Consider the following 144,179-nt stretch of genomic DNA (forward strand, 5'->3'; position numbering starts at 1 on the left):
AAACCAAAATACAAGTCTATACATGGGCCCTACCAAAATACAACTGTAGAGGTGACTAGTAAACAGTGGCAGATCTGATCGGTCTCTGTGTGAGCACTACTGCTGCTGCTGCGGCTGCTGGGACTGATCTCCAGTACCTACGCGATGGAAAACCAACGCGCTAAGCATAACGCTTAGTGGTGCATAATTTATAATAACAATAATTTAACAATTGAAATAATATCTGCAAATCATAATTTCTGGGTCTTTTACATTTTTATTGCTCTTTGGAAATAATTAACATATCGGGATCTTTTGTGATTACTTATTGTATTTTAAGTCTTAATTAATTTTTATCAGTGCCCAAGAAACCTATAACAAATTATAAAAGTTGGATGCACAAGTGTATACTGGTTAGACAGCCATATGCCTATCTAGTATACGTCTGTCAGGCACGAGCCCAGCTGTCGGGCACGAGACCCGATGTCAGGCTTGTAAAGCCAGAAATAAAGTAGGCATAATGGCCAGTAAGTAGGCATATAGCCTATAAAATAATCATACCAGACATATATTGTCAGTTCATGATTTTTTCGGTAGGCAGTACTGCTATCTGTAGTCCCTAATTGGTATATCAATTTATCCAAACTAAATAAATAAGTCTAGGTATACTATGGGTAATTAAACATTTTTAATTAATTTAGCACTATTCACTGTTACTATTTTTTAGTACTGTTCAGTGGTACCATTAATTTCATATTAATAGGACATTAGTCCCAATTTACATATTCATATCATTTTTAATATTTAATTATCCTTATGAGTATTTTAATTATCATATATAGCATTTTTCCCATGAACCTTTCTTTAGGTTCATGTTGATGTGTTATATTTATCTAGGAATTTGACTAGGTTAGGATGTCTATTTAGTCACACTTCCTTCATAATAATTGCTCCTCTATGTTTAAACTTGAATTTTAGTTTTTGAATCACTGAATTTGGGGTTATAAAACTCAAGTTATGGTCAAAATACCATAACTGGTCCCTTTGCCTCTATGCTGTCTAGAATTTATAATTTCTGGTCAATAAACTTTGACTAGTCATTTGATCATTTTATTGTCACTTTAGACTTAGGTTCCTTCACAAGATATGTTCCTATATGTCTCAGGGACTCCCAAGTACAATTTCATAAATTTTCAACCTTGGTATAGTGAGTTATGGTCAATGTATTAACCTGGACTCTCAGTCCTATAAGGGCAATAACCAACTTCAGGGCAGTATGTTTGACCCTCTTTTTAGGGTCTTTACACTTAGAATTTGGCAAAGGTGTCTAAATCAATATTGTAGCCCTAAGTATCATGTTTCCAGATCATATTGGCACATCTCAAATGGAATTTCCTAGTGGGAGTTATGGCCAAATGAACACACGGGCATCAAATGGCATTCTGGGTTCAACTTAACATTTTCCAGATTTCAATTCCTAACTTTGGCTAATATTTTCCCTAGGATGCAATGGTTCTAGAGCTTGGTCAAAACATAAAAATTGTTGTGCTATGTCTTATAAAACGTTTGGCACTAGTTTCACTCATTTGTAGCTTTGGAGACCAAGTTATGGCATTTTTACCAAAACTGGTCAAGCATACCAAAGGAACAGTATTTTGGACAATTTCTGGGTTGGCAGTTTTAGTGACTCAACTTGTGCTAACAATTTGATTTGGTTAAAAGCAAAACTGGGTCAAGTGGTCTTCATGAAAAGTGTAGCCCTATGTCTAAGCTTTCCATTGATGTAATTTTAGGTCATTTAGACCAGTATAGAGAGAGTTATGACCAAATGAACACGCACTGTTCATTTGGTCATTTTCTGGGTTGGCAGTTTTAGTAACCCAACTTGTGCTAACAATTTGAATTGGTTAAAGGCAAAACTGGGTCAAGTGGTCTTCATGAAAAGTGTAGCCCTATATCTAAGCTTTCCATTGATGAAATTTTAGGTCATTTGGACCAGTATAGAGAGAGTTATGACCAAATGAACACGTACTATTTATTTGGTCATTTTCTGGGTTTGCAGTGTTTGGTCATCCGGGTTTGGGTAGAGAATTGGTCATGATTTTGACAGAATTTGGGCAGGGTTCCTTCTTGAAAAATGAAGGTTTGGATGTCCCAAAACACCTCCAATTGGCCTCATACCAATTGGGGCAACACAAAGGGAGATATGGCAATAAAAAGCTACTGAATTCAATAACAACACAACCTACAGAAAATTCACACTCCCAATTTCAATCTCCTCCTTCTTCCAAATTCCAAATAAGCATATATGGCACTTCTATAAGCATCAATCTCAACTCAGCCAAGTCAATTTCAAGTATTTACATAAAGCCCCCACATCATATACATAAACCCTAATTCCAATCACCCAATTTACACAAACTCAACTCTTTTACACTTCTTATCATATCAACTATTGAAACATCCTTATGGAACCATTTTTCATCATTTAAAAATAGCAAACCTCACAAGATTCATGGCTGCCAAAATTAGGGTTCTTCAATTTCTTTTTATTTGTTTTCATTTTCATGGAATACTCACTCATCTCATCATTCTTACAAGATTTAAAGAAGAGGGGGAGTGGTATTTTTGCACTTACCTTGTGATCCAACTTGGAAACTTCAATTTCTCTTCTTCAACTGGGTATCTAAAGCTTCCTTATAGAGTGGGGAGGATTTTTAATGAAGGGGACTAGGGGTTTTGGTGGATAAATGAAGAGAAAATCAAGCTTTAAGCTTGATAACAATGGTGGGGAGGGAGAGACCAAGGGAGACGGCAAGGAGAGAGAGAAGAGGAAATGAAGAAGACTTGTAGTTGGTGAATTTTTGTCTCTTGTGTCTTATATATATATATATTCTATAATTATTGTACTTTATTTTTTTTTTAAAATGCCATAAGTCTATTTCCTTTCTTTTCTTTTCTTTCCTTTTCTTTTCTTTTCTTTTCTTTTCTTCTTCTTTCTCTTCTCATTTTCCAAATTCATAAATTTAATTTATGTTAATTATTTTATTTCCTAATTTTAATTTGACATTTAGGTCAAAATTTACCTCTTGGGGTGAAATGACCAAAATGCCCTTCACGGTGCTCATCGAGTTATTTTTATTATTTATACCAATTAATAAATTCTCTAAATTTTATTTTATTTCTCAAAATTTTTTCCTATATTTTTTTAATATTTATTTTATTAATTTATGCCTCCTCACTATAGTTTAAGTGTAGTTCCAAACATCCTGACTGTCCGAACAGACATTAGTCGTCGGAATAGTAAAATGTACGGACTACCTATGGTGAGGGCATTACATCTTGAATGAAGAAAACTTCTTTTTAATCTTTGTCTCAAGCTTGGCTTGCTTTTGACCAAGAGTATCAACCTTAGCTTCTAAAGCTTTTAAAATAACCACAATATTAGAATTAGCATCAGAAATAGGCTGCTGTGCTGCACTCATTCTGTCAATTTTTGCTTCCAAATCTTTAAGAAAAACTAGTAAGTCTGATTATCCAGCAGTGGATGGGTGTGAGCTAGAAGGACCAGCATCAGTATGCTATCCTATATCCTGTGATTGCTGCTGCTCTGTACCCTCATGTCCCCCATTTACCAACACATAAACATCACCCCTTTTTACATAAATTTTCATTTGAGTCATAATAATTCTATCTAGAAAAGATTGGCCAATCATAGACACCATAGCATACTAGTCAGGGTTAAAACCAAATGATTTGGCAATTACAGTCACCATCCCTCCGACAACTATACTGCCTGCTGAATGCTTAAAGACTATATGTTCTATATGAGAGAAGAGAAAATAAGCACCACTTATTTTTTTCTTCTCTTTCATGCACCATAAAAAGAATAAATCATTCTTTCCTACAACCCCATTACTATGCCCTCTACGTAGTATAGTGTAAGACATGAATCTTTGCAAGTATCTCAGAGCAAGGTCTTGAATAGCTGAGGCCTTAGTAGAACTAGGGTTGTAGTATTTCCCATATGGTGTAATGGACTTCCAAAATGTAGGGGGGTTATAAATAGTCCTTTGCCACTCTATCACTTTTGCTCCATCATTATAAAAACTAAATAAGGCATTCACTTGAACAGTGTCAAGTTCTCTGTCCTGACATAAACACCTAAAGGAAATGGTGTCCCTATGGTTATTTTGCATGGGCTGGAAGTCCAATTGCAATGAGCTTAAAAACTCAATTGTCAATTCCTTAAAAGCAGGTTCTTGAATCCTAGCAAAATCACTCCAACCTATATTTTCCAAATATTCACTAACATATTCATAAAGCCCTATCTCCCTGAGACTGTGTTCATCAATGTACTTGGTGGCTAAAATTTTCTTTTTAGCAAGGGCCTCATAATTTTTCCTCATTTCAAAGTCCCTAAAAGTCCATAAGTAAGATGAGTTTACCTGATTTCCAGATTAAGGGATAACTGGATCAGTTTGAGACACTGTTGGTGAATGATGCAGGGGCAATTAGACCCTAATTGGAGCAGAAGAAACCTGCGGTGAGATAGGATTTTGGGCAGCAGAGCGGGTTTTGGCACTAACAGGTCTTGGGGAAACAACTCTAGGCTGTTTCAGTGAAGTAGAAGAGTGGAGAACTGATTTCTTTCTTTTTCGTGTCTCATATACAGCTGAAGGGGTGGATTTGGTGTGTTTTTGGGAGGGAGGTGTGGCGTCTTGGGTGGCATTGTCGGGATTAGGGGTGGAATGAGAGGATTGGCGAGGTGGAGAACTAGGGTTCGTATCAGGAATTTGGGGATTTAGGGACGAAATGGGTGTTTCGGGTTGAGCATTGGGTGGTGTAGGGTTTTGGTGTTGGGGTTGAAGAATTACTATTAGTAACCATTTTTATGGCTCGCAGCTTGGGTATGTGGGTTGAAAGCTGTTTGGTGCGCACCATGGAAGGAAGAGTGAAAGCTTAGGTTGTGTGGCTGATGAGATAAAATAGGATAAAATGGGTAGGGTAAAGGTTTAAGTGGTGATATAGCTAGTGTCTAACATGAGGCATGTTGAGAATAGTGAGGGGTGACATGCCCTGTGTGATTTGGTGTAAGTTGAATAACATGAGGCATGTTGGAATAAAAGGGAAAAATGGCATGCCCCGTGTTATTGTACATAAAGTGCTACATGAGGCATGTGAGTCCCCTTGAAACTCTCGACAGGTTTTACATTTTTAGCAATTTAAAGTGCCAAGAACAGGTTTTGGTGGTGACACTACCCCCAGCATACATCATGTTGAACCTAGTGTTAAATGACCTGATATAAAACCCAGAAATTTGATCCTAAACACACTAAAATAAAATCGAAAACACAATTTGCACAGAAATTTCATTCAAAATTCAATTGAAACCTAATTAATCACTAAGAACAATTAAAATCTATCAATCCACCAAAAATAAACTAAAACATTATTCAAGTAATATTCACATTAACAATCACACAACAAGGAATAACACCCAAACTCAACCCCAAACTCATCTTTAAAAATTCATGAACAAGGAATAAAATTCTGCTGCAGACACTGTTCACATGATTAAATTTCTGCAGAACTATATCATGAAATTTCACAAAATATACAATGGCAAATATGTCGATCTCAGTGCACTATATCAAAATTAATTACCCAAAAAGTAAAATCAAAAGCATGTTGCTATTGATTACCATGAAAGTTCCTATATTTCTCACCAATTTCCTCAATGCTGCAACTAAAATGGCCTTTCACTCCACCATGTTGCTGCAATTAGACATGAAGCTCAAATTAGTTCAGATTTGACTTTGATAAAAACAATATGCATCATGGAAGACAAATATAAGGTTCAGCAACTTGCCAGGCATTAATTCTTTCGATTCAATATACACATTTGCTTAAAAATCTCCACCAACCTGCAGAAAGAAATTCTAATGTCAAATTTGAGTTCAATGGGATATAAATGAAACAAAATAAAAGAAAAATTAAGTATAAGGAAAAATTTTTGAGTGCCTCCCAAAAAACGCTAATTTTAGGTCATTAGCTTGACTCTCTTTAATTTAGTGAATTGGTGGATCATCAAGGAAACAACTTGTTCCCTTCTCAATGGGCTGGCTTGTGATATAAATCTTGAGCCTTTGACCATTAACTTTAAAAAAATCAGAATTTTCACTCCAAATATCTACAGCTCCATGTGGATAAACTTTGACGACCTTGAAAGGACCAGACCATCTTGATTTCAACTTTCCAGGAAAGAGTCTAAGTCTAGAATTATACAATAAAACTAGATCACCCTCTTTAAACTCCTTTCTTTTAATATACTTATCATGCCAAAATCTAGTCCTTTCCTTAAAAATCTTAGCATTCTCATATGCATCCAACCTTATCTCTTCAAGTTCATTTAATTGAAGTAACCTTTTCTCTCCAGCACTGTTTAAGTCAAAATTCAAAGTTCGGATTGCCCAATATGCTTTGTGTTGCAACTTAACTGGCAAATGACATGATTTCCCATAGACTAGCTTAAAAGGTGTAGTTCCAATGGGTGTCTTGTAAGCTGTCCAATACGCCCATAATGCATCATCTAGCCTCAATGGCCAATCCTTCCTTGAATGATTAACAATTTTTTTTTCAGAATTCTCTTCAATTCCCTATTAGATACTTCAACTTGCCCACTAGTATGAGGATGATAAGGTGTAGCTACCTTAAGAGTAACCCCATATTTCTTCAAAAGATTTTCAAACTGTTTAATGCAGAAATGAGATCCACCATCACTGATTATAGCTCTTGGAGCTCCAAATCTAGTGAAAATAAACTTTTTCAAAAATTTCACTACTACCCTTGCATCATTTGTAGGGGAAGTAATGGCCTCAACCCATTTAGACACATAATCCACACCTACCAAAATGTACTTATTCCCAAAAGATGATGGGAATGGTCCCATGAAATCTATGCCCCAAACATCAAATAACTCAATCTCTAAAATTCCTTATTGTGGCATTTCATTTTTCCTTGAAATATTCCCCACTCTTTGACATCTATCACATCTCAAAATAAATTCTCTCACAATTTTAAACATATGTAGTCAATAAAATCCAGCTTGAAGTATTTTAGCCACTATTTTATCCACACTAAAATGACCTCCATAGTCGGAAGAATGACAGTGCTCTAAAATGTTTCCTATTTCCTCTTCAGGCACTCACCTTCTAACTAGGCCATCATTACATCTTTTGAATAACAATGGATCCTCCCATGTATAAATTTTCACATCATGCAAAAATTCCTTTTTTTGTTGATAGCTCAAATCTGGTGGGAGAAGTCCACATGATAGGTAATTGACAAAATCTGCAAACCATGGCAATGCAGCAATAATAACCAGAAATTGCTCATTCAAGAAAAACTCATCAATTGGCAATTCCTCTTCATTTCCATCTTTGTTCTCATATTTAATCCTTGATAGATGGTCCACCACAACATTTTCAACTCCCTTTTTATCTTTAATTTATAAGTCAAAATCCTATAGCAATAGAACCCATCTTATCAGTCTTGGTTTTACTTCTTTTTTATTCATCAAATATCTTATGGCGGCATGGTCTGTATAGACAATCAATTTCGATCCAACCAGGTATGATATGAACTTTTCCACAGCAAAAGCCACAGCTAAAAATTCTTTCTCAGTGGTGGCATAATTTACTTGAGTATCATCTAGAGTTTTGCTGGCATAATAGATTGCATAAGACCTCTTCTCTTTTTTCTGACCAAGTACAGCTCCCACAGCAAAGTCACTAGCATTACACATAATCTCAAATGGCAATGACCAATCCGGAGGTTGGATAATAGGAGTTGTTGTTAGAGTTTCCTTGAACCTATTAAAAGAATCAAAACAAACGTGGTCAAAATTAAAAGGAACATCATGATTTAACAAATTTACAAGAGGTTTAGCAATTTTTGAAAAATCCTTTATAAATCACCGGTAGAACCCAACATGCCCAAGAAAACTTCTAATTCCTTTCACTGAAGTTGGTGGAGGCATCTTCTCAATCACTTCTACTTTTGCCTTGTCCACTTCAATTCCTCTATGTGATACCAAATGTCCAAGAACAATGCCTTCTTGCACCATAAAATGACATTTCTCCCAATTTAGCACCAAATCTGTTTCTTCACATCTTTTAAGCACTTTAGAGAGGTTAGATAGACAATTATCAAAAGAAAAACTATATACAGAAAAATCATCCATGAAAACTTTCATAATTTCCTCAATAAAATCAGAGAAAATGGCCATCATACACCGCTGAAAAGTAGCTGGTGCATTACATAAGCCAAAAGGCTTCATTCTATATGCAAATTGTGCCATATGGACATGTGAATGTTGTTTTCTCTTGATCACTAGGATGTATTGGGATTTGGGAAAAACCAAAATACCCATCCAAATAACAACAATATGAATGTTTTGCTAACCTCTCTAACATTTGATCAATAAAAGGCAAGGGAAAATGGTCTTTCCTAGTAGCACTATTAAGCTTCCTGTAATCTATGCACATCCTCTACCCTGTGACAATTCTAGTAGGTATCAACTCATTATTTTCATTTTTCACAACGGTCACACCTCCTTTCTTAGGAACTACATAAACCGAGCTAACCCAACTACTATCAGAAATAGGATAAATGATCCCAGCTTCAAGCAGTTTCAAGACTTCTTTCTTCACCACCTCTTTCATATTAGGATTTAACCTTCTTTTATGTTCTATGGTGGCTTTAAAATTATCCTCTAAAAGAATCCTATGCATGCACAATGTCACACCCTACTCCTCCGTAAGATGTAACATGATCCCGTAGTACACCTAATGAATTTCCGTTTTTCGCCTATCGATAACCCATTAAATATACTACAAGGGATTTTAAATTAATTTTCGTGAAATTTAAATCATCGATTAAAATTTGGTGTTATAAAAATTTTTCAAAATTTCGGCAGAGTGCCGGCTGTATTTTGAGAAAACAGTTCTTCAAAACCTGCAAAGAAACACACTTTTAATATTTTTGCTCAACCATAACTCTATTTCAAATCATTTCTCAATAAAATTCAATCTCAATAATCAAATCAATTCATTTTCAAACCAACCTCATCATAAAAGAAACATTGATTACAAGACTAAAAAATTAATATTACAAAATTATACAGGTAAATGAAATCTCAAATTTATATTACAATAATTTGCATTTAATTACATGCCAAATTATTTTACAAGAGTTTTTATACAACTGCTCAAATAATTTACATATATATTATTACATGCATACATCAAAACCTATGTACATGGGTATACCTATGATATACCTGGAGCTGATCTGAATGTGTCTTCAAAGAAGCTTACTCAACTGCTCTATGCTTTTTTCACCTGCGACAGCATACAAAGCTATCGCTGAGTGGTGAATTCAGTAGTGCACAACTATAATTTAAAACATAGTACAATATGCATTGATAAAATTATAACAATTAATTTGAAAGTCTCGAAATTCAACAAAATTCCAAAAGTCAAAATCTTCATTGCCAATAATATAAATTATTAGTTAAAATGACTTTGAGCAAGAAATTCAATTTATCAAATCACAACTGGACATTTAAAGTAATTCCAGCAATCATGGAAATAAAGATTAATTCCAACAAAATCAATTATGCATAAATCCCATTTGAAATCGAAATTGTTTACTATTTAAAAACCATTCTTTATCTCACTAACTATGCAAGACTAATTTGCAAGGGCCATCCTTGGGGTGATTCTAACTCCCTATGGTCGGGGAGGTCGAATCGGATTCTAACTTCCTATGGTCGGGGAGGTCGAATCATCGTGCACAGTACACATCACAATAATAAAACTTCCGAAAGGGCCATAACAAATAAAAACTTAGATCTAACCTCTAATAAGAGGAGAATCTAAGCCTGTGCACATACCATGGTAATCAAAACAAAGCTAACTCCATTGTCTCCTTAACAAATGAGAGAGACGGGTAATAACCTAGTCAAGCATCTATAGTGAGATATAAAATAATATCATCAATCTCTTTGTCCTTTTTGTGAGCATAAATCACAACACAATTCGATTCAAAGTCAATTCTAATATCCAATAATTTCTTATGCTCATCACAATTCAAAACATAAATTTGTATTTTTCCATGCAAAGTGCCCATCACAATTCAAAACATATTCTATCACAATTTTTCAAAACATAATTTATTCAATCCACAACATTGCTTAATACTTGTTAAAATACCATTTCACAAAGTTAAATTCATACATACTATAACAATTTCAATAATCATTGAATTAAATCTAGTACTTGATAAACATAATACATAAGGAAAATACGTCATTTAGTCATATGAAATTTTCAGAACAAAATCAATTAAAAACTAGTTGTGCACAAACCTCTGATGAGTCACCTCTTGGCTTTGACTCAATGGGTCTTTTTCTTTTCCCAGTGACTTTTCTAATTGAAACACACAATTTAAAGTGTTTCAGTACTCATTTAAATTGTTTCTAATAATAAGGTTCAATAATTAAATTTTATTAATACTATTCATCACATGTTGACATATGTTGCCAATTTCATTTCAAAGCTTATTGCATTTTATTGTAATTATTCATATTTCATGGCCAATGTTTACTGTCTATTGGACCAAGCTACAATGTAAATTTAATAGATTTCTCTTCAATAAATTGTTTCTCATTGTGTCTTCTTTAATTTCCTTTTTGAATCATGTCATTTAGATTTGTATAACTCATGTTATGGTCAATTGACCATAACTAGGTCAATTCTGAATTTTGGTTCCCTTACTAGGCAGTTTTAGTATTACACTTTGCCAATTTTATTTGAGTAGGTTGCTGCCATATTTAGGTCTATTAGTCTTCATAGGATATGTTACTCTATGTCTTATGGTCATTAAGAATTTTTTATTGTAATTTTTCAAGTCTTGTAGAGTTACTTATGGTTAAGTTATTGGACTGGACTCAATGGTCTTGTAGTGACAGGATGTTCAACTAGGCAGTAGTTTTGACCCAACATTTGAGCTTCTTACATTCATAAGGTGAGGGAGAGGTCTAAAACAAAGTTGAAGGTCTATTTCTTAGCTTTCTAGAATGGTATGGCTCATTTTGTTTGAAGACTTCTAGCAGGAGTTATACTTAAAACACTTTGCTGGAGTTAATGGTCATTTGAACCATTTCCAGATTTGGTATGCCAACTTAATCAAGTTAACTGACCTAGTTCCCTAAGTTTATGGGTTTTGGTCAAAATACCATTATTGTAGGCCTATGTCTTAGTGAAACTTTGGCACTGGTTTCATGTCATTTGGAGTTCTATGGACCAAGTTATGGTCATTTTACTATTGCTGGTCAAGTTGCACTTATATTGCAAAGTTTAGGTCATTTTTAGGTCAAAGTCAATTCGGCCAGTTTTTGTAATCCAATTTGTGCAAGCATTTTGACTTAGTTCTGGTCATTTCTGGGCTTTGGTGTCTTCATACGAGTTGTAGCTCTATGTCTAAGCTTTCCATGGTATAAAGTTCAGGTCATTTGGACCTGTTTTAAGTGAGTTATGGCCAAAATACTGACTATTCATATGATCAAAATTCTGGGTTTTCATGTCATGCAATTTCGGATTTGGTCATTCTTTTAGGTCACTTCTAGGTAGAATTTGGACAAGCTCTCCACATGAAAGTTGACCTATTTTATGTCTAGTTTCACCTCTAATTGGCCTCATACCAATTGGAGTCACAACTTTGCACTTATAACGTAATTTATACACTGCCAACAATTACAACCTGCATAAGAGAATTTACACTCCCAATTTGGCAATCCTCCTCCTCCCAACACTTCAATATTCATTCTTGGCACTTCTATATTTATTCAACACAATTCCAGCAAAGTAAATTGGGCAGAATACTCAAGTAATATAGGCTCCCATGGCTGCCTAAAATTGGGCAGTCTAATAACTCAACAATTCTTCAAATTTCTTCACCCAAAATACTCCCCATAACCTCAACACAAACTTTAATAAGGCAAGTTAAAGATATAAGCATTTACCTTTAGTTGACCACTTCTCAACTTTCACCAAAGCTCTTTTTCTTACTGGCTATAGCTTTCCCATGATGTGTGGACAATTTCTTGTGAAAGGATTAGTGGAAATCATGGTGAGATTGAGTGAGATTAAAGCTTGCATGAAGGTGTTTCAATGGAGGTTTGAGAGGAATTTAAATTCGGCAACTTGAGAGGTGAAGAAGATGAATGAAGATAGTGGAAAATTCTGTCCACTTTTGGCTTTTATACCCCCCACTAATAATTAATAAATTATTAAAATAATCAAGTTTTCATTATTTGCAATTAACACCCCATACTTCCGTTATTTACATTTTATACATAAGTTCATTTTTCATGTGATTTTCAAAATTTAATACTATTTATTTTTAATGAAAATTTAGGTCAAAAGTCAACTCTAGGTGTCAATTGACCAAAATGCCCCTATTCGGTTTGTATTCTCTATTTTTTGGTAACACCGATTTTTGTCGGTTTTTTGATTTTTCGTTTTTCTTTGTACTAATTCATTAATTTTCTTTGACATTTCTAATATCAATTACACTTCAATAGATGTTTATTTAAGTCTTAAAAATATTTCCTAGGGTTCCCCACAGTCTAGGGCTAGTCAACGATCCACGCCGCAACTTTCCAGTGCGATCACCCATCGCTACGGTTTTTGGCTCATTTAACTTAGTTACATTTCATTGTTATTATTTTTCCTTTATTTTTCTTGTATTTTCCTCTATTGTATTTCATTATTTCATATCTCCTCACTAATATTTAAGTATAATTCCAGGTTTTCTAGCTGTCTGGACAGACACTGGTCACCGGAACAGTAGAACGCACTACCGAATGTAGGGGTGTTACAATTCTCCCTCCCTTAAAATAAATTTCATCTCGAAATTTTACCTAATTTTAATCTCTGAACAGTTGTGGGTGCTGCCTCCACATATCCTCCTCTCGTTCCTAAGTAACTTCCTGACCTGAATGATGGTCCATAACACCTTAACCAAATGTATACATTTATTTTTCAGCTGCTTCACCTCATGTACTAAGATCTTTATGAGTTTCCCCATCATACGTTGAATTTAAATTCATTTCACCTTTTTAGAGGTAAGCAATTTTGTGTGCTAACGAATCCACTCTTTCTAGGACCTTGTATGGTTCTATGGAGTGAGAACTTAGTTTTTCTCCTTTTTATATGATCGTATAATCTTCTTTCCTTTGAATTTGTGTAAGACTTTTAACAATCTAATATAACATTTAATTTGTTTATATAGCACTAATCTTTTCTTACTATCATTCTGTCTAATATTTCAATTCATGTTTCCTTATCGAATGACCATTGTGGTCATGTTAGAATTATTTATCTAATCATTGGTCCTCTGACCATTCTAGTCAACAATCTTACTCATATTCATAACATTTCTTGTTTCATTTAAATCAACTATTCAAATTTTCACTTCCACAACTCATTTATCTACCAATATTCTATAATTTACTTCCTTTTGTACTGAACTACAACCTTTCGATATTCTAACTTTTGAATTTTAAATCCCTAAGTAGGATTTCCAAACTCATTTCCAACAATAAAAATTTGTCCTGGCATAACTATACCAAAACAAATGTCCTTAGCAACTATTCTCATCTGGGTGTACTATCGAGTGGTACGTAGTTCTACACAATAATCTCAAGTCAGTACTGTAATTTGCAGCTTACAGTGCAAACATCAAGAACATTGCATAGTTACTACGATATATTCCAATAGATCATACTTTCCTATATTTTATCCTTTTCGAATTCACTAATATCTGAAACTTATTCTGATTACAATATCCATTAATAATTACTAACTCTAACATCTTTACCCTCGTCTAGAGCAAGTCTATTATTGCAACTTACTTTTAGGTCCTCTTGCCTTACATTAAGTAGGCTTGCCAATTATCTTTATAATTTATGGTGTGTTAGAAAATACTTTTCGCTGACAAACTCTTCCAAAACTAATTTCACTCATTATCACAATCCTTATCTTAAATGACTAATCACTAATGCATTAAAATTTATTCCCATGTAAAGGAATAGCAACAGAACATATAATTCTAACACTAACATACAAATAAGTAGTGCTGGGATCAAATAATAACTACTTGTTTCTTTCAAAAATTAAGAACTTACTAGCAGCTACATCCGAAGTTTCTGTTCTTTCTCCTTGGCGCATAGTGGACGCTCTGACTGGTGCGCTACTATATTCAGGTTGATTCACTGTATTATGGTTGTGAGGAGTACCAACTCTATTTCTATCTCGACTCTGACTGACTGTCTGTGAACTTCGGAGAGCAGATCGAGGTGCTCTAGTACAATCTCTAACAAAGTGTCAAAGCTTTCCACAATTGTAGCAGGCTCCAGTGGCCTTACGATAAATACCTCCATGTAGTTTGCCATAAACATGGCAGATACGGGCAGAATAGGAACTTCTAGTTGTTCGATGACTGGACCTTGGTGGCCTTTGCGCTGAAGATCCGCCTCTATCAGATCCATAACCACTAGGCTCTCCAGTGTTCTTCCTTTTTCCCAATTTACTATTTGAACTTTGATCACCAGGTCTTTCATTCTTCTCTATTTCATATTGCCCTTGTGGGTGTTGGGATTGTACTTGAGCTTGGGTTGACAGATTATCAGCCATTTGTTGAAAGAAAGTGGCCATTTGCTGGGCCATTTGTATAGTAATTTGTATCGGTGAAACTGGTATAGTCGGGCCTTTGACACTCTGCAGAGCTGGGGCCTCACCTTGTACTTTTGCCATCACAGACTGTTCTATTATCTCATTCTTCTCTTTCATATATTTTCACAGGATTTTCTATTTCCTGTACAACCAACATAAGGAGATTTCTCTCTATTAGTTCATATTTATGATGTAAATGTACTATATGTATCAAATATTTGAGCAGTTGTATTTACCAATAAAAAGATTTCAAATTCACGGTTCAAAATTTACTTTAAAACCATTGCTCTGATACCACTAAATATGTCACACCCTACTCCTCCGTAAGATGTAACATGATCCCGTAGTACACATAATGAATTACCGTACTTTGCCTACCGGTAACCCATTAAAAATACTACAAGGAATTTTAAATCAATTTTCGTGAAATTTAAATCATTGATTAAAATCTGGTGTTATAAAAATTTTTTAAAGTTTCGACAGAGTGCCGGCTGTATTTTGAGAAAACAGTTCTTCAAAACCTGCAAAGAAACACACTTCTAATATTTTTGCTCAACCATAACTCCATTTCAAATCATTTCTCAATACAATTCAATCTCAATAATCAAATCAATTTATTTTTAAACCAACCTCATCATAAAAGAAACATTGATTACATGACTCAAAAAATAATATTACAAAATTATACAAGTAAATGAAATCTCAAATTTAAATTGCAATAATTTGCATTTAATTACATACCAAATTATTTTATAAGAGTTTTTATACAACTGCTCAAATAATTTACATACATATTATTACATGCATACATAAAAACCTATGTACATGAGTATACCTATGATATACCTAGAGCTGATCTGAATGTGTCGTCAAAGAAGCTTACTCAAATGCTCTATGCTCTTTTCACCTGCGACAGCATACAAAGCTATTGCTGAGTGGTGAACTCAGTGGTGCATAACTATAATTTAAAATATAGTACAATATGCATTGACAAAATTATAACAATTAATTTGAAAGTCTCGAAATTCAAAAAAATTTCAAAAGTCAAAATCTTTGTTGCCAATAATATAAATTATTAGTTAAAATGACTTTGAGCAAGAAATTCAATTTATCAAATCACAACTGGACATTTAAAGTAATTCCAGCAATCATGAAAATAAAGATTAATTCCAACAAAATCAATTATGCATAAATCCCATTTGAAATCAAAATTCTTTACTATTTAAAAACCATTCTTTATCTCACTAACTATGCATGACTAATCCGCAAGGGCCATCTTCGGGGTGATTCTAACTCCCTATGATCAAGGAGGTCGAATCGGATTCTAACTCCCCATGGTCGGGGAGGTCGAATCATCGTGCACAGTACACATCACAATAATGAAACTTCCGAAAAGGCCATAACAAATAAAAACTTAGATCTAACCTCTAATAAGAGGAGAATCTAAGCCTGTGCACATACCATGGTAATCAAAACAAAGCTAACTCCATTGTCTCCTCAACAAATGAGAGAGACGGGCAATAACCTAGTCAAGCATCTATAGTGAGATATAAAATAATATCATCAATCTCTTTGTCCTTTTTATGAGCATAAATCACAACACAATTCGATTCAAAGTCAATTCCAATATCCAATAATTTTTTATGGTCATCACAATTCAAAACATAAATTTGTATTTTTCCATGCAAAGTGCCCATCACAATTCAAAACATATTCTATCACAATTTTTCAAAATATAATTTATTCAATCCACAACAATGCTTAATACTTGTTGAAATACCATTTCACAATGCTAAATTCATACATACTATAACAATTTCAATAATCATTGAATTAAATCCAATACTTGATAAACATAATACATAAGGAAAATACGTCATTTAGTCATATGAAATTTTCAGAATAAAATCAATTAAAAACTAGTTTTGCACAAACCTCTGATGAGTCGCCTCTTGGCCTTGACTCAGTGGGTCTTTTCCTTTTTCCAGTGTCTTTTCTAATTGAAACACACAATTTAAAGTGTTTCAGTACTCATTTAAATTGTTTCTAATAATAAGGTTCAATAATTAAATTTTATTAATACTATTCCTCACATGTTGACATATGTTGCCAATTTCATTTCAAAGCTTATTGCATTTTATTATAATTATTCATATTTCATGGCCAATGTTTACTGTCTATTGGACTAAGCTACAGTGTAAATTTAATAGATTTCTCTTCATTAAATTGTTTCTCATTGTGTCTTCTTTAATTTCCTTTTTTGAATCATGTCATTTGGATTTGTATAACTTAAGTTATGGTCAATTGACCATAACTAGGTCAATTCTGAATTTTGGTTCCCTTACCATACAGTTTTAGTTTTACACTTTTCCAATTTTATTTGAGTAGGTTGTTGCCATATTTAGATCTATTACTCTTCATAGGATATGTTACCCTATGTCTTATGGTCACTAAGAATTTTTTATTGTAATTTTTCAAGTCTTGTAGAGTTACTTATGGTCAAGTTATTAGACTGGACTCAATGGTCTTATAGTGACAGGATGTTCAACTAGGGTAGTAGCTTTGACCCAACTTTTCAGCTTCTTACATTCATAAGGTGAGGGAGAGGTCTAAAACAAAGTTGAAGGTCTATTTCTTAGCTTTCCAGAATGGTATGGCTCATTTTGTTTGAAGACTTCTAGTGGGAGTTATACTTAAAACACTTTGCTGGAGTAAATGGTCATTTGAACCATTTCCAAATTTGGTATGCCAAATGAATCAAGTTAATTGACCTAGTTCCCTAAGTTTTTGGATTTTGGTCAAAATACCATTATTGTAGGCCTATGTCTAAGCTTTCCATGGTATAAATTGCAGGTCATTTGGACTTGTTTTGAGTGACTTGTTTGGTCATTCTTTTAGGTCACTTCTAGGTAGAATTTGGATAAGCTCTCTTCATGAAAGTTGGCCTATTTTATGTCTAGTTTCACCTCCAATTGGCCTCATACCAATTGGAGTCACAACTTTGCACTTATAACCTAATTTATGCACTGCTAACAATCACAACCTGCATAAGAGAATTTACACTCCCAATTTGGCAATCCTCCTCCTCCCAACACTTCAATATTCATTCTTGGCACTTCTATATTTATTCAACACAATTCCAGCAAAGTAAATTGGGCAAAATACTCAAGTAATATAGGCTCCCATGGCTGCCTAAAATTGGGCAGTCTAATAACTCAACAATTCTTCAAATTTCTTCACCCAAAATACTCCCCATAACCTCAACACAAACTTTAATAAGGCAAGTTAAAGATATAAGAATTTACCTTTAGTTGACCACTTCTCAACTTTCACCAAAGCTCTTTTTCTTACTGGCTATAGCTTTCCCATGATGTGTGGACAATTTCTTGTGAAATGATTAGTGGAAATCATGGTGAGATTGAGTGAGATTAAAGCTTGCATGAAGGTGTTTCAATGGAGGTTTGAGAGGAATTTAAATTCGGCAACTTGAGAGGTGAAGAAGATGAATGAAGATAGTGGAAAATTCTGTCCACTTTTAGCTTTTATACCCCCCACTAATAATTAATAAATTATTAAAATAATCAAGTTTTCATTATTTGCAATTAACACCCCATATTTTCTTTAATTACATTTTATACATAAGTTCATTTTTCATGTGATTTTCAAAATTTAATACTATTTATTTTTAATGGACATTTAGGTCAAAAGTCAACTCTAGGTGTCAATTGACCAAATGCCCCTATTCAGTTTGTATTCCCGATTTTTCGATAACACCGATTTTTGTCGGTTTCTTGATTTTTCGTTTTTCTTTGTACTAATTCATTAATTTTTATTTGACATTTCTAATGTCAATTGCACTTCAATAGATGTTTATTTAAGTCTTAAAAATATTTTCCAGGTTCCCCACAGTCCAGGGCTAGTCAACGGTCCACGCCGCAACTTCCCAGTGCGGTCACCCATCGCTACGGTTTTTGGCTCGTTTAACTTAGTTACATTTCATTGCTATTATTTTTCCTTTATTTTTCTTGTATTTTCCTCTATTGTATTTCATTATTTCATATCTCCTCACTAATATTTAAATATAATTTCAGGTATTCTAGCTGTCCGGACAGACACTGGTCACCGGAACAGTAGAACGCACTACCGAATGTAGGGGTGTTACACACAAGGTAGGTTTTATACCTTTTATGTCATCAATGGTGTAACCAATGACTTTCCTATGTGCTCTTAACTCTCTCAGCAATTTTTCAACTTGTACGTCACTCAAACTTGCATTAATAATGACAGGATAAGTTGAATTAGGTCCAAGAAAAGCATACCTTAATGTAGATGGAAGTGGTTTGAGGTCTACCTGTGGTACATCCTTCTCATCTAGCAAAGATGGGTGTGCAACTTCATATTTCAATTCTTCAACTTGCAAAACTTGATCTCCTACAACTGCTTGAATAGCTTCCAAAATTTGAGCAAAAGCTGCAACTTCATGATTTTCATTCTTTTTTGTTCTACTATGTACCAAACAATTCTCCAAAGGGTCCTCTGGATATCTATTCTTAAATTATGCTTCCACAATCTCATCAATAACATCCACCCTTAAACAAGGACCAACTCCATGATATTTCTTCAAAGTCTGATTCAAATTAAATTCCACCTCCTCTTCTCCAACTTTTAATGTCAATCTACCTTTCTTGACATCAATTATAGCCCTTGCTGCGGCTAAAAATGGCCTTCCCAAGATGATAGGTATGTGAATATCCTCTTCTATTTAAAGAACCACAAAATCCACAGGAATGAAAAATCTTCCAACTTTTAAGGGCACATTCTCCAAAATTCCCACTGGATATTTGATGGCTCTATCAGCTAGTTGCAAAGAAATGGTGGTGGGCTTCAAATCTCGTACCTTAAGCTTTTCACAAATGGAGAGTGGCATCAAAATTACACTAGCTCCAAATCACACAATTCCTTTTCAATCCCCAATGTGACAAGGAATAGAGAAACTTCCTGGATACTTCAATTTTGGTGGAAGTTTATTCTGTAAGAGAGCATTACACTCCTCTGTTAATGCCACAGTTTCATAATCTTCTAATCTCTTCTTGTTTGACAAAATTTCTTTCAGGAACTTAGCATATGAGGGCATTTGAGAAATTGCATCTATAAATGGAATGTTGATATATAATTTCTTCAAAACTTCCAAAAATTTCCCAAACTGCTTATCTAGCTTTGCTTTCTGAAACCTCTAAGGATATGGCAATGGTGGCTTGTATGGTGGTGGAGGCACATACTTTTCCTCTTCTTCTTTTTCAACTTTCTTCTTTTTGTTTGCTTCCTCATTAACTTCATCATGATTTGAAATCGATTCCTTTTTGTCTTCATCTTCTTTCTTCTTTTCCTCTTCTACCTCATCTTTCTTTTCATTTCTCAAAATTTTCCCACTCCTTAGGATCACTGCCTTGCAATGTTTTCTAGGATTCTCTGGTTGATTTGGAAGTTTTCTTGTGCTTTGCTAGAAGAACTTGCTTGTTGAGCTATTTGGTTTTCCAACATCCTGTTATGAGTGGCAAGCTGGTCTATCCTTGAAGTTAATTGTTGAATCATTTTTCCATGTTTTTGTTGAGCAGTTAAGAAATTCTCTATCATAGACTTAAAAATTGAATCTTGGTCTGAAGACTGAACTGGTGGTTGTGGAATAGGTGCATTTTGATTCCTTTGTGGTGGAAATCCAGGTGGTACTCTGTTTTGCTAAAAATTCTGCTGTTGTTGCTGAAAATTAGGAGGTTGTTGATAATTTTGTTGCTGCCCTTGTCGACCTCCCCAAGAAAAGTTAGGGTGGTTCCTCCATGCTAGTTTATATGTAGCAGATTACCAACTAGTTTCTGATTGTAATTCCCAACAAAATCAACTTGCTCATTTCCAAACTCTTGCCCATAGGAAGGAAAATCGTTGATACAATGCATATTTCCCACACCAACATCTTCTATATGACTAGATCCTCCAATTGATGAGTCAACCTTCATGCTTAACTTATCCATTTTTCTCGTCAAAGCATCAAATTTGGCATTGAACATACTCATGGCATCTAATTCATATACACTAGCTGGTGGCTTCTTCATTTTATTTCTTTCACAGCTCCATTGATAATTGTTATGAGCAATTTTATCCAATGCTGAATAAGCTTCATCTCCTGACTTCTCCATAAGATCACCTCCTGAAGATGCATCAATTATACTTCTAATTGCTGGAGAAACACCATTGTAGAAATGTTGAACTAGCATCCATTTAGGGATTCCATGATGTGGACATCTCCTTTGAAGATCCTTATATCTCTCCCAAGCTTCATAGAGACTCTCATCATCCCTTGGTCTGAAAGAAGTTAATTCATTTCTCAATTTTGCTGTCTTACTAGGAGGAAAGTATTGAGCCAAGAAAGCTTGTGACAACTCATCCCAAGTAGTTATTGAACCCGGAGGTAATGAATGCAACCGATCCCTAGCACGATCCTTCAAAGAAAAAGGAAATAATCTCAATCGGATGGCATCATCTGACACTCCATTTATCTTCAGCATGTCACTAATCTCAAGAAAATATGCAAGGTGCACATGTGGACTCTCAGTAGGACCTCCCTCAAACTGTGATTGTTAAACCATTTGACAAAGTGAGGGCTTCAACTCAAAGTTGTTTGCTTCCACTTTAGGCCTTGTAATACTCGGTCTAAAATCTCCAAAACTAGGAAAAGCATGATCCTTAATTGATCTGTTGTTATTGTTTGCCATAGCTTCTATCACTTGTTGCTCTTATTATTGCTCTTACTGTCTTTGAATTATGAGTTCAGTTTTTCTTCTTTTAGACTCTGCTCTTAAAGCTTTAGCTGTCTTTTCAATCTCAGGATCAAAAATTAAATCAATTTCTGCACTTTTTGTTCTTCTTATATAAAAGATATGTACCTGAAAAACCAAAATAAGAAAATCTCAAAGTAAAATGATAAAGAAGAGAAATTAAAATAAAAAATAAAATGCCCAAATTAACCAAACAATCAATCATCTACTATCAAACAAAACAAATCCCTGGCAATGGCGCCAAAAACTTAATTGCGTACTCCACAAGTATATGGGTCGTTCAAGTAGTAAAGAAAAGATATCGTCCTACAGAGATTTGTTGTTTGAGTACCAAACTATAAAACTCACGATTATTTGGGCTATCAATAATTTGTACCAAAAATAGAGTAAGAAATGCAGCAAATTAAATTAGAAAAATAAGGAAATTATAATGAATTAAGCAATTAAAATTTTAAGCACTATACTAATTTACTAAAATTTCAGCCAGTGACAAAAGATTTAATTAATTAATGGTAAAAATTGATTCCAGAGTTGAGGTTCATGAAGTAAATTTTATTGGGATTTGGATAGGCAAAGCCAAGATTAAAGGAAATATAAGTTTGAAGGAAGTTGATTCTGATTTCCTCTAATTTCTCTTTCAAGCAAACTAAAGAGTGTTTTTAAGGAAACTAAACCTCATTCTCATGCGATGTTTAATTACCCAAAACCCTTTAAGCATTTTAATCAACTTGAAATTCCTCTTAACCCACTAGTTTATTTCTAACACTATGTGATTAAGTTCATTATCTTGATTATCTATCATAGATTCTCACCTCTTGGTACTTCAATCTAAGATTAAGAACAAAACCCAAAGGGTACCAATAATGGGTATGTAAATAAGCATACAAGATAAGAATCAAAGCTTATATATACTAAAATCTGGTTAAAACCAGTCCAAATCCACAAATAAAACTTAAATCATTACACCAAACTCTGAAATCTTAAGTATCTACACACTCATGCTTGTATTTACAAGTAAAAAATATGAAATAGAGCAAGAAAACATGAAAATAAAACTAAAAATAAAAGAACCTAGAAGAAGAGAATTTAAATCTCTGAAAATGGAAGCTGGAAAAACGTCACTCTGCAGGCATTTTTCCTCCTAAAAATGGCGTGATTCCCTCTTTCCTTTCTCTTTTGATTTTTCTCTTTCTTTCTCCTTATGGTAAAAATGAGAATATGATGCTTATATATCCCCTCAAGGTTTGCCCTAAAAATAGTCTCTAAAAAAGACAAAAGGTGTAAAAGGTGTAAAAAGAGAAAATTTTTCCATGTCAGCAAATTTGCTAACGCTATCCCACATGCCTCATGTTGATTTAAGTTTTTTTCCACATGCCTCATATTGATTCAGAGGATGAGCCTTTAGATTCTGCACGACCAGCTACACGGGGCATGTGGGAGTCCCTGAAACTTTCGGCGTGTTTTGCTCTAAAATCTCTGTTTACACGACCCGCCACACGGGGCATGTTAAAGTCCATGAAACTTTCGACGTGTTTTGTTCCCAAATCTCTGTTTACACGACCCAGTGTGAATTTACATGCCTCATGTGGATTCCTGTTGGCTAACTCTTATCTTCACATGACCCTCAACATGGGGCATGTTGAGGCCCTTGAAAGTCTCCGCTGGTCTTCTCATTTAAGCGAATTTTCTTTATTTTTCACACTACTTTAAGCTTCTAAATCACTTTGAATTTCTTCTATATGGACCTTTTTGCCTTTAAACCTTATTAAAACCTATAAAAAATATTAAAATTCCAAAAGCCAAATATAATGAAACTAAAATTAACAAATTAACTAAAATATGCATTAAAAGCATAAAATTACTAAACTAAAAAGGCAAAATGGATACAAAACTACCCTAAAATACTTATATAAAATGAGTTTATCAACTACATAGATAATTCACAGTTTAGATGTGTACTTTCTTTATAGAAATAAATTTCTCCAAAACTTGTTTAAAATATGAGCCTCCAAAAATAAAGAACCAGGCCAAACTTGCACACACACAAATATACACTCATTTGTCCTTTTGTCACTCCTTACAAATGACTTGTAAGACTCTTATATTTACTACTCAAAGAGTACTAGCCTTTTAGCTAGCAAATTAATCTCTTCATGTATGTAACTATGAGGAAGAATTGTATCTCTTCATTCAGTTACATCTTTTGGCCAATAGACACAACTTTTTCCATGGTTTTAGCATAATTGAAAATTTATCACAGTATAATTCATAGCTTATAGTTCTTTTAGATATCTAAAAACCCTTGAAATTGCTTTCCAAGATTCAATGCTAGGGTTGCTAGTATATTTTGATAATTTACATACTACAAAAGCAATATTAGGTCTAGTGCAATGCATAACATATATGAAGCTATCAATAGCACTAGCTACTCAATTTGAGCAATTACTCTACTAGAATTTTCAGTCAATTTGCAATAAATATCATATGGAATATTTACTTCCCTTAATATAATGAGATTAACAAAGAGTAAAATCTCCACTATGTTTCTATTGGGTAGTTTAGGCCAATCTCTTTAGGATAACAACTAAAACAGAATTCTTGACAATAATAGAGATAAAAGAGAAAAGTTAATATATTTCTATTCCAAATTGCTATTTAAAAAGCATTTGCACCTTTTTAAACATATACAATAATTCAATTTGTATCTATTAAAGTAATTACATCTATTAACTTATATCTTTTAGAACATATATAACAGTTCACTTTGTATTTCTTGGAATAATTATATTTGTTCACTTACACCTTTTATAATAGATGCAATCGTTCATTTTGTATCTCTTAGAATAATTACATCTATTCACTTATACTTCTTAGAATAGATACAACAGTTCACTTTGTATCTCTTAGAATAATTATATCTGTTCACTTGCACTTTTTAGAATAAATATAACTATTGGTAACAAACAATTCATTTTGATGTCTTTTAATGAACAGACATAATTCTTTCAATATGAGATAACTTTTTCTATCACTAATTATTTCTGATAATATCCCCCACTTAGTTAGTGATAGGCACAATCAACAAGAATTAAGATTTATGCATACAAAATGTGTCTTTTGACTTATATACATAAATCTTATTAACTTCTTTAACACATTCATTGTACACTTTAACAGCATATTATAGCATTGTATTTGTTACAATTATAAGCATGTCATCAATATAAAGAAAAATTATCACACCAAAAACTTCTTCAATGTGTAAGTGTTTCTGAATCTATTTAAGAGAAAAGTCTTATGTGGTATGCAATAACTTCTTCCTATAAATATTCAAACTAGGAGTAAGTTTTGCTATTATCCCTCCTACTTATAATAATTCAAGAACTACCACTTTCAAATCCTTAAGCTTTGAAACAAGGATATATAACTTATGAACTTGATCCATAACAGACTTATCAACCATTTGGAATTCAAAATATTTCATGATCATAAATTAACTACACCTTGTTTTCCTGTGTTGCATTTAAACTCTAGTAAATTGCAGATTTCCTTTAGAGACTTGACATAAGTAAATAGATCATATTGCTTATCTGACAAGTTCTTGAAAATATGACCTCTATATAATAATTCATCTTCTTCACATTTTTTTTTCTAGATCTGCTTTTACTTGTGTAGAATTTTCAGGTGTTGGTAGTGAAATGGCAGACAGACTTGGATCAAGTATATAAAAAATATTCAATGCAGTAAGTAAGAATAGCATCTTGTCTTTCCAGTGAATATAATTTGTTCCATCAAAAAGATCTAGTTTCAAGAACTCATTATTCATCATAGAAACAACCTTGGACTCCATTGAAATTAATACCTTAAATTTATTGAGGCAGTGGGTGTTGAATAGGCTTTGAGGCGTGATGAATCACTATCTTTAAGGTATTAATTGCCCTCACTAGATTGCTGCAAGGTTATGACAATATACCTCCAGGATACAACAAAACCTAAAATCTGCTGATAGTAACTCCTGAAGATTTCCTTTAAAAACTTTTTGTATGAACAAAATTTAGAGAGACTAGAAGAGAAGAAGAAGAAGAAGAAGAAGAAGAAGAAGAAGAAGAAGAAGAAGAAGAAACAGAAGTAGTATATGAATTGAAAAACACTTATCCATATTTATAGATAATGGAAGCTATAGCATCTTTTCTAGACAAACACATCTGTTTATTTTCAACAGACATAACTTTTTATTTTTTCGGCACAACTTTTAATAAACGTGACTATATTTTTTTTATTAACAGACACATTTATTATGACACCTTTCCTAACAGTCGTAACTGTTTGTGTGTAATAGACATATTTGTGTATTAATAGATACATCTACTTGTTAACAAATAAATCTTTTCATAATTTATTTATGAAAATTAAAATAAAATAATTATTTTATTTCACACATATACCAAGTGCCATTATAGAATAATATATATATATATATATATATATATATATATATATATATATATATATATATATATATATATTTAAATATATATAATTCTTTATATTTCATTCTTTTCACTTCTTCCCTTTCTTGTATTGTAATAATATGTATATTCTTTCTCTCTCTATTATCTAACATACAAGCTATTTATAACAAATAGTCATTTGAATGTGTGAAGAAGATAAATAATTCATAATTACTAGGTGTGCATAGCAGTGTCCCAAGTGGCAGCAAATTCAAAACATTTTCTCCCAATTCTACAGTGAACAGTAATCAAGTTATTTAATTGGTTTTGGCAACTAGTAAAATCAGAAACTAAAGTTAAAATGCAATCAAGTTCTATTGTGAGAGTAAACAGTATAATTGGATTTGCATGGCCTGAGTGAAGTAGACTGACTGAAGCAAATCAGACCAAACACAAAGTTAAATGGTCTCAACAGGTGCATTTTTTAAGTCTCGTTTAACTTTAGATTAACATATTAACTAGTTACCAAAACAAAGATTCAATTCTATTTAGAATAAAAACAAACATGAGAAGCTTCAAACGATTCACAATCGAATCCCCAATGACAAATGGGTGTGCCAATATATAACAAATGAACTTTATCTTGTGTTCTGTTATTGCATAGAAATTTCCAAAGGGGACATGTCCTATCACACTCAACCAATATTAAGAGAGAAATAGAAATTGGATGCTTGAATTTAAGCAAAGAACAATGAATTTTTCTATGAGTTTCATCTATCATCTAGTTTTTTTCATGCTAGCAAAAAGTCACCAAATTCTCACCTAGTTTTAATTTTTCCACCAAGAAAATGCAAAGACACTAAGAATTTAGAGAAACCTGAAATAAGATTGTTATGCACAGGGCCATGACTATTAACATAATGAAGGAAAATCAGAACTAAAGATTCAAAGAACCAATATAGTTTACTTTATATGCTATGATTAAAAAAAATTTGAGGTGTGTTGCAAACTCAATCAAACAATAGCATTATAGAATCCATTCAAATTAGGCTTAAAACTCAATTTCACCCATATACTTATTGGAAAAGTTCAATTTAGACAATTTTTAACTTTTTATTCAAATTATCAAAGAAGTTTCAATTTAAGCTCAATTTAGCTAAAAAATAAGAAAATCAAGAAATTGAGCTTCTTAATTTTTTGTTTTAAATCAAGAAATCAAGAAACTTAGTTCAAAAATGAAGAAATTGTACTTCTTGACTTTTGATTGAAATCAAGAAAACAAGAAATTTAACCCATAAATTTTAATTGTTGGTTTAAATTAAAACTTTTGGAATAATTTGAACAAAAAGTTAAAAATATGCTAAATTGAACTTTCCAATAAGTACAGGAGCAAAATTGAAATTTTGCTATTGAAATTAAACCAAAGTTGTGGTACCAAGTTAACCCATTCTTATTAAATCCCATTAAATTTAAGAACTATCATGCACAATGGAGGAAGCACAAATAAGAGCAAATGAATTTTACCTAATCTACTTTCTCCATTCCTTTACTTCGATGTTATAATCCACAAAATGTAATAAGATATCAAAGTGAAAATAATACACACCACCAAAATGCCCATAAGATATGCCATAGTGCCCATTAAGTTTCGCAATTGATTAACTCATAAATTTTGTTCATATTTCATCCAAACCAATACATAACCATTCAATGATTCACAAACACAGCAAAATTAGATTCTAGGTGATACTACCCACCCAAAGCAGAGTCAAATGGTCAACACTCGGTCAAATGATCTAACATGACAATCAAAATGTTAGCACTCAGTCAAAAGGTTAGAGCAAAGAAGAAGAGTCATGACTAAGAGCCAAACGGACCATCATGTGATTCAGATCATCCATACCAAACAAAATAAGACTTGGACCATCCAAACTGAGCAAGATAAGGCTCAGATAAAACTGAGCAAAAGAATGCTCAGACTGAAGGGCCTGAACAAACATAGATGAGATATCTAAAAAAGTGGGGATGCTTGCTCGTTAGACTGAGCATCAACCTTATCGAGTATCAGCAATATCAGTCGACGATAAGGGCAAATTCATAGGCGGGAATCTTAGAATATTAGCCAAGTAGTCGAGATTCCCACTAGATAGCTACTGTAACAACCCCTGATCTAGCAGCATAACAACTAAACTGGCAGCATTACTGGTAATTTCCACAACTTGTAATAAGAACTATAACTCAATTTCATATGGATATTCCATACTTATCACATAAAAATTGATCCAAAGTGATTTAAGCAAAATACAAACTTTACATATCATCTCATTCAATTAGGTACAACTTTTCATAATTAATTACTTATACAACTATTACAAAAAGAATCATTACAAGTAAAGAGAGCAAACCCTAATTAGACTCTTGACAAAATACTGCTCTTCTGATGCAGACTCTAGTGATCTACTCCCTGTGGACTCTCGGCTTCAGTACCTACACGAGGTAAAAACCCATCGTGCTTTGCAAATAGCTTAGTGGTGCATGTCTAGCTTTAGACAACTAATTAATAGTTACCTGTAACTATATACACTATAAACATTTAATCAAGCAATTAAGATAATTTCAAGCATGTAGCAATTCACAACAATTTTTAACAAGGATAAATAAAACATTTAATTATTAACTCTTTAATTGAATTTCACTAATTTTGCTCATGAAATGTGCATATGGCAACAAGTTATCTATTAACAAAAGTAAAAATCCAATTTATAAACAAAAGAGCAATTCATTTGACTTGAAAGCTTATCATTTCATTATTTCTGTTTAATGGCCCAATTCCTCCTTCCGGATATTGGGATTTTAATGCGACACCTTTTTTCAGATGTCGTCTTATATTTTTTCTTTTCCACTGTAACATCTTATTTCGGATGTTGTCTTACGTGTCCTTTTTACCACAGCAACACCTTCTTTCAGGTGTAGTATTACATGCCTTTTTAGAATCAATACGTGTAATGCAACACCATCTTTCAAATGTCGTCTTTACATACTCATAGATATTTATTCATTTTAGTTTGTAAATCTACTAGCTTATCCCCCTATTTGGCATGCCAAATTATCCAGTTTCTATCTTCAATCTAGGTAGAATCTTGGGCCTTAATAGTCTTATAACATGATATTAGGTAATTCAAACATTCTTACATCCATAAGGATTAACACTCATCATGTTCTCATGATTTGTCATGATCATATACTTGTTTACATATTCAAAATAAGGAAGGATTGACATTCATCATTTTAACACCAATTGGCATCATCATATAATCAATTTCATATTCAAAATAAGAATATAACCATTTTCACATAGCATTTAGAATTAATCATGTTAATTCCCCATAAGGCAGATTCCCAAACTCATTTTGCAATCATAATTAGACCTAAAGAAAGACATTTTCAAGACCAGTTCTTTTCATAAGACATGTTAATTTATGTCTTAGCTTTCATCAGAAATTAATTGGATCCAATTTAGATGTGTAAAAATTCATTTATACCCCCTTTCTATGCAAACTATTCAAAAAGGTGGATTACCATTTCAGGGGAACACCTATTTGGTACCTTGTCTTCTATCAACTCTTTAGGTACTCTAAAGGCAGAATTAGCTCTTATGGTCTTCATACAATTTATAGCTTAAGGTCTCAACTTTCATTTGAATAAGGAATCACCCCATTCGAAGGTCTAGAACTCAAGTTATGCTCCAATTTCTACATACTGTCCAGTTTATACATAACCAATTCTGGTTACAAACAGAATTCATAGTTCCTGTTCATAAGCTAATTTGATTATTCTAAAGATAAATTCAATTAAAGTAGTCCTCATTAAATATCTTCCTACATGTTTTAAGTTTTCAACAGTTTAAGAATCACCTATTTTGGAGGCCTATATTATGAGTTATAGCTAAATTATCAACTACTATTCACGGATGCATTGTCCTGAGAATTCCAAGTTTTCAGATTTTCAATTCAAGTTTGCACTCAACATTCAAGCACTTTACACCCAGAATTTATACAGGGACTCTAAAGCAAAATTTTAGGCCTGTGTCTTAAGTTTCCAAAACATCTTGTAGCACCTCAATTGGATATATACAGAGGGAGATATGCCATGTTTACTACACGAAGGTCACAAGGCTGAATTGCTGAATTTCAAGAAATTCTAGTTTTGCAATACTAAATTTCTCTAAAATTTCAATCACTTTACCCTAATAATTAGGTTTGGGTCAAAACATAAAAATTGTAGGTAGAAAATTTTGGTGCAAATTTCATCTCAATTGGAGCTCTATAACTCAACTTATAGCCAAATTAGTAAAGACTGCTCGCTAGATTCACTAATTCTGGCAGCCACCATTCAATGATGCATAAAGTAAGAATTTTGCTAATAAGCTTAAATAAGCACTTACATCAACTTAGTTCTAGCAAATTACTCCCAATTGCATCCACTTTTCATTAAAAATCCCCAAGTCAATTCAGTGTATGGTCTTAGTTCCACACCAACAATTTTGCCCTCTTGAAATCAGCTCACCAACTCTTGATTCTTCCTTTTCTTTCACTTTGATTTCGTGCTTTGATAATCAATTCCTTCAATTTCATCATAAAACATCATCTTATATTGTTAAATTAGGATTTGTACATGAGCTTGGATGAGAGAAAATGGAGAAGAATGGAGTGAGATGGGTTAGCTGAACATGATAAGGAAGAAGACACATTTTTTTGTTTTTATATGCCTTAGATATTTTTCCCTTCTTAACATATGTCTCTTTACCATTGGTCTCATTTAATTGGTCATTAATTAGTTTAATTAACCACACTTAATGACCTTAATTAAACTCAATTAGATGCTAAATTGAAAAATTTCAATTTTCCCCCCTAAACTTCATTAACTTTACAACAAAGTCCATAGGTGTCTTTTACAATATTTTACTTTAACCCCTCATTTAATCTAATTTACATACCATATTCAATATTTGAATTTATTACTAAAATATACTGAATACGGTCTATAAATTTGAGGCATTACAGCTACAATGGCTCTTTGGCCTTTAGTTTACAAATATGAGAACCAAAAATTGTTTAGGTACACTTATTTTGTTAAATTGATTATTGAAGCATTCTATTATTTAATTCTTCTATCTTTGATCAAACTTTTAAGTTTGAGCATTGGAGTGGCTAGCCAATAGGCCACCAACCTCACGATTTTCTTTGTTTTTAGGCTAATTTAGCATTCTAAGTGGCCTTCGGAGACTCATAGCAGTATCACTAATGCTCTAAAATTACCTCACGCAAACTTCAATTTATGCTAAACTCATGATGTGAATGGCCATCTTTATCACATAATACCTAAAGAAATTAACTCACATTAGCTTATACCAAACTTAATGCATGTCCCCATCACCTAAGGAATTTTCAATCTAATCAAATGAAACAAAGACACCTTTTGTCGAGATTTCCAAATGAGCTAAACTGGAGTAAAGAAAAAAAAATTGCAACTAAAATGGATGTAGGCTGAAAATCTCAAAATTGGGGGCATGAGGATTGAGCTTCGATGATGAATTTCAGTGTTAGTGTCGATTGTGAGCAGGGGTGTAAATGAACCAAGCCGTTTGTGAGCCACTTGAGACTTGGCTCAGTTCGAGCTCATTTATAAATGAGCCAAGCTCGAGCTCGAATTTTAGGCTTATTTATTAAACGAGCTCGAGCTCAGTAATATTCTGCTCGAGTTCGAGCTAGAGCTCAACTTGTTTATAAACTCACAAATTAGCTCGTTGAATAAGTTCGTTAGTTGACTCATTTAGTGGGCTGATGATCTAGCTCATTATATAGGTTCGTGAGCTATCTTGTGAAACAAGCTCATTACATAGGTTCGTTTTCAGGTTTGTTTACAAAAGCATTTATGTTAATTATTGTATTTCATAATGTTGCAAAATATTTATTTTATTTATGATTATTTTAAAAATAATATATTATTTAAAAAAATGACATAATCAATATAGGAAATATATTTATAAAATATAGTTATTTGTAATTTAAATATAATTTTATTATAAAAAATAAAGTTAATTTCTATATGAGAAATAAAATTAGTTTATCCTATAATAAATATATGCTCTCAATATAAAATAGTATGTTATTTAAATATTATATTTTTATTCAACACTAAGAAAATTGTTCATTCATTATTATTACTCTCTCTCTCTCTCTCTCTCTCTCTCTCTCTCTCTCTCTCTCTCTATATATATATATATATATATATATATATATATATAATTGAGTTGTAATTAATAAATTAATTTATTAAATGTATAATTATTATTCTCTCTTCCTCTCGGACCTCTCCTAGTCTCCCAAGCAATTAATTATTATTAGTCTATCTGGCTATATTCACCCAAAATCCTTCTCTCTAAGCATTAAGCATTTGTTCTCTCTTAAACTTTTAAAAATCTCTTTCTGTCTCTATTAAACCTTTAAATTTCTCTCTTTCTTAATCTCTCATTTGAATTTATTCATGATATGATAATAAAGCGTGATAACATAATGAGCTATATAAAATTCAACTTTAACACATGCTTTCATAGTTTCATATAGCATTTGTATAATTGTATCATGTTATGGAAAGTCAATCACTATGTTATGGAAAGTCAATCACTATATTATTTCTCTGTATATTCTGTATTCTGTATTCCTATTTAGGATTTTTTATTTAGGATTTCTTCCTAATTAGTAGAACACAATTATAGGAATCAATTGTATATATATACCCATGTACAGATTAATTGAGATTAATGAGAATCATCTCTTTCTACATTGTATCAGAGCAGGTCATCAATCTAGGGTGACTATTTGTTCTCACTACCCAGCTCAGGAGAGACCTTGGCCGCCGACCGGCTGTTTCAACCCCGATCAACCCCCTCATTCCACCACTGTGTGCTGTTGCCTGATCCAGTATACCGTTAAAGGACTTCTGAGGTTTGGCTTTCAGATCCTATTTCGGTATTTGCTTGATTTGTGATTTTGGGTTATTTTGCTGCTATAAGCACTTTGGATTAGCATTTTGGTTAGTTTTCTTTGTCTTAACAAATGGAAGACAATAAGAATGTTATTGTGACGCCCCTTACTCGTCTATTGTATAGCCGAGCAAGAAGTGCCACAGTCGGTGCCGGAGCACCCTATCTTGTCTTGTCATGTCTATTGTAAATTTTAATGTCCTTTAAATCAGATATTTAAGTGTAGAATTTTTTTTTATATCTTATTTTTGTGGAGACCCGAATAGATCCTCCTCTGTTTTATTAGCATCTGGCGGGTTCCACTATCACCTGTTAACATATTTATAGTCATCTCACATATTTCCATCTCATATTCTCTTTTATCATATCATTCACAACTATTTATGAGATCTCAAAATGAAGTGTCATCTATTGCATTCATATGGAAATTCATAGATAATAAATTATAAGTTTTCATTTCAAGTCCACAATAAAATACATCATAAACTAGTAATTACATCATGACTAGACATAATGAACCAAAATATTAGTCTACACATGGGCCCTACCAAAATACAAAAGACTGGTGAGGTGACTCTGATTGGTGGCAGATCAGGTCGAAACTCTGTACAAATACTCATGGCGATCACGATCTTGATACCTACGCGATGGAAAACCAACGCGCTAAGCATAACGCTTAGTGGTGCATAATTTATAATAACAATAATTAAACAATTGAATTAATATTTACAAATCATAAATTCTGGGTCTTTTACATTTTTTTATTACACTTTGGAAACAATTAAAATTATTGGGATCTTTCCCGTTTACTTATTGTATATTCAGTATTAATTAATTATTATCAATGCCCAAGAAACCTATAACAAATTATAAAAGCTGGATACACGGGAGTATACGGGTTAGACAGCCCTATGTCTACCCTGTATACATCTGTCAGGCACGAGGCCAGCTGTAGGGCATGAGACCCGCTGTCAGGCTTGTAAAGCCAGAAATAAAGTAGGCACGATGACCAGTAAGTAGGCATATAGCCTGTAGAATAATCATACCAGACATATATTGTCAGTTAATGATTTTCTCGGTAGGCAGTACTGCTATCTGTAGTCCCTAATTGGTATACCAATTTATCCAACTAAATAAATAAGTCTAGGTATACTATGGGCAATTAAATATTTTTAATTAATTTAGCACTATTCACTGTTACTATTCTTTAGTACTGTTCATTGGTACTATTAATTTCATATTAATAGGATATTAGTCCCAATTTACATATTCATATCATTTTTAATATTTAATTATCCTTATGAGTATTTTAATTTTCATATATAGCATTTTTCCCATGAACCTTTCTTTAGGTTCATGTTGATGTGTCATATTTATCTAGGAATTTGACTAGGTTAGGATGTCTATTTAGTCACACTTCCTTCATAATAATTGCTCCTCTATGTTTAAACTTGAATTTCAGTTTTTGAATCACTGAATTTGGGGTTATAGAACTCAAGTTATGGTCAAAATACCATAACTGGTCCCTTTGCCTCTAAGCTGTCCAGAATTTACAATTTCTAGTCAATAAACTTTGACTAGTCATTTGATCATTTTATTGTCATTTTTAGACTTAGGTTCCTTCACAAGATATGTTCCTCTATGTCTTAGGGACTCCCAGGTACAATTTCATAATTTTTCAAGCTTGGTATAGTGAGTTATGGTCAATGTATTAACTTGGACTCTCAATCCTATAAGGGCAAAAATCAACTTCAGGGCAGTATGTTTGGCCCTCTTTTTAGGGTCTTTACACTTAGAATTTGACAAAGGTGTCTAAATCAATGTTGTAGCCCTAAGTATCATGTTTCTAGATCATATTGGAAAATCTCAAATGGAATTTCCTAGTGAGAGTTATGGCCAAATGAACACACAGGTATCAAATGGCATTCTGGGTTCAACTTAACATTTTCTAGATTTCAATTCGTAACTTTGGCTAATATTTTCCCTAGGATGCAATAGTTTCTAGAGCTTGGTCAAAACATAAAAATTGTTGTGCTATGTCTTATAAAACGTTTGGCACTAGTTTCACTCAATTTGCAGCTTTGGAGACCAAGTTATGGCATTTTTGCCAAAACTGGTCAAGCATACCAAAGGAACAGTATTTTGGACAATTTCTGGGTTGGCAGTTTTAGTGACTCAATTTGTGCTAACAATTTGATTTGGTTAAAAGAAAAACTGGGTTAAGTGGTCTTCATGAAAAGTGTAGCCCTATGTCTAAACTTTCCATGGGTGAAATTTTAGGTCATTTGGACTAGTATAGAGAGAGTTATGACCAAATGAATATGTACTGTTCATTTGGTCATTTTCTGGGTTGGCAGTTTCAGTTACCCAACTAGTGCTACCAATTTGAATTGGTTAAGGGCAAAACTGGGTTAAGTGGTCTTCATGAAAAGTGTAGCCCTATGTCTAAACTTTCTATGGGTGAAATTTTAGGTCATTTGGACCAGTATAGAGAGAGTTATGACCAAATGAACATGTACTGTTCATTTGGTAATTTTCTGGGTTTGGTGCAGGGAAATCCAAATTTGGGTAGTATTTAGGTCAAGTTTTGGACAGAATTTGGGCATGGTTTCTTCATAGAAAATGGGCTATATTGAGTCTAATTTCACCTCCAATTGGCCTCATACCAATTGAAGTCACACATTTTTAGTTATGGGTCAATAAACCCACTGGACTCATTGAGTCCAAACCTGCAGAAAATTGACACTTCCAAAACTCAATCTCCTCCAACTTCCTTACTTCAATTTGCATGCAATACACTTCTATAAGCAACAATCTCATCCCAATTAGGTCAAATTTCAAGCATTTACACAAAATCTCTAAGTCATGTACACAAACCCTAATTTCCAAGTTTCAAACTCAATCAATTCAATCCCTTTTCACTTCTCATACATATAATCATATCAATAATCATCTCTAAACTCATTTACATTATTTGAACACAATAAAGCCCAACACATTTCATGGCTGCCAAAATTTGGGGACATCATGGGTTCATGAATTTCTTGTTAATTTCTTGAAATTCCCACTTATCTCAAGTCACTTTCAAGTATTAAAGAAGAAGGAAGGGAGAAAAGCACTAACCTCTTGTGACCCAACTTGAAAATTTTCCCAAAACTTCAACTTTCCTTCTCCCTATGGGTACCTAGAGCTTCCTTATGATGTGGGCTAAATTTTTAATGAAGGGGACCATGGGTTTTGGTGGATAAATGAAGAGAAACTCAAGCTCAAAGCTTGAGCAAAAATGGTGGAGGGGAGAGAACATGGAGACGGCAAAGAGAGAGAGAAGAGGAAATGAAGAAGACTTGTGGTTGGTGAATTTTTGTCTCTTGTGTCTTATATATATATATATATATATATATATATATATATATATATTCTATAATTATTGTACTTTATTTTATTTTTTTAAATGCCATAAGTCTATTTCCTTTCTTTTTTTTTCTTTCCTTTTCTTTTCTTTTCTTTTCTTTTCTTTTCTTCTTCTTTCTCTTCTCATTTTCCAAATTCAAATTCATAAATTTAATTTATGTTAATTATTTTATTTCCTAATTTTAATTTGACATTTAAGTCAAAATTGACCTCTAGGGGTAAAATGACCAAAATGCCTTTCATGGTGCTCATCGGGTTATTTTTATTATTTTATACTAATTTATAAATTCTCTAAACATTAATTTATTTTTCTCAAAATTTTTTTTTCTATATTTTTTTTAATATTTATTTCATTAATTTATGTCTCCTCACTATAGTTTAAGTATAGTTCCAGACATCCTGACTGTCCGAACAGACATTAGTCGTCGGAACAGTAAAATGTGCAGACTACTTACGGTGAGGGCGTTACAATTCTTCCCCTCTAAATAAAATTTCGTCCTCGAAATTTACACAGTGTAATTAATCGAGGGATCGCTATCTCCTTGTCTTTTCACCTTTTTGTGTTATAATACTTTACTTTTTTTTTTTAGTCTGTCTTATTAATCCTTATTCTACAATCTTATCCTTATCTCGATTTACTATTGAAAATACGTAGCTTGATGCGTCCCAACCGCAAGTGCACGGGTCGTACAAGTAGTATAGAAAAATATCGATCCCATGAGGAGTTGTGTTAATGATTGAATTTTCGATATAAAAGTTGACTAAATTGAAGTATTCATGAAATTAAAATAATGAATTAATGGGTAATGGAGTACAAAATCTAAATGTGCAAATTTAATATTCTATTCAACAATGTATTAATTAAACTAAAATTGCATCAAATTGAAATAAGCAAGTTCAAATATGGCAATATTTAAAATGGCAAATGATTAAATTCGATTAGAAATTAACAATGGTAAAAAGGCGATTCCGGAGTTCGGGATTTCATATTCGAGCTATTTTGGGATTTTAAATTGGTTATCCAATCTTGTGAAACTAAATGGTTTTAAGGAGATTAATTCTTAAATCCTTTGAATTCCCTTTCGAGTGAGACAAATAGTGCCTTAATCAATCTAATCCTACTTTCGTGGACTTAGAATTAATTAAGACCCATTAAGTTCTTTAATTAATCTGTGAATCCTCTTAATCCTTAGCCTATTTCTAGGTCTAAGTTAATTAAGTCCAATTTCTTGATTATCTATCACAAGGCCTTCTCCTTTCGGTGCTTCAACCATGGATTAAGAACATCACTTAATGGGATCCTACACTAAGCATGTCATTAAGCATACAAGAAATGAATAAAACTCATTAAGACCACAAAATATGGATTACCCAATCAAAATCCACAAAATATCTCAAATATTACAACCCTTACTCCAGAATCAAAAGTAAACTACTCACTATCCATAATGCTTACAAGATATGATGAGTTTAAATGGAAATAAAGCTTTAATCTAAGCTAAGAAGTAAGAAATTAAACACTAGAAATGTAGAAAAATGTAAGGGAAGAAAGAAATCTGCAAATCTTGGTTGAGAATGGTGTGGAAGGTGAAAGTGACTCCTCAAATTCTGCCTCTCTTCTCCTTTTCTTTTCTGCTCCTTGTCTCTCCCTTTTAAAATGGGAAAATGAGACTATTTATAGCATTTTTCTGACATGGAGCCCTAAAATGGTATGTTCTAGGAGGAATTATTTGAGGGAATCTCCTGCCAGCTCATTAATGAACTCTTCATGGGACTGCATAAGTGGACTGCATAAGTTATGCAGTCCCTTATGCAGTTTTCGGCTGGTTCTGGGTCACTTATGCGAAGCTGCATGACTTGGTGCATAGGTTATGCACAATCCCGTGAAGGTGCATAAGGGAGGCGAGAATGTGCATAAGCTATGCAGTCTCCTTATGCACATTTCGGCTGGTTCTGGAACAGTGATCTTCCTCCTTATGCAGATCTGCATAGCTTATGCGGCAAGTTATGCACAGTTTGGTCAATGCATATTTCAGCTTGAAAACTTGTTTTTGACATCTTTTTGCTGTAGAAGACACTCCTCAATGGCAAAATTCTCTTCAGTCCTTCAAAAACACCATTTTTCCTACAAAACATAGTAAAAATTACAAATTAGTGCAAAATTGACAATTAAGAAAAACTAACTAATTAACTAATGAAATTAGCTAAAAATGACTAATAATCAAATAAAAAGGGTTATAAAATTAGACCTAAATGACTATGCAAGATGTATGCATCAAATACCCCCAAACTCAAGCTTTTGCTTGTCCTCAAGCAAACTTTAAAATGTGGTGCAAAATTTTTAGGGGTGCCTTATCCAAAGAGTTATGAAAATCTCCCATTAAGGTAACTTAACACACCTTTAGCCATACCAACAATCCATGTACCCATCCTTCAAAATGCAAAGAATTTAATGCTTATCCAAGCTTTCACCGCTTAGCCATCAAGTCAATTATCATTCAAAATCTCCAAACCAACCAATCAAAAGAGAGAGTCATGCTGAAAAGGAATTCTAGAACAATCAATAGTCAAAGTGTCTCTATATGGAATAATGGAATTGAATGAATGAATGAATAGTTTTCCAATCCCATAGGCAAATTCCCTACTCCTATCTCCACTAATGTAGCAAGTACTATCAAGAGATCAAAGGTCTTTTTAGGGATGTAATGGGGCTATAGGGTTCAAAATGAGGCTAAGAAGAAAGATGGGTAAAAATGATTCAAAGCATGAGAATATTTTCAATTTTGAGACATAAGGTACACTTTATTATGTATATATATATATATATGTTTTTTTTTTTTTTATATATATGGGAGAGAGAAATACACAATGAGGATTGTCAAGTGCTAGCATAGTTTACAAAACACATAAAAATGGAGGGACATTTTGATACTTTAACTTGTATTTTGCATTTTCTTTTGATGATTGTCCCTAAAATTGCCACCCCCAAACTCATTTCTTTTAATACTTTGGGTGGATTTCTTTCATTTTGAATGACAATGGTGAAAAGCACATATACTAGCACTTTTACAAGGTGACAAGCATTTCTTCTCCCTTTTATTGTATTTTTTTTTCTTTTTTTTTCCTTTTTTTTATTATTATTTTTTATGTACCTAATATTGTAAATAATTATTCTCATGAAAAGGGTTGTAGTGTTTGGTTCATTGGCTAGGTGGTAATAAGGATTTCAAGAAAAATTAGGGATAAAAAGGCTCAAAGGGGTTTGCAAGGGTCAATTTTAATTAGGAAAAAGGGCCAAAGGTTTAAAATGAGGAGGTTTAAATCAAAGAATGCCTAATCATCTCTCTTTTCAAGTACAGGCTGGTATTTCGCCTTGAAAGGTTTAGAAAATTTGTTCTAGGATTGGTGAGACATCATTTGACTACCGTATATCCAATAATTCCCTCTAAACACTTCCATCTCCAAATGACTAGTTGGGTGGCTTTTTGGCTAAGAAGATATAGACAAGAGATAAACACTTCAAAACTTTGCACCTCTTAGGAAACTTTCAATCCACAAACCCAACTAAAAGGTGAGTCAAATCACTCTCATAGGCACATTTTCAATACTCAAGGGATTTGGCAAAAGATTTTAATGCATGGTGCATGATTCCTAAAATGAGTAATGCATGAACTAAATGGAAGGAGTCTATTTGTATGCAATTTGTACAATTTCTAAGTGATGTATAATGTGTGTGTAAATGTGTAATGTGTGTGTGTGTAGGGATGTATATGTAAAATAGTTACAATATATGTAAATGGAATAGAATGAGATGCTCCTATACTCAAAATGTGAAAAATAAAGCTAAAAATCAAAATGTGCACCCCCAAACTCAAAATTAGACATTGTCCTCAATGTCTCAAACAGTAGATAACCAAAACTCAAAGCAAATAATATTGACCAGGAATTGTAAAAATTAAGAGCAAAAAGAAAGAGTTACCTGGTATGAGAATTCAAGATAAAGGGATGCATAAGAAGCTGCACAGGTTATGCAGAGTTAAGTGCTGTCCAGAGCATGTGCATAGGTAAGGTGCATAAGCCATGCGGTGCTGCATAAGAGGCAATATATGTTGCATAGGCTATGCAGGACAGTTGCATAAGGGAAATACAACACATGCGATTCTGTATAGCAGAAAGAGTTGCACAGGCTATGCAAAAGTTGTGCATGAGGAAATTCATAGCTGTGCAGTGTATACAAAAGCTGCTGCATGGGAATTGGCAAGGGGAAATGTACAACCAGCAGTAGAAGTATTGAAATATAGACAGAGTATGGGCAAATATGTACAAAAAGGCAATAAGTGCAATAAAAATCAAAGAAGACTAATGTAATAGCTATCTAATAAAACCTCAAAAGAAACAGAATTTAAAATAAACTAATTCAGAACAAACAAACATAATCCAAAACAAACTATAAATGTTTGAACATATTTACAAAGAAAAGGTCCTACAAGATTGAACAAAAGTAAAATAAACACTAATCTATGTCTATTGTTTTTCCTTTGTCCAAGGATGTGGCTAAGGGGCTTGTGGCTGCTGCCGGCTGTCGAAAAGATGGTGCTGGAGGAGGTGATGGAGGTGGGGGTGGCATGCCCAAAAAGATCATGAGTTGCTTCACCATCTCCTTCAGTTCTTTCTGTTTGTCCCTGGTTTCCATGACAAGGTCAAATAGCTGATCATGACGATCCTTTAGTGTATCAAGACCACTGTCAAGCTTCCTATCCACAAAGAATATATCATCACTAAGCCTTTCAAGATAGGTGAATAAGGCTTTAGTGTTGAATGCAGGAGGTGCTGTGGATGAGGAAGGTTCATCTGTAGGAGGTATGGGCTGAGCAGAGGTAGCTGGAATGTCCTGTGTAGGCTGAGGGGGTGGGGTAGGTGTAGTAGGGTGCTGTGGGACTGGTGTGAAAGGTTGGGTTTCTGGTTGTGCAATAGGCTCAGTTTCTGTTGCAGGGTGGACAGGATCAAAACATGACAGAGTAAACCCTGTTTTGGTTAAATGTGCAGTATCAAAATATGAAGTGTCTTCAAGTGCTGGGATTGAGTGCTCTGCAGGATTAAAACCAAAATGCTTGGCTATGACAGTAATGAACCCACCCAAAACAATGTCACCTATGGATTTGGTGGCAATATGCAGCACATGTTCACAAAAGAAGTAACCAGGAGATACCTTAACTTTGTGAAATGCACACCATAACATAAATAGTTCAGATTTGCCCACAGCACCAGAACTAGTTCCTCTGCCCAATATGGTGCTAGCCATCAGCCTATGAATAAACCTAAGTGCAGGGTCAAGGATTTGTGATGTTTTGGATCTACCAGCAGAGAAAGTTTGAGGTTGGTTTGTTATGATTCTCCAAAATTGGGCAGGATTCCAAATGCCCTTGTTGGCTACCTCTACTCCAGTATGTGGTACTCTAAAGAACCCATCAATTGCAAAACCAAAAATGCCATGAAATTGGTCCAATGACAGCTCTCTATTTTGCCCCAAGCATCTAAATGTCATAATTGGTTTATGGTCTACATCATGCAAGTTGAGGGTAGCAGAGAATGAAGAAATAAACTCCAAAACTAGAATTAGATAAACTACCTCTTGCTTATGCACAAATTCTGTCCAACCCATACCATCAAGAAATGTAACTACATTGTCAAATAAGCCAAGAGATTGTAAAGCATCAGCAGATATATACCTAGTGGGTTGTACCTTCCTATCCTTAAGGCGCTTAAAAGCTGCTTTTTGAATCGTATCAGGGAGAGGCCAGGGTAGCTTTGATACAAATGAGGATGCCGAAATTGTCTTTTTGCTGGAAGAGGGTGTAGAGGGTGGAGCTTTTGGCTTTTTGGGAGGCGGTTCTGACAATGGGGTGGGTGGGTCTTTGCGTTTGGACAGAGGAGGGGCGGAGGACATGGGTCGCACGGATTTGGACTGGATTTTGCGTTTGTATGTGGTTGGGGGAGGTGGTGGGGGTGTCGTTTGTGGTGGAGCATTGGAAGTGGGGTGTATCGATGACAATGGAGAGACTTCGAGGGGAGAAGTGGGGCGGGAATGTGGAGGGGAATCCATTGCCGATGGAGAAGAGATAGAGGGAAATGAAAATGTAGGGGGGAATTTAGGGTTTTCGTGATGAGAGTGCTAGTGGAGAAGATGGGAGAGAGACGGCGAGAATGCCGGAAGGAATGGAGGTTGAAGGGCGGTCGTGGGGTGAAGAGTCGGGAAGTGGAGGTGGGAAGTTTTGTTTGCCGAAAATGAATTTGAATCGGGTTTGAAAGAGACTGCATAAGGGGAAAATGATTTATGCATAACCTGTGCACTCTTTTGTACATGTTTCAGAATGATTTAAACTTCAGAGAAATGCTTATGCACAAGTGCATAGGTCATGCACTGTCCTTATGCATGTTTCGGTGACCCTTGAAATGTTGAGGAGCGAAGTCATGCGGGAGTGCATAAGTTATGCACTCCCCTTATGCATCTCTCGGCAGAAGTGGTGTTTTAGAAAATCGGGTCATGCAGAAGTGCATAGGTTATGCACTCTGCTCATGCACTGTTCGGCAATTTTTGGAATTTTGGTTGGTGGTCATGCAGATGTGCATAGGCTATGCACTCTGCTTATGCACTGTGCGGTGGGTTTTGAAATTCAGAATCTTTGGTTATGCAGAAGTGCATAGGCTATGCACATTGCTTATGCAGGTCTCGGCAACTTTTGGAATTTTCTGATTTCTGGTTATGCAGAAGTGCATAGGTTATGCACTCTGCTTATGCACCCCTCGGCAAAGTTTGGAAATTCAGAGTTTTGGTTATGCAGAAGTGCATAACTTATGCATCTTCCTTATGCACCCCTCGGCAGGTTTGATTTTTCTGGGTTTCTGGTCATGCAGAAGTGCATAGGCTATGCACTCTGCTTATGCACCCTTCGGCAGGTTTTGGAATTCAGAATTTTTGGTTATGCAGAAGTGCATAAGCTATGCACATTGCTTATGCAGGTTTCGGCAACTATGTTTTTTTCTGGGTTCCTGGTCATGCAGATGTGCATAGGTTATGCACTCTGCTTATGCACCCTTCGGCAGAATTGGAGTTTTGGATTTTTGGTTATGCAGAAGTGCATAAGTCATGCACTCTCCTTATGCAAACTTCGACAGAGAGAGAAAATGGAGGATTTGAAGTTATGCAAATGTGCATAAGTCATGCACTCACCTTATGCAAGTTTTGACAGATATGAAATTTGACAAAATGAGGTTATGCAGAGTTGCATAAGCTATGCACTCTCCTTATGCACTTGCAATAAAGGTGAAAAATGGCAAGAATTGTGGTTATGCAGGATTGCATAAGCTATGCAGTTGCTTATGCACAATTCAACAAAATTAAGATTGCAAAGGAACATGATTTGCAAGTGTGAAAAATACCCTAAAATGAAGAAATATAATTCCATGAAGCATAAACCATGAGAAATTTTCACCAAAAACATATCAATATATACAAAGTGTATCAAAAAGGCATCACACAAGCATGTAAAAGTGGATCCTACATAAAAGATTTTTTTTTTTTTTTTTTTTGAGAACTATGCCATTTTGAGTCAAATTCTGCAAATCAACATTTAGCACATAAAACTCCATAAAATCTGCATGAAGTTGCATCTAACCACAAATGAGAAATGAACTCTCCAAGTTTTGCCAAGAAAATGCAGCATTTCTACCTTGAATTCTACAACTCAAAGAAGCTCAAAGCTGCAAAAATGACTCACTTACCACCATATTAACATTATAAGCACAAGTATTAAAAAGTTACACACCCAACCTCATTAAAACACAAGCCATTTGCTGCAGACACCCCTTTTTGCAGCAGAATGTACATTTCCTCTGCATAAACCAGATTGCAGCTCCTGCACAGGTTATGCAGCAAAAACTTATCAGTTCTTTTGAAGGACAAAATTTTTTTTTCAAGTTAAGAATTACTTCCCCAACAGTTCACCAGCCTTTCTTCATTGAATTACATCTACAAGAGACAAAATTTAACAATGTCAAAAATTGAATTTGGGGAGATTGAAGATAAAAACAAAATTAATGAAAATGAAAGTAAATCAACAAAAGCAAAATAAAGGACTTGGGATGCCTCCCAAGAGGGCTATTTTATAGTCCTTAGCTAGACTCTTCATGAATTTCACTGAAAAGAGGTGAGGGATTGGAGAGCTTGTAACAGTTTGCTCCCTTTATTGGGTCTTCAGTTATGTAATGCTTCAATCTATGCCCATTGACCTTAAAATTCCCAGATTTTTCACTCCAAATTTCTATTGCTCCATAAGGGAAAACCTTAGAAACTCTATATGGACCAGTCCACCTTGACTTAAGTTTTTCAGGGAACAATTTAAATCTTGAGTTGAACAACAAAACTAAATCACCTTCTTTGAATTCCTTTTTCCTCAGATGCTTATCATGCCAAACTTTAGTTCTTTCTTTGTAAATACGGGCACTTTCATAAGCATCCATCCTCAATTCCTCAAGCTCATTAAGTTGTAACAACCTTTTTTCACCAGCTTGCTTAAGATCAAAATTCAAGGTTTGAATGGCCCAATATGCTCTATGTTCTAGCTCCACAGGTAAATGACAAGACTTACCATACACCAACCTAAAGGGAGTAGTTCCTATAGGGGTTTTGTAGGCAGTCCTATATGCCCATAAAGCATCATCTATTTTGATAGACCAATCTTTCCGAGAATTGTTCATGCTTTCTCCAAAATATGCTTGAGCTCTCTGTTAGAAATTTCAACTTGTCCTGAAGTTTGAGGATGGTATGGGGTAGCTATCTTGTGCACTACACCATACTTCCTCATTAAGCTTTCAAATTGCTTATTACAAAAATGGGAACCCCCATCACTAATTATAGCCCTAGGAGCTCCAAATGCATTCAAGACAAATTTCTTCAAGAATTTCACTACCACTCTAGCATCATTAGTTGGAGTTGCAATAGCTTCCACCCACTTTGACACATAGTCAACCCCAACTAAGATGTATCTATTACCATATGAAGGAGGAATGGCCCCATAAAATCTATTCCCCAAACATCAAATAATTCCACTTCAAGAATATTATTTAGGGGCATTTGATCTCTTTTTGACAAATTTCCACTCCTTTGACATCTATCACAATCCAACACAAATTTCCTCACATCCTTAAAAAGATTTGGCCAAAAGAAACCAGCTTGCAAAATTTTACTAGCTGTCTTAGAGATGCCAAAATGACCTCCATAATCAGAAGCATGGCAATGATGCAAAATACTCTGTACCTCCTCTTCAGGAATACATCTTCTAATTAGACCATCACAACATCTCCTAAAGAGTAAAGGATCATCCCATCTATAAAACTTCACCTCATGCAGAAACTTTTTCTTTTGTTGCCATGTCATACCTAGAGGTAAAACTCCACAAGATAGATAATTCACAAAGTCTGCATACCAAGGTAATTTAGCAACAAGAGAGAAAAGTTGTTCATCCAAGAAAAACTCATCAATAGGGATTTCATCCAATTCTTCACCATCCAATTTCAACCTACTAAGATTATCAAAACTACATTTTGGCTCCTTTCTTATCTCTAATCTCCAAATCAAATTCTTGTAACATCAGAATCCACCTAATGAGCCTAGGTTTGGCCTCCTTTTTACGGAGCAAATACCTGATGGCTGCATGATCTGAAAATATAACCACCTTTGAGTCAACAATGTAAGGTCTGAACTTTTCCAATGCAAAGACAATTGCCAAAAATTCCTTTTCAGTTGTTGCATAATTTGTTTGAGCCTCATCCAGTGTTCTACTAGCATAATAAATAGCATAAGCCTTTTTGTCCTTTCTTTGACCAAGAACAGCCCCAATTGCATAGTTGCTAGCATCACACATAATTTCAAAAGGTAGGCTCCAATCAGGTGGTTTGCATAATTGGTGCAGTGATAAGAGCTTGCTTCAACCTGCAAAAGGCATCCAAACACTCTTGGTCAAATACAAATGGTGTATCATTACTTAACAAATTAGACAAAGGTTTAGCTATTTTAGAAAAATCCTTGATAAAGCGTCTGTAGAACCCGGCGTGTCCTAGAAAACTTCGAATTCCCTTGACATTGGTAGGAGGAGCCATCTTCTCTATCACTTCAACTTTGGCTTTATCAACCTCTATTCCTCTATTAGACACCAAATGTCCAAGCACTATCCCTTCCTGGACCATAAAATGACACTTTTCCCAGTTTAACACAAGGTCAGTATCTGCACATCGCTGCAAAATTTTAGAAAGGTTAGCCAAGCATATATCAAATGAAGATCCATAAACAGAAAAATCGTCCATAAAAACCTCCATTATGTCTTCAATGAAATCTGAGAAGATTGCCATCATGCACCTTTGAAAAGTGGCTGGTGCATTACACAACCCAAATGGCATCCTTCTATAAGCAAAGGTTCCATATGGACAAGTAAAAGTGGTTTTCTCTTGATCATTTGGATGGATAGGGATTTGAAAAAAACCTGAATATCCATCTAAATAGCAAAAGTAAGAATGCCTAGCCAATCTTTCCAACATCTGATCAATGAAGGGAAGTGGAAAATGATCTTTTCTAGTGGCAACATTTAATTTTCTATAATCTATGCACATTCGCCAACTAGTCACCGTTCTAGTGGGAATTAATTCATTATTTTCATTTTTGACCACTGTCATTCCACCCTTTTTTGGAACAACATGTACTGGGCTCACCCAAGTACTATCTGAGATAGGGTAAATGATCCCTGCATCAAGCAACTTCAAAATTTCCTTTTTAACAACTTCTTTCATATTTGGGTTCAACCTCCTTTGATGTTCAATAGATGGTTTACAATTTTCTTCCAAACTGATTCTATGCATGCAAAAGTGTGGGCTTATTCCCTTAATGTCATCTATGGTGTATCCTAAGACTTTCCTAAATTGTCTCAACACTCTTAACAACTTATCAGCCTCTAATGTACTCAAATTTGCATTTACAATTACTGGATAAGTGTTATTGGTGCCAAGAAATTCATACCTGAGCTGAGAAGGAAGTTGCTTAAGTTCTACCTTAGGTGCATCTTCTTCCTTGAATGATGGTTGCTTAAATTCGACTTTTTCCTTTTGTGTGAGTTGAAAAACTGGAGCAGAAGTGAATGGTGGACTTCCCTCTAAGTGTTGAGCATATGCAGCTACATGAGGCTTGTCATAGTCTATGCCTCCTCCATGAACCAAACAATTTTCAAGTGGATCTTCTGGATATTTCTTTCTAAAGTGTTCTTCAACCAGCTCATCAATGATATCAACTCTCAAGCAAGTATCAGCTTCAGAATGATGCTTCTTCATAGTGTTATTAATATTGAAAACCAATTGCTCTTCACCAACTCTAAGAGTAAGCTTTTCTCCTTTCACATCAATCAATGCTTCTGCTGTAGCTAGAAAGGGTCTCCCCAAGATAATTGGAATATTAGAATCTTCCTCCATGTCCAAGATGACAAAGTCAACAGGTATGTAGAACTTCCCAACCTTCAGAGGTACATTCTCCAAAATCCCTTCAGGATACTTGATTGTTCTGTCAGCTAACTGAAGAGAAATGTGGGTTGGCTTTAGATCTCCCATGTTGAGCTTCTCATAGATGGAAAGGGGCATAAGGCTAACACTAGCCCCTAAATCACATAGAGCTTTTGTAGAACAAGACTCTCCAATGTGGCATGGAATTGAAAAACTCCCTGGATCCTTAAGCTTTGGAGGAAGTTTCCTTTGGAGGATAGCACTACATTCTTCTGTCAAAGCTACAGTTTCATCATCTTCAAGTTTCCTCTTGTTTGAGAGAATTTCTTTCAAGAATTTTGCATAAGAGGGCATTTGTGAAAGAGCATCAACAAAAGGCACATTTATGTAAAGTTTCTTCAAAACCTCTAAGAACTTCCCAAATTGCCTATCAAGCTTGGCTTTGTGAAATCTTTGTGGAAAGGGAAGCTGTGGCTTGTAGGGTTCAGGAGGTATATATTTCTCTTCTTTTTCTTCAAATTTCTCCTTACATTTTTCTGCACTCTCTTGTTTTTCACTCTCATCAGTCCCTTTTTCATTTTCTCTCTTCTCACTGTTTTCACTCTTCTCATCATTTATAACTTTTCCACTTCTTAAAGTAATAGCTTGACACTGCTCTCTTGGATTTTCTGGTTGACTTGGAAGCTTTCCAAAAGATTTGGCACTTGAGGAGGATGCTTGTTGTGCAATCTGGTTTTCCAGCATTCTGTTGTGTGTTTGCATCTGTTCCAGCCTTGCTTTCACCTCTCTCATCTCCTCATCATGCTTATTTTGGTTGGCAAGAATCTGTTGCAATAAAGCTTCAGTGGTGGAATTTCGTTCTTGCTGTTTTGGTGGAGGGTTCATATTTTTGGGCTGAAAATTAGGCAGTGGTTGCCTATTTTGCTGATATGGAACTTGACTCTGCTGTTGTGGTTGAAAATTCTGATTTTGAACTTGATTTTGCTGATTTCCCCATGAAAAGTTGGGATGATTCCTCCAATTTGGATTGTAAGTTTGAGAGTAAGGATTCCCCATTTGCTTGTTTCCATAATTACCAACATATGCTGCTTGTTCTCCATAATCTACTCCACAGCTGGTTGTTTCCTCTGCATAAGCCACTTGTTGTGAACTTCCAGCTGATGATGATGAACTAACCAACATACTCAAATCTTCCATCTTCTTAGCAAGGACATTTGTAAGTGCATCAAATTTTGCATTAATCATGTTGAATGAGTCAAGATCATACATTCCAGCAGCTTGCCTTTTCTGAGTTGGAGCTGGTCCTCTTGGACTACTCCAAAGATGAGTATTCTTTGCAATTTTCTCCAATAGCTCATAAGCTTCATCTTCATGCTTAATAATAAATTCTCCTCCTGTTTGAGCATCAATAATTCCTCTGATTGCAGGAGTGACATTTGTGTAGAAATTCTGATTTATCATCCATTTTGGAATGGCATGATGTGGGCATAATCTCTCTAATTCCTTCCATCTCATCCATGACTCATAAAGAGTTTCATCTTCTCTTAGTCTGAAAGCTGTCATTTGATTCCTCAGCTCTTGAGTTTTTCCAGGTGGAAAATATTGTGCAAGAAATGCATCAGTGAGTTGCTCCCAATTTGTGATGGAGTTGTGAGGTAAAGAATCAAGCCAATCCAGTGCTCTATCTTTCAAAGAGAATGGGAATAGCTTCAATCTTGCTGCATCATCAGACACTCCAGGTTGTTTTTGCATGTCACAAATCATAGCAAACTTCTTCAGGTGTGTGTGTGGATTTTCAGAAGGATGTCCTCCAAATTGAGAATTCTGAATCATTTGAAGAACTCCAAAATCCATCTTGTAACTATTTGCATCAATCCTTGGTCTTGCTATGCTCTCTCTCAAATCATCAAAACGTGGAAAAGCATGATCCATCATACTTCCCCTAGGCACGTTTGCATTAACAACTTCTTCCACTTGGGCTTCATTTTCATTGTTTTGACCATTTCGGCATTACCAACACCAATTCTAATTCTTTCATCACCATGTCCGCTTCTAATTCATCTCTCTCAAAGCTTCCTTCCTTCTTCGGTTTCTTTCTTGTTGGCCTTGCAAAATTTCTCTATTTCAGATTGAACAATAAGGATGTATCACTTGTGCTTCTAGCTCTTCTCATAAAAGATTAAAAGTACCTGAAAAAGAACAAACAAACACAAAATGAAAAGATAACAAAGATAAAACTAAAAACAACTAAAATGATCAAGAATTCAATCTTAAACAAACAACTCCCCGGCAACGGCGCCAAAAACTTGATGTGTCCCAACCGCAAGTGCACGGGTCGTACAAGTAGTATAGAAAAATATCGATCCCACGAGGAGTTGTGTTAATGATTGAATTTTCGATATAAAAGTTGACTAAATTGAAGTATTCATGAAATTAAAATAATGAATTAATGGGTAATGGAGTACGAAATCTAAATGTGCAAATTTAATATTCTATTCAACAATGTATTAATTAAACTAAAATTGCATCAAATTGAAATAAGCAAGTTCAAATATGGCAATATTTAAAATGGCAAATGATTAAATTCGATTAGAAATTAACAATGGTAAAAAGGCGATTCCGGAGTTCGGGATTTCATATTCGAGCTATTTTGGGATTTTAAATTGGTTATCCAATCTTGTGAAACTAAATGGTTTTAAGGAGATTAATTCTTAAATCCTTTGAATTCCCTTTCGAGTGAGACAAAGAGTGCCTTAATCAATCTAATCCTACTTTCGTGGACTTAGAATTAATTAAGACCCATTAAGTTCTTTAATTAATCTGTGAATCCTCTTAATCCTTAGCCTATTTCTAGGTCTAAGTTAATTAAGTCCAATTTCTTGATTATCTATCACAAGGCCTTCTCCTTTCGGTGCTTCAACCATGGATTAAGAACATCACTTAATGGGATCCTACACTAAGCATGTCATTAAGCATACAAGAAATGAATAAAACTCATTAAGACCACAAAATATGGATTACCCAATCAAAATCCACAAAATATCTCAAATATTACAACCCTTACTCCAGAATCAAAAGTAAACTACTCACTATCCATAATGCTTACAAGATATGATGAGTTTAAATGGAAATAAAGCTTTAATCTAAGCTAAGAAGTAAGAAATTAAACACTAGAAATGTAGAAAAATGTAAGGGAAGAAAGAAATCTGCAAATCTTGGTTGAGAATGGTGTGGAAGGTGAAAGTGACTCCTCAAATTCTGCCTCTCTTCTCCTTTTCTTTTCTGCACCTTGTCTCTCCCCTTTAAAATGGGAAAATGAGACTATTTATAGCATTTTTCTGACATGGAGCCCTAAAATGGTATGTTCTAGGAGGAATTATTTGAGGGAATCTCCTGCCAGCTCATTAATGAACTCTTCATGGGACTGCATAAGTGGACTGCATAAGTTATGCACCCTTATGCGATTACCGGTTACGGGTCACTTATGCGGTCGCATGACTTGGTGCATAGGTTATGCACAATCCCGTGAAGGTGCATAAGGGAAGCGAGAATGTGCATAAGCTATGCGATCTCCTTATGCACATTTCGCCGTTCTGAACAGTTGATCTTCCTTCTTATGCAGATCTGCATAGCTTATGCGGCAAGTTATGCACAGTTTGGTCAATGCATATTTCAGCTTGAAAACTTGTTTTTGACATCTTTTTGCTGTAGAAGACACTCCTCAATGGCAAAATTCTCTTCAGTCCTTCAAAAATACCATTTTTCCTACAAAACATAGTAAAAATTACAAATTAGTGCAAAATTGACAATTAAGAAAAACTAACTAATTAACTAATGAAATTAGCTAAAAATGACTAATAATCAAATAAAAAGGGTTATAAAATTAGACCTAAATGACTATGCAAGATGTATGCATCATAGCTCTACACAATAGTCCCATGTCGGTACTGTAATCTGCAGCTTACAGCACAAACATCAAGAGCATTGCATAATTAATACGGTATATCCCAATAAACTAAATCTTTTTTTTTTTCAATTAGTTCTGTACTCATCTTCTTTCATCTCATATACAGCCTCCTTCTCATTTCCATCTATTATCTTTAACACGATCCTTTTCGGTTGATAATCTACAATCACCTGGTGACCTAAAGGGTTGGTGACAAGTATGTCATCTTCTGACCCATCTATCGGTATCCTCTTTCAACAGGAGGTACAATGCATATATAGGGGTGAACATAGTTAGGGCCTATCAATACATACTTAAGGGTATTATAATTAGGAAATATACCTCTGATAACGTCTACCGTATTTGGCTCCTCTCGAGCCATAGCGTACATGCGGGATGCTACTTTAGCCTCAGGGTGTTCTATAGTCTTAGAAGCTCTCTGTGATGTACCAGCTATCTCTGGTCTCATCGGTCTTCTACCCTCTGCATCTTGTCAGGCGGACTTCTGAGTTTGTGGTGGAGCTGTGGGAGCACTCCTCCATGGGCAATCTCTCAAAAAAAAATGCTCTATGGACTCACATCTGAAACATCCACCCGTTAGCAATCTACACTTTCCTCTGTGATTCTTCCTACAATGTGTACAAACTGTCATCGGGATTGATCTCCGTGCTCTAGGACCCACATATTTGTCAATTGATACACTCATCTGACCTCCTCTCCTCGGGGCAAATCGGAACCTCTACCTCTGTTCTCTACTCTGAATCTAACCCTGAGACCTCCTGGGTCTCTTGCTCTCTGTAGCAGCTGTGCTAGACTGGCCAGGTCCAGACCCTCTCTTGCACTGCTTGTCTCTCCTAAACTGCTCATTATTTCTAACTCTCTCTACTGGGGTCCTATATACTAGCTGGGGAGGTGGTGGCATAGCTCCAGTGACCTGACGGAGCAATTGAGTCATTTGCTCTAGGGAGGTCTGTTGTGTCCTTACTAAAGTACCCAACGATGGTTCTGCTCTACTGCTATTGCGCCCCTGATTAAACGCAGGTGCAGGTGCGTGACTCTCTACTTCCTCCTCTATCGGTCTTGGAAGTCCGTGCTCTGAAGGATCAGATGTAATCGATCCTATAAAACAGACAAAGAACAGATCTGCATTAGTGTCACCTTGACTCTATCTAAAGGCCCATGCATGTGATGCAACTATTTCTTTCTATCTATCTAGGTCTAGGACCGCCTAAACTTATGCTCTGATACCACTAAATGTGACGCCCCTTACCCGTCTATTGTATAGCCGAGCAAGAAGTGCCACAGTCGGTGCCGGAGCACCCTATCTTGTCTTGTCATGTCTATTGTAAATTTTAATGTCCTTTAAATCAGATATTTAAGTGTAGAATTTTTTTTTTATATCTTATTTTTGTGGAGACCCGAATAGATCCTCCTCTGTTTTATTAGCATCTGGCGGGTTCTACTATCACCTGTTAACATATTTATAGTCATCTCACATATTTCCATCTCATATTCTCTTTTATCATATTATTCACAACTATTTATGAGATCTCAAAATGAAGTGTCATCTATTGCATTCATATGGAAATTCATAGATAATAAATTATAAGTTTTCATTTCAAGTCCAAAATAAAATACATCATAAACTAGTAATTACATCATGACTAGACATAATGAACCAAAATATTAGTCTACACATGGGCCCTACCAAAATACAAAAGACTGGTGAGGTGACTCTGATCGGTGGCAGATCTGGTCAAAACTCTGTCCAAATACTACTATGGCGACTGCTGATCTTCAGTACCTACGCAATGGAAAACCAACGCGCTAAGCATAACGCTTAGTGGTGCATAATTTATAATAACAATAATTAAACAATTGAATTAATATTTACAAATCATAAATTCTGGGTCTTTTACATTTTTTTATTACACTTTGGAAACAATTAAAATTATTGGGATCTTTCCTATTTACTTATTGTATATTAAGTATTAATTAATTATTATCAATGCCCAAGAAACCTATAACAAATTATAAAAGCTGGATACACGAGAGTATACGGGTTAGACAACCATATGTCTACCCTGTATACATCTGTCAGGCACGAGGCCAGCTATCGAGCATGAGACCCACTGTCAGGCTTGTAAAGCTAGAAATAAAGTAGGCACGATGGCCAGTAAGTAGGCATATAGCCTGTAGAATAATCATACCAGACATATATTGTCAGTTTATGATTTTCTCGGTAGGCAGTACTGCTATCTGTAGTCCCTAATTGGTATACCAATTTATCCAACTAAATAAATAAGTCTAGGTATACTATGGGCAAAATTTTTAATTAATTTAGCACTATTCACTGTTACTATTCTTTAGTACTGTTCATTGGTACTATTAATTTCATATTAATAGGACATTAGTCCCAATTTACATATTCATATCATTTTTAATATTTAATTATCCTTATGAGTATTTTAATTTTCATATATAGCATTTTTCCCATGAACCTTTCTTTAGGTTCATGTTGATGTGTCATATTTATCTAGGAATTTGACTAGGTTAGGATGTCTATTTAGTCACACTTCCTTCATAATAATTGCTCCTCTATGTTTAAACTTGAATTTCAGTTTTTGAATCACTGAATTGGGGTTATAGAACTCAAGTTATGGTCAAAATAAACTTTGACTAGTCATTTGATCATTTTATTGTCATTTTTAGACTTAGGTTCCTTCACGAGATATGTTCCTCTATGTCTTAGGGACTCCCAGGTACAATTTCATAAATTTTCAAGCTTGGTATAGTGAGTTATGGTCAATGTATTAACCTGGACTCTCAATCCTATAAGGGCAAAAATCAACTTCAGGGCAGTATGTTTGACCCTCTTTTTAGGGTCTTTACACTTAGAATTTGGCAAAGGTGTCTAAATCAATGTTGTAGCCCTAAGTATCATGTTTCTAGATCATATTGGCAAATCTCAAATGGAATTTCCTAGTGAGAGTTATGGCCAAATGAACACACAGGTATCAAATGGCATTCTGGGTTCAACTTAACATTTTCTAGATTTCAATTCGTAACTTTGGCTAATATTTTCCCCAGGATGCAATGGTTTCTAGAGCTTGGTCAAAACATAAAAATTGTTGTGCTATGTCTTATAAAACTTTTGGCACTAGTTTCACTCAATTTGCAGCTTTGGAGACCAAGTTATGGCATTTTTGCCAAAACTGGTCAAGCATACCAAAGGAACAGTATTTTGGACAATTTCTGGGTTGGCAGTTTTAGTGATTCAATTTGTGCTAACAATTTGATTTGGTTAAAAGAAAAACTGGGTTAAGTGGTCTTCATGAAAAGTGTATCCCTATGTCTAAACTTTCCATGGGTGAAATTTTAGGTCATTTGGACTAGTATAGAGAGAGTTATGACCAAATGAATATGTACTGTTCATTTGGTCATTTTCTGGGTTAGCAGTTTCAATTACCCAACTAGTGCTACCAATTTGAATTGGTTAAGGGCAAAACTGGGTTAAGTGGTCTTCATGAAAAGTGTAGCCCTATGTCTAAACTGTCCATGGGTGAAATTTTAGGTCATTTTGACCAGTATAGAGAGAGTTATGACCAAATGAACATGCACTGTTCATTTGGTAATTTTCTGGGTTTGGTGCAGGGAAATCCAAATTTGGGTAGTATTTAGGTCAAGTTTTGGACAGAATTTGGGCATGATTTCTTCATGGAAAATGGGCTATGTTGAGTCTAATTTCACCTCCAATTGGACTCATACCAATTGAAGTCACACATTTTTAGTTATGGGTCAATAAACCCACTGGACTCATTGAGTCCAAACCTGCAGAAAATTGATACTTCCAAAACTCAATCTCTTCCAACTTCCTTACTTCAATTTGCATGCAATACACTTCTATAAGCAACAATCTCATCCCAATTAAGTCAAATTTCAAGCATTTACACAAAATCTCAAAGTCCTGTACACAAACCCTAATTTCCAAGTTTCAAACTCAATCAATTCAATCCCTTTTCACTTCTCATACATATAATCATATCAATCATCATCTCTAAACTCATTTACATTATTTGAACACAATAAAGCCCAACACATTTCATGGCTGCCAAAATTTGGGGACATCATGGGTTCATGAATTTCTTGTTAATTTCTTGAAATTCCCACTTATCTCAAGTCACTTTCAAGTATTAAAGAAGAAGGAAGGGAGAAAAGCACTAACCTCTTGTGACCCAACTTGAAAATTTTCCCAAAACTTCAACTTTCCTTCTCCCTATGGGTACCTAGAGCTTCCTTATGATGTGGGCTAAATTTTTAATGAAGGGGACCATGGGTTTTGGTGGATAAATGAAGAGAAACTCAAGCTCAAAGCTTGAGCAAAAATGGTGGAGGGGAGAGAACATGGAGACGGCAAAGAGAGAGAGAAGAGGAAATGAAGAAGACTTGTGGTTGGTGAATTTTTGTCTCTTGTGTCTTATATATATATATATATATATATATATATATATATATATATATATATATTCTATAATTATTGTACTTTATTTTTTTTTTAAATGCCATAAGTCTATTTCCTTTCTTTTTTTTTTCTTTCCTTTTCTTTTCTTTTCTTTTCTTTTCTTCTTCTTTCTCTTCTCATTTTCCAAATTCAAATTCATAAATTTAATTTATGTTAATTATTTTATTTCCTAATTTTAATTTGACATTTAAGTCAAAATTCACCTCTAGGGGTAAAATGACCAAAATGCCTTTCATGGTGCTCATCGGGTTATTTTTATTATTTTATACTAATTTATAAATTCTCTAAACTTTAATTTATTTTTCTCAAAATTTTTTTACCTATATTTTTTTTTAATATTTATTTCATTAATTTATGTCTCCTCACTATAGTTTAAGTATAGTTCCAGACATTCTGACTGTCCGAACAGACATTAGTCGTCGGAACAGTAAAATGTACAGACTACTTACGGTGAGGGCGTTACAGTTATTTCTGATGTGATTCCGGTGATAACTAAGATCACGGAACACAAACTTAATAGTTTGAATTGCCTGGAGTGGAGTAAGACTGTTAGGGTCTATTTGCGTAGCATTGATGAAGATGATCACCTTACTAAAGATCCACCCACTGATGATACACGACAAACTTGGCTAAGGGAGGATGCTCGGTTGTTTTTGTAGCTTCAGAACTCGATTCATAGTGAGGTAATTAGTTTAATTAATCACTGTGAATTTGTTAAAGAATTGATGGATTACTTAGATTTTCTGTATTCTGGTAAAGGGAATATCTCCCGTATTTATGATGTTTGTAAGGCATTCTACCGTGCTGAGAAAGAGGATAAATCTCTCACGGCTTATTTTATGGATTTTAAACATGTTTATTATGAACTTAATTTTTTTTTGCCTTTTATTCCTGATGTGAAAGTTCAGCAGCCCAACGGAGCAAGCGTCATTATGAGTTTTCTTGCAGCCTTCCTTGAGTATGAGATCGCTAAATCTTAGATTCTCTCCAGCTCGAGATTTCCTCTTTGCATGAAACGTTCACACGGGTCCTTCGTACAGAGAGTACTCAATCTTCACAGCCTGCCAGTAGTGCTCTTATTAGCCGTAATCCAAATGGACAACAGGGTAATAGAAGAGGAAGTAGAGGAGGAATTACAGGCAATAGAAGTAATCAGCGTAATGGAGAGGCTAGTTCTAATCAGGACTGGAGAGGAGTCATTTGTTATTATTGCCATGAGCCTGGCCATACAAAATATAATTGTCCACAACTTCAGAGGAAAAATTAGCGATCACAGATGGCAAATATGGCAGTAGAGAATTCTACAGTATCTTCCTCTGAGAAAACTATTTTGGTATCTGCAGAGGATTTTGCACAATTTTCCCAGTATCAGGCATCTCTAAAGCCTACCAGTTCCCCTGTCACTGCGATTGCTGAGTCAGGTAAATCCACTACATGCCTTGTGTCTTCTTCATCCAAATGGGTTATTGATTCTGGTGCGACAGATCACATGACAGGTAATTCTAGTCTTCTATCTGCTTTTCAGTCTAATCTCACTTCCTTTACTGTTACTTTAGCTGATGGTTCTACTTCTTGTGTCATGGGTTCTAGAATTGCGAACCCGACTTCGTTAATTTCTTTGTCTTCTGTTTTGTGTCTACCAAAATTCTCTTTTAATCTACTTTCTGTTAGTAAACTTACTCGTACCTTAAATTGTTCTGTTTCCTTTTTTCCTGACCAATGTTTGTTTCAGGATCTTACGACGAAGCAGATTATTGGTAGAGGACGCGAGTCAGGTGGTCTCTACATTCTGGAAAATCATGTACCGCGGTCGCTTGTTTGCTCCAGTACCTTAACACCTCTTGAAGCTCATTGTAGATTGGGTCATCCTTCTTTGTCTACCATGAAGAAGCTGTGTCCTCAATTTCAGTCTTTATCAGTACTAGAATGTGAGTCATGTCAATTTGCAAAACATCATCGTTTGCCTTCTGTGTCTAGAGTCAATAAACGGGCTTCATCCCCTTTTGAGTTAGTTCATTCTGATGTTTGGGGTCCTTGTTCTGTTACATCTAAAACTGGATTTCGTTATTTTGTTACTTTTGTTGATGATTACTCTCGTGTTACCTGGTTATATTTAATGAAGAATCGTTCTGAGTTGTTTTCTATCTTTTGTGCCTTTTGTAATGAAATCAAAACTCAATTTAATATTTCTGTGCGCATATTAAGAAGTGATAATGCCAAAGAAAACTTTTCAGCACAATTTCAGCCTTATATGACACAAAATGGCATTCTTCATCAGTCTTCCTGTGTGGATACCCCATCCCAAAATGGCGTGGCCAAAAGAAAAAATCAGCATCTTCTTGAGGTAACTCGTGCTCTTCTTTTTCAGATGAAAGTACCTAAACACTTTTGGGCGGATGCAGTTTCTACGGCATGTTTTTTGATCAATCGTATGCCGTCTTCTGTCCTTAATGGGGATATTCCTTATACTACTTTGTTTCCTACAAAATCTTTGTTCCCTATTGAACCCTGTATTTTTGGTTGTACCTGTTTTGTGCGTGATGTTCGTCCACAGGTTACTAAATTGGATCCAAAATCTCTCAAATGTGTCTTTCTTGGGTACTCCCGGCTCCAAAAAGGGTACCGTTGTTTCTCTCCTACTCTTAATCGTTATCTTGTTTCTGCAGATGTCACATTTTTTGAGTCCACTCCATTTTTTCCTCCATCATCTGTGTATGAGAGTCAGGGGGAGGAGGATGATCTCTTAATATATACTGTCCAACCAATGTCTAGTCCTCTCCCACAGCCTGTTCCTTCTGTCTCTAGACCGACTCGACCTCCCGTTGTTTATGTTTATTCCAGGAGATTGGAGATTCCTGACTCAGATCCTCCACCAGCTACTTCGTTGGGAGATCCTGTACCTCATACTGATCATGATTCTGATCTAGACTTACTCATTGCTCTTCGTAAAGGTAAACGTTCATGTACTTACCCTATCTCTTCTTTTGTTTCTTATAATCAATTGTCTTCTTGTTCTCGGTGTTTTGTTACTTCTTTAGACTCTGTTCCTATCCCTAATACTGTTGATGAGGCACTGTCTCATCCTGGCTGGTGTGATGCTATGAAAGAGGAAATGGAGGCTTTAGATGCTAATGGTACATGGGAACTATTACCTTTGCCCACTGGTAAGAAAGCTATTGGTTGCAAATAGGTATTTACAGTAAAGGTAAATCCTGATGGTTCTGTGGCTAGGTTAAAAGCACGCCTTGTAGCAAAAGGATATGCTCAGACATATGGGGTTGATTACTCTGATACTTTTTCTCCTGTAGCTAAACTTACTTCTATTCGCTTGTTTATCTCTTTAGCAGCTACATATGATTGGCCCCTGCATCAATTGGATATCAAGAATGCTTTCCTTAATGGTGATCTTCAGGAGGAGGTGTATATGGAGCAACCACCTGGGTTTGTTGCTCAGGGGGAGTTGGGTAAAGTTTGTAGGCTTCGGAAGTCTCTTTATGGCTTGAAACAAAGTCCTAGGGCATGGTTTGGGAGATTCAAGAAGCAAAGATAGGAATTTGGTATGCAAAAGAGTAAGTGTGATCACTCAAGATTTTATAGGCAACTGAGGTCGGTCTAATTCTCTTGGTAGTCTATGTGGATGACATTGTCATCATTGGGAGTGACTCTGCAGTATTTCATCTCTTAAAACCTTCCTCCAAACTCGCCAGGACCAAAGACTTGGGATTGTTAAAGTATTTCTTGGGTATCGAAGTTATGAGAAGTAAGAAGGGTATTTTCTTGTCTCAAAGAAAATATATCCTCGATCTATTGACAGAGATAGGAAAATTAGGTGCTAAGCCTTGTAGCGCACCAATGACTCCAGCTTTACAACTGTTAGCAGGGGATAGTGAGTTGTTTGAAGATCCAGAGAGATACAGGAGATTGGTAGGAAAATTGAACTACCTTACACCACTCCCCGACATTGCTTATGCCGTTAGTGTGGTAAGTCAGTTTATGTCTTCCCCAACTGTTGCTCATTGGGAAGCTTTGGAACAAATCTTGTGTTATCTGAAGGGCGCTCCAAGAAGAGGTTTGCTATATGGTAATCATGGGCATTTGAATGTTGAATGTTTTTCAGATGCCGACTGGGCTGGATCTAAGGTTGACAGGAGGTCAACTACTGGATATTGCGTTTTTATTGGAGGAAATTTGGTGTCTTGGAGAAGCAAGAAGCAGAGTGAAGTTTCTCGATCTAGTGCTGAATCCGAATACAGAGCCATGGCACAATCAGTATGTGAGGTAATGTGGATACTTCAATTACTAGATGAGACAGGTTTTAAGACTTCCCTGCTTGCGAAATTGTGGTGTGATAATCAAGCTGCTCTTCATATTGCTTCTAATCCGGTGTTTCATGAGCGGACCAAACATATTGAGATTGATTGTCACTTTATTCGTGAAAAGATTCAACAACAGATCATCTCAACTGGACACATCAAAACTGGAGAGCAGTTAGGAGATATTTTCACAAAAGCTCTGAATGGAGCTAGGATTGACTACATTTGTAACAAGTTGGGCATGATTAATATCTATGCTCCAACTTGAGGGGGAGTGTTATGGAAAGTCAATCACTATGTTATGGAAAGTCAATCACTATATTATTTCTCTGTATATTCTGTATTCTGTATTCCTATTTAGGATTTCTTATTTAGGATTTCTTCCTAATTAGTAGAACACAATTATAGGAATCAATTGTATATATATACCCATGTACAGATTAATTGAGATTAATGAGAATCATCTCTTTCTACATATCAGATAATATTTTATATTTGTATCATATAGTAATTATTTTAATTAAATATTTTTTTTAAAACTAAAATTATAATATATGTATATAAATAAATTAATATTGTAATTATATTTAAATGAAATTTAATATAATTAATAATTAAAGGAAATTATTATTACATTTATAAAACTATGCAGTTTTGAATTCAACTCAAAACTGCATAGTTTTGAATTCAACTCAAAACTGCATAGTTTTGAATTAAAATACAAAATTTAACATTGTGGTGGTTTGTTGATAGATTAGAAGATACAACTGCAAGCCTGATGCCTCCTTTTCTCATTCATTTCTCGTGACCAATAACCCTAGTCGCCATACACTCACTTCTTCGAGTCTAGTATTTCTACTTTGGCGTAGCAGATCCGAACGCGTCTCTTATCTCAGTAGATCCTAATGCATCTCCTGTCTCAGCAAAGTCGAATGCGTCTTATGTCTCCTGTCATTCCTCTGACCATTTCTTCTTCAAAGCTCTATTTTCTTCTTAGGTAAGTTATTTTGTTCTTAAATCTACCTCTTAGTTGTGCTAATCTTTGGTTTGAATAATGCATTTTCGGTGGTGCTTAGTTTTATGGGTTTAAATGGTGATTCTTCTACTGCTCTTTAGTTTTGGACCCTCAAAGAGACAAAACTTGATTTAATTTGTCTTTACCTTGTTTAGGTTTGGTTTGGTTAGTGCATGTGTTGGTTGCTCGTTAGTTTAGGTTTGGTTAAAAATTCTCCACATCTTACGTTTTGTCTCTTTGGACTGTTTCAGTGTTTGATTTAATCTGTCCGTACCTTGCTTGATTCTTTTCCCATCAGTGTTTTCATGGCTGATTTGTTTATTGTGAGTTGCATTTTATCTAGATTCTTGATTCATTCATTACAAAGAGAAATCTGATTCATGATGGATAATTTTAAATTAATCATTACAAAGAGAAATTTGTGTTTTCATGGCTAACCTGTAAAATAATATCTTGCCTTTATATTAAAATTAAATAATAAGAGAGAATAAACTAGAGTTTAGCTTTTGATGATAGGATTTAGACCTGTCATGATGATAGTTTTGTCTCTATTGCTAATTAATTAACAACATCTTTATAAACTAAGATTTAACTTTTGATGAGGGAAAAAGTTAAGATATTCTAAGGATGAGCATGCTATTGAATTAGAATTAAATTGTACAAGTTTGCTATGTTCAACTAGGTGTTTCTAAGTGTGATTTATGTTTCAAATAAATCAATAGAGTATCATTAACATGCTCAACATAACAACAAACCTAATTAACACAAAGCAACTTAATATTTTCATTCAAAGTGAACAACCTAGGCTTTAGTCAATTTCTTAGGAAACCTTAACAAGTATAGTTCAAATATGCTCAAAGTTTATCACAATATAATATCAAGCAATCTCAACTCAGTAACAATCTAAATATGCTCAATAATTCGACATATCAAATATATCATTCAACTCAAGATGCTCAATAAGCAAAATAAATGACCAAAAGTGAAGAGTCAAGAGTTGAGATATTTGAACACAATACTTTGTTGCAAGTCTGTAGATTTTGAGCAATTAGCAAACTAATGAAATTTTGGACAATAGTAGCAAACTATGACTTTGTTGATGAAGATTAGCAAACTAACAAAGTTTCAATTACTAGTAGCAAAGTAATTAGCAAACAAAAAAAAAATTGATATTTTATTTTGTTTGATATTGCTAATACTAATGTTTGTTGTGATAAATCTTGAAGGTTTCATGGATGCAAAAATCTGGCTTGTTTTCCATGCTTCAAATTTGAACCTTTAAGAGTTATCCAATAAATTGAGTGATTTAATTCTAGGATTTGTTATTTTATTTGAATTATGGTGTTATTGTAATTTGTGCTATTTTAAAATTAGTTGTAATGTGTTATAAATTATTTTTTTTCTTATTAATTTGTATTAGTAATGACTATGGACTTATGTAATAATGTATTCTAAAAATAATTGTTATTTAAAACAAGTATTATAAAAGTTGAGCTCGAGTTCGAGCTTATCAAACTCGAGCTGACTGAACTCAAACTCTAGTTGATCGAACTAGAGCTCACATTTGAATTTGTTTTAATAAGCTTATTGAGCTTAACTTGAGCTGAGTTTCGAGTTTGGCTTGTTAATATAATCAAAAAAACTTAAAACGAACGAATTTAAAATAATTCAAATGAATCGAGCTCAAGCTTTAATATTAAAGCTCGAATCAAGCTTTAGCTAAGTTCGAGCCTAACACATTTACTTGCGAACTGAGCCTAAACTAGTTAAAACTCGGCTCGGCTCGATTCGAATACACCCCTAAGTGTGAGGAATGGGAATTCCATTTTTAAGTAGCCAAAACTTCCTATTTGAGCTCAAAGAATTCAACACTTATCAAGTGAATTACACACTAAAATAAAATAAATATTTAATTTTTTTATATTAAAATATTATTTCCAAATTTTTATATAATTAATTCAAATTAATATTAATTAAAATTTTAAAATTATAACTAATTATAATTTAAAAAATATATAAATATTATTTATATCTCTTTATAATTAATTGAATTTTCAATTAATTATAACTATAATTAAAATTAAAAATATAAAACAATCAACTCACAGGCTATTTTGTCGCATGTTTTTTAAAGTGTTGGACTTTTTTGAATTTAAATGGAAAATTTAATATTAATTTAACTCAAAAGTAAAAAAATAAACTAGACATGCCTAATAAATATAGAACAAAAATTGAATATTATTTTTTTTTTACCAGGAAATAACTCATAAAACACCTGTATGAACTTCGGCATGATAAGCACTATCAAGTTCCTTTATAAATAAAAGATAGTTGACATGATAATTCTTCTTTTCCTTTGTATTTTCTTATAAATCTGTAATTTATCACTGTATAGTTTAAAATTTTAATTGTTAATTAAAATTGATCTGTTTGGCATTCTAAGAAATTAACATAATTGGATCTTATTTTTATAAAATTATATAGATGAAAATGATTGTATAAATAAAAATGATCATATTGTAAAATTATTAATTTTTTTCATCAATATAATATTTACTCATAATATTTTCTTATAAATCATAAAAAATTACACTAAAGGTTACGTTTGATAGGATGTAATGTAATGCAATCGAAATTATAATATAATGCAATATAATTGTCATTATATTCCTTTGTTTGGTTACAAAATAAAAATATAAGTAGTGTAATGTAATAATAATTTTTATTTTAACATTTAATTTATTTATAATATTAATAATAAGTTGTAATGATTGCAATAATTGGTAGTCAAGTGATAGTGATGACTAAGTGATGGTGGTGGTGGTGACAACAGTAGTTAGATGGTGGTGGCGACGGCAGCAAGGTGAGATGGCAGTGTTGGTAGTGATCAGGTGGTGATAGAGATGACAATAATTAAGTGGTGATAACGTTGATCAAAGTAATGTTGATGGTGATGGCGGTAATGTTGTTGTGGTGGTGGTGGTGGGTGATGACAGAGTAGGAGTAGTGGTGGTAGTAGCAATGGAAGCCGAGTAGTAGTGACAGTGATAGTACTGATAATAAATAAAAAAAATCAAAATAAATAATTATGCTTACATTCATTTTTGTATGTAATAACTATTACGTTACTTTAAATATAATTAATTATTTTACGTAATTATCATTTCATTATGTTAAATTTTTTTGAATTACTAAACAACGTAATTAAATATGTAATGTAATCGCGATTACATTATAACTTTGATTACGCCATACCAAATAGACAAAATTATTTTAAATATTGTAATTTTGAATGTGTCTTATCACACCCACACATATTAATGAATTTATAAATTATAAATAAAAATATTAAATATATTTAGGCTAATTGCACTAAAAATGCCTCATATTTATGTTAATTCATATTTATATTCATAATTTCTAAATTTGTGTGAAATAGCCAAACTGTTAAGATTTGTTATGATTGTATGTAAACAAGGGAAATCGAATTTGAAAAGTTAATGATAAATTATAATAAAATGCACATTATAATTATATTTAAGCCCAATTTATCATAAAATGTAATATTCATTAAATAAAATACACATGTTAATTAGAGCAAAGTATATATAAAATATAAATATTATTTAATGGATGTTTATAATTCATATGGGACACATTGTTTTCAATTATATATTCTTTTCAAAATTATTTTGTAAAAATGTATGAATTTATTTTTACATTTTATATTCAGATACATAGATTTGTTTAGTTTGATTCAAACGATAATACGTTAATGATAATTAATAAAAACAATTTTTTTTATAAAGTTTCAATTAAAAATAAATATAAAATATATATTTTTTAGATATAAAGTTTATAATCAATTGACTAAAAATGTCAGACATTTACATTAAATCACGATTATACTTAAAATTTTTATTTGTTAATAAATAAAATTAACTTTAGGTATCATATTGTAATTTATCGTTAACTTTTCAAATTTAATTTCACTCATTTGGATACAATTGTGACAAATCTTAAATGTTTGGTTATTTTATACAAAATTAGAAGGTATAAATATAAATTAAATGAACATTAACATTTGACGTTTTTAGTCTAATTGGCCATACATTTACAATATAATTCAAATATATTTTAGTGCAACAGGTGATATTGAATATCTTGCTCCTATTTCAGCCAGATAGCTAGTGGAACTAGAAAGTTGAATTATCAAGATTTTAAAATTTATGTTAAGTTCTTTGAAACTGTTATGGATAAAGCTGCATGCTCAAAGCATGCACTTTTCAGAGAAAGTAAATTATTCATTATCATATACTCCAAAGATCTCTCCATTGTAGATGAAGAGATATGTTCCAACAAGAACTTGAAGGGGCAAGACAACTATTCATAAGACTAGTCGATAAAGATCCTAGTCTGAAATTCAAATCTAAAACTTTCAAGATTTGGAAGAAGATGGTTGAACATAGAGAACAACACTTTGCAGAGAAGTTAGCAAAGATGCTCCAATCCAAAGAAGCTACGATGGAACTGGACATCCCTATTAGCTACTTCCCGACGGAGGGATAAAATACATCATCCTTAACATCGGCCCAAGCATGAATGATTGTCGAATGTGTGGTGCTAAGGGGAGAGAACTTATCTTATCTATGTACAATAGGATTTTTATGAGTTGTTATCTGTGTATTTCGCTGGGAAACAATACTAGAGGCACTGTTTGTCTATTGTTTACATGTGAACAATTATTTTACTTTTGAGCCAGCAGTTTACACAAGTGTCATCGATTCTTGCATTTCTTCTATAGATAGCTCATCCTCGATTGAGCAAATAGAGCAGAAATAAAGTCAGATTTTCTATTAAGTAACTTTTTGCTACCATATATTTTAATACTCTCTGTAACCATATGAAGAAAAGGAGCATTTATGAGTCCTAATAATTAAGAGAGAAAATAAAAGAGCAACCATAATACAAAAGATCTTTCACTTAATTGGTGTAGCTTGTGACGAACTTGAAGATAAGCTGTTTATAAATGTTTATCAATTATATAATCTAGTTAAAATACTAACAGAAATGGCTTCCAAATCTAATCCATCTATAAGTCAAGTTAAATCCTTTTAAGAGTTTGCCATGTGACAATCCTTTTCAAGAGTTTGTTATGTGGTTTAGCCCTCTCTCCTTTATGTCTTTAATAAATTTTAATTTACTTTAATGTTTTTTTTATTTATCTTAAAAAAATCAATTTTTTTATAATTAATATTAATTGTCATTAATTAAATTATTTAAAATAAAATATTAATTTAGCTAAATAAAATAATTATAGCTAAAATTTATAAAAATTTTAAGTATATTTATTCAATTAAATTTGAATATGTTCGTAATTATTTATCTATCATAATACCAATAATACTTTTATAGTTTTTTAATTTTTTATTTGTTTATTATAAATGAGTGATGGTTTATTTTATTTATATATGTTAATTAATTTTTTTTTATAGAAAATAAATTACAAAACGGGATAAGAAATGTAATTTTATTAAAAATTTAATTGATATGTAAAAATTAAAAATAAAATATAAAATGAGAGTATTATAGTTATGTATTAAAAATTTTAATAATTAAAATTATATAAAAGAAAATAAGAGAAATTGAAATATTAAAATTTAAATTAAATATATAAAAAATTCTTTTATATTAAAATGGCAAATATACACATCGACTCAGCCTCAATTTATTACAATTTTTTTTGGCTCTAAAGAAAGATACATACGTGCGATTCACGAAAATAACCGACCATAGCCAGTTACCTGGAACCACGCTAACGTTTATAAGATAACACATTGACATATCAATTATCGATGTAGGATCTTGATCTTTGTTTTAAACTGTTGGATGCTTTTGCCGACAATCGATTAATGAGTGTACACTGGCAAGTTCATAATTTAAAGGAAAGGCAGAAAAAGTTTAGAATATATATATATATATATATAGAGGAAAGTGAATGTATGTGTGCATGAGTTTACAAATATGTATTAAAAATTTTTTTAATCAATAATTATTTAAACATAAATATTAATATAATAATTTCTAATGTTCACGTATATTTATCTTTATTGCAATAAAAAAAAGGTTAGGTTTAATGGCAACATCACTTTTAGGGACAGACAAATATGGTTCACCCTTTTATTATATAATTTTCCTGAGTAAAGAGATCAATCATACAATGAGAGTGACAGATTATTTTAAAAGAGAACATGCGGACACTGGGTTCTCTATTTCAGGGCTGGGTTTCTAACCACACAATTGTCTTCATCGTCCTGTTGTATATTTTCTGATAGAAAAAAAGAAAGAGAACATCTGTGTCTTCCTAGAGCACTTCAATCACAGCACTATATCCATGGACAATTTCTTCATCTACCTTCCAATATTTTTAACTCTCTATGTGCTAACAAAGCACTTCGTTTCCAAGCTCCAAAACTTGCCACCATCTCCATGTCTTTCCCTTCCTATCATAGGCCATCTTTACCTTCTCAAACGACCCCTCCACCGAACTCTCTCACAAATTTCGAACCAGAAAGGTCCCATCCTTTATTTTCACTTCGGATCTCGTCCTGTCATTGTAGTCTCATCACCTTCACTAGCAGAAGAGTGTTTCACCAAAAACGATATCGTCTTTGCCAACCGCCCTCGCCTGACTATTGGGAAACACCTCGGCTACAACTACAATGGCCTTGCCTGGGCTCCATACGGCGGTCTCTGGCGCAACCTCAGGCGGGTATCGGCCATCTACCTTTTATCCAACCTTCGTCTACAAACTCTCTCTAGCATACGTGCTGATGAGGTGAAGTCGCTGATTCGCTCTCTCTTGAGTAAACAAAGCCAGATTGTGAAAATCAGGACTTCATTTTTTGAGTTGACCGTGAACATGATGATGAGGTTGCTTGCTGGGAAGCGGTATTATGGCGAAACTGTTGCAGAGTCTGAGGAAGTAAAGATGTTTCGGGAAATTCAAGAGGAGACCTTTAGCTTGGCTAGCATGCCTAATTTTGGAGACTTCATACCAATTATGAAGTGGATTGGACCCAGAACGGAAAAGAGGATGGCTGATTTGCAGATTAAGAGAGAAAGATTTATGCAGAATATGGTTGAAGAACATCGAAAAAGATTAGCGAGCTTTGATTCCGACGAAACACAAGGCGGAAACATGATTGATATTTTGTTGTCGCTGCAAAAAACGGATCCAGAGTTCTACAAAGACGAGATGATTAGATCCCTTGTGGTGGTAAGATCTCTAACAATTTCCTGTATACATTTTACTCATGAGACAGTGCCTTCAATAATTTTTGGATAAATTAAAAATAAAACATAGTTTTGCGTACTGGAGTTCAGGGAAGAGTCATGAGTTCTGCAGATTTGAGGATTATTTTGCATACACACACACATACATGTATATATTTCTCTTGAAGTGCAACATTTTCATTACAATGTCCCAAGGGGATTGTAAATGAGAATTCATACAAGAGCAGAGGGAGGATTAACCACCCACAAGCTATACGAAAATTCATTCATACAAGATTTGGAAATCCGATCGATCTGCCACTTTGTTGGCCTTTCTACTAATATGAACTACTTGACAAAAACTAAGAGAGCCAACTTGGATTGGATGAACTGCACAGCAGCTGCAATTTCCCAGGGGGCTTGTTGAGAGAGTCTATAGGCGATGGTTGGATTAACCTGTTTGGCATCCTCTGCCAACTCTGAAGAATCTATTTCAAATATCATCCTTTATGCATTCATGGAAGCAGCTAATTTCACAGCCTGAATATGAGCAAAAGCTTCTGCTGCAATGGGAGATAATGCTAAAACTAATGCACTTACTTATTTACGAGTATAAAATACGTTACTTTCTAATAGTGCGATTAATAATTTGCCCATTAATTGTTTAGTTCGTGTGATTAAAACCATGCAACTTTTTACAGGTTCAACTATTGGCTGGAACGGAGTCGTCAGTGAATCCTATGGAATGGGCAATTTCACTCCTGCTTAACCACCCGAAAGTTCTAAAGAAGGCCCAAGCAGAAATAGACAACATTGTGGGACAGGAGCGTTTGATCAACGAAACTGATCTAGCTCGTCTGCCTTACGTCTGTGCAGTCATAAACGAGACATTGCGAATGTATACTCCAGGACCATTGCTAATGCCTCATGAATCGTCACAAGATTGTACTGTAGGAGGTTACCGTGTTCCTAGAGGCACCATGCTAATAGTAAACATGTGGGCAATTCAAAATGACCCTAAAATCTGGGTTGATCCTGAAAAATTCAGGCCTGAAAGATTTGAAGATAATGAAGGGATGAGAGACGGGTTCAAATTCCTTCCTTTTGGGACAGGGAGGAGAAGGTGCCCTGGGGAGGGCTTGGCCATGTGCGTTATTGGATTGACGTTGGGATCGCTAATTCAATGCTTCGAGTGGGAGAAGGCTAATGAGGAGATGGTAGACATGAGGGAGAAAAGTGGATTTCAGTTGGCAAAGGATCGACCTTTACATGTTAAATGCAGAATACGTCCAGGCATGGCTGAGGTTCTTTCTCAAATTTGAATATTAGTAGTTTTTTTTTAGCTGGAAATAGCTAATAAAACACTGCACCTGTATGAACTTCTGCACAATGAACACCATCACTTTCTAAGAAATAACTTCCCTTTGTATATCTGGCCTATAAAATGTAAATATGCTATTATCTGCTAGGAATTTCAAATTGGCATCACTCAAGCATGAAGTTAAGGTCTCGTCGATCGGTTAAGAATGTTGCAGCTATTGAAAGGTTGTTTAATGAACTTTCAATTTGTTCTTATAAAATGAAAGAGCAATTTATGTTTGGTTATATAAACATGAGTTTTAGTACCGCGGCAGAAAAGAGCTATCATGTAAATACGGTAGAGCAATGTGATTTTCCTTAAAGCAGGAGGTAAATCTAGTTTTAAAATAACATTTTTAGGAAAATAAGTTTGTTTTTATGTGTTTTTCATGCCCATGTAGATCCCTCTATTGGTGGTGTTCGCGGTCAACAAAGCAAAAAGATAGATTTCTCCACCGTCCACTTATTCCTTTTTCATCACTCGAAACCAAATGCATAATAGCATATAAATGCTAGGTATTTGAAATGTATAATGGTTTTATTGTAATGGTCGGTTTTATGTGAGTCCCACCATAATTAATCATTATAACGAATTGTTGTATGCACATATAACTTGAAAGAGCCTCGTGCTAAAAGTTCTTCAAATTTTCTAGAAGCCGGCCTTTGCCAACGTTTGATTCCTCCCTTCAATATGCTGAAGGCGATATGTTTAAATTTTAGACGGAAGTTTAAATCCATCATCTTCCTCGGTGCACCTCAATCATAGCACTGCATCCATGGACAATTTCTACATCTACCTTTCAATATTTTTAACTCTCTATGTATTAACAAAGCACTTCCTTTCCAAGCTCCAAAACCTTCCGCCTAGCCCATATCCCTCTCTTCCCATAATAGGTCATCTCTATCTTCTCAAGAAACCCCTTCACCGAACTTTCTCACAATTCTCAAACCGGCATGGCCCCATGCTTCTTTTCCATTTCGGATCTCGTCCTGTCATCGTAGTCTCATCACCTTCGCTACCAGAAGAGTGTTTCACAAAAAACGATATCGTATTTGCCAATCGTCCTCGCCTGATTATTGGGAAACACCTTGGCTATAACTACAGTAGCCTTGCCTGGGCTCCCTATGGCGATCACTGGCGCAACCTCAGGCGGATATCGTCCCTCCACCTTTTATCTACCCATCGCCTACAAACTCTGTCTAGTATACGTGCTGATGAGGTCAAGTCACTGATTCGCTTTCTTTCAAGCAAGCAAAACCAGATGGTGGACATGAGACAATCTTTCTTTGAGTTGGTCCTGAACGCGATGATGAGGATGATTGCTGGGAAGCGGTATTATGGCGAAACAGACGCAGATTCCGAGGAAGCAAAGAGGTTTCGGGAGATTCAGGTGGAGACCTTTACGTTGAGTAACACTCCTAATCTTGGAGACTTCATACCTATTATGAAGTGGATGGGACCCAAAAGGACAGAGAAGAGGTTGACTGAGTTGCATGTGAAGAGAGATGGGTTTATGCAGAATTTGATAGAAGAACATCGGAAAACATTAGCGATTGATGATTCTAACGAAAGACAAGGCAGAAAGAAGAACATGATTGAGGTCTGGTTGTCGCTGCAAAAAACTGAACCAGAGTACTATAAAGACGAGATGATTAGAGCCCTTATGCTAGTAAGATCTCTTAACTCACAGGTCCTGCTTTGCATTAAATTTAGGATTAATTACAAGAGACATAATTTTGCACTTTGTATAAATAATTTTACGGTAACATATGTAAATATATATTATAAAATTAAAAAGATATTATTTTATTTATATATATTTTGTTTAGTAAATGAATATCAATGAGTTCACCTTTTAAACAATAAAATTTTAGAATTGAAAGGATTTTGAAAGAAATTGTAAGAATTTTAATATGAGATCAATTTTGAAAATTGAGATATGAATTAGAATTAATTTTGTAATGAACTCTTTTATAATTTATTTATAATTTTTTTATTACAAATGTTCAGAATTAATGAGAGACACACCTGTGATGTAAAAATTTTTAATGCAGGTTCTACTATTGGCTGGGACGGATAGCTCGGTGAACACTATGGAATGGGCACTTTCTCTCTTGCTTAACCACCCGAAAGTTCTACAGAAGGCCCAAGCAGAAATAGACAACATTATGGGACAAAACAGATTGATCAATGAATCCGATCTAGCTCATCTTCCTTACATCCGTGGGATCATAAGCGAGACATTGCGAATGTACGTACCCTCCAGGACCACTGCTAATGCCTCATGAGTCATCACAAGATTGCACCGTAGGAGGTTATTGGGTTCCAGGGGCACCATGCTATTTGTAAACTTATGGGCAATGCAAAATGATCCTAAAACCTGGGTGGATCCTGGAGAATTCAAGCCAGAGAGATTTGGCGGCTGCGAAGGAATGAGAGACGGATTCAGGTTCATGCCTTTTGGGACAGGTAGAAGGGGATGCCCTGGGGAAGGCTTGGCAATGTCTATTGTTGGATTGGCATTGGGATCACTGATTCAATGCTTTGAGTGGGAGAAGATTGGCGAGGAGATGGTAGACATGAAAGAAAGGAGTGGATTAAATTTCACAAAGGATCAACCTTTATATGCTAAATGCAGGCTTCGTCCAAGCATGGTTAAGGTCATTTCTGAAATATGAATCAAGGTAGTTACTTAGAGCAATAAATAAGCTTTCGCTTCGTGATATATGAATCGTTTTCAAATATATAAATTCTCTAGTTCAAAAATCTGAGTCTTATGTAAATATGGTCTTGAATAATTTTAATTTGTAATTACATTATCATCTCTCGTGAATTTTAAATAATATATAGTATTAAAAAAATAAGATATTTTGTCAAAAAGTCATGAAGTCACATATAAAAAATAATAATAAAAGTGAATTCATATTGTTTGAAAACCTAACAATTTAACCCTTAATGTTTGAATTAATTAACCAATGGATATGTTCGTTCAAAATCAATCGGTCACAAAATAATTTAAAATAGGATTGGTCAAATGCAAAAAGCCAATCAAAATTTGATATTAAAAAATTACCCTTCTAATCTCTCTCCCTCTATGTTAAAAAAAAAAAAAAAAATCTCTCTCCCTCACCCTCCCTTTCTTTGTGTCTCTTCATCTCTAAAACACACAATGTTCTCTTCACTTCTTTATCTCATTCTTTCTCTTCCTCTTTCTCAAATCAAGTAAATCTAGAAAAGTCATCCATGGCACAAACAAAAATGGATCAAATTGCAGCTAACTTGTTCAACTCAAGGGCAACAATCACAATCATAGAGCCCACAACAACAATTGATCTCACAACAATTGATCTCACAACTTAAATCACAGCTAACATAAATAGATATAGTCTAAACCATAAAAAAGAGATTTGCAACAAATGCTCCAAGCATTAAGTTAAGCATTAACTTCCTTGATTCGAAAAGAAAATATAATTGATCAATAAAAGCAATAAAAGCAATTGTATATATCACAAAAACCTCTTTTAGAGGCATCATCAACCTTAATTCTCACTTTGAAGAGAGAAAATCTCACTTGAAAATTGCAAGGAGAGAGAAATTGGTAAGGGCCTGATTTTCATCCAACTCTAAGGGGGTTGATTCCAACGTTATTTGAGTGAGGACAATCAACAATTTCATCATGTGCCTCCAGTTGTCAGCCGCTATGAGATTTTAGTAGGTAAAAATTTGAATGTACAAGAAAATGAAAACAACCATACTTAAGCATAGTACAAGTACGACATTTGTTGACAAAAGAATGCAATCTTTCCAAAAAAAAAAGGGAAGAGATACTGCTGGGAAGAAGAAGAAGAAGAAGAAGAAGAAGAAGAAGAAGAAGAAGAAGATTGAGCAAAGAGAAGAGTGAGAGTGAATATAGGAGAATTGAGAAAGAGCTACCAAAGAAAATGAAGAAGAAAAAGAAAAAGAAGATGTTTTTGTTTTATTATCGATTGCTAAATTTTTTCCCAAAAATTTTCATCCATTTTTTTTTTCATTTACAACTGATTTGCAAATCGATCGCTAACAGTAATCAAATTTTACAACTAAATAAAATTGATTGCTATTAGCAACTGATTTTGCAACCGATCAAGAATCAAAATTTCTCCCAAAAAATTCTCGTTCAATTTTTTGTATTCTTTTCGTGATTTGCAATTAATTTGCGAATTGATTGCGAAATTTTTCCTCCAAAAATTTCCTTCAATTTATTTTTGTTTTATTTTTTGATTTGCAACTGATTGAAATCAATAGTTATTAGTAACCAATTCACAATTGGTTGCAAAATTTTTCCCCCAAAACTTCCTACCCAATTTTAAAAAAAATTAGTAATCGACAATCAGTTGCTAATTAACTTATATAAACTATTACTCATTTTCTTTCCCCACTACTCTTTTTCTTTTTTTCCCTCTCTTTCTTACTTTTTCTCTCTTATTTTCTTCATCATCTTTTTTATTGTAATCTATTTTATTCATCATCTTTCCTTTCTAATTTATTTTCTTCTTTATCATCTTTTTCTTTCTCATATATTTTCTTCTTCATCATCTTTTTCTTTCTCATATATTTTCTTTACGATTTTTTTCTTTCTCATCTTTTTTTTCTTCTTCCACTGTATGCCCTCACAATGAAGCTCCAAGACCTATAACAACAAGGAAAAATACCCAAGTATTTACAACCCAACCCAGGGTGGGATATCCACAGTTAGGCCAAAAAGGAAAACCATCTAAGTAGGGGAAGCCTACATGGGAGGTAGAGGGAACTCGACTAGGATTGAGAGAACTTGGGTTACCAGAGACAAAATTCTCTCTAAAAATTATAAAGTGCCAAGAAGTCTGATTAAGAGGTTATTTAGGCTTTTAGTACTAAGGCTTTCAACATTGTGGGCTAGATTAAGAAATATATTTCTTTTTGAAGTTAATGAACTTTATATCTCTTAACACTTACGCTTTAACCAAATATCACTACAACAAAATGCACTTTTTATAGTGAATTTTTAGTGCCTAAAAGTAAATTGCCACTAAGTTCATGCATATAGCAAACTACAATAGTGACAGTGGAAAAAAATTATTTAGTAGTTGTGTGGAAAATGATTTCTATCGCAACAAATAAAGAAAACAAAAAGCGAGAGCTGAGCGTGGCAATATTACATTTTGGTATGAAGAAAAATAGAACATATTTTAAAGAGAAAGTAGGGAGCCAAGGGGTATAAGGTTTTTTTTTTTATTAACTTTTAATGATGATTTTTTCTCTTGTTAAAGACTAATTTTCTTGTAGTGTCTATGTCTACCTTAACCCTTGTTCCTCCATTCTGTACATTGGAATATACATTGGCCTCTAAAGGGACCTTGAAGCATCCATGACACATCGTTTGAGCTCTAATCGTTAGCTAGAGTTCTGCCCATTTCCTTCTCTCTTCTTCCTTAGCAATTAGTACTAGTAATAATCCAAATTCCAAACCTTTAATCTCTCTCTCTCTCTCTCTCACTCTCTCACTCTCTCGCTCTCTCTCTCTATGATTAGGTTTACTGATTAGGCCATGTGATGGTATGATTTTTCCTTCATTTCGACGTCACATTACTAGCTTGGTATTAACAGCATGTGGCACAAATTAGGCCTCCAAATCAGCAATCATATTAGTTTTGCAGGATATCAGCAATCATCATATCAATTTTGTAGATTTATTAGAATTCCATTATCTGTTAGCATATTCTTAGGCTATAATCTGTTAACATAATTATAGGGTAGACTTCAATTGTACTTATTTTATTTTCTTTTTAGTTTCATCTTGTACTATAAATCTTTTATATGCAATAGAGAAAAACATAAAATAATACCAATTTTAACATGGTATCAAAGCAGAACAATTGAAATTCTCAACATTATGACAGAAGGATAGACAAACATAACACCAAAAAAAACATAACACCGGCCTCTTCTTTATATCTCCAAAATTCATCTGATAGTCCAGGCACAATATTGGTGACTTCCTTGCTATAAGAAGACAATTACCCCAAGTGGAGACAAGTAATGACAAATGCTTTATTCGCCAAAAACAAACTTTGTTTCGTTGATAGATCGCTTCCGTAACTAGCTTCGACATTAAAGGACAATGCAGAATGGATCAAAAATAATTCCATGGTACTATCATGGTTTTTCAATTCCGTTCGTCCTTCTCTTCATGATAGTGTGGCATACCTTGACACTGCAAGGGAGTATGGATTGACTTGGAGGAGCAATTCTCAAAGGGAAACGCGCCTTGAATGTACCAGCTCAAGATGGAAATTATTAATACATAACAAAAGGATATGTCCATTATTGCATACTACACAAAACTCAAAGGGTTATGGGATGAGCATAGTTCATACTTGGCGATCCTGACATGTACTTGTGAAGCAGCAAAGATGTTTCCAATAGAGAAAGAAAAAGAAAAGATCTATTAGTTTTTGATGGGATTACATGAAAAATATAATGTTGTTTGATTAAAATCCTAAACACAGATCCTCTGCCATCATTAGCACGAGCTTGTGCACTTATTACCTAGGAAGAACGTCAACAACATGTTGTAGCCACAAAAGGGGTTATGTCTATGGAAGTTACAACTTTTGTTTTTTCAAAATCTTCTAACAAAAATAATGGTTCTTATTCTTCTATAGGTTTCAGGGACACATCAAAGCTCTTTTGTGACCATTGTAAGAAGTGGAGACATATAAAAGAAACCTACTTTGAATTAAAAGGTTACTCGAAATGGTGGGAAAGAAATAAGTAAAGAAATTTAAGGAATAAGACTATGACTGTCGCATAAGTCAAAGTTGACAAAGAAGAGAGTACAATATCACCTATTACAGGGTTATCAAAAGAACAATATACCTAACTCATGGATTTGTTGAACCTAGAGTAAAATCAGAATAATAAGTCTGTGGCTAATTTTACAAGTAAGGTTTTTATTTTGTCCAGAATAAATATTGAATGGATTTTATATTTTGGAGCTTTTGATCATATGACATGTCACAAGAATGCATTAACCTATGAAAACCCACTTCCTCTTGCCATACCTGTACGCATCCCTGATGGGACTCTAGTCTTGGTAAAGTCTCATGGCATTGTACTACTCAGCTCTAATATTCACTTAACAAATGTTCTTCACATACCAACTTTTGCTTGTAATTTGATTTCCATTAGCAAACTTAAAAAATCACTTAATTGTGTGGCTCATTTTTTCCCATCCTTTTGTGTTCTTTAGGACCTAGCTACGAGGAAGCTGATTAGCAAGGGTGAGCTAAAGGACAATCTGTATTATTTTCGGGAAGTTCCTATTTCTACAGTTTCAATGGCTTCTACTAGTGGAGAAAAACTTCATTTGTGGCATCAATGTTTAAGACATTTGCCTTTCCATAAATTATCTCTTTTAGATGCTTTTGAACATTTGTGATGCTTGTCATTAGGCAAAATAGATTCGTCAGCCTTTCCTGATCAGTACTATTAAAACTTCTAAACTTTTTGATTTAATCCATTGTGATGTTTGTGGACCATATCATATAGCCTCTATATCCAAAGCACATTATTTTTTTAGCATTGTTGATGATTTTACTTGCACCACATGGATTTTTTTGTTCAAAACCAAGACTAAAGTTTTTTCTTTGTTAACGTCATTCTTAACCATGGTTCACAGATAATATGCGCATTTGGTGAAAATTATTCATAGTGATAATGATATAGAATGCACCAATATTTCGTTACAACAATTTTGGTTACAAGAAGGAATTTTGAACCAATTTTCTTATGTCTCAAAACCTCAACAAAATGGGGTTATCGAGCATAAGCTTAGACACCATCTTGAAGCTGCTCATGCTCTATGTTTTCAAGCTGCTTTGCCCACTAAGTTTTGGGGTGAATGTGTATTAACAGCTGCTTACCTTATCAACTACACAACTACACACCTACACCTCTTTTATCTAATAAAATCTGATGTGGCCCAACTGCAAGTGCATGAGTCATTCAAGTAGTATAGAAAAGATATCATTTTCTCGAAAAGTTGTGTTGTAAATTGAATTTTTGAAATAAAAATATACTAATCTAAACTAAATTTAGACTAACAATTAATTAAATGAAAAGATTGAGGATTAAAATGTATATTTGCAAATTTAATAAAAAGATTGCTTGTAGACTCTTATTTTGTGATGAGTATACGCATTGAGGCTCTGGGAAACCCAATGATGAAAAATTATATGACTGTAAGATGTAATTGGAGGTATGGAGCTAAATTATTAATTCTGTGGCATGATCTTGAAAAAAAAAATAATAATATGTTTTTTTGAGAAATTAATTTAATTAAATTTAAATAAAATTTTGTTTTGTTTAAATTTAATATGGGTAGTTCTTAAATGGACCTAATTAAGTTTAATTGAGCCTATGGGCCTAAGAAAGCCTAGTTATGAATTTTAAATAGGATCCATTTAATTTATTTTTTAAAAATTAAAATAAAAAAATATTTTTTCTCTATCCCTCTCCCATACAAACTCTCTCTCCCCCTTTGGCCCCACTCTCTTCCTCACTCCCTATTAGTGCCGCCCCCTTTCCCTCTCTTCCTATTAGTTGGAAAACCTCACCCATATCTCAGTCTCACCTAAATTCCTCAATCCTAGTTGTTTAAGTTATTTGAACCTTATCACACTAGGACTTCAAACCCTACCACACCTCTTTCTCACTCCCTATTGGTGCCTTTCCTTTCCCCTCTCTTCCTATTGGTTGAAACACCTCACCCATATCCCAGTCTCACCCAAATTCTGCAATGTCAGTTGTTTAAGTTATTTGAATTTTATCACCCTAGGACTCCAAACCCTATCACGCCTCTCTCCCAAAACCCTATAAATATCCTAATGAGAAAGAAGAAAAATAGGAAGGAGGAGAAGACAAAAAATAAAAAAAAAAGAAAAAAAAAGAAAAAGAAATTTAAAGAGAGAAATAGTCAAAATTTCTTTTAGTTCTTCTTTCTTTCTTGCGATATTTCTTGAAAGTTAGTTCTTTTATTTTCTTTTCAAGATCTATGCCATGTAATGTTTAATTCTATGTTCCTTGTTTTTAATTTATTTTTTATGTTCATATAGATCATGTAATCATGTTTAATTTGAGGGGATACACAACTCTGCACATGTTCAGTTTTCTGTCTTTCATATTTTTATTTTTTTCATTATTTTCTAAATCTGGAAAATATTTGAGAAAAATTATATTCATATTTTATACGAAATTCTATTAATTTTAGACTCAATAATTACTAAAAAAGCTTTAATATTTTGTAAGTTATAGCTGTTTGAAGTTAGAGTTTTTGTTAAATCCGATTTGTAGGATACCCGAATTGTGGAGCTCATATCTCCCTTGTTTCTTAATATTTTTGTGTAAATCTGGTGTCTAAAAAGTTTGGAATCTTCTGAATCTTTTCCAATTAGTTTTGCATTCATATCTGTTATGGTTGGTAAGTTATGGATTTTACAAAAAAGTAGTGTGATTCTATCATTAGAAAAATTTACGATTTGTGTAGATTATTTGGCTAGGGTTTTGTTTAATCTATGAATTTTATGATGTTGTATGGTGTTTTGGTTGTCTTTTTTAATTTTTTCATGATTTTTAGGCATGTCTAACTATTTTTCAAAAATTAAATTTCTTGCTACAGTTAATCTGCCAGAATATGAGAATTGTATATTTATGTATGTTCTTGTGTGTTCTTGAGTTCTAATTGATATTTGATTTATTTTTCTGAATTCTCTTAATTCAAGAAGTATTATGAAGTATTTGGATCATGTTAGAAGACCTAGACCCTTAGGTAGTAGTAACTAATTAGGAATTTTAACCCCTTAGGAGAGTAGAGTTAGAATCCAATATGAATTGTTATTAGTATTTTCTTATTTTCTTTAGTTTCTTTACTTTTTAGTTTCTTTATTTTTATTATAAACAAAATTGGTAAGCAGCCTTAAGGTTAGTATCAAAAAGGGTATTTGCGTGGAGCTTAAATAGAGCTAAAAGGAAGTAAGCTAGGGATATCATTGCCATATAAGAATAGAATGCCTTTTTTTAAGGGTAGCTTGCCTCAATGGCAACTGCAATTATTAACAAGTAAGTAATCCTAAATTCCTAGAATAACCATTTGTAAGAAATTATAGTAATAATAGGATTTTCATTTGGTAAATTAAAATTAACTTTGTTTTTAATTTAACTGATTTTTACATATAATTAATTTAAATAAATACTTTGTAAATTAAAATTAATCTTGTTTATAAATTAAACTAATCTTGGCATGTAAAATAAATTTAATTTAAAACTTGGTAATTGTAAAATAAATTTGCATGTTAGAAATCTTTATTAAGTTGTGATTGTTTGGGCCTTATGTGATATTAGAATAAATTACAAATCTACATAATTAATTTAGTTTAATTATTCTTAGGGTAACTTGGTGAAAAATTAATTAATTAGGTTAAATAGAAACTTAGGATTATTTGAAATTGAATTTATTTGTAAATTAAATTCTCAATAACAAATTAATTTTAGTGATCTGGTAAATATCATTTAAATAATTAGCAACCCCATAGATAGGAATTACTTGCGTATGAAAATTGTTTGTAAACAACAGTCCTTTTGTAAATTACTTGCGTGTGTAGAATTAGAATTGCATTTTTAGGATAAAATTTAATAAAGGAATAATAAACAAGACTTCTAGAAACATTAGTAGAGGACTGGCACTCAAATTAACGAGGTTAGACCTGGCGTAAGAGGTGCCTAACACCTTCCCCTTACGTATCCACTATCTCGAACCTAGACATTGGGCTATGTTAATGATGATTGTGGAAACTCTGCAAGGAGTAAGTTGCCATCCATAACTCTCGGAAGAAACACCGAATATGTCCCGGTTATTACTCAGGTGGCCACTCCTGTCTATCTATGCCTTTGTGGCATAAATCCTTAGTATCATGGTAGTGTTATGGGAAGACGGTACTTACCAGTGATTTTAATTCTATTAGGATTGTATGAAGTGCATGTCTAGGAAATAATGTCTAAAGAGGTGGTACTTAAGTGGGACCATTATGACTCCACCATCTTTCCTTGGCATTACCTGGTGCATTTTATATAATTCTAGTGGATGATATTTCACCTCACTCCCCCCTCCCCTCCTCCTTCCCCACCCCCCACCCCCCCCCCCCCTTCTACATTGCTTGAGTAGAAAATTTTACTAAAATTATGAGAAATAAATTGAGTTAAATGAAATATGGCAAGAATAAAGGTATTAAACACTTAAAAACAATTAATAATCAACAATGGTAAAAGCTAATTCCGGAGTTTAGAGATTCATATTGTTATAAGGTATTTTGCGGTCGCCTGGACGAAAGCTCTTCACCGAAGTGGGAGAAGTGAGGAGTCGCCACTTTAATTTTGAGGGAAATTAAAAGAAACCATTTGTGAAAATAAATTTGAAAGAAACCACTTCGAAAACAGAGATTCTAGGTTCGGGGTCCATATACGGGCGGGGAAGGTGTTAGGCACTCCGCCTCATCCCTCAATGAAGGTAAACAGATTTAATGTTATGCTCTTTTATAAATTAAAAGGATAATTGGGGGGGGGGGGGGTAGTGATAATGTTAATCCTTTGTGCAAAATAAAGGGATGTTTGATATTTCACTTATCTTGGGTTGCCCAGGAACACAAGTTCGTGAGATGGCCCTTTAGTGAATAAGTGTTTGAGTGAATTTGTCTTGTGTGTTGGGGTCATGTCATTTAGTTTGAATCTTGTTAAGAGAGCTCGGATAGGGAACTTCTCCCGATCTCTAGATATATTTTATTAAGAGTTTTGAGTGGGAGATTTCGGATAAGAACTCTCCTCCGATCTCCCTGTTTTAATTTAAGCAAGAATCAGGTAAGAACTCTCCCCCGATCTCTTAGGGTATTTGATTTAAAATTTGATGAAGGATCTCGGATAAGAACTCTCCTCCGATCTCCGTGTTTTTATTTGAATGAGGATCAGGTAAAAACTCTCCCCCAACCTCTTAAAGTATTCGGCTTGAAGTTTTAATGAAGGATCTGGAATAAGAACTCTCCTCCGATCTCCATGTTTTGTTTGAATGAGGATCAGGTAAGAACTCTCCCCCGACCTCTTAAAGTATTTGGCTTAAAGTTTTAATGAAGGATCTCGGATAAGAACTCTCCTCCGATCTCCGTGTTTTGTTTGAATGAGGATCAGGTAAGAACTTTCCCCCGACCTCTTAAAGTATTCGGCTTAAAGTTTTAATGAAGGATCTCGGATAAGAACTCTCCTCCGATTTTCGTGTTTTTGTTTGAATGAGGATCTGGTAAGAACTCTCCCTCGACCTCTTAAAGTATTCGTGACATAAGATCGAACTTTTCACCGATCTCGTATGTGACTACCTTATCCGAACTTGTTGGCTAGCTACATCTGATCTCTCTCGGTTACTAATTTGGGGTCTTATCTCGATTCCCGCCTTATTATGCTATTTCCTAGACTCGCTTAGTAGCCCGACCTCATGACTTTTCTCCTGATTCCCTATTCATTCTTCGATTATTTTACTTATTTCAAAAGGCACTATCACGTTAGGATATTGCTACCAACACTTTGCTAAAATACCTAGAAGTTACTCGTAACCAAAACACCTATATTCGAAGGAAATAAAAACTAAGAACAAATAAATAACGTGAACTGGAGAATAGAAAAATTAAACTCAAGAGAGTAATTATCGGCCTGAAAGATCCGCATGGAGATTTTTAGTATAACTGAACTTAATGAGAATTTTGAGAATAAAAGCACAGAACGTAAAACGAAAGTGTTCGGAAAGGTGGCAGTCTCGATACTTACCTGTGTGAGGTTGAGGTTATCAAACTGACTTTGGAGATCACAAATATTGTTATGTTGAAGGCTGATGGTTTCTGGACCAATGCTTACTTTGAGATTGCGAGAACCAGGTTGAGATGCAGTTAAGTCGAAGCTACGACTACCTGGTCAGAATGAGGTCAAACTAAGAGGAGAATATGTAAGTGATAGGGTGACGAAGACAAGACTGAACAGAAATGGTATAGCAGAGTGATGAACAAACTGAAAATGAAGGATTTCAGGGTTCGAAAACTCTCTATCAATGGAGATACTCGAGAAAACTAGTTTATGAAGTTTCTCAATTTTCATGCAAGCTTAGAATGGCAAAGTAGCAAGGTTGAATTAAATTTCAGAGTCTTTCCACTATAATCACCACCACCTTTTTTTGTCTGTCCCTTTTATAGTATTACATGCAGGTATTTATAAGGAACGAGTGCTCCTAATGAAAGGCCAGGATCTCTCTTGTGGAGATGGAAGGTCTGGATTTCAAAGGACATGATCTGATGTCTGAGAATTAAAGAGAATCAAAATGGATGGCTGGGATCCTATCCAGAATATCCGTCCTTTCTCTTCCTAATCCAAAGGCTCAGGATCCTGCCTTACAAGATGCATCCGAGGGCTGGGAATAAAAGGAGGTAGACCTGTCTTCTGTTTTTGATCCAAAGGCTCCGAGTTCGTTCTTGCAAGTATAATATCGGTGGGGATTGTGATGTACAGAACTATCATAACTGTTTTTGGCGTCTGTCAGCAATGTGGGAGATTCTGCAAATGAGGCGTGCGGTGAAGATTTGATCTTGCCTACAATGCTTTAACTACCTCGGCTATGATTATTTAGAGAGTTATTGGAAGTCCTCTCATCCTCTTCGTGCTTTCTGATCTCTTATTCCTTCCGATCTCTCTATTATGACCCTTTTTCGATCTCTCATATTGGGCCCCTCTCCCGATCTCTCCCATTCTAAAACCTTCCCCTCTATCCGAGCTGCCTCAGTCAAAGCATTTAATTCTTCGGTTACTGATGCATCTGCTTCGGTTTCTGTATGTAATAAATACTTAGGTCCCCTATATATATGCCTTAGCGGGGAATCTCTTCCACATTTCATTTCTCCTCTTTCCATTTCCCACTTCTCCTGTTCTAGTTTCTCCGGTAACAATTCCGGCCATAGTGACTGCTTTTGATCTTTTTTTGACTGTTCTCTTTGCTCCTCGACTAAAAATTTATGATCCCGATGATCGGAGAATTGTGATAACCACATCTGATGACAGTGAGAGAACCAGACTAATTTACCAATCACGATCAAAAATATAAATCGTGTCGATCTCGAGTCAGTTTACCGATATAATTGTTGAATCGATTTCGGGTGAGAGGACTGCTAATTTCCCTCTTAATATCGGTGATCGCCTTTTGAAGTTCATTTGGTTGCTCACCACATCGGGCGTCCCGACTGCAGCTCGGTTCTGGTCTATGACATCGACGATGACTCCACTCACCATCATGAGAGTCATAGTCACTCCATCTGAGCTGCTCATCTATCCAATGCCTACGGCTGGCTTTCTGATCGAACACATCTTTTGATTCAGCCATAAGACTAGGCTTTGACATAGGTCCTTACTAGGTAGGATGTAGTGCCGATCTTTAGAGATCGCCCAAATAATGTAATCTGAACTTTTGGAAATGAAATGAAATTTTATTTGACGATTATCATTTAATTATTGCATTGGTTATTTTCTGATCTCTGATGTGCATATCCGATCTGGTTCCTAACTAAATCATCCTTAGCTAATTTGTGACTCTAAACATCCGCCTTAATCCGATGACCTTAGCCAGCCGATCTCCTTTTATTTTATTTATGGTGTTTCTAGAATCTTCCTGCGACGTGTCAAGAAAGCGAGCGATGATGCTTATAGGGAGAGCCACAAACGAAATAGGGAGGTCTCCAGAAAAGTGAGGGCGATGAGGGGGGCTGCCACTGCCGATGCTCAGACACCTCATTGTGAATCCATAGAGGTGTTGAGTTCTCCTCCCTAACCTGAGGAGCAACCGATCACTGAGGTAGAAGTCATCACCCAGGCTCTTCAACAAATCGAGCTTCCACCTCCCCCTCCTCCTTCGACCTCTTGCAACATAGAAGGGGAGTCTTCCGGTCCCACGGTTAGGACACTTTCTCAGGGTGCACAGCTTCTGATCCAATCATTGGAAAGGAACGGCTCTACTAGGGGGAATCCCGGACTGGGCAAAGTCATGGGAGCTTCTATTTGCTTCCAAGAAGACTGGAACAGGTTGGCAGAGGAGAGCTTGGATGGTATCTTAGCTCAGACAATGAGCTTAGGCTTAGAGGCCATTGCAAACAAGCATATTCTCAGAGAGAAAGCCCACGGCTTGAAGAAAGAGATCCTTAAGGCGGTCCAAGATGCCTCTACTGCACAAGCTCAGCTCTCTTCTACTAACGAGTACATCGCTAGAATGGAGGATCAGATGAAGCGTTATGAGGAGAGGATCGTTGAAGTGGAATGGGAACTCAAAGACTCTCGAGCTAGTTGGTCTGCCAATCTCGCTCATTATGCTAAAGACCTTCGGGCGAAGGAGGAAGAGCTCCGAGCCAAGGATGAGGAACTTCAAGCTAAGGAAGAGGAGAGCACTACGAAGGAGGCCGGGGCTTATGTGAACGCCCATAACGACCTTATGGCTGAGCTGAAGAAACGATATCTTAAAGAGGACTTCTCCTGGATGAACGAGCTGGCCCCAGCGGCTGAAGACGAGAGCGAGGAGGAGCCCGAGGGAGATAGAAAGGGTGAGCGAAATGTTGATGTAGAATAGGCTAGGAATGATCCTCCAACCGAATGACTTGTACTTTTATTTTGAAATGAAATGGAATCCCTTTTGCTCAATTTCTTGATGAGATCGGAAAGTATCCAAATTGTATGAGTGCTTGATTGTTTGAACATATTAGAACATCAAACTTAAAAGCGACTATTAATCTAAGTATAAGAGATCAGAAAAATATTGTAAGCATGAGATCGGCCTCAGGCGGGACCAAACACTGGGTAGAACTTTAGATCATTAAAATTGGAAACTTGATTTGAATACTTTAGATCGGAAACACCATTAAATCGGACTGAAACCTTAACTTTATTAAATGATTTTCCACAATAAAGGAGAGATCAAAAATAAGACTGGATGGCATGGAGACCTAATATTGGTTTGATTTCCTTTGACGAGAGATAGGAAATGAGATTGGATGGCATGGGAACTTGATATTGGTGTGATCTCCTTTGTTGAGAGATCGGAAAGCATTCGATTAGATGCAGGATTGGTTTATTTCCTAATCAAGTTACTTATGATCGAAGAATGTCAGTTGGGGGTCGACTTTCAAAGTTCATTGACTTTGGTGATCAGACAAAATATGGTGTCGACACATATTTAAGCTATTTTGGGATTTTGCTTAGTTAGCCAAACATATAAAAATTAAGTGTTTCAAGGAGCTCCATTATCAAATCCTTTAAAAACTTTTTCGAGTGGGACAAAGAGTGCCTTGATTAATTAAATCTTACTTTTGTGGAGTTTAAAATTAATCAAGACCCATTAAGTTCTTTAACAATCTATTAACCCTCTTAATCCTTAGTCTATTTCTAGATCTAAGTTAATTAAGTCTGATTTCTTGATTGTCTATATTGGGTTTTCTACTTTCAGTGCTTCAACCAAGAATTAAGAACATAACTTAATGGGGTCCTACTCTAACCATGTCATTAGACACACAAGAAATGAATAAAACTTCATAATAACCATAAAATATGGATTAACTAGTTCACATCTACAAAAATATCTTAAATATTACATACCTAACTCCAAAATCGTAAAAGAACTACTTACTACTCATGTTTAATACAAATATTCTAGCAAAAGAAGAAGTAAAAGTTGAAAGGAAAACTAAAATTGAAGAAACCTAATGAAAGAAGTGCAAAAAATAGTGGAGAAGAAGAAAAATCCAAGCTCCAAATGAAATGAATGAAATTGATAGCTCCTTTTCCTCCTTTTTTCAAATCTTTCTTCTTATAGCAAAAATCAGGTAATAATGCTTTTATACCCTCTGACATAAACCCTAGAATGGACTAAAAATGGTGTGTGGTGAGGTCATATACGTGTGATAAGATTTGCTCCTTCAACTAATTAATAAGGAATTGCATGGCTGGAACAGTGCCCATTGGTGGGTGTCGAATCTACCAGAAATTAAATTAATTGAAATTATTAATTATGAAATATTTTCTGTTGCAAGTGATAAATCTAGGTCGAACCGTAGAGACTGAATTATTAAATTTCGTGCACTTGTGTAATAGAAAATGAAAGAAATAAAGATTGGGGGGGGGGGGGGGTGGGTTTGTAACACAAAATCAGAAGAAATCAGAAATTCAAGAACTAAATATGAAAATCTCAATTTAAACAAACTTCAGTCCAGGGTAATTCACATTCTAATGCATTGATTTGATCATAGACAAAAGAAATACAATTATCTCTTATTGAATACTTAACGTAGATTTACCAAATAGCGAGGTAAACCCTTAACTTCCCTATACTCATCAATTCGAGCCCAGCACTCTTACTGACTCTAATTATTAACTGAGTTGGTATTAAGTAATCCTCATCAAATTAATAACAACTTTAAGAAAAGGAAGTAGTTAAGCTGAACAACAATTTATGAAGTATATATCATTTAATCCATCCTATTGTTTCCTTAGGTTATTATCGAAAACTGGGATCATAATCAATAAAAACTAATTGCTACTCATATTCAATCTTACACAACAATTATGGATTATGAAGATGAACTAGCAATTGATCTCATCAAACAATTAACTAATAGGCTTTTTGAGCAAATCATTCAATAGATCAAAGACAAAGAAATAAGAAAACAGTAGATATTCAAAAAGACATAAATTAAATTAAGAACCTGGTCTCACAAATCAAGCAAAAGAACTCGAATCCCTTGAACTGAATTAAAAACTTAGCCACTCATTTTCATGGCTTACAGAAAATTAAAGATGAAAAAAGAAGAATTCTCAAAGACAAATGTAGAGGATGCTGAATGGTGTTAGAGGCTGAAGGTCTGCCCCCTTTATGCGGCTGCTGCTCTTCTATTTATAATAAATGGTTTAGGGTTAGGTCTTTTTAGAGTCCCTGTAAAAACTGCAATTGGAGCAAAATTAGGAAACTGACTGTCGACAGATACACGGCCTGGGTACCATTACACAGCCCAGGGCCGTGTAACTTATTGGAGCTGAATGGGCATGTTTCGCATTGGCACAGAAAGTTACACGGGTCTCAAAGATTTACACGGGTCAAGTTACACGGCCCGTGTACTTTGTCTCTTCCTCGGTTCTCTGGATTTCTTCTGGCAGAATATTACACGAGTTTGTGGTTGTGTTTACACGACCCGTGTACTTTGTATCAACCACGTTTCTCAATCCTTCGACCTTTCCAAGTTTCCTTCCACACTTCTATGCTCTGGAACTTCACCAAAACCCTGAAAAATACAGAAAGAGTCAAATTAATGCAAATGCTGAAAATTTCTCCATTTAACACAATTATTCTAACAACTCTCTAAACATATGCCTAATAGATAATTATACTTTAATCAGCTGAATTAGGCATAAAGATACCCTAGAAACACTAAAAGTGATGGAAGTAAAATTAATAAATTATGCACTTATCAAATTCCCCCACACTTATTCCATGCTTGTCCTTAAGCTTGATTTAAATTCTCAATCAACTCCACCTAGAAATTCCTTAACTTCACCCTTTCACAACATTCTTTAACAAAAGATTAAAAGCTTGAAAGCAAAGGCAAGTAAGGTAATAACCATCACAAAAATTTCCACCAACACCATACCAATATATCAACAATTTTTCAACACAAAACAAAAGGTTTGAAATCAATTAAGCTCACACAATTAAAGTTTCAAAAAAAATTTTAAGTCAATACACACCAAAACACAAGGTTAATTTATCAAGGCATAACAATTATAGCTCTTTGCAACTTTTAGGGGAGATATAATTTTTTTTTTTTTTTGAAATTGGTACTTCTCTCTCGTCACAGTTACTTTTAACCGTCACCTTCAAAAAAGTACCTTGCTCATATCCTAGCTAGCTTTCAGCCTGAGAATCGACATGGGGTTCATGAAGACCTCTGGTTAGTTTGCTTAACTAAAATAGCGGAGCAATTTTCAAGTTCAATCTTTTATTTCCCCCAATTTATGCATCTACATATTATAAAAGTGCCCTGATAGATTAAACAAAGTTTTGAAATATGTATAACACTAGTTTAAAGTACACTTAACTAATCATTTCACCATTAAATCAAGCCTAAATGATTTGTGCAGGACAAAAATTGCTCTATGGTATGGAGAAGAGGGAAAATCCATTATTAAAGTTACTATTACCTTGCCTAAAATTTCAAAAATTCAATCTAAAATAGAAAAGTCATTTCAAGGACAAAGCACTTCTCTCTGTAAGTTAATATAGAATCATGAATCAAGCTTATGAGAACAAATTTTATTTTATTTTATTTATTTATTATTATTATTATTATTATTTATTTAAGCAACAAATTTCTCTTCCCCCACACTTAAAACTTACATTGTCCCCAATGTAAAGCCCAAATGCAAAAGAAGATAAAAAAAAAAAATATGCTAGAAAATAAAATAAAATAAGGGAAAGAAAACAAATCTGATTGTGGCTAACAAGCCACCCATGGGTTGCCTCCCAAGTAGTGCCTTTGTTTAATGTCATTAGCTCGACATGGCAAAGCTCCTTAATCCTCATAAATTAGGTTACTCAATTTGAGCTCCTCCACTATATGCCCCTGAAACCCTTCATAAAATGGCTTGAGTTTATGACCGTTGACTTTGAACACCTTATTAGTTCCTAAACTTTGAATTTCAACTACACCATAAGGAAACACATTAGTAACAACAAAGGGTCCAATCCAACGAGAACGCAACTTACCAGGCATCAGCTTCAATATGAAATTATACAATAAAACTTTTTGTCCAACCACAAACTGCTTCCTTAGAATTAGTTTGTCATGGAATGCCTTGGTCTTTTCTTTATAGATTTTAGAGTTCTCATAAGCCTCAAGTCAAATTTCCTCTAATTCCTGGAATTGCAATTTTCTTTCCACACCAGTAGTATCCAAATCCAAATTACATTGTCTAACAGCTTAATAAGCCTTATGTTCTAACTCCACATGAAGGTGACACAACTTATCAAATACCAATTTGAAGGGGGACATACCTATCGGTGTCTTATAAGCAGTCCTATAAGCCCACAATGCATCATCAAGTCTAAGGCTCCAATCTTTTCTATTTGGTTTCACTATTTTTTCCAAAATAGACTTGATCTCTCTATTAGACACCTCTGTTTGCCCAGTTGTTTGAGGATGATAAGCTGTAGATATTCTATGAAAAACACCATATCTCCTCAATAATGCCTCAACATTTTTATTACAAAAATGTGTGCCCCAGTCACTGATCAAAGCTCTAGGAACTCCAAACCTGCTAAAAATGTTTGACTTGATAAAACCTATGATAACTTTAGAATCATCAGTCCTGGTGGCTTTGGCTTCCACCTATTTCGAAACATAATCAACAGCAAGTAATATATAAACAAAGCCAAAAGAAGAAGGAAATGGGCCCATAAAATCAATACTCCACACATAAAAAATCTCACAAACAAGTATTAGATTCTGAATCATCTCATTCCTACGAGTTAAACTTCATGTTCTTTGACATTGTTCACAATTTTTGCAAATCAAATATGAATGACGAAATATAGTGGGCCAGTAAAAACTATAATCTAATATTCTTCTACCTGTTCTCTTGGGTCCAAAATGACCTTCACATGCATAGGCATGACAAAAAGCAAGAATAGATTAAATCTCATTATCAGAAACACATCTCCTAATAATTTAATCTGAACAAAATTTCCACAAATATGGGTCATCCCACACATAATACTTAGCCTCACTTTTCAATTTCTCTTTCTTAACTCTACTCAAATCAAAAGGCACAACCTTAGTAACCAAATAATTCACCAAATCAGCATACCAAGGGATCATACCTTGCAATTTAAATAACTGCTCATCAGGAAAAAGTTCCTGTAAAGGAAGTGGATCTTCTTGTGTAACTAACCTGCTCAAATGATCTGCTACTAAGTTCTTAGCTCCTTTCTTATCTTTGATTTGAAGATAAAATTCTTGCAGCAGAAGGATCCATCTAATCAACCTTGGTTTTGCTTCCTTCTTTGCCAAGAGATACTTCAACGCTGCATGATCAGAGAAGATAATTATTTTAGAAGCAAGCAAATATGATCGAAATTTATCTAAAGCAAAAACTATAACGAAAGCCTCTTTTTCAGTCATAGAATAATTGCGCTGAGCTGAATTGAGTGTTCTGGATGCATAATAAATCACATGAAAGAGCTTCCCAACACGCTGCCCTAAAACTGCTCCCACTGCATAATTACTCGCATCACACATAATTTCAAACAGTATAGTCCAATCAAGAGCCTGGATAATAGGGGGTGATGTCAATGCAGATTTTAATTTGTCAAAAGCCTCCTTGCACTCTTCACTGAACTCAAAAGAGACATCTTTTTGCAAGAGTCTAGACAAAGGCAATGCTATCTTAGAGAAATCCTTAATGAACCTGCGATAGAAACCTGCATGACCAAGAAAAGAGCGTACTTCCCTCACATTTGTGGGGTAGGGTAAGTTCATAATTAAATCAATTTTAGATTTATCCACCTCAATACCCCTATTAGAGACAACATGACCCAAAACAATCCCCTGTTCCACCATAAAATGACACTTCTCATAATTCAAAACAAGATTTTTCTCAATGCATCTCTCAAGAAAAGAATTTAAATGATGTAAACATACATCAAATGAATCACCATACACAGTAAAATCATCCATGAACATCTCAATGCAAGTATCAATGTAATCTGAAAATATGCTCATCATGTATCTCTAAAATGTGGCAGGTGCATTACAAAGCCCGAAGGGCATCCTTCTAAAAGCAAAAGTTCCAAAAGGGGAAGTGAAGATAGTCTTCTCTTGATCCTCTAGTGCAATCACAATTTGATTATATCCAGAAAAGCCATCGAGAAAACAGAAATAAGACAGACCTGCTAACCGCTTAAGCATCTTATCAATGAATGGCTATGGGAAGTGGTCCTTGTTGTTGAATTCAGCTTGCGGTAGTCTATGCACATTCGCCATCCACTCTGAATCCTTGTTGGAACAAGTTCATTATCTTGATTTGCTACCATAGTGACTCCTGCTTTTTTTTGCACTACTTGGACTGGACTTACCCATTTGCTGTCTGAAATTGGGTAAATAACTCCTGCATCCAGTAGCTTTAAAATCTCCTTCTTCACAACCTCCATCATCTGTGGGTTCAACCTCCTTTGAGCTTCTCTACTCGGTTTAGCCTCATCCTCCAGTAATGTAACACCCCTATGTTCGGTAGTGCGTTCTACTGTTCCGGTGACCAGTGTGGTCCGGACAGCTAGGATGCCTAGAACTATGCTTAAATATTAGTGAGGAGACATAAAATAATGAAATACAAGAAAAGAAAATATAAGAAAAACAAAGGAAAAATAATAGCAATGAGATGTAACCACGTTAAACGAGCCGAAAACCATAGCGATGGGTGACCGCACTGGAAGTTACGGCGTGGACCGTTGACTAGCCCTGGACAGCGAGAAATCCTGGAAAATATTTTTAAGACTTAAATAAACATCTATTGAAGTACAAATGTCATTAGAAATATCAAAAAAAAAAAATTAATTAATTAGTACAAAGAAAAACAAGAAATCGAGAAAATGACAAAACTCGGTGTTACCGAAAATTCGGGAATGCAACCCGAATAGGGGCATTGTGGTCATTTGACACCCCGAGTTGTCTTTTGACCTAAATGTCCATTAAAAATAAATGATATTAAACTTTGAAAATATCATAAAAAAAATTAAAATGTGGTACATTATATAAATAGTGAAAGAAATGAGGTAAATGTGCAAATAATGAAACTTTAATTAATTAAACATTAAATTATTCCTAAGTGCTCCACTAACTCTCATCTTGGGCCACCTATATAAGAAATTGGGACAGAATTAATCCATCATCTTCAACCTTTGGAAGAGTGGCCAAAATGAACTCCATGGGAGACTCCATGGCCAAACTCACATCCACACCCATGCATCCATGATTCAAGCATCCTTTCACCATAAATCCTTCATTAAACCTTGCATACTTAGCTTGGGCAAAACATTGGCAGCAAAAAGAAGAAGTTTGGGTGAGGTTTTGAAGAACTTTAAAAGTGGTAAGTGAGTGTTTTCAATTCTTGTTTCATTAAAAGTGTAACCAAGGTTGTGGGTAGTTGATTTATGGAAGAATTTTTGAAGTTTAATGTTTTAATGGAGATTTACATTTTGGTAGCCATGGAAATTCAGTATATGTAGTATATTTTTACTTGTTTATGGTTGTGTATAATGGTTTAGAACTGGGTATGTAAATGGGGTATGTTCATGTGGTTAAATGATGTAAATGGACTTTGAAAAATTCTGTATTATAGTGTGCATATTGAGAATGGTTACAAGCTATCCAAAATGACAAAAAATGTATTGTTAAAGGTGTTAATGGTAAGGTACAAACCAGAATTGGCATGAAAGAAGTAATTTGATAAGTGTTGAATATGTAATTGGTAAGTGATGAGAAGTGTGTAGTAGGGCAGTGTATGTTTTGGGTTAGAACCTTAAGTGTGTGACTCCAATTGGTATGAGACCAATTGAAGGTGAAACTAGGCACAAAATGTGCCAACTTTCATGAAGGAAGCTTACCAAAATTCTGCCTAGAAGGTGACTTGAAAAATGACCAAATCCGAATTAGTGACTTGAAAGCCTGAAAATTGACCATTTGGGCAGTAGTTAGTTTTTTTGCCATAACTCACTCAAAACAATTCTAAATGACTTCAAATTTTTACCATGAATAGTTTAGACATATATCTACAATTCTTATGAAGAAACCAAAGCCCAAAAATGGCCAGAACTAAGCCAAATAGCTTGCACAAGTTCAGGTACCAAAACTGGCCGAACCAAAAGTGACCTAAAAATGACCTAAAGTTACCATTTTGGTGCATTTTGTCCAGCATTGGTAAATTGATCATAAATTGGTCTACACAACTCAGAATGACCTGAAATTTTGCCCCGCGTGCAATAAGATATAGGCCTACAAGTTTACAGTTTGGACCAAAACTCGAAAACCGAGGGAACTAAGTTGTCCGGCTAGGTCAAAATAGTACATAGAAATCTGGTAAATTGTAATAAAATGCAATACACTTAAAAACGAATTTGGTAACATATACCAACACTAAAGGGCTATAAAATGTGACATATTGGTAACATTGGAATTGACTCACTTAGAGTGCATCAAGGGTCAACATTATAAGTTGACTAATGAAATGAATTGAAGGGAATAGTACCAAGAAAATTTAGATATTGGATTTTATGATTGGAAACAAATTCATTGAGTACTGAAACACTTTAAATTGTGTGTTTCAATTGATAAGGATATTGAGAAGCATAAAGAACATTGAGTCAAGGCATAGGAGCGACTCAAATCAGGTTTGTGCACAACTAGTTTTTAACTGATTTTGTTCTGAATATTTCATATGATTAAATGACATTTTTCTTATGTATTATGTTTAACAAGCATTGGATTTAATTCAAAGATTATTGATTCATTGAGTACTGAAACACTTTAAATTGTGTGTTTCAGTTGATAAGGATATTGAGAAGCATAAAGAACATTGAGTCAAGGCCTAGGAGCGACTCAAATCAGGTTTGTGCACAACTAGTTTTTAACTGATTTTGTTCTGAATATTTCATATGATTAAATGACATATTTTTCTTATGTATTATGTTTAACAAGTATTGGATTTAATTCAAAGATTATTGAAATTGTTATAGTATGTATGAATTTAGCTTTGTGAAATGGTATTTCCACAAGTATTAAGCATTGTTGTGGATTGAATAAATTATATTTTGAAAAATTGTGATAGAACATGTTTTGAATTGTGATGGGCAATTTGCATGGAAAAATGCAAATTTATAATTTGAATTGTGAAGAGCATAACAAATTATTGGATATTGGAATTGACTTTGAATCGAATTGTATTGTGATTTATGCTCACTAAAAGGATTGTGATATTGTTTTATATCTCATTATTGATGCTTGACTATGTTATTACCCGTCTCTCTCATTTGTTAAGAAGACAATGGAGTTAGTTGTGTTTTGATTACCATGGTACGTGCACAGGCTTAGATTCTCCTCTTATTAGAGGTTAGATCTAAGTTTTATGTTATGGCCCTTTCGGAAGATTCATTATTGTGATGTATACTATGCACGATGATTCAACCTCCCCGACCATAGGGAGTTAGAATCTGATTCGACCTCCCAACCATTGGGAGTTAGAATCACCCCGAAGATGGCCCTTTCGGATTAGTCTTGCATAGTTAGTGAGATAAAGAATGGTTTTAAATAGTAAAGAATTGTGATTTCAATTATGATTTATGTATAATTGATTTTGTTGGAATTACCTAAAATGTTTGGTTGTGATTTGATAAATTGAATTTCACGATCAAAGTCATTTCATACAAATGATTGGCAATGAATAATTATTGGCAATGAATAATTTGATTTTTGGAATTTGATGAGTATCCTGATTTTCAAATTATTTGCTGTAATTTTGCTAAGGTATATTGAACTATGTTTTAAGTTATAGTTGTGCACCACTGAGTTCACCACTCAGCGATAGCTTTGTATGCGCAGGTGAAAAGAGCATAGAGCAATTGAGTAAGCTTCTTTAAAGAGACATTCAGATCAGCTCCAGGTATACCCATGTACACAGATTTTGATGTATGCATGTAATAATATGTATATAAATTATTTGAACAATTGCACAAAAACTCTTGTAAAATATTTTGGTATGTAATTAAATTATAGTAAATGTAAAATTGAGATTTCATTTACTTGTATAGTTTTGTAATATTAATTTTTAAGTCTTGTAATCAATGAAATGTTTCTTTTATGATGAGGTTGGTTTGAAAATGAAATGACTTGACTATTAAGATTGAGTTGTGAGATGAAATGAAGTTTATTGGAGTTGTATTTGGGAAAACATATGGGGAGTGTTTTCCTTTTCAGGTTTGAAGAATTGTTTTTTCAAAATACAGCAGGCACTTTGTGACACCCCTTATCCGTCTACAGTGTAGTCGAGCAAGATATGCCACACAGTGTGCCGGAGCACCAAATCATATTTCAATTCCTTTTTTTTTACTCATTTATTTACAATTTTTGATTAATTTGAATTTTTCGCAAATTTATAGAAAATCCGGCAGAGTGCCGGCTGTAAATTGAAAAAAAAAAAACAGTTCTTCTGAACCTGTTAAAAACACTTCCAATAAAATCATCACATCATTCTCAGTCAACCACCAATATATTCTCAACAATTTCTCAAATGACTTCAGTATCTCAAAATTTAATTCATCTCATATCACACTCAATTCAATGAGAAATGCTCACATTTATTACTGAACATAGTTCATAGATAATTACATCAAAAGCACAATTACATGAGTTTATAATATTCATTACATAAGTTTACAAAATACAAAATACAAAATACCAAAAGTGGCCTAATGTCCTACCAAATGCACTGTAAATGTGAGGTGACTCTGGACTCAGTATGCAGCTCTGAAAGTTCACCCGGTCTGATGTTTGCTGGGCTCCCCAGCTATGTTTCTAGTACCTGTGCATGGCAAAAGCGACGCGCTAAGTAATTCTGCTTAGTGGTGACAATATAAAATAAAATAACTAAAATAAAGTAAATATGCAGAATGTATGTTTATATTTTTGGTAGACTTAATTTTTGATATTTATTGCAGTATTATTCGATTAAAATTTGATAAGATTTATTATCATTGCCCGAGTAACCCATACTAGTTGAATGGACTAGATAAACGGGTAAACTGGCACTGGGTACTAAGTACCTCAGACCATCACACCATCGGTCACATTGTGTCCCCTGGTGTACAACAGAACAGCTAATAAGCCGTAATAATTATCAGGGATAAAACCCAAGTATAACAACTCAATCAACATAGCCAAAGGCTATTATGTCACAAAATGGCACGTGAGGCCATAAAATACAGAATGGCAAGAAGCCATATACAGTACTGCTAACGGAATCCTATTGGCATGCCAACCTATCCAAACCAATCTTGCTAGGTGTACTAGGGCATGTTACACTCTTAATTTATACAATTCTTGAAATTCAAGTTTAGGTGTTACTATTCATTTCATTAGTCAACTAAAATATTAACTTTTGCATAGACAATAGGTACATTGGTTTTAATACTCCCAACATACCACATTTTGCATTCTAAAATTGTTTGTATTGGTTGCCAATACCATTTCTAAGCTTAATGTTAATTATTCAAAATTTTAAGATTTCAAGCTTTGTGTTTACTGTTCCATTAGTTATTTTTGCAGTGGGAATTTGGCAAAATGGTCAACATGAAAGTTGTTCCTTATTTTGTCTTTACATTTCTTTTTTTGAATCACTCCATTTGGAGTTTTGTATCTCAAGTTATGGCCCAAAAACCACAACTGGCTGGATTACAAATTTTCCAGATTTTCTGGACTGACCAAATCTATAGTATTTTGAGCAATGATTGCATGTCACTTTTTGAATAAGTTATGGTTATAATTTGGGTTAGATTTCTTCATGAAAATTGTAGGTCTATAACTCAGCTTATTGCTGGTAAAATTTTAGGTCAATTGGACCCCTCTACACTGATTTATGGCCAAATGACTAAATACTATTCATTTGGTCATTTTGCCCAGGCAGAAACCAGGTCACCCGGATTAGGGCAATCTTTAGGTAAACTTGGTTTGGTTTTCTGGGCATGGTTTCTTCACCAAAGTTGTGCCATTATGTGTCTAGTTTCATGTCCAATTGACCTTGTACCAATTGAACCTCTACAACTCCAGTTATTGCTACTCAAACCTACTGGACTCATGCCTAATCCTGTAGGTCACCAAGGGCAGCCACACTAACTTCAATTTCCATTACACAAACCACTTCGTTTCTGATTTACACACATCCAAATGGTCAGTAATTGACCATTAAAACTTACTTTCACCATTAAATGATCAAGGTCTCAAATTCATGCCCAAACCCTAGCCCTAATATCTCAAGTCATGCATTTATATATCTTCCATTGTCCTAAGCAATGTATTGATGTTAAAGGCAGCCAAATTTCAATTTAACTCTAAGAAATCTTCAAAACTCTACTAAGTTCAAGGCTACCAAAATTTTGGGATGGGCATACACAAGATATTTATCAAGTCTCTTTACAAATTTACACTCATTTTCACTCCTCCATCATGAATGAAAAGAGAAAAATCAAGTTTAGTCACTAACCTCTAATGGAGCTAATCCAAAGCTTGTAAGAACTCTTCCTTTTGATTTCTTTTTGCTCCCAAAAGCTTTACTAAAAGGAAAGAACAAGAATTTGTGTTAGGAACTTAGGCTTTAGTTGGGTAAAAACCAAGAAAATCAAGCTTGGTAAAGCTTGGCTATGGTGGACAATGGGAGAGCATGGGTGACGTTTTTGAAGAAGAGAGAGGGCTGCTGAAATTTTCTAGAATTCTGCCTCCTTTTCTCTATTTTCAGTGGATTATAATTGTATTTCTTGAATTTTGATTGGCCAAATATTTTAATGACCTCATGCTTACATAATGCTTATGTAATAAAGCTAAATTTCTTTCATTTTCTTTTCTTTCCTTTCCTATTCATTTTTAAATAATTTTTCATCAATATTTGTTCATATTTTATGTCATATAATTCACTTACATAAATGGACAAGTTGGTCAAAAATCATCTCTGAAGACGAAATGACCAAAATGCCCTCCGTTTGGCTTAACGAGCCAAAATTGTGTGTACTGATTGATTAAATTTTCCTTGTGTTTTCTTAACATTTTATTGTCATTGAAACCCCAATAATCCTTCCCTGAGGTCCCAAAAATTATTTCATGAGGTTTTCCCTGGGTCTAGGGTTGCTAACGGCTTTCACCGTCATTTTCCCTTCGGGTTACTCATCACTGGGGTTTCGGCTCGTTTAACCTTAGTGTATTTCATTCCTAAAAATTTTTCTTGATTTTTATGAGCATTATTTGGTTTATTTATAACTCCTCACTCTAGTCTATGAAGGAACGGAAGCGTGAAAAACACAAGTTTATACCATTGAATTCAAAAATTTTCACCTAGGGTCACAAGCATCATGCAAGATTTATTTTTATCTATTTGATTTCATTGATAAACAACATATTAAAACTCTTTTAATATGTTTTTGGATTTGTATTTGCTATTTAAGATTTTAAAATTAATCAGATTAATTTTAGAACCCTAGATTAAATCAAGAATGATTACACTAACGTCTTGATGCACTGCAGCGTGTCTGTGCCTTTGAGATTCGTCTTCAGGACACCAGATGTTGTCCCTCTAGCTTGTCCACACCAAGAACACCTATGGCAGCCCTTGAACAGCTTCTAAAGCCTTTTCTATTAATTAAAAATTCAAGTTCTGCCTTTTACGAGATTAGAGATGTAAACAGGATACTAGAAACAATTTCTAGTGTTCTTAATTTAAGAGATTGATGGCTAATCTCTTTGAATTGATGAGAGATGAAGAAGAATAGAGGGAGGGCTGCAAAATGGCGTGACAAAGGAGTGTGGCTGCTGGTTATATTTTATTTTCTCATAACAATACTTAAATAGCTAGGTTAACACATTAAACCCTTGCCACATGTCACCCTTTGATTAGCTCTAGGTTTAAGTGACCCAATCACATTGTGCCAAGTGTCAAACCTATATTTAATCTTGATTTTAATCATCTTACATGATTAAAAAACATTTGGCAAGCTTATGTGTTATGCCATGTGTCACCATCTCATGGTGCCACGTGTCACACTGCAAAATGACCAAAATGCCCCTGTGTCTTAATTTTGAGTTCTCAACCCAAAATAATTATTTTTCTTCTTCTAATTAATTTATATCAAATATAAATTAATTAATTAATCTCTATTAATTATTTCTCATCAATTAAATTCATATTTAAACACTTTAAATATAAATTTAATTTATACTACACATCCAATAATCTAGATTTGGTTTCAAGTCATGCTAGGGACTTTGCAATTTAATTGCAAACCAAACCTATTTAATTAATCAATTAAACTCTTTAATTAATTAATTAAATCATATTTAAATAGGTGATAACTTGTGTATGTGTGTGACTTACTAGGCTCATCACTAATTGGCAATGAGACATGATATCAACTCTTAATATCATCAGAACTCTTTCTTACCATAAATGATTTCTCTAAATCATTTTATGAACCTCATAGACCATGGTTAACACCTAGCATAGCATGCCATGGCCACCCAATTAGTAATAAGGTTTACCTTAAATGAACCTATAATCATATGTTACCATGCACTAGAATCTCTCTATTACAAAATCCCAACTCAAGTTGGAGTCATGGTTTATGTCAAACTCCATTTGCTATGAATATTATGTTCTCTTTTAATTCCAGTTCTCGATTAAAAAGATTTTCTCATCAGAAACTGTTTTCTGAATAAATCTATCTGTCCTGGCCAGGAACTTGAAACATCAAGAACAATTAAATGAACATAGGATTTTATCTCTATTTACTTAGAGGAACAGATTCCATCTTGATCAACACCTACCTCCATATATAACTAGTAGGAGCCAACACATGCCCATATACCCATACACAGTACAAGTATGAAAGCAGTATCAAACTCAAACTACCTATATACAAGATAACTGTGCTATCTCAGGTCTAAAGATTATATGCACTGATATGATTTATGACAAAACATTGACAAGAGTAAACTCCATGTGCTTGTCATAAGTGTCACTGGTTCGGCCTACTTATCATTTATAAGTGCCTATCATGTTTGTTATATGGCATGAGACTCACCATTCCATCTTATTTATATCTCATATAAATAACTTGGGAACAAACATGAATACAATCTTTCTGGATAAGTCATGTCCTTATTATGAAGTATCCTCGATTGTGAACCTATTTATGATACTTCGTGCTAGAAATATTGTCACTCATATTCTTAACAACTTAAGAATAATATTTCTAACAAAATATCAATGGACCTTTTCTATTACACATAAATATATTATGTAAACGGAAAAGTGGAAATGCCTTTTATTAATAAAAATATGTACAAGATACATACTAAATGATATGCTCTAGGGCATACTACTAACAGTCTATTCATAATTTCAAATATTCTAGCTGCCCAGACTGACATTGGTCTCCTGAACAGTAGATTGTATGGACTAACTAAAGTGAGGATGTTACAACTCTTTCCCTCTAATAAAAATTTCGTCCTCGAAATTTACCTGATGCAAACAGTTGAGGAAACTGTTGTCTCATAATCTCTTCACTTTCCCAAGTTGCCTCTTCAGTGTTGTGGTGCCTCCAAAGCGCTTTCACCAGTGGAATTTGTTTATTTCTCAGTTCCTTCACTTCCCGAGCTAGGATCCGTATGGGTTCTTCTGCATATGTCAAGTCCGATTGGATTTCAATCTCTTCCATGGAGATGACATGTGAAGGGTCTGAGCGATATCTTCTTAACATAGAAACATGGAATACATTATAGATTTTATCTGGTTCTGGTGGTAAAGCTAGCTGATAGGCCACTGGTCCCACACGTTCAATGACTTCATATGGGCGAATGAACCTAGGGCTTAACTTACCCTTTCTTCCAAACCGCAATACTTTCTTCTACGGTGAGACTTTAAGAAACACTTTATCACCAACTGCATACTCTATCTCTTTTCTCTTCAAGTCAGCATAAGATTTCTGTCTATCTGAGGCAACCTTCAAATTTGCTTTGATTATTTTCACTTTCTCCTCAGTCTGTTTCACCAGGTCTGGTCCAATTTGTTACACTCATTTCATATAGGCATTTTAGGGTAGTTATGCATTCATTTTGCCCTTATATTTTAGTATATTTTATGTTTTTAGCTTTATTTTAGCTTTTTTGTTAAACTTTAGATACTTTATATTTGATTTTTATAATTTTGTTATTTTTGATAGGATTTTGTGGCAAATTGAAGATCAATGAGTGCATTAGGAAGTGATTTGAAGAAATTGGGAATTCTTTAAGCATGGAGAAAAGTTGAAGAAATCAAGCTTTGAAAGGGCAAGTTAGCCAAAATTTGCTTAAGACTTTGCTTATGATGTTGCTTAGGGTATGTCATATAAGCTTAACCTTAGGCCTGTTCAAGCTGAAAGTCAAGCGTGGCTTAAATCCAACATATTCAAGTTTTTACTCCACAACCTGCCGAGAATTGCTTAAGATCCTGCTTAGGGTAAAGCGACAGTGCTTAAGGTGCAGCTGTAACACCCTCCTGGTAGCAACTCCGTACATTCTACTATTCCGGTGACCGGTGTCAGTCCGGACAGCTAGAACGATCGGAAAAATATTGAAACTAAAGTAAGGAACCATAATTAACTCAAATATTAATAAGAAAAATTTAGGAAAAATTTTAGAAATAAAATATAACCAAGTCAAATGAGCCGGTGCCCAAGCGATGGGTAACCAGAGGGAAGTTGCGGTTCTCGCAACTAGGAGCCCTAGACCCGAGAGAAAATTCATAAAATAATTTTTGGGACTCCAGGGAAGGGTCATTGAAGTTCCTATGGCATTAGAATGCCAAGAAAATATTTAGAAAAATTTTTCAATCGGTACAGATAATTTTGACCCGTTAAGCCAAACGGAGGGCATTTTGGTCATTTCGCCTTCAGAGACGATTTTGGCCGACTTGTCCAGTTGAGTAAATAATTATTATGACACAAAATGTGAATAAACATTACTAAAAAATTAAATTGAAAATGAGTAGAGATGAAAAGAAAAGAAAATGAAAGAAAATACCTAATAATGACATCATATGATGTCATTAAAAACCTATCCACCAATCACAATTTGTTAAACTCATTAAAAGAGATAAAAGTGACCAAAAATTTGAAAAACCAATCTGCATCTTCAACCTTTGGGCAGCCTAAAAAACGTTGAGAGAGAGAGAGAGAGAGAAGAGGTTCCACCATTAAAGCTCCCTTAAGCTTCATTTCCCACTTCAAACCACCTCAAAACCTTGTCCTCCCTTCACCAAAAATTTCCCTTACCACTAGAGCAAGACTTGGGCAGCAATTAGAAGAAGAGAAAGTGGAAGAAAGTGAGGTGTGAAGAAGCTTAGAAAATCACCAAAGAGGTTAGTGCCATAACCTTTGCTTTTACATCTTTCTAATCATGAATTCGAGCTAAGTTAAGTTAAAAATTTGACAAAAATTGAATTAATGAAGCATGGTTATATTCCATGAAGTTTTAGCAGCCTTAACATGAGTTAGGGTTAGGAGAAATCTTTGGTTTAAAGTGACATATTGCTGCCCCTCTTATAAATTATATGATTAGTATAGCAAATTAGGAGTGAGATGCATGAATTGGAGGCTTGGTCAATTAGGGTTAGGGTTTTGGAGAGAAACTTGGACCTTGCTTAGGTAATGGTGAATGAACATTTTAATGGTCAATTAGTGACCATTTGAGGTAAGTTGACCATGACTTAGAGTGAATTATAGCATTGCAAACTGGTTTGGTATGCTGCCTAGGGTAACCAGCAGAGTGGCTGTGATTCCAGCCCACTTGGATAGCCATATCTTTGGCTGTGTAGGTTCAATTGGTATTTGACCAATTGGACATGAAACTAGACACATAATGGCACAATTTTGCTGAAGAAACCATGCCCAAAAGACCAAAGCAAATGGACCAAAAACTGGTCCCAATCCGGATACCCTGCAAACAGAATCTGCAGAATGACCAAATGAACAGTAATTGTTCATTTGGCCATAACTCATTGTAGAATGGGCCAATTGACCTGAAATTTTTACAGCAATAAGTTAAGATATAGACAAATAATTTTTATGAAGAAACCTACCCCAAATTATGACCAAAACCTATCCAACAAGGCAGTGGCAGTCACTGTTCACTGCACTGTAGATATGGTCAATTCTGCAGTTTTGAAATCCGGCCAGCTGTGGTTTTTGGACTATAACTGGAGCTACAAAACTCCAAATGGAGTGATTCAAAAAAGGAAATACAACTAGACAAAATAAGGAACAACTTTCATGTTTACAATTTCCTCAAATTCCCACTGTAACAGTCACTAATGGAACAGTAAAGTTGGGGTACAAAAACTGAAAATTCTGCTCCCTTAGTGCTAAGCTTAGAAATGGTATTGGTGATAAATTCCAACAAGTTTTGAATGCAAAATGTGGTACATTGGGAGTGTTAAAATCAATGTACCTATTTTCAATCCAAAAGTCAACATTTTTGTTGACCAATGAAGTGAATAGCGACACCAAAACTTGAAATTCAAAAATTGAAGAATTCAAAAGTATCAAATGCCCTAGTGTACCTAACAAGATTGGTTTGGATAGTTTGGCATGCCAATAGGGTTCAGTTAGCAGTACTGCACATGGCATTATGCCATTCTGTGATTTTATGGCTTTTAGCCATTCTGACCTTGTGTTCATATTTGGCCTTGTGCCTATTGTCATTACAGCTTGTTAGCTGTTCTGTTACACACTGGGAGATACATACGTGACCGATGGTGTGACGGCCCGAGGTACTAGATACCCAGCGCCAGTATACTCGTTATCCAGTCCAGTCGTTCAGTATAGGTTACTTGGGCAACCAAAAGAATGAAAGTGGATAAAGTTAATGAAGTAAATGATTATAACAAGTACAAAACCAGTAAAACATCGATACATTCAATACATATTTATTTTCTGCTATTTCCTTTCATTTTATTATTGCACCACTAAGCATTATTGCTTAGCGCGTTGCTTTTGCCACGCGTAGGTTCCGAGAGATCTTGATCGAGAGCCCGTGAGACCGCATTGGGTGAGACTATCCTGCAGCTCTGCATAGTGTCCGTGTCACCTCACCATCCACAGTGCATTGGTAGGACACTAGGTTTCATTTTGGTATTTTGTAACTAACTTTTATTTTCTCATATGTAATTAAACTTATGAAATGTATTTTGATGTTCATGTAAATAATGAGAATTGTGTTTGTGAATGGAAAAGTGAATGTTTATCTGTGATTTATACATGATTATCACATGAGATGAATGATTGAGAAATGAAATTGAAAAATGTTGAGATTTTGATATTGGAGTTTGAGATGATTGAATATGATTATTGGAAGTGTTTTTCACAGATTCCGAAGAACTGTTTTCTCCATTTTTAGCCGGTACTCTGCCGGATTTTCTATAAATTTTCGGAACCCCAAATAAATTATAATTTCAATAAATAACTTAAATAAATAATATTTCACAAGTTATATTCAAAACTATGATAAAAATTAATTAAGGTAAAATAGAGTGTGCCGGTACACCGTGTGACATCGCTTACTCGGATATACTGTACACGGGTAAGGGGCGTCACATTTAGTGGTATCAGAGCACGGTTTAGGCGTTTCTGGGCCTAGATTGAGTCCATACCATGCATTGCATTTGTAAGAATCGAGGTGACACTAATGCAGATCTGTTTGTCTTTCTTATTTTGAATAGGATATGGACCCTACATCTCAGAGGGCAGTTGAGGAGGAAGTGGAGAGTCATGCTCCACCTGCAGCAGCTGAGACTGGGGGTATGGGAGAACCTGCTCCGCCAGCTCAAGCGAGCACCTTTCGGCCTCCACAGGCCATGTTCCAAAGAAATTGCTGAATTTTTCAAACAAATGGCTGGAGTAATGCCACCACCACCACCACCTCCACAACCAAAATCACACCTGGAAAAATTGAGAAAGTTTGGAGCAGTGGACTTCTTTGGCAAGGGAGAAGATGATTCTGTTGCAGCCGAAAATTGGTTGAACAGAACAGGCAGAGTTTTAAAACAACTCCACTGCACTCCAGAGCAAAACTTGGAATCTGCTATATCCCTGCTGCAAGACGATGCATATGAATGGTGGGATACTGTGTCGATGAAGTCTGACCCGAAATAGTAACTTGGGACTTCTTCCTCTCCGAATTTAAGATGAAATATGTGGGTAGTGTATACCTGGAAGAGAGAAGAAGAGAGTTTATTAATCTGAGGCAGAGACAGCTGACTGTGACTGAGTATGAAAAGGAATTTGTTCGATTAAGCCGCTATGGAAGGGAGATAGTCCCTAATGAGGCCGAAAGGTGTAAGAGATTTGAAGAGGGATTAAATGACAACATAAAGATCATGATCACTGCCTTGGGAATCACCGACTTTACCAAGTTAGTGGAAGCTGCAATAAAGGTTGAAAAGGTTAGAATAAGTGAGCAGACCAGAAGAGAGAGACAGCAGAAGAGGGGCCCAGGTCAGTCCAGTTCATCTCCTGCATTTGGGAAGAAGTTCAAGGGTCCACACCGCATGAGTTGAGTCAACCACAAGGTCAGGGTTAGTCTCAGGGGCCCAGGCCACAGTTTACACCTAGGAGAGGTCAGTCCACACCATCAGTGGGCAGCTCTCCAGGGATGGGGTTCAGGGGACCAGCCCCAGCATCTTCTGCATATCCACACTGCTTGAAATGGCATAAGGGGGAGTGTTGGAGAGTGACTGGTGCCTGCTTAAGATGTGGGTCATGAGCATCGATTGAAGAAGCGTCCCACGAAGAACTACTACAATCGCTCCAACACAAGCGAGCAGACACTGCTCTGCACCACAAAGAGGTAGGAAATCTGGCAAATCTGAGGCAGTGGGACCATCACAGAGGCCTGCATCTGAGCCAGCAGAGAGGCCTGATAACAGACCACCTGCCAAAGCCTATGCCATGAGAGCCCAGGAGGAGCAAGATGCCCCGGACGTCATCAGGGGTACGTTCTCTCTCTACAATACACCTGTGCATGCATTGGTGGATCCAGGATCCACTCATTCATACATCTGCATCAACCTACCCGTAGAAAGGGGGATACTAGTAGGGAGAGTGACCAAGACATTACGGTCACTAATCCATTGGGCCACAGTGTGGTAGTGAACAAAGTGTACAAGGGTTGCTGTTAAGGATTGAGTATGAATTCTTGGCGGACTTGATTGAGTTGCCTTTCCATGAGTTTGGCGTGATTTTGGGAATGGGTGGTTGTCACGTCATCGTGCAATAGTTGATTGCAAATTGAAGAGAATTTCTTTGAAAACTTAGGGTAATGAGATCAACATTGTGGGTGAAAGGATGATTTCTTGTCCAATGTCATCTCAGCCACAGTTGCAAGAAGAATGATGAGAAAAGGCTGTGAAGCCTACCTAGCACATGTGGTGGATACTAGGCAGGCTAAGCCAAACCTGAGTGACATACCCACAGTAAAAGACTTCCCAGATGTGTTTCCTGAAGAATTACCTGGTTTGCCACCAGAAAGGGAAGTTGAATTTGCTATTGAGACAACTGTAGATCTGACACCCATTTCCATTGCTCCTTATAGGATGGCACCCAGAATTGAGGAGTTGAAAACTTCGGTTGCAAGAGTTGCTTGATAAGGGGTTCATACGCCCATGTGTCACCATGGGGAGCTCGGTCTTGTTTGTGAAAAGAAGGATGGGACTTTGAGGCTATGCATCGATTCTGCGATTGAATAAAGTAGTATGAAGAACAAATATCCGTTGCCTAGAATTGATGATCTGTTTGATCAGTTGAAGGGAGCAGGAGTATTTTCTAAAATTGATCTCAGATCAGGGTATCATCAGTTGAGGGTGAAGGATGCAAATGTGCCAAAGACTGCATTCAGGACCCGATATGGGCATTATGAGTTTCTAGTGATGCCCTTTGGCCTAACAAATGCACCAGCAGCATTCATGGACCTTATGAACCGTATCTTTCATCCACACTTAGATCGGTTCGTAGTGGTCTTTATTGATGATATTTTGGTGTATTCCAAGACCGAGGAAGAACATGATGAGCATTTGAGGATTGTTACGCAAACCACGAGAGAAAAGAAGCTGTATGCTAAGTTGTCCAAGTGTGACTTTTGGTTGAATGAGATTGCATTCCTTGGACACATAGTGTCAGCTGATGGGATTAGGGTGGATCCCAAGAAAATAGAAGCAGTGATGGAATGGAAGCCTCCCAGGAATACAACTGAGGTCAGAAGCTTCTTGGGGCTAGCTGGGTATTACAGGAGATTTATGAAGGGATTTTCCTTAATATCTGCTCCAATGACCAAGTTGTTACACAAGAATATCAGATTTGACTGGAATGACAAGTGTCAGACCAGTTTTGAGAAGTTGAAGGCTATGTTGACAGAGGCACCAGTGTTAACACAGCCAGTGTCAGGAAAGGACTTTGTGGTCTACAGTGATGCCTCACATAATGAGCTAGGGTGTGTATTGATGCAAGAGGGAAAGGTGGTCGCTTATGCTTCCAGGCAGCTAAGGCCACATGAACAGAACTACCCTACCCATGATCTAGAGCTTGCAGTAATTATCTTCGCACTGAAGATATGGAGGCATTACTTATATGGTGAAAAGTGCTACATTTACACAGACCACAAAAGTCTAAAATATTTGCCAACTCAGAAGGAGCTCAACCTTAGACAGAGACGATGGATTGAGTTCCTGAAGGACTATGATTGTGTAATTGACTACCATCCTGGGAAGGCAAATGTAGTTGCTGATGCTTTGAGCAGAAAATCCATCACAGCTTTGAGATCATTGAATGCCCGTCTATCTTTGGTTCGAGATGGAGCTATTTTGGCTGAGTTGCAAGTGAGGCCAAACACATTCTGCAGATTTTAGATGAGCAGAAGGTAGATGAGAAGCTAATGGTTATTATGAGCAAAATCTCAGAGGGAAAAACAACTGACTATGAGGTGAAAGCAGATGGGTGTCTGTACTACAAAGGAAGACTGTGTGTACCAGATGATGGGGAATTGAAGGCGATATTCTAAAGAGGCACACACGGTGCATATGCTATGCACCCGGGAAGTACAAAGATGTATAATGATCTGAAGCTTGATATTGGTGGCACTGGTATGAAGAAGGACATAGCGACTATGTGACTAAATGCTTGACATGTCGGCAAGTCAAGCAGAACATCAAGTTCCATCGGGTTTGCTCTGACCTATACGCATACCGAATGGAAATGGGATCGGTCACCATGGATTTTGTAAGTGGTCTACCTCTCACCCGGAAGAAACATGATGCGGTATGGGTGATAGTAGATAGATTGAAGTTAGCACACTTTACGTCGGCTAGGGTGACTACTCCTTTGGAGAAGTTAGCGGTGTATATCAGTGAGATAGTTAGACTGCACGGAATTCCACTTTCCATCATATCTGATCGAGACCCAAGGATTACATCGAGATTTTGGAAGAAGTTGCATGAGTCCTTGGGTACACAACTCCACTTCAGCACAGCATTCCATCTTCAGACGGATGGGTAATCCGAAAGAGTAATCCAAGTAAACAATTGAACCAATTGAATTAATACAACTATTGAACTAAAATGATAACAATAACATGAAATATATGTCAGGTCCTTGAGGATATGCTAAGGAGTTGTGTCATTGAGTTTGAGGGAAGTTGGGATAGATACCTCCCACTGGCAGAATTTGCATACAACAATAGCTACCAAGCTAGCATCCAAATGGCCCCATATGAAGCACTGTATGGGAGGAAATGTAGAACTCCAGTGTGCTGGACTGAATTGGGTGAAGACAAACTGGTAGGGCGGACACAGTGAAACAGACTGAGGAGAAAGTAAAACTAATCAAAGCCAATCTGAAGGTTGCCTCAGACAGACAGAAATCTTATGCCGACCTGAAGAGAAAAGAAATAGAATATGCGGTCGGCGACAAAGTGTTCCTCAAGGTGTCACCGTGGAAGAAGATATTGAGGTTTGGAAGAAAAGGTAAGTTGAGCCCTAGGTTCATTGGCCCATATGAAGTCATTGAACGTGTGGGTCCAGTGGCCTATAGGCTAGCTTTACCACCAGAGCTGGACAAGATCCACAATGTGTTCCACGTGTCCATGCTCAGAAGATACCGCTCAGATCCTTCACATGTCATCTCCAGGGAAGAAATTGAAATACAACCGGATTTGACATATGAAGAAGAACCTCTACGGATCCTGGCTCGGGAAGTAAAAGAATTGAGGAATAAGCAGATTCCACTGGTGAAAGTGCTTTGGAGGCACCACAACACTGAGGAGGCAACTTGGGAAAGTGAAGAGACGATGAGGCAACAGTTCCCTCAACTGTTTGCATCAGGTAAATTTCGAGGACGAAATTTAAATTAGAGGGGAAGAGTTGTAACACCCTCCTGGTAGCAACTCCGTACATTCTACTGTTCCAGTGACCGGTGTCGGTCTGGACAGCTAGAACAATCGGAAAAATATTGAAACTAAAGTAAGGAACTATAATTAACTCAAATATTAATAAGAAAAATTTAGGAAAAATTTTAGAAATAAAATACAACCAAGTCAAATGAGCCGGTGCCCAAGCGATGGGTAACCAGAGGGAAGTTGCGGTTCTCGCAACTAGGAGCCCTAGACCCGAGAGAAAATTCATAAAATAATTTTTGGGACTCTAGGGAAGGGTCATTGAGGTTCCTATGGCATTAGAATGCTAAGAAAATATTTAGAAAAAATTTTCAATCGGTACAGATAATTTTGACCCGTTAAGCCAAACGGAGGGCATTTTGGGCATTTCGCCTTCAGAGACGATTTTTGGCCGACTTGTCCAGTTGAGTAAATAATTATTATGACACAAAATGTGAATAAACATTACTAAAAATTAAATTGAAAATGAGTAGAGATGAAAAGAAAAGAAAATGAAAGAAAATACCTAATAATGACATCATATGATGTCATTAAAAACCTATCCACCAATCACAATTTGTTAAACTCATTAAAAGAGATAAAAGTGACCAAAAATTTGAAAAACCAATCTGCATCTTCAACCTTTGGGCAGCCTAAAAAACGTTGAGAGAGAGAGAGAGAAGAGGTTCCACCATTAAAGCTCCCTTAAGCTTCATTTCCCACTTTAAACCACCTCAAAACCTTGTCCTCCCTTCACCAAAAATTTCCCTTACCACTAGAGCAAGACTTGGGTAGCAATTAGAAGAAGAGAAAGTGGAAGAAAGTGAGGTGTGAACAAGCTTAGAAAATCACCAAAGAGGTTAGTGCCATAACCTTTGCTTTTACATCTTTCTAATCATGAATTCGAGCTAAGTTAAGTTAAAAATTTGACAAAAATTGAATTAATGAAGCATGGCTATATTCCATGAAGTTTTAGCAGCCTTGACATGAGTTAGGGTTAGGAGAAATCTTTGGTTTAAAGTGACATATTGCTGCCTCTCTTATAAATTATATGATTAGTATAGCAAATTAGGAGTGGGATGCATGAATTGGAGGCTTGGTCAATTAGGGTTAGGGTTTTGGAGAGAAACTTGGACCTTGCTTAGGTAATGGTGAATGAACATTTTAATGGTCAATTAGTGACCATTTGAGGTAAGTTGACCATGACTTAGAGTGAATTATAGCATTGCAAACTAGTTTGGTATGCTACCTAGGGTAACCAGTAGGGTGGCTGTGATTCCAGCCCACTTGGACAGCCATATCTTTGGCTGTGTAGGTTCAATTGGTATTTGGCCAATTGGACATGAAACTAGACACATAATGGCACAATTTTTCTGAAGAAACCATGCCCAAAAGACCAAAGCAAATATACCAAAAACTGGTCCCAATCCGGATACCCTGCAAACAGAATCTGCAGAATGACCAAATGAACAGTAATTGTTCATTTGGCCATAACTCATTGTAGAATGGGCCAATTGACCTGAAATTTTTACAGCAACAAGTTAAGATATAGAAAAACAACTTTTATGAAGAAATCTACCCCAAATTATGACCAGAACCTATCCAACTAGGTAGTGGGAATCACTGTTTACTGCACTGTAGATATGGTCAATTCTGCAGTTTTGAAATCCGGCCAGCTGTGGTTTTTGGACCATAACTGGAGCTACAAAACTCCAAATGGAGTGATTCAAAAAAGGAAATTCAACTAGACAAAATAAGGAACAAGTTTCATGTTTACAATTTCCTCAAATTCCCACTGTAACAGTCACTAATGGAACAGTAAATTTAGGGTACAAAAACTGAAAATTCTGCTCCCTTAGTGCTAAGCTTAGAAATGGTATTGGTGATAAATTCCAACAAGTTTTGAATGCAAAATGTGGTACATTGGGAGTGTTAAAACCAATGTACCTATTTTCTATCCAAAAGTCAACATTTTTGTTGACCAATGAAGTGAATAGTGACACCAAAACTTGAAATTCAAAAATTGAAGAATTCAAAAGTATCAAATGCCCTAGTATACCTAACAAGATTGGTTTGGATAGTTTGGCATGCCAATAGGGTTCAGTTAGCAGTACTGCACATGGCATTATGCCATTCTGTGATTTTATGGCTTTTAGCCATTCTGACCTTGTGTTCATATTTGGCCTTGTGCCTATTGTCATTACAGCTTGTTAGCTGTTCTGTTGCACACCGAGAGATGCATACGTGACCGATGGTGTGACGGCCCGAGGTACTAGATACCCAGCGCCAGTATACCCGTTATCCAGTCCAGTCATTCAGTATAGGTTACTTGGGCAACCAAAAGAATGAAAGTGGATAAAGTTAATGAAGTAAATGATTATAACAAGTACAAAACCAGTAAAACATCGATACATTTAATACATATTTATTTTCTGCTATTTCCTTTCATTTTATTATTGCACCACTAAGCATTATTGCTTAGCGCGTTGCTTTTGCCACGCGTAGGTTCTGGAGATACTGATCGAGAGCCCAGTAGACCGCAGACTGGGTGAGACTATCCTGCAGCTCTGCATAGTGTCCGTGTCACCTCACCATCCACAGTGCATTGGTAGGACACTAGGTTTCATTTTGGTATTTTGTAACTAACTTTTATTTTCTCATATGTAATTGAACTTATGAAATGTATTTTGATGTTCATGTAAATAATGAGAATTGTGTTTGTGAATGGAAAAGTGAATGTTTATTTGTGATTTATACATGATTATCACATGAGATGAATGATTGAGAAATGAAATTGAAAAATGTTGAGATTTTGATATTGGAGTTTGAGATGATTGAATATGATTATTGGAAGTGTTTTTCACAGGTTCCGAAGAACTGTTTTCTCCATTTTTAGCCGGTTCTGCTTAGGGTACGGCTTAATCCTAAGCAGCTTCTTAGCAATTTTTAGCCTCTGGTCGCACTGTCTGCTTAAGGTTAAGTAGACCCTTAGCAAATCTCGACAGACTGGTATAAAATGGGTTTTCTTTCTGCTCATGCATGACTTCTAGCTTGATCTGTGCTGCACCTTAAGCACTGCCGCTTTACCCTAAGCAGGATCTTAAGTAATTCTCGGCAGGTTGTGGAGTAAAAGCTTGAATATGTAGGATTTAAGCCGCGCTTAACTTTCAGCTTGAATAGGCCTAAGGTTAAGCTTATATGACATACCCTAAGCAACATTATAAGCAAAGTCTTAAGCAAATTTCGGCTAGCTTTCTCTTTCAAAGCTTGATTTCTTTAACTTTCCTCCATGCTTAAAGAATTCTCAATTTCTTCAAATCACTTCCTAATGCACTCATTGATCTTCGATTTGCCACAAAATCCTATCAAAAACAATAAAATTACAAAAATCAAATATAAAGTATCTAAAGTTTAACAAATAAGCTAAAATAAAGCTAAAAACATAAAATATACTAAAATATAAGGGCAAAATGAATGCATAACTACCCTAAAATGCCTATATGAAATGAGTGTAACAAATTCCCCCAAACTCAAACCTTTGCTTGTCCTCCAGCAAATTAAAACAATTAATGCAATTTGGGGTACCTTACCTTAAATTTATGAAAATTACTTATCCAAACTCTCAAGCTTACCTTTAGCCATCAACAAACCATATACCCACTTTCAAGATACAAAGAGTTTAATCCTCACCAAAGTTATCACCGCTTAGCCTTGGGTCAATTATCCATATCATCAAGCCCAAACCACTCAATCACAAAGAATAATCATGCCTAAATAGACTATAGGGTAATCCACAAACTAAAGTGTCTCAAATAATGATGGAAGTAAACGAATGGATTAATGATATCACAATCCCATAGGCAATTCTCCTATTCCAATCTCCACTAATGTAGCAAAATACCATCAAAAGATCAAAATGACTTTCAACGGTTATAATGGGGCCAAGGGGGTGATAATGTGGCTAACAAGGAAAGGATAAAGGTAACAAAATATGAGAATAATCAAATTATTAAAAGATCAAGACACACAAAAATTTATTTATTTATTTATTTTTTGGAATCAAATGGGGGAAGGAGCTTTATAACTATTCACCAATGCTAGCGTATAATTTTGAAGCTTTTAGAGGGACTACATAAATAACATTGACTTTGAATTATAATTGTCCCTTTCAATTCACCCCCAAACTCATTTCTTTGTGTACTTGGGTGGTGAATTACTTTACATACCATAATTGAATTTGCTAGCCTTTTTATTTTAGTCACTTCTCCCAACTAATTGTTATATTTTTTTTTTCTTTTTTTTTTTTATGTGTATCTATCACTCAAAGAATTATTCTCATGGAGGGTAGGTAAGTGTTTGGATTTATGGCTAGGCATTGATGTGGGTTCTAAAGGAATAAGAGAGATAAATGTAGGCTCAAATTGGTTCCAAAGGGAAATTTTAAAGTGAGGTTGGCTAAGGCTAAAATATGGGTTTAAAATTCAAAGAATGCCTAAATCATTTCTTTTTCAAGTGTATGCTATGATTTTGCCTTGAAAGGTTTAGAAAGATTGTTCTAGGATTGGTGAGACATCAATAAGCTACTTCTCACCCTAGAGTTTTCTCTAGGCACTCAAAGTCAATGCAATTGATTGGGTAGCCCTTGGCTAAGAAAATATAAACTAAGGCAAGGATCTAATAACTTTGCACCTATCTAGAACTTTCAATCCATCAAACCCTTCTAAAAGTAAGCTTAATTGCTCTTCAAAGCAACTCTCAATCCTCTAAGGACAAGGTAAAAATTTATTTTTATGATATGCATGATCCTAAAATGAATGCATAAATCAAATTAAAATTAAGTGTAATCTATATGAAAACTATATGCAAATGTATGTGTATGAGTATAGACATGTGTGTGGTATATGTATAAGTATATGGATTATCTATATATGGATGAATGAAATGCAATAAATGAATGAATGAAAATTTTAAAGAAAATTTTAAAAATTTTGCAAAAATTTTGCCCTCACCCCCAAACTCAAATGAAACATTGTCCTCAATGTCTAAAATGAATGCAAAGATGGGCAAAATTGTGTGAACTAATTAATTAATGAAATATATACAATTGGGGATTAAATCAATATAAGCTCAAGAATTCTAAAATTAGCTCAAAATGATATTAACAATGAAGTTTTAGAGAGAAAAATGTGAAAAAGTATCCCAAATGTATGAATTTACACTGCTTAAGATATTGCTTAACCTGTTGCGTAGGGTAAGCAAAAGCATAAGCATTGGCATAAGCATTGGCAACATACCATAAGCATAAATAGTAAAAGGGTAAGCTGTTACCTCAAAATGATGTTAAACATATGCAGCTCAAAGGAAATTGTGCAACTCATCAATATCAACAAAATTAGGACTGAATAAAAGATAAAGTACAAAAATAATGTGCAAAAAGATGAAAACGTGTAATGAAATAAGATCTAACAGTTAAATCAAAAATTAAACCAAAAAGCATTCATAGAATAACTATATCAATATTAGAAGATAAAATAAAATAAACTAAACTAAAGGAAATGAATGCAAATATAATCATAAAAACTAATTACCAAAGTATTACAAATATTACTAAAGTTTGAAGATTAAAATAAACAGATTACAAAATAAACCTAAAACAGAAACTAAAAGTAAATTGAAGAACTAAAACTAGTACTAAACTACTGCTACTGTTCAAGCTCTGCTGTCAAGGCTTTGTTGCTGCATAAGGGTCTGCTCCAGGTTCTGCAGTAGGTTCATTGTGATCTGTAGCTTCAGAAGCAGTTTCCAAATTTTCTGTGAGGTCTTTCATTTCCTGAAGCATGTCTTGGCCCCAATGATATAAATTGTTATAAGATTGGGCCAATTTCTTATAAAGCTCCAACATTTGAAGTTGTTGCTGCTTCTGCTTCTTTTTAAGAGATGAAAATCTCTTTTTAAGTTTCTTTTCTAACTTCTTCTTTTGGTTGACCTGCTACTGACCCATGGTATCAATTTTAACTTCTAAGCTCTTCAAGGTTGCAAGGATATCTATGGTATCAGGTGAAGGAATAGATGGTTGGACAGTGAAACTGGCTACTTTGGATTCCAAGGATCTTAGGAGGGACAAAATATCTATTGAAAATTGCGGGGCAGTGGCTGTTTGGGGTTCTGCTGATGCAAAGGTATTTATTTCTGTAGTACCACTGGCATCAGCATGCTACTGTAATAAAACATAAGTATGTCCTACTTTCTCACAAAGATCCATGTGTAGCAACATTGTGTTGTCTATAAATGATTCATCAGACACTGGCAGTAGCTTATATAGGCTAGCGTCAAAGCTAAATGAATTGGCTATGACAGTTATATAGCCTCCAAAAACTATGCTACTTTTGGTATACCTTGTGACAGTTTGGTGCCAATGAGTAGCTAGGAAATGGGCTATGCTAACTTGTTTTTTCTCCTTGATGCACCATAAGAAAAATAAGTCTCCAGCACCCACAATGCTGTTACTGTGTCCCCTTCCTAAAACAGTGTAAGAAATAAATCTATGGAGGTATTTCAACACATGATCGACTATCCTAGAGGCTTTTGATGTCCTCTGTCTGTAATAACCCCCATAAGGTGCAATTTCCTTCCAGAACTGAACAGAGTCATAAATGGTTTATTGCCACTCAATACTTTTATAGCCCGAACCTTGAAAACCAAAAATTTCATTCATAGAATCCATGTCTAACTCCCTATCAATGCCAGCACATCGAAAACAGATCACATCCTTATGCTCAGGTACTGTTGGTTTGAAATTCAGCCTTAAGGAACTCAAAAATTCCAAGGCCAAATCCTTGTACACTGGCTCCCTAATCCTAGCAAACTTAGTCCAGTTGACAGCATCTAAGTAAGCAAATACAGAGTTATAAATGCCTAACTCTTTTAAAATCTGCTCATCCATATATTTGTTTGCCAAAATAGGCTTAGAAGCTAAACTCTCATAAGCATTTTTCATATCCATATCTTTAAAAGCCCAAGGTAATGGAGAAAGTACCTCCTCTATATCATTGGCAGATGACGCAGGTGCTGCTGGAGCAGTGGCAGGCTGGGGAGAGTTTAAGGGTGACTGAGATACAGGGATTTGAACCGCTGGTGATGAAATTTGCGATGAGGACCTAGTTCTTTTACTGACTGGTTCAGAGGGAAGTTGAGGTGGAGAGTTTAAGTCCAAAGGAATAGAGGGGTTTCCTTTTCTTTTTTCGACAGTGGCTTTCTTGGGTCTACCCGCAGCCATTTTGGTTTTACCTTTAGATTTGGTTTGAGTTAGCGCGAGTTCAGACATTGGTTCTTGAAACTGAGTTTTGAAAATGGGTGTTTCATTTTGTGGCTCATTTTGTGGCGAGAGGGGGGTCGGCAGAATGAGGGTTGGTGTTTGGTTTTAGGGTAGTGGTGGTGTTTGCAGTGGTGGCGATTGAGGTAGTGGTGGACTAGGACTGGGGTTAGGGTTCGCAGAAAATGAGGATGGAGTGGCCATTTTCGATTTGACAGAGCGCTTGGATTTTTTGGGTTTGTGGGTGGACCACATCTTGGTTCTCACCATTTAATGAAGAGAAATAAACTCTTCAGCTTCCTTAGAAATACCGAAAAAAATGGTGGAGGGGGGGGGGGGGAATAGTGCTTTGATTTATTGGGAGTGAGGGTGAGGGCTTCATAAAAAAAAAAGGCAGAAATTTTGGGGCATTTTAAAATGTAGGGCAGACATCTGGCAATTTGGGTTATGCTTGGGGTTAAGCAGAATTTTGCTTAGGGTTCAGCAGAATTTGCATAGGGTGTAGCTTAGTAAGCAACATCATCAGCAAGTTTCAGCATGTTTTGAAAAAATTTGTGGTTTTACTTACCAAAAATAGTCCAAATAATATGGAATACTATCATGACCCTCAGCAATTACCAAATACACACAAATACCATAAAATTGAGGAATTTAAGCTCATCATCTCTTAGAACTCATCAAACATAACATAACCATGAAGGGATTTGAAAGGCAAACAACTTAAATTAAGCATGGATTGTAATTACCTTTCTGCAAACCCAACGAAATGGTTTGATTTCCAAGCTTATACCCAAAGCACATTTTCAGCAGTATTTGAGACAAGTTTCAGACATTCAAAAATTGCAGAAAAGACATAGAAATTGACTTCTTAAGCAGCATGAACAGTAGCGTGAACAGTAACAAAAATTAGCAGACTACAAAAACTAGCAGCAATTCAAACAAAAATATGCAAATTCTAATAGACTACAAAAATTATATATACACTAAAAGGTAAAACTTAACAAACACTATTTTTGCACTTTAATAAAGCTCACATCAGTCCTAAATATCAAAATTGATCCTTATTTAAGTTGCATTTCACAAAATTTACACAAGACACAAAATTAAACATGTGCTATCAAGTAGATTGCAATATCAGCAATTTAGCACAAGTTTAAAGGTGTTACTGTTCACAAGTACTGGATAAAGTGCATAATTTTGCTTGTACTTGCTCCCTTTCAATTCTTTCTTTTTGCTACATGTGTTAATTTGCCCAATCTTCATGAATGACCTACAAAAGATAAACAAATGTCACTTTTGAGTTTAATGAGGGTAAAAGCTGAAAATGAACTGAAATAAAAGATTAATAAACTATAAAAGTATACGCTTGGGTTGCCTCCTAAGAAGCGCTTGTTTAAGGTCTTAAGCTTGACCTTCCACTCCAAATCACCTAAATATCCCCAATTGGGGAACCAAGCCATGAAATCTCTACAACCTTTTGTGTGGGTTCTCCAACAATATAATGCTTTAATCTCTGCCCATTAACTTTGAAAGTCCTTGAGGTTTCATTCCCTATCTCAACAGCTCCATAGGGGTATACCTTTATAACAGTGTAAGGCCCTGACCATCTTGACTTTAATTTTCCGGGAAATAACCTTAACCTAGAATTATATAAGAGAACAACATCACCTTCCTGAAATTCTTTCCTCCTAATATGCTTATCATGCCATCTCTTAGTTCTTTCCTTATAAAGCGTGGCATTTTCATAAGCATCCAATCTAAGTTCCTCAAGTTCATTTAGTTGTAGCATTCTTTTTTCTCCTGCAGTTTTTAAATCAAAATTCAGTGTCCTTATGGCACAATATGCTCTATGCTCCAACTCCAAAGGTAAATGACAAGCTTTCCCATAAACCAATCTAAATGGGGTGGTGCCAATAGGAGTTTTAAAAGTTGTTCTATAGGCCTAAAGAGCATCATCTAACTTTAGTGACCAATCTTTCCTTGAACTATTCACTGTTTTCTCAAGAATTCTTTTCAACTCTCTATTTGAGATCTCAACTTGACCACTAGTTTGTGGATGGTAGGGTGTTGCAACCTTATGCTTTACTCCATATTTTTATAATAATCTCTCAAATTGATGGTTGCAAAAATGAGAACCTCCATCACTTACAATGGCACGTGGAGTTCCAAATCTTGTAAAAATGAACTTTTTAGGGAATTTAATCACAACTCTAACATCATTAGTTAGAGATGGTATAGCTTCAACCCATTTGCTCACATAATCTACTCCAACTAAAAAGTATTTGTGTCCAAAGGACGATGGAAAAGGTCCTATGAAATCAATGCCCCACCCATCAAATAGTTCCACTTCTAATATATTTTGGAGGGGCATTTCATCTCTCTTCGAGATATTACCCATCCTTTGACACCTATCACATGCATTTACAAACTTTTCTCACATATTTAAACATATGTGGCTAAAAGAACCCTGCTTGAAGAATTTTTTCTGCAGTTTTTGTCACACTCATATAACCCCCATAAAGTGAAGAATGGCAATCTTTAATAACATTTCCTATCTCCTCATCAGCTAAACATCTTCTAATCAATCCATCTCCACATCTCTTGAACAAAAATGGCTCTTCCCAATCGTAATCCTTCACATCAAAAAAAAATTTCTTCTTTTGCTGCCATGTTAGGTCAGGTGGAAGGATTCCACACACCAGATAGTTCACGAAATCTGCATACCAAGGGGGTTTTTGCACTCATGATTACTAATAGTTGCTCATTAGGAAAATAATCATCTATTGGGGGCTCTTTTCCCAAATTATCTCCTTGTTCTTGCCTCAATCTAGACAGATGATCTACTACCACATTTTCTACTCCTTTCTTGTCTTTAATTTCTAAGTCAAACTCTTGAAGGAGTAGCACCCACCTTATCAACCTAGGTTTGGCCTCTTTTTTCTGAAGGAGATATTTGATAGCTGCATGATTTGTGTATACTATTATCTTAGACCCCATAAGATAGGACCTGAATTTATCTACTGCGAATACCACTGCCAAAAACTCTTTCTCTGTAGTAGAGTAATTTATTTGAGCATCATCTAAGGTTCTACTTGCATAATATATTGCATACACCTTCTTATCTCTCCTTTGTCCCAAAACAGCCCCAATGGCATAATCGCTAGCATCGCACATTAACTCAAAAGGTAATGACCAATCGGGTGGCTGCATAATAGGAGCAGATATCAAAGCTTCCTTTATCCTGCAAAAAACGTTCATACAATTAGTGTCAAAATGAAATTCCACATCTTTACTCAATAAATTGGTAAGAGGCTTAGAAATCTTAGAGAAATCCTTGATGAATCTCCCAGAAATCCAAAGATGCCCCAAGAAATTCCTCACTCCCTTCACGGATGTTGGGGGTGGCATTTTCTCAATAATTTCTACCTTTGCTTTATCCACCTCAATACCCCTGTTTGACATAAGATGTCCCAAAACAATTCCTTCTTGTACCATAAAATGACACTTTTCCCAATTCAAAACTAAATTGAACTCTTCACATCTCTGCAAAACCTTAGACAAGTTAGATAAGCATTCATCGAAAGATTTACCATACACAGAAAAATCATCCATGAACACTTCCATAATACCCTCAATCATGTCAGAAAATATGGACATCATACATCTTTGAAATGTAGCAGGGGCATTACATAGTCTAAATGGCATCCTTCGATATGCAAAGGTACCATAATGACATGTGAAGGTAGTTTTATCCTGATCATCTGGGTGAATAGGGATCTGAAAGAACCCTGAATAGCCATCCAAATAGCAAAAATAAGAATGATGAGCTAGTCTCTCAAGCATCTGATCTATAAATGGTAATGGAAAATGGTCCTTTCTAGTTGCATTATTCAACTTCCTATAGTCTATACACATTCTCCATCGATTCTGATCCTTGTAGGTATTAGTTCATCATTTTCATTTTTCACTACTGTGATGCCCCCTTTTTTGGGTACAACATGAACTGGACTTACCCAATTACTGTCAGAAATAGGGTGAATGATACCTACATCAAGCAATTTCAAGATTTCCTTTTTCACAACCTCTTTCATATTTGGATTCAATCTCCTCTGTGACTCTCGAGAGGCTTTATGATTATTTTCCAACAAAATTCTATGCATGCTATGTATTCCTTTAATATCATCAATGGTATAACCGATTATCCTTCTATGCTTTCTAAGAACTCTTAATAATTTTTCAACTTCACAATCATTCAGTTTAGCACTAACAATTACAGGATATGTAGAATTTTGACCTAGAAAAGCATACCTGAGATTTATTGGAAGAGGTTTCAACTCTACCTTCGATGCTTCACTTTTTTCAAGCTTTGATGATGAAGTCGTATCTTGCTTCAAATCCCCAATCTTCTCAGTATCAGCCATAGGCAAAGGTGGATTTCCTTCCAAGATTGTAGCATATTCTGCAGCTTCTTCAATCTCATCCCCTTTTTTGATGTTAAAAACCAAACAAGCTTATAAGGGATCTTCAAGGTGTTGCTTTTTGAGCACTTCTCTGACCTCTTCATCTATCACATCAATTCTCAAGCATGAATTTGAATCATCTTTCTTTTTCATTGCTTGAAACAAATTAAATTCAACTTTTTCTTCCCTAACTTCTAATGTAAGCCTTCCATTTTTTACATCAATCACAGCTCCAGCAGTAGCAAGGAAAGGTCTACCAAGAATAATAGAAATGTGTACATCCTCCTCCATCTCCAATACCACAAAATCCACTGGTATGAAAAATTTTTCAACTTTCAGAGGAACATTCTCAATTACCCCAATTGGAAATTTAATAGGCCTATCTGCTAACTGTAGTGAAATGGTAGTAGGCTTCATTTCTCCAATCTTCACTTTCTCATAGATAGACAATGGCATTAGACTAACACTGGCTCCAAGATCACATAAAGCCTTATCTATACTGATATCCCCAATGTGACATGGTATGAAAAAACTTCCAGGATCTTTCAGTTTGGGTGGAAGCTTATTTTGCAAAATAGCACTGCTTTCTTCTGTGAGAGCTACGGTATCAAATTCCTCCAATTTCTTCTTGTTAGATAAAATCTCCTTAAAAAATTTAGCATATGAAGGCATTTGTGCTAAGGCATCAGTGAAAGGAATAGTCACATGCAAAGACATCAATACTTCTAAAAACTTCCCAAATTGTTTATCCAATTTCGCTTTCTAGAACCTTTGTGGGAATGGTAAAGGTGGCATGTAGGCTTTAGGTGCTACATATTTAGGTTCTTCCTCTTTGCTCTCTCTCTCCTTACTTCCTTTTTCTTCCACTGAATTTTCTTTCTTTGCTTCAATTCTAACTTCAATTTCAGTTTGTTCATCTCCTTCTCTGTTTTTCTCTTCTTCAATTTTCTCTTCAATCTTTTTATCTCCATTCTCTAATATTTTTCCACTTCTCAATGTAATAGCCTTGCAATGCTCCCTTGAATTTTCTGGCTAGCTAGGGAGCTTCCCAAATGCTTTGTTATTTGAAGAGCTAGCTTGTTGAGCTATTTGATTCTCTAACATCTTGTTGCGTGTTTCCATTTGATCTACTTTAGATGCTATTTGAGAAATCATATCTTGTTGACTTTGATGGCTCACAAGTAGAGTCTCAATCATAGCTTCTAATCTAGCTGTCTTGTCTGGTTGTGCTTGTTGTGGTAGAGGTGGAGCAGGTGCATTTTGAGGTTTAGGAATTCCAGGAGGAGGACCTCTATTCTGCTAAAAATTCTGATATTGTTGATACCCAGAAGGTTGCTGAAAATTTTGATGTTGTCCCTGTCTACCTCCCCAAGAGAAATTGGGGTGGTTTCTCCATGCTGGATCATAAGTTGCAGAAAATGAGTTACCACCTGGTCTTTGATTATAGTTCCCCACATAATCCACTTGCTCACTTGAAAAATCTTGATTAAGTGCAAAAAAATCAGCTGCACAATTGCCATTTGCAGCTCCAACTTCTGCTGAATTACTAGAACCTCCAGCTGAAGAATCTACTTTCATGCTTAGCTTGTCCATTTTTCTTGTCAAAGCATCAAACTTAGCATTAATCATATTCATGGCATCAAGCTCAAACATACCAGCTGGTTTCTTGATCTCATTCCTCTCACAACTCCATTGGTAGTTGTTATAAGCAATTTTATTAAGAGCAGAAAAAGCTTCATCTTCAGATTTCTCCATAAGATCACCTCCAAAAGATGCATCAATTGTACTTCTAATAGCTGGTGAAACTCCATTGTAAAAGTGTTGAACAAGCATCCACTTAGGAATCCCATGATGTGGACATCTCCTTTGCAAATCCTTGTACCTTTCCCATGCATCATACAAGCTCTCATCATCTCTAGGTTTGAAAGAAGTCAACTCATTTCTTAGCTTAGCTGTCTTGCTTGGTGGAAAATATTGAGCTAAAAATGCTTGAGAAAGTTCATCCCATGTTGTGATAGAACCCGATGGCAAAGAATGTAACCACTCTCTAGCTCGGTCCTTCAAAGAAAAAGGAAATAATCTGAGTCGAATTGCATCATCAGAAACTCTATTTATCTTCAACATGTCACTGATCTTAAGAAAGTGTGCTAGATGCACATGTGGACTTTCACTTGGATTTCCTCCAAATTGTGATTGTTGTACCATCTGACAGAGTGCAGGCTTTAGTTCAAAATTATTAGCTTCTACTCTTGGTCTTGTGATACTTGGCATGAAATCCCCAATGTTAGGATAGGCATAATCCTTCACAAAGCAGTTGTTATTGTTGTTGGCCATTTCTTCTTGTAATTGCTCTTGTTCTTGTGCTCTTTCTTGTTCTTGTTGAGCTTTAATTTCAGCTTTTCTCCTTTTAGATTCTGCTCTTAAAGCTTTTGTTGTCTTTTCTGTTTCTGGATCAAAGAATAAATTGATTTCTTCACTTTTTGTTCTTCTCTCAAAATAAAGTACCTGAAAAACAAAATAAACAAATTCTCAAAGTAAAATGGTAAAAAGAAAATAAAATAAAATGCCCAAATTAACCAAAAAAACAATTGTTCAATATCAAACAAAAATCAAATCCCCGGCAACGGCGCTAAAAACTTGATGGGGCGAATCCGCAAGTATACGGGTCGTCTCAAGTAATAAAGTGATGAATCAAGTATCGTTCCCACGAGGATTTGCTGTTTGAGTACCAAACTATGAATGAAGCGATTATTTGGGCTAATGGTTAATGAATAAATGGTAAATATAAATGAGCAAGGTAAATTGATTAATCTAATTGAAATGGGTAAAGAGCAAACAAATAAATTCTAGATCTAGTTTTCAATTAAACTAAATTAACAATGGGTAATTCAAATCAAAGTCTAATTATGTTAAAAGTGATTCCAGAGTTGGGGGTTTATGCATAAATTAATTTGGATTTTTCTTTGGCATTCCAATTTTTAGGGAAAAATAGAGTTTGAAGGTGCTTAATTCTAAATTCCTTTGATATCATTTTCAAGCAAACCAAAGTGTGTTCTAAAATAACAAAACCTACTTTCGTATGTTATTTGATTACTCTAAAACCTATTAAGTTTTGTAACCAATCATTAATTCCGCTTAAAATCCTAGTTTATTTCTAAATCTAGGTGATTTTAAGTTCCAATCCTTGATTACCTATCAATGACTTTCACCTTTCGGTCCTTCAATCAAAGATTAACACAATACCCAATGGGTACCAACATTAGGTAAGTAAATCAAGCACACAAGGAAGGAATCAAAACTCGTATTTACGTAAAATAAGGGAATACCCAGTCCAAATCCACAAATTAATCTAAAACATATTTTCCAACTCTGAAATCTAAAGAGTTTACTCACTCATGATGGTATTTACAAGAAAGATTGATGGAAAAGTAAAGAAAAACATGATAAGAGGACTAAAATAGAAAAACCCAGGTAAAAGAACCCAAAACTCTGGTTTCTGGAGCTCCAAAAAGAGTTGCAGTAGCTCCTCCCCAAAAAAATGGCGTCTCCTACTCTCTCTCTTATATTTTCTTTCCTTTTTGTTTCTCCTTTCCTTTCCTCTTGTAGCAAAAACTAGGAAATGATGATTTTATATCGTCCCAAGAAGTTGCCCTAAAAGTAAATAAGAGCCAAGGAGTGGATAGGAAATGAGGTGTAAAATAATCCAAGTCAACAGCATTATTCACGTTCTGGGCAGTCTGCTTAGGGTACGGCTTAACCCTAAGCAGCTTCTTAGTAAATTTCAGCCTCTGGTCGCACTGTCTGTTTAAGGTTAAATAGACCCTTAGCAAATCTCGGCAGACTGGAATAAAATGGGTTTTCTTTCTGCTCATGCATGACTTCCAGCTTAATCTGTGCTGCACCTTAAGCACTGCCGCTTTACCCTAAGCAGGATCTTAAGCAATTCTCGGCAGGTTGTGGAGTAAAAGCTTGAATATGTAGGATTTAAGCCACGCTTGACTTTCAGCTTGAACAGGCCTAAGCTTAAGCTTATATGACATACCCTAAGCAACATCATAAGCAAAGTCTTAAGCAAATTTCGGCTAGCTTGCTCTTTCAAAGCTTGATTTCTTCAACTTTTCTCCATGCTTAAAGAATTCTCAATTTCTTCAAATCACTTCCTAATGCACTCATTGATCTTTGATTTGCCACAAAATCCTATCAAAAACAACAAAATTACAAAAATCAAATATAAAGTATCTAAAGTTTAACAAATAAGCTAAAATAAAGCTAAAAATATAAAATATACTAAAATATAAGGGCAAAATGAATGCATAACTATCCTAAAATGCCTATATGAAATGAGTGTAACAGTCCTACCAGCTTATCTTCGCCCAATTCAGTCCAACATACTGGGGTTCTACACTTCCTCCCATACAGTGCTTCATACGGGGCCATTTGAATGCTAGCTTAGTAGTTATTATTATATGTAAATTCTGCCAATGGGAGATATCTATCCCAACTCCCCTCAAACTCAATGACACAACTCCTCAGCATATCCTCTAGGATCTATTACATAATTCACATTGTTACTATCATTTCAATTTGTAAATTGTGAAAATTCAATTAGGTTCTAGGTTTACCTGGATTACTCGTTCTGACTGTCCATCCATCTGAGGATGAAAAGCCATGCTAAAACGGAGTTGTGTGCCCAAGGCTTCTTGCAACTTTTTCCAGAATCTCATTGTAAACCTTGGGTCTCAATCAGATATGATGAAAAGTGGGATCCCATGTAGTCTAACTATCTTACTGATATACAATTCTGGTAGCTTCTCCAGTGAGTAGTCAGTCCTAACTGGCCTAAAATGTGCTGACTTCGTCAATTTATCCCCTATCACCCATACTGCATCATGCTTCCTTTGGGTGAGAGATAGACCACTAACAAAATCCATAGTGACCCGGTCCCATTTCCATTTAGGTATGCTTATAGGCCGTAGCAATCTTGATGGAACTTGATGTTCTGCTTTAACTTACTGACATGTCAAACACTCAGTCACATAGTCAGCTATATCCCTCTTCATACCAGGCCATCAATAATGAGGCTTCAAATCATTATACATTTTTGTGCTTCTCGAGTGCATAACATAAACACTAGTGTGTGCTTCTTTCAGAATACTAGTCTTCAGTTCCCCATCATCTGGTACACACACTCTTCCTCTGTAGTACAGACACCCATCTACTTTCACCTCATAATCAGTTTCCTTTCCCTCTGAAATTTTACCCACAATGGCCATTAATTTTTCATCTACCTTCTGCCCATCTTGTATCTACTATAGCAGGTTTGGCCTCACTTGTAACTCAGCCAAAATAGCTCCATCTTGAGCTAAGGACAGATGGGCATTTAGTGATCTTAAAGCTGTGATGGACTTCCTGCTTAAAGCATCAGCAACTACATTTGCCTTCCCAAGATGATAATCTATCACATAATCATAGTCCTTTAGGAACTCAATCCATCGCCTATGTCTAAGATTGAGCTCCTTCTGGGTTGGCAAATATTTTAGACTTTTGTGGTCTATATATATATAGCATTTTTCACCATATAAATAATGCCTCCATATCTTCAGTGCGAAGATAATTTCTGCTAACTCTAGGTCATGAGTAGGGCAGTTCTATTCATGTGGCCTTAACTGCCTGGAAGCATAGGTGACCACTTTCCCCACTTGCATCAATACACACCCTAATCCATTATGCGAGGCATCACTATAGACCACAAAGTCTTTTCCTGACACTGGCTGTGTTAACACTGGTGCTTCTGTCAACATAGCCTTTAGCCTCTCAAAATTGGCTTGGCACTTGTCATTCCAGCCAAATTTCACATTCTTGTGCAACAACTTGGTCATTGGAGTAGCTATAAGAGAGAATCCCTTCACAAATCTTCTGTAATACCCAGCTAGCCCCAAGAAACTTCTGACCTCAGTTTTATTTCTGGGAGGCTTCCATTCCATCACTGCTTCTATCTTTTTGGGATCCACTCTAATCCCCTCTGCTGATATTATGTGTCCAAGGAAAGAGATTTCACTCATCCAAAAGTCACACTTGGATAACTTAGCATACAGCTTCTTTTCTCGCAAGGTTTGCAGAACAATCCTCAAATGTTCATCATGTTTTTCCCTGGTCTTGGAATACACCATAATATCATCAATAAAGACCACTACAAACCGATCTAAATATGGATGAAAGATACGGTTCATAAGGTCTATAAATGCTGCTGGTGCATTTGTTAACCTAAACGGCATCACTAGAAATTTAGAATGCCCATACCGGGTTCTGAATGCAGTTTTTGACACGTCTGCATCCTTTACCCTCAACTGATGATACCCTGATATGAGATCAGTTTTTGAAAATACACAAGCTCCCTTTAACTGATCAAATAGATCATCAATTCTGGGCAATAGATATTTATTCTTCACAGTTACTTTATTCAACTGCCGGTAATCAATACACAATCTCAAGGTTCCATCCTTCTTCTTCACAAACAGCACCGAAGCTCCCCATGGTGACACACTGGGGCGTATGAACCCCTTGTCGAGTAACTCCTGCAACTGAATTTTCAACTCCCTCAATTCAGTGGGTGCCATACTATAAGGGGCAATAGAAATTGGTGCTGTACCCGGTATTACCTCAATAGCAAACTCGACTTCCCTTTCTGGTGGTAAACCAGGCAATTCTTTAAGAAACACATCTGGAAAGTCTCTTACTGTGGGTATATCACACAGATTCGGCTTAGCCTGCCTAGTATCAACCACGTGTGCTAGGTAAGCTTCATAGCCTTTTCTCATCAATCTTCTTGCAACTGTGGCTGAGATAACATTGGACAGGAAATCTGTCCTTTCACCCACAACAGTAATCTCATTACCCTTAGAAGTTTTCAGAGAAATCCACTTCAATTTGCAATCAACTATTGCCTGATGATGTGACAACCAGTCCATTCCCAAAATCACGTGAAACTCATGAAAGGGTAATTCTATTAGGTCTGCCGAGAATTCATACCCTTGAATCCTCAACGAGAAACCTTTATACACCTTATTCACTACCACACTGTGGCCTATTGGATTTGTGACTAGAATGTCTTGATCACTCTCCTCTACTGGAACTCCCCTCTCTACGGGTAGTTTAATGCAGATGTATGAATGAGTGGGTCTTGGATCCACCAATACATGCACAGAAGTGTTATAGAGAGAAAATGTACCCCTGATGACATCCGGGGCATCTTGCTCCTCCTGAGCTCTGATGGCATAGGCTCTGGCAGGTACTCTAGCCTCTGGCCTCTCAGCTAACTCAAATGCAAGCCTCAGTGATGGACCAGCTGCCTCAGATTTACCGAGCTTTCTACCCCTTTGTGGTGCAGGAGTAGGTCTGTCTGCTTGTGTTGGAGCAGCTAAGTAGTCCTCTTCGGATAATTTTTTATCTGATGTTCTGTAGATCCACACCGTAAACATGCACCAGTCACTCGCCAACAGTCCCCCTTATGCCACTTCTAGCAGTATGGACAGGCAGAAGATGCTGGGGCTGGTCCCCTGAACACCGTCCCTGGAGAGCTGCCCACTGATGGTGTGGACTGGCCTCTCCTAGGTGTGAACTGTGGTCTGGGCCCATGGGACTGATCCTGACCTTGTGGTTGTCCTGAACCCTGAGCAGGAGGACCCTTACTCTTCTTACTGGGAGCAGAAAATGAACTGGACTGACCCGGACCCCTCTTTTGCTGTCTTTCCCTTCTATTTTGCTCATTTATTCTGACCCTTTCTACTTTCGATGCAGCATCTACTAATTTGGCAAAATCTGTGATCTCCAATGTTGTTATCATGACTTTGATATTGTCATTGATCCCTTCTTCGAATCTTCTGCACCTCTCTACCTCTGTAGGGACTATCTCCCTCCCATACCGGCTCAGTCATGATGAATTCTCGCTCATACTCTACCACTGATAGTTGCCTTTGTCTCAAACTGATAAATTCTCTTCTTCTCTCTTCTAAATATACTTTACTGACATATTTCTTCCCGAACTCTGTGAGGAAGAATTCCCAGGTGATCCGTTCCGGTTGCACCTCACTGGTTACTGTGTCCCACCACTGCTATGCATCATCCTAAAGTAGGGACACAACACCCTCCAAGTTCTGCTCGGGGGTGCAATTAAGCTGTTACAGCACTCTGATTATTTTATCCAACCAGTTTTCTGCTGTCATGGGATCATCCTCCTTCTTTCCAAAGAAATCCACAGCCCCATGTTTCCATAGTTTATCCAGATGGGACTTCTGTGGTGCTGGTGGAGGTTGTGGTTATGGTTGTGGTGGTGGAATTGCCTCCATCATTTGCCGGTAAAACTCGGTCATTTATTGAAATAATGTGAACTGAGGTTGGGCAAGTGCCTCAGTTGCTGTTGGAGCAGATTCTCCCCTGCCTCCAGATTCAGCCCTTGGTAGAGCACGACTCTCTACGTCTTCATCAACTGCTCTTTGAGAAGTAGGATCCATATCCTAATCAAAATAAGAAAACAAACAGATCTGCATCAGTGTCACCTCAACACTTACAAATGCAATGCAATGATATGCACTCTATCTAGGCCCAGAAACGTCTAAATCGATGCTCTGATACCACTAAATGTGACACCCCTTACCAGTCTACAGTGTAGCTGAGCAAGATATGCCACACAGTGTGCCGGAGCACCAAATCATATTTCAATTCAATTTACCCCTTTTTTTTTTTACTCATTTATTTACAATTTTTTATTAATTTGAATTTTTTGCAAATTTTATAGAAAATCCGACAGAGTGCCGACTGTAAATTGAAAAAAACAGTTCTTCTGAATCTATTAAAAACACTTCCAATAAAATCATCACATCATTCTCAGTCAACCACCAATATATTCTCAACAATTTCTCAAATGACTTCAGTATCTCAAAATTCAATTCATTTCATATCACACTCAATTCAATGAGAAATGCTCACATTTATTACTAAACATAGTTCATAGATAATTACATCAAAAGCATAATTACATGAGTTTATAATATTCATTACAGAAGTTTATAAAATACAAAATACCAAAATACCAAAAGTGGCCTAATGTCCTACCAAATGCACTGCAAATGTGAGGTGACTCTGGACTCAGTATGCAGCTCTAAAAGTTCACCCGGTCTGATGTCTGCTGGGCTTACCAGCTATGTCTCTAGTACCTGCGAGTGACAAAAGCGACGCGCTAAGTAATTCTGCTTATTGGTGACAATATAAAATAAAATAACTAAAATAAAGTAAATATGCAGAATGTATGTTTACATTTTTGGTAAACTTAATTTCTGATATTTATTGCAGCATTATTTGATTAAAATTTGGCAAGATTTATTATCATTGCCCGAGTAATCCATACTAGTCGACTGGACTGGATAAACGGGTAAACTGGCACTGGGTACTAAGTACCTCAGACCATCACACCATCGGTCACATTGTGTCCCCCGGTGTGCAACAGAATAGCTAATAAGCCGTAATAATTATCAGGGATAAAACCCAAGTATAATAACTCAATCAACATAGCCAAAGGCTATTATGTCACAGAATGGCACGTGAGGCCATAAAACACAGAATGGCAGGAAGCCATATGCAGTACTGCTAACAGAACCCTATTGACATGCCAACCTATCCAAACCAATCTTGCTTGGTGTACTAGGGCATGTTACACTCTTAATTTATACAATTCTTGAAATTCAAGTTTAGGTGTTACTATTCATTTCATTAGTCAACTAAAATATTGACTTTTGCATAGACAATAGGTACATTGGTTTTAATACTCCCAACATACCACATTTTGCATTCTAAAATTATTGGTATTGGTTGCCAATACCATTTTTAAGCTTAATGTTAATTGTTCAAAATTTTCAGATTTCAAGCTTTGTGTTTACTGTTCCATTAGTCATTTTTGTAGTGGGAATTTGGCAAAATGGTCAACATGAAAGTTGTTCCTTATTTTGTCTAGTTACATTTCCTTTTTTGAATCACTCCATTTAGAGTTTTGTAGCTCAAGTTATGGCTCAAAAACCACAACTGGCCGGATTACAAATTTTCCAGATTTTCTGGACTGATCAAATCTACAGTATTTTGAGTAGTGACTTCAGGTCACTTTTTGAATATGTTATGGTAATAATTTGTAACACCCCTATGTTCGGTAGTGCGTTCTACTGTTCCAGTGACCAATGTTGTCCGGACAGCTAGGATGCCTAGAACTACACATAGATGTGGATGATGAGACATAAAATAATGAAATACAAGAAAAACAAATGAAAATTAATAGCAATGAAATGTAACCAAGCTAAACGAGCCGAGAACCATAGCGATGGGTGACCGCACCGGAAAGTTGCGGTGTAGACCGTTGACTAGCCCTGGACCACGAGAAACCCTAGAAAATATTTTAAGACTTAAATAAACATCTATTGAAGTATAAATGTCATTAAAAATATCAAAGAAAAATTAAATAATTAATACAAAGAAAGACAAGAAATCGAGAAAAAGACAAAACTCGGTGTTACCGAAAAATCGGGAATGCAACCCGAACAGGGGCATTGTGGTCATTTGACACTCTGAGTTGTCTTTTGACCTAAATGTCCATTAAAAATAAATGATATTATACTTGAAAAATGTCATGAAAAATTAAAATAGTGGTACATAATTTAAATAGCAAAAGATAGGAGGAAAATATGGAAAATTGGAAAGTTTAACATTTAAAATATACTTTTATTCAATTAGTGCTCCACTAACTTAATACATTTGACACATAATCAAACTAGGGACAGCCACCTCCACTAACAGCCTTCTTCCTCATCTATTCTTCTCCATTGCCGAACCCATTTCTCCCAAGCTTCCATCCATGGCCGTCCACCATGCAAGGGCAAAACCACCATCATCAAGCCATCAATACTTCTAGGTCTCTTCACTAAAGTTGTTCTATACAACTTGGGCAGTAGATAGGCAGCAAGAAAGTTAAGTTTTGGTGAGGTTTTGAAGAACTTCAAAAGTGGTAAGTGTGTATTTTTTATTCTTGTTTCATTAAAAGTGTAACCAAGGTTGTGGGTAATTGATTTATGGAAGAATTTTTGAAGTTTGATGAATTAATGGAAATGTACATTTTGGCAACCATGGAACTTCACTATGAACAGCTTGTTCTTGCATGTAAATAGTGGTTTGAATGATGATTTAAATGTTTGATTGTATTGTAGTTGAATTCCATGTGTAAGGTTTGATTTATAAGCTTGAAAATTACAAATGAAGGTTGATGGGTATGTGTAAACTTGTGGCAGCCTCATGAAGAAGATTGAAGTGTTTAAGTTTCATGGAATGGTTTGTTGAATTATGTTACTTATGGTGGCAGCATGTGTTGTGTGTTTAATTGTTAGGGTTTAGACATGGAAATGAGGTACGTTTATGTGGTTGAATTGTTGTAAATGGGACTTTGGAAAATTTTGTATTATGGTGTGTATGTTGAAAGTGGTTACAAGCTGCCAAAATGACAAAAAATGTGAAGTAAAATGTGTTAATGGGATGGTACAACCAGAATTGGCATGGAAGAGTTAACTTGGTAAGTGTTGAATGTGTAATTGGTAAAGGATGAACAATGTGTAATAGGGCAGTGTATGTTTTGGCTTAGAACCTTAAGTGTGTGAATCTAATTGGTATGACACCAATTGGAGGTGAAACTAGGCACAAAATGTGCCAACTTTCATGAAGGAAACTTACCAAAATCCTACCTAGAAGGTAACTTGAAAAATGACCAAATCCGGATTAGTGACTTGAAAGCCTGAAAATTGACCATTTGGGCAGTAGTTAGTATTTTGACCATAACTTACTCAAAACAGGTCCAATGGACCTAAAATTTTTACCATGAATAGTTTAGACATAGATCTACAATTCTTATGAAGACACTAAAGCCCAGAAATGGCCAGAACCAAGCCAAATAGCTTGCACAAATTTAGGTACCAAAACTAACCGAACCAAAAGTGACCTAAAAATGACCTAAAGTTACCATTTTGATGTATTATGTCCAGCATTGGTAAATTGGCCAACTTGGTCTACACAACTCAGAATGACCTGAAATTTTTCCGCGCGTGCAATAAGACATAGACCTACAAGTTTGTAGTTTGGACTGAAACCCAAAAACTGAGGAAACTAGGTTGTCCGACTAGGTCAAAATAGTACACCGAAATCTGGCAAATTGCAATAAAATGCAATATACTTGAAAGTGAATTTGGTAACATGTACCAACACTAAAAGGCTATAAAATGTGACATATTGGTAACATTAAACCTAATTCATCTAGAGTGCATCGAGGGTCAACATTTTAGGTTGACTAAGGAAAATAATAGAATTCAATAAATTAATTATTAAGCCTTATTCTTAGAGACAGTTTAAATGAGTACTGAAACACTTCAAATTGTGTGTTTCAGTTAGCAAAGACTCAGGGAAGGGGAAGGAAACACTTAGTCAGGGCCAAAAGACATTTATCAGAGGTTTGTGCACAACTAGTTTTTAACTGATTTTGTTCTGAATATTTCATATGATTAAATGACATATTTTTCTTATGTATTATGTTTAACAAGCATTGGATTTAATTCAATGATTATTGAAATTGTTATAGTATGTATGAATTTAGCTTTGTGAAATGGTATTTCCACAAGTATTAAGCATTGTTGTGAATTGAATAAATTATGTTTTGGAAAATTGTGATAGAATATGTTTTGAATTGTGATGGGCAATTTGCATGGAAAAATGCAAATTTATGATTTGAATTGTGATGAGCAAAAAAATTATTGGATATTGGAATTGACTTTGAATCGAATTGTATTGTGATTTATGCTCACTGAAAGGATTGTGATATTGTTTTATATCTCACTATAGATGCTTGACTAGGTTATTACCCGTCTCTCTCATTTGTTGAGAAGACAATGGAGTTAGTTGTGTTTTGATTACCATGGTACATGCACAGGCTTAGATTCTCCTCTTATTAGAGGTTAGATCTAATTTTTATGTTATGGCCCTTTCAGAATATTCATTATTGTGATGTGTACTATGCACGATGATTCGACCTCCCCGACTATAGGGAGTTAGAATCCGATTCGACCTCCCCGACCATAAGGAGTTAGAATCACCCCGAAGATGGCCCTTTCGGATTAGTCTTGCATAATTAGTGAGATAAAGAATGGTTTTTGAGATAAAGAATGACTTTTGAGATAAAGAATGGCTTTTGAGATAAATAATGGTTTATGAATAGTAAAGAATTATGATTTCAATTATGATTTATGTATAATTGATTTTGTTAGAATTACCTTAAATGGTTAGTTATGATTAGATAAATTGAATTTCGTGATCAAAGTCATTTTATACAAATGATTTATATTATTGGCAATGAATATTTTGAGTTTTGGAATTTGATGAGTATCCAGATTTCCAAATTAATTGCTGTAATTTTTGTTAAGGTATATTGTACTATGTTTTAAATTATAGTTGTGTACCACTGAGTTCACTACTCAGCGATAGCTTTGTATGCTGTCACAGGTGAAAAGAGCATAGAGCAATTGAGTAAGCTTCTTTGAAGAGACATTCAGATCAGCTCCAGGTATATCATAGGTATACCCATGTACATAGGTTTTGATGTATGCATGTAATAATATGTATGTAAATTATTTGAGCAGTTGTATAAAAACTCTTGTAAATTTTTTTGGTATGTAATTAAATGTAAATTATTATAAATGTAAATTTGAGATTTCATTTACTTGAATAGTTTTGTAATATAAATTTTGAGTCTTGTAATCAATGAAACGTTTCTTTATGATGAGATTGGCTTGAAAATGAATTGATTTTTTATTGAGATTTGAATTGTAAATTGAAATGAAGTTATTGGAGTTGTATTTGAGAAAACATATTGGGAATATTTTCTTTTGTAGGATTTAATAACTGTTTTCTCAAAATACAGCCGGCACTTTGTCGAAATTTTGAAAAATTTTATAACACTAGATTTTAATCGATGATTTAAATTTCACGAAAATTATTTTAAAATCCCTTGTAGTATATCTAATGGGTTATCGATAGGCAAAGTACGGTAATTCATTAGGTGTACTACGGGATCATGTTACATCTTACGGGAGAGTAGGGTGTGACATAATTTGAGTTAGGTTTCTTTATGAAAGTTGTAGGTCTATAACTCAGCTTGTTGCTGGTAAAATTTCAGGTCAATTGGACCTCTCTACACTGAGTTATGGCCAAATGACTAAACACTATTCATTTGGTCATTTTGCCCAGGCAGAAACCAGGTCACCCGGATTAGGGCAATCTTTAAGTAAACTTGGTTTGGTTTTCTGGGCATGCTTTCTTCACCAAAGTTGTGCCATTATGTGTCTAGTTTCATGTCCAATTGACCTTGCACCAATTGAACCTCTACAACTCCAGTTATTGCTGCTCAAACCTACTAGACTCATGTCCAATCTTGCAAGTCACCAAGGGCAGCCACACTAAATTCAATTTCCATTACACAAACCACTTCATTTCTAATTTACACATAGCCAAATGGTCAATAATTGACCATTAAAACTTACTTTCACCATTAAATGATCAAGGTCTCAAATTCATGCCCAAACCCTAACCCTAATATCTCAAGTCATGCATTTACATACCTTCCGTTGTCCTAAGCAATGTATTGATGTTAAAGGTAGCCAAATTTCAATTTAACTCTAAGAAATCCTCAAAACTCTACTAAGTTCAAGGCTACCAAAATTTTAGGCTGGGCATACACAAGATATTTATCAAGTCTCTTTACAAATTTACACTCATTTTCACTCCTCCATCATGAATGAAAAGAGAAAAATCAAGTTTAGTCACTAACCTCTAATGGAGCTAATCCAAAGCTTGCAAGAACTCTTCCTTTTTATTTCTTTTTACTCCCAAAAGCTTTACTAAGAGGAAGAAACAAGAATTTGTGTTGGGAACTTAGGCTTTAGTTGGGTAAAAACTAAGAAAATCAAGCTTGGTAAAGCTTGGCTATGGTGGACAATGGGAGAGCATGGGTGATGTTTTTGAAGAAGAGAGAGGGCTGCTGAAATTTTCTAGAATTCTGCCTCCTTTTCTCTATTTTTAATGGATTATAATTGTATTTCTTGAATTTTGATTGGCCAAAGATTTTAATGACCTCATGCTTACATAATGCTTATGTAATAAAGCTAAATTTCTTTCATTTTCTTTTCTTTCCTTTCCTATTCATTTTTAAATAATTTTTCATCAATATTTGTTCATATTTTATGTCATATTTATGTCATATAATTCACTTACATAAATGGACAAGTTGGTCAAAAATTATCTCTGAAGACGAAATGACCAAAATGCCCTCCGTTTGGCTTAACGAGCCAAAATTGTGTGTACCGATTGATTAAATTTTCCTTGTGTTTTCTTAACATTTTATTGTCATTGGAACCCCAATAATCCTTCCCTGAGGTCCCAAGAATTATTTCATGAGGTTTTCCCTGGGTTTAGGGTTGCTAACGGCCTTCACCGTCACTTCCCCTTCGGGTTACTCATCACTGGGTTTCGGCTCGTTTAACCTTCGTGTATTTCGTTCTTAAAAATTTTCCTTGATTTTTATGAGCGTTATTTGGTTTATTTATAACTCCTCACTCTAGTTTATTCATAATTTCAAACATTCTAGTTGCTCAGACTGACATTGGTCGCCTGAATAGTAAACTGTACGGACTAACTAAAGTGAGGATGTTACACACTTTGCTGAAATTTTGAAAAAAATTTTATAACACCAGATTTTAATCGATGATTTAAATTTCATAAAAATTATTTTAAAATTCCTTGTAGTATATCTAATGGGTTATCGGTAGGCGAAGTACGGTAATTCATTAGGTGTACTACAGGATCATGTTACATCTTACAGAGGAGTAGGGTGTGACAAGTAAAATCCTGTGCATGCACACTGATGGATTTATACCTTTGATGTCACCTATTGTCCATCCAATTGCTTCCTTGTGTAGTTTCAAAACTCTAATCAATCTTTCTTCTTGAATCATTGTTAAATTACTTGAGATGATAACTGGAAGTGTCTCATTGTCTCCCAAGTAAACATACTTCAAATGCTCAGGTAGAGGCTTGAGTTCAAGAACTGGTGCCTGCACCACAGAAGGTAATAATTTTGTGTGAGATACAAGTAAGTCAATCTTTGATACTCCATACCTTTTTTGAATAGGAGGTAATGACTGCAATGCCATTACTGCCTTTTGAACCTCTACACTTAATGGCTGATTGATACTGATTTCTTAAATTCCTTGACTAATCACCACTTCTAACTCGTCCTCCATGCTTAACTCAAAAACATCCTGCACAATTGTATCAACAACATCAATAGAAAAAATAGAATGATCATCAACAGGATACTTCATGGCATCAAAGATATTAAATTTGACAGTCTCTCCATCAAACTCCATAGTTAAGGTACCATCATCCACATCAATTTTTGTCTTGGCAATTTTTAGGAAAGGTCTTCCAAACAAAATCAAAGCTGACTTTGATGTGGGAACACTATCCTCCATATCCAGAATATAAAAATCTATAGGAAAAATCAATTCTCCAACCTGCACCAACATATCCTCAACTACTCCCAATGGGTAAGCATTAGAACGATCAGCTAACTGAATAATGACACTGATTTCTTTCAAAGGACCAAAATTTAAAGTTTGAAAAACTGAATTTGACATAACATTAATAGATGCTCCTAAATCTACCATTGCACATTCAAATTCAGAATCACTTATTCTGCAGGGAATAGAAAATGAACCTGGATCCTTACACTTAAGGGGTAATTTTTGCTGAATTAAAGTCGATACATTTTCCCCCATACTGATCTTCTCATTATTCCTCAACTTGCGCTTTGTAGTGCATAGTTCCTTAAGGAATTTAGCATACTTGGAAACTTGTTTGATTGCATCAAGTAAAGGTATATTCACCTCCACCTTTCTGAAAGTCTCCAAAATTTCTTTCTCTTGTTCTTCTTTCTTAGTCTTAGCCAACCTGCATGGGAATGGAGGAAGAATAGAATTATTTACCTTATTCAGTTTAAGTTCAGTATTTACCTCAACTTCAGGTACTTCAGAATCTTTTTCTCCTTGCTTCTTCTTTTTCGTTGGCTCATGTGGAGTCTGATTATCAACTTCTTTCCCACTTTGCAACAGTATTGCACGTGCATTTTCTCTGGGGTTCATGATTGTTTGTGATGGAAGCTTTTCAGAACCTTGAGCTTCTAGCTTACTCACAGATGAGGCTAACTGACCAATTTGCCTCTTTATATTTTGAATGTTATTTCTGGTCTCCTATTGAAACTGTTGGGTATTGTTAGCCAAAGCCTTAACAATTTCATCAAGTGACATACCTTGATTTGAGGGAGGCAGATGTAGAGGTGGTTGTGGTTGATTCACTTGTGGTCTTTGTTGTTGGTATTGGTTTTGCACCAATTGATTCCCATAACTCAAATTGGGATGATCTCGCCATCTTGGGTTATAAGTACTAGAATAGGGATCATACCTGCGTTGTGGTTGTCCATAATGTCCTACTGTAACACCCTAGGCAAATCCCACATCGACAAAACACGGGAGAGATGCTGGGTTTATAAGTTGATGGTTCATAACCCCTAATGACGCGTTTTAAAACCGTGAGGGCTTCGGCCCAGAGCGAACAATATCACTAGTGGGCCGGGCCATTACATTTGTGGTATCAGAGCCGCTCCGCGTGCAACCTTGAACGATGGTGGGGCAAACCTCAGCGAGGACGCTGAGTCCCATAAGGGGGGTGGATTGTAACACCCTAGGCAAATCCCACATCGACAAAACACGGGAGAGATGCTGGGTTTATAAGTTGATGGTTCATAACCCCTAGTGACGCATTTTAAAACTGTGAGGGCTTCGGCCCAGAGCGAACAATATCACTAGTGGGCCGGGCCATTACACCTACTGCATTAGCATGTTGTATTGATTCATCCTCTTGTAACGCAGGACACATATCAGTAGCATGACCCAAACCCGAACAAATTCCACACACCTTAACAGTTTGCATGTTCCCTACAGTTAACTGCTTCACCAAAGAAGTTAAATCAGAAATTTGTTTCTCAAGGTTAGATGTACTTACGTCATTAATCTTCATGGGTGTGTGATCCATTCTCATTCCAAACTGCTGAGAGTTTGCTGCCATGTTAGTAATTAGCCTCCTTACCTCTTCTAGTGTCTTATCAACCAAAGCTCCCTCCACTAGCTGCATCTATCATACTGCGGTCCATTGGTAGAAGTCCCTCATAGAAATACTGAATCAAAAGCTGCTCACTTATTTGATGATGGGGACAGCTTACACACAGTTTCTTAAATCTCTCCCAGTACTCATACAAACTCTCTCCATTGTACTGCCGGATGCCATAAATTTCTTTTCATATATTGGCAGCACAGGAAGCAGGAAAATACTTCTCTAGAAATATCTGCTTCATCCCATTCCATGAGTTGACGAATCCGGAAGGAAGGTAATACAACCAATCCTTAGCTGTGCCTTCCAGTGAGAAAGGGAAAGCTCGAAGCTTGATTTGATCCTCTGAAACTCCTTGAGGTTTCATGCTGGAACACACAACATAAAATTCTTTTAAATGCTTATGTGGATCCTCACCTGCAAGACCATGAAACTTAGGCAATAAATGGATTAGTCCAGATTTCAACTCAAAGCAACATTTAAAGCAGGGTATTGGATACACAAAGGCTGTTGGTTTAGATCAGCAGCAGCCAACTCTTTCAAAGTCCTAGTAGTAGCCATGGTCTCGCTTTCGGAATTTGACTCTGAATCCGAATCCGAATTCGAATATGAACTTAGCTCCTTTGGAGATTGGACTCCTTCAAATGTACTTAGAATCAGCCTACCTTGCTTAGCCAATTTTCTCAACTGTTTAGCTATTTTTTCTACTTCTGGATCAAAGATCAACTCACCAGATTAAGAAGTTCTTATCATAAACAAAAAGAAATAAAAGTAAAAACAAAAAAATTCCTCAAAACCCTAGAAAACAATCGAATTTGGCCTCAAGAGGGTGGGGTCAAGGAATCCTATGGATTAATAGGTCTTGATCAGAGCGTCATTTCCTTCAAAATAGGTATGGGCCGCCCTCCAAATTCAACCAAAATTCTTAATGAATAGTAACACCATAAATTTTTTTTTTGAAACCCGAAAATAGCAACACTTCACAAACAAATTTAATAACAGAATACACAAAACATAAAATCCAATAAATTTTAGTCCCCGGCAATGGCGCCAAAAATCTTGGTGGGTGTCAAATCTACCAGAAATTAAATTAACTAAAATTACTAATTATGAAATATTTTCTGTAGCAAGTGATAAATCCAGGCCGAACCCCAGAGACTGAATTATTAAATTTCATGCACTTGTGTAATGGAAAATGAAAGAAACAAAGATTGGGGGGGGGGGGGGGGGTGGGGTTTGTAACACAAAATCAGAAGAAATTAAAAATTCAAGAACTAAATATGAAAATCTCAATTTAAACAAACTTCAGTCCAAGGTAATTCACATTCCAATGCATTGATATGATCATAGACAAAAGAAATACAATTATCTCTTATTGAACACTTAACGTAGATTTATTAAACAGCGAGGTAAACCCCTGACTTCCCTATACTCATCAATTCGAGCTTAGCACTCTTATTGACTCTAATTATTAACTAAGTTGGTATTAAGCAATCCTCATCAAATTAATAACTGTTTTAAGAAAAGGAAGTAGTTAAGCTGAACAACAATTTATAAAGCATAAATCATTTAATCCACCCTATTGTTTCCTTAGGTTATTATCGAAAACTGGGATCATAATCAATAAAACCTAATTGCTACTCATGTTCAATCTTACACAACAATTACGGATTATGAAGATGAACTAGCAATTGATCTCATCAAACAATTAATTAATAGGCCTTTTTAGCAAATCATTCAATAGATCAAAGACAAAGAAATCAGAAAACAATAGATACTCAAAAAGACATAAATTAAATTAAGAACCTGGTCTTACAAATCAAGCAAAAGAACTCGAATCCCTTGAACTGAATTAAAAACTTAGCCACTCATGTTCATGGCTTATAGAAAATTAAAGAAGAAAAAAAGAAGAATTCTCAAAGACGAATATAAAGGCTGCTGAATGGTGTTGGAGGCCGAAGGTCTGCCCCCTTTGTGCGGCTACTGCTCTTCTATTTATGATAAATGGTCTAGGGTTAGGTCTTTTTAGAGTCTCTGTCAAAAACTACAATTGGAGCAAAATCAGGAAATTAACTGTCAACGGATACACAGCCCATGTATCACTACACGGCCCAGGGCCGTGTAACTTACTAGAGCTGAAGGGGCATGTTTCGCATTGGCACAGAAAGTTACACGGGTCTCAAAGATTTACACGGGTCAAGTTACACAGCCCGTGTAATTTGTCTCTTCCTCGGTTCTCTAGATTTCTTCTGGCAGAATGTTACACAGGTCTGTGGTTGTGTTTACACGATCCGTGTACTTTGTATCAACCATGCTTCTCAATCCTTCGAACTTTCTAAGTTTCCTTCCACACTTATATGCTCTGGAACTTCACCAAAACCCTGAAAAATACAAAAAGAGTCAAATTAATGTAAATGCTGAAAATTTCTCCATTTAACACAATTATTCCAACAACTCTCTAAACATATGCCTAATAGATAATTATACTTTAATCAGCTGAATTAGGCATAAAGATACCCTAGAAACACTAAACGTGATGGAAGTAAAATTAATAAATTATGCACTTATCACCCATGCAGCGTCTTATGCAGAGTAAGAACTTGAAAAAATAAGTGAAGATAGATTTACATGGCCATGCAAGTCTTTGTGCATGTTTTGGTAAGCTTCAGAGAATTTTCATAAAGGTCCATAAGCTATGAGGAAGGTTATGTACATTTCAGTGAACTTGCAATATTTCTCTAGTCTCTCACATAAGATGGTGCATAGCCTATGCACTAGGCTATATAACTTTTGGCAACTTAAAAATTTCTTTCATTTTCTGGACACAAGCTACATAGGCTATTTAACTCCTTATGTAACTATTGCTAGCCTTCAAAAACCTTCGATTTTTAGGCTTTATTTTTGGCACTTTTAGACCTGAAATTTACTCATCACTTGCACAATTACCTTTCAATCCTTTAAGAACACTATTTTATCTATAAAAAAAATAAAATTATAGATTAATCCAAAATTAACAATTATGAAAAATTAACTAAATAACTAATAAAATTAACAAAAAATGACTAATAAATAAACAAAATGACCATGAAATTTAACCTAAATGACTACATGAAATTCATGTATAATATACTCCCTAACTCAAATCTTTGTTTGTCCTCAAGCAAAACTTAAAATAAAATGCAATTTTAGGGTGCCTTGTCTATGGAGTTATGAAAATCATCTATTAGAGCAAC

At 35.2% G+C, this 144,179-nt stretch overlaps 1 protein-coding gene, 4 non-coding genes and 2 pseudogenes across 5 annotated transcripts; 6 read left to right on the forward strand and 1 right to left on the reverse strand.

Moving 5' to 3' along the window:
- Positions 1–6,050: 6,050 nt before the first annotated feature.
- LOC131177880 (uncharacterized) lies at positions 6,051–120,937 on the reverse strand (annotated as a pseudogene).
- On the forward strand, positions 21,060–21,166 carry LOC131178006 (small nucleolar RNA R71). Its single transcript, XR_009147138.1, has one exon. It is a non-coding gene; the product is annotated as a small nucleolar RNA R71 (small nucleolar RNA).
- On the forward strand, positions 49,530–49,636 carry LOC131178115 (small nucleolar RNA R71). Its single transcript, XR_009147248.1, has one exon. It is a non-coding gene; the product is annotated as a small nucleolar RNA R71 (small nucleolar RNA).
- On the forward strand, positions 68,135–70,617 carry LOC110672946 (cytochrome P450 81Q32). Its single transcript, XM_021835880.2, has 2 exons — positions 68,135–69,133; positions 69,831–70,617. The coding sequence occupies exons 1-2, from the start codon at positions 68,249–68,251 to the stop codon at positions 70,449–70,451; spliced, it is 1,506 nt and encodes a 501-aa protein (XP_021691572.2). The 5' UTR covers positions 68,135–68,248; the 3' UTR covers positions 70,452–70,617.
- On the forward strand, positions 71,000–73,313 carry LOC131172622 (cytochrome P450 81Q32-like; annotated as a pseudogene).
- Positions 120,938–124,495: 3,558 nt separating the features above from the next.
- Positions 124,496–124,602, forward strand: LOC131178266 (small nucleolar RNA R71). The gene has a single exon (XR_009147400.1). It is a non-coding gene; the product is annotated as a small nucleolar RNA R71 (small nucleolar RNA).
- Positions 124,603–141,035: 16,433 nt separating this feature from the next.
- LOC131178212 (small nucleolar RNA R71) lies at positions 141,036–141,142 on the forward strand. The gene has a single exon (XR_009147345.1). It is a non-coding gene; the product is annotated as a small nucleolar RNA R71 (small nucleolar RNA).
- Positions 141,143–144,179: the final 3,037 nt, after the last annotated feature.

This window comes from Hevea brasiliensis, chromosome 2 (assembly GCF_030052815.1).
Source record: "Hevea brasiliensis isolate MT/VB/25A 57/8 chromosome 2, ASM3005281v1, whole genome shotgun sequence".
NCBI lineage: Eukaryota > Viridiplantae > Streptophyta > Magnoliopsida > Malpighiales > Euphorbiaceae > Hevea > Hevea brasiliensis.

Excerpts from the sequence above, each read along its gene's own strand:
- LOC110672946 (XM_021835880.2), top strand. The coding sequence starts at position 68,249 with ATGGACAATTTCTTCATCTACCTTCCAATATTTTTAACTCTCTATGTG. Across the intron at positions 69,134-69,830 it reads TGATTAGATCCCTTGTGGTG|GTTCAACTATTGGCTGGAAC; the intron begins GTAAGATCTCTA and ends AACTTTTTACAG.